General features: G+C 41.1%; 1 protein-coding gene and 1 pseudogene across 1 annotated transcript; both read left to right on the top strand.

Moving 5' to 3' along the window:
• The first annotated feature begins 970 nt into the window (after positions 1 to 970).
• LOC141982836 (carbonyl reductase [NADPH] 1-like) lies at positions 971 to 5,007 on the top strand (annotated as a pseudogene).
• Positions 5,008 to 8,111: 3,104 nt separating this feature from the next.
• On the top strand, positions 8,112 to 94,521 carry DOP1B (DOP1 leucine zipper like protein B). The gene is made up of 37 exons (XM_074970185.1): positions 8,112 to 8,227; positions 13,401 to 13,575; positions 33,170 to 33,351; positions 33,440 to 33,610; positions 36,958 to 37,147; positions 40,145 to 40,243; positions 41,091 to 41,214; positions 43,657 to 43,757; positions 44,236 to 44,344; positions 48,153 to 48,273; positions 48,869 to 48,988; positions 50,149 to 50,254; positions 51,987 to 52,178; positions 53,409 to 54,102; positions 55,758 to 56,026; positions 57,824 to 57,976; positions 59,075 to 59,175; positions 59,955 to 60,145; positions 60,857 to 62,474; positions 62,740 to 62,851; positions 63,959 to 64,147; positions 66,954 to 67,079; positions 68,705 to 68,839; positions 70,653 to 70,708; positions 71,598 to 71,702; positions 71,796 to 71,862; positions 74,323 to 74,467; positions 77,612 to 77,694; positions 79,872 to 79,981; positions 80,950 to 81,096; positions 81,532 to 81,593; positions 83,008 to 83,136; positions 83,531 to 83,667; positions 84,049 to 84,104; positions 84,538 to 84,696; positions 86,696 to 86,825; positions 89,620 to 94,521. The coding sequence occupies exons 2-37, from the start codon at positions 13,438 to 13,440 to the stop codon at positions 89,875 to 89,877; spliced, it is 6,885 nt and encodes a 2,294-aa protein (XP_074826286.1). The 5' UTR covers positions 8,112 to 8,227; positions 13,401 to 13,437; the 3' UTR covers positions 89,878 to 94,521.
• Positions 94,522 to 120,585: the final 26,064 nt, after the last annotated feature.

The raw sequence follows: 120,585 nt of genomic DNA, 5'->3' as shown, positions 1-120,585 counted from the left end.
CTCTGTCCTTCTCTCCCTGCGTCTCCACCCCTACACATTCAGCTGCTCTCCCTGGCAGCCTGGTGGGGAGCGGGACAGAGCCGCTTATGTCTGAGAGAGCCTGGCTGGGAGGCAGTGGTGGTACATTCCCTGCCCAGGCTTAGCTGCCGGGGACAGGGGTCGAGCACGCCTGGGGGAAGGAAAGGGGGACTCAAGCTCGCTTCGCTGAGGGCTTTGCACTTCACTGATGAGGCTGCTGCAGATTGACCTGGCAAGCTCCGCATCTGATAAGAAGAAGATGACCTGGAATTTGTGTGTGGAATTTATTAAGGAGCCCTGTTGAAGAGGGAAATTGAGGCAGGTTACTGGCCAACCTGACCATGTGGGGACATTTGGGAGGTGACCTACCCCGTTACGTAACCCTATACTCCTAGCTATGCTATTACTAACCCCAGCAGTTAAAAAATCATGAGATTTATTTTTAATCATAAATTTTGGTTCCTTTTAATCTGCTTTCTGGTTTCTGAGCTTGCAAGATACATGCAGATCCCATTTTCAAGCTTTTCTGCTCATGCGGGGCTGGGGGGCAGGGAAGCAAGAAACTTACTTTAAAAACCTAAAATTTTCACTTAATCACAGGACTCCAGGAGCTGAGGCTTCTGGAAAATCACTAAATAGCCTGAGGCTCATAATACAATCCTTGGAGTGGGAAACAGAGTAGCTGGGCTAGACTACGGCTCTTGGGACATTGCTGGGACCTAAGAGTGTAACTGCAGGAACAGAGTGCTAGGCACAAGTCTGTGGTACCCAGGCCTTCCCCCAGGCCAGCTTTAGGAAGCCACCCAGAGTGCTCTGCAGTGCTCCCACCTGCCACTCACCTGATGCTGGAATGTACCATCTCACCCAAGCTGCAGGGAGCGAGGGAGGGTAAGTTCTCCCTTGGCTATAACAATAAAGAATCTGTCCCCCATAAGCAGGGAAGGTATATGGGATGTGGCTGAGTGGAGGTACCTGGCTCCCTCATTCCCTGTGGTGGTGCCTCCTTCACTAACTGAGCCTGGCTGGGAAACCCACAAATGCTTATTTGTTTGAACAGAGACTGGACTGGAGAGGGCACCCGGGCACTCAGCCTGAAGAACGCCGACTCTCAATTGGACTGCCCCAGGGGCCCAAACAAGAACTGTTATTGCACATTTTGAGCTGTCGCTGTGTAAGCACTTGAGGCCCAATCAGCACACTGCTGCAGCCTGTGTGACATCCTCAGGGCCATACAGGCAGTATATATATTGTGTGGATGCAGCCCACAGAACACACAGAGAGCTGCACATGCAGCCCACAACAGTAAATAGGTTGAGAACCACTGACCTAGGGTATTTGCAACCTTTCCCCTTCCTGCCAGGCCTAGTAAAAACCTTTCCCTTAGCCATGTGTTTGAGCAGTTATTGGGACCCACCAGGGCTAGCACCTACAAGATCTAGCTGCTGATGCACCAACAGGGCTTGCATTCAAGATGCAGTACATCAGATATGCCAGAGGCACCCTAGAGGGTTGAGGTAGAGAGTAACCCCGATAATTACACCACAGAGATGGGGAAAATTCCAGGCTCCTCCCCCATAGCCACTGTCTGCCCAGGGCAAGGACCTGCCTAAAGAGCACAGCTGGAGTGGGAGCTGCACCCAGGTATTTCTCCCCACCTGTGTGCTCAGGATGCTGCTGTGTGCAAGAGTAGGTGCTCTTGCTGCCCCTCTGGGGGTGAAGTCTGTCCCATAGCGCCAGCCCTGCAGGGATGGGGGGAGAAAAACAGGATCAATAAATTCTCCTTTTCTAAACAGGAATTGGGATGTGATGCGTTATATAATGTGCATGTTGGAATTCTGTATTTGTACAGTATGGTAGCTTGATTCATTACTGTGGTTTTTATTTTTCTTGCCATATAAGGTGTTGCTGATCCCACACCATTTCACGTTCAAGCAGAGGTAACACTGAAAACTAACTTTTTTGCAGGCAGAGAGATGGTCTGCAATGAATTATTACCACGCACAAAACCACATGGTTAACTCAACTCATAATATTGTGACAATCTCTTCCACACTGAGGTGAGGTACTAGATCACTGCAGTGTATTTCACGATCTCATTTTGTAAACTGAGGAGATTTTATTACTGTAAATATAAGCTCATACACAGCTTCATCACCAGTAGATTTACTTTTCTAAAATTACTCACATTTTCTATCACTGGTTCAGTCCCACCAGTAGAAGCACTAGCATAATCAAGGTGCAGGCACCCACCAGCATTTTAAGCACCATGTTGTCTAGACCTGTTTGCGGCCGGCATAAGCTACCATGGTGGAAACACCAATGAAGATGCACTGGTAGCAACAACTGTAGGAAACTAAGAAAAAAGTGTACTATAGACAGAGCCTTACAGAGAGGATAAGTAAAAATATGTAGATGGGGTACTGGGGAATCTGAACTTTTGATCTGAAAAAGGCTTGATGTAAAAATACTTAATAAGGACACATGGTATTGGACTATTTTGCAATTAAACTGTTAGGCATCACGAGTGGATTGACAACAATATAAAATGTTATGTTTATTACAACGTTGGTCTGAGTAACACAGATCAGTGAGTTAAGAAATGTGTTTTCTTTTCAGTGCACAAGTATAACTCCAATTCAGGTTAATGGGAGTTAAATTCATGCAGTGACAAAATATACCCTGAAGCACTGAATAATTAATTTTATTGTGTTGAATAAATGTTTTTAAATGCATAAATAAATACAAATTAAGATCCCCCCCAGTAACATGAACTCCACAAACCATTAAACAGCTCTTCTCAGAAATTTTGCTATTTTGTATTATGATCTATGGATCATAAGGGAATCTCACATTTTTATTGGGATTATTTTCCACTGTAAGAAATTAAGCTATTGAAACTAACAAACTCTTAGAAATACAGGCCCAGATCCTCTGGTGTGGCTGGTTTTACAATTTGCTGACAACAGATTTCGATGCTAAAGCTAGCGTAGATGGCCAAAAGAAAGTCACCTCAGTGCTGAGGGAGTCTTCTAGTGGTTTAATGCCAGTATTGCAGCTCTCACACCAAACTCCTCCTTTTCAGCCAGCAAGGTCCCTACTTCCTGCTGATCACTGGGGGTGTAACAGGAATCCTGTAGGCTGCCCCAAGTTTCACCAGAGGGCTGGACCATTATCAGGTCAGGCTCATTTTCAGAAGAGATCAAAGTTCAGTTTTGTACTTCCCTCTTGAAATGTGCACTCCTTGGCTGTAGCTGAAGCTCTGGGCCATAGTCTTCATCGACTCTTAGAAATGTAAAGCCAGAAGGGAACTTGAGAGGTCATATAGCCCTTCACCCCATGATAAGGCAGCACCTAGTATACCTAGCCCATCTCTGACAGGTGGTTGTCCAACCTGTTCTTAAAAACCCCCAGTGATGGGGATTTCACAACCTTCGTTGGAAGCCTGTTCCAGTACGTAACTATCATTATAATTAGAAAGTTTTTCCTAATATCTAACCTAAGTCCCCCTTGCTGCAGATTAAGCTGATTACTTCTTGTTCTACCTTCTGTGGACATAGAGAACAATTGATCACCATCCTCTGTAACAGCCTTCAACATATTTGAAGATTATTATCAGGTTCCCCCAACTTCTGGTAGTAAGAGTGTTTGAGCCACAGAGATCTTCTTCAGATCCATCATGACCTGAGAAAGAGCTCTGTGTGGCTTGAAAACTTGTCTCTCTCACCAACATACATTGGTCCAATAAAAGATGTTACCTCACCCACCTTGTCTCTAATATCCTGGGACCAACACAGCTACAACTCCCTTGCATATATCAGGTTCCCTTTCAGTCTTCCTTTCTCAAGACTAAACACGCCTGGTGTTTTAACCTTTCTTCATAGGTCAGGATTTCTAAAGCTTTTATTATTTTTATTGCTCGCCTCTGGACCCTCTCCAATTTGTCCACCTCTTTTTAAAAGTGTGGTGCCCTAAACTGGACACAGTACTCCAGCTGAGGCCTCACCAGTCTCAACAGAGCAGAATATTTACCTACTGTGTCTTAGATATGACACTCCTATTAATACTCTCCAAAATTATATTAGCCTTTTTCACAACTGCATCACTTTGTTGACTCATTCAATTTGTGATCCACTATAACCATCAGAATTTTTTTGGCAGTATTGCCTAGCCAGTTATTCCCCATTCTGTAGTTGTGCATTTGATTTTTCCTTTAAAATGTAGTTTTGTACTTTAGTGAATTTAATTTTGTTGATTTCAGATCAATTCTTCAATTTATCAAGGTCTTTTTGAATTCTAATCCTGTCCTCCAAAGTGATTGCAAACCCTCTCCGTTTGGTGTCATCTGCAAATTTATTCTTTAGAATCTTATTTGTTTTTATTTTTTATAATTAGGACCATTGTCCAGAAACTCTTCTATTTAGCTTTTTGCAATGCTATTTCACTCTTTCATTTTAATGACAGATGTGTTATTTGAGATCAATCATTTTTCTTTCTCCATTATTCTAAAATTATACAGTATTTTGTCAATAATTGAAATATGGTATTTTCCCTGTTATAACCAAAGGTGTAAACATATCAAATGTCATGGGTGTTTGGGCATTTGCAAGTTGCAGCCAAGATCAGCAGCAGAAATTTCACAGTGATACAATCACTAAGAAGCAGCTAGTGAAGCTTATGGAAAACATTTGTGGAAGATACCAAGAATGGAGTACATGAGAAGGAGGGCTGACCACATAGTGCCTACAGTATGTCTGAAATTGGAATTGTAGTATTGTCCAAGACTCAAGGATGATGAATGAGAAAAAGAAATTTGACAGAATTCTCAGTTCTGACTGCCCCAGATGACTGAAGACTGATTTGGTAGGTCTGAATGCTCCTAAAACTCCAGATGAGGGAGCTCAGAATGCTGTATATTTAGCTGTTTTACCCTCTGATATTGATAGGCTCCATGGGCAGTTGATTAGTGAAAAAACAGTTCACATGTGGTGACTTTTTGTGTGTCATATGCATATAAAAGTTAGATTATGAACTGGATTGTGGCCTAGGGTGGGTATGGAAGGGAGAGAACAAGGAGCTTCTTTATATCCTTTCCCTTCAAATTGCTCAGGGGCCAGGCACATTGACATTGGGGATTGCAAGTACTATGCTAATCTATTTCCAACCCCAGCATTAGAATCTCCAATGGCATTGTGGACCAGAGACTTTCCCCTTTGCACCAGCTGGTGGAGCTGAGCTGTTGTGGGAGAGTGCCTTTTCAAAGTGTGCTTGGACTGCTGGCCCACATTTTCTCTGGGAATGCAGTTGCTGCATGTTTTTTTCTCACCCCCTTCACCTCAACACAGGCCCTGGCTTAAAGCCACAGTGTGGGTTAATGTTTGTAAAGAATTAAGTTTTGGACATGAATGTTGCTATATGAAAGGTAAATATTATTGGAGAATGCAACTAGACATTAATAGATTAACACTACAAGATATAAGTGATCAGATATTATCAGTGTATCCAGGTGTCCGTGAATTGGGTTGATACCAATGTGTATATAAATTTGACATGTGATTATTTGTTTATTTTTAAATCATAAATACTGCTTGAGACTTACAATGTTTTATGTAAGATATATCTCAAATTGTTTGGATTAACTTCTACAAAAATGTACAGAAGGGAAGTACAAAATGTGCAAATGAATGAAACAAAGTTAAGTGGCAAAGCTGATGTACTGAGTTACTTGGGAGTTCAGTGCATCTATTATACAACGTTAGCTGTATCTGAAATAATATCTACTACAATTCAAGTCTCTAAAGTGTGTCCTTTTGCACCAGCTATTTTTCCTCCCAAAACCTGAGTGAACTTGGAGCTTATTAAAGTGTCATACTAAGATCTTTCAATACAATAGTTACAGTGAAATAGGCATAGTTTAAGTCTCCTTTAATTCATGGGATGTATGCAATGAAAAATTCTTTTGTGTAACATTTCTTGTCCACTCCTGTCTTTCTCTTGAGTCAAATGGATTTACCTAGTTGCATTGTGTTTTTGTTGTGTTGACAAATGGAATCATTTATTTTTGCTTGAGAATTAAGCAAAGATTATTATATCTAAGCCTCTAGTATTCAAAGCCTAATGCACTAACTCAGCTAGTCACTTAGCATATATATCAGACCTAAGCCATCCTTTTTCATTTTTAATTTCAGAGAAGACTGAAAGGAGAACAATGTCACAGGTATACCCATAACCTAACTCACCCCAGTGCTCTGAGTTGTTTGTCAAGTTGCCCAGCGGAGATCAATTTGGGCTCCACATGCACTGACTTTCAAGCCCTGCTTATGATCAGATTAGACATGTTTGTAGTCCAAAGAGATTCTAACAAGGCATGACCAGCGCTTGTGAATGGGATCTAGTTATAGCAGAAGAGTGTTGCAGCCCTAGGCTCCCAGCTAGGCTAAACTATGGGTGTTCTAACACTCTTTTTAGTTCCGTTTATACTAGTTACCAATCTGTGATATAACCTGGTTTGGCTACAGCTTGTTAAACATTGTCCCCTCTCCTGGATTCTGCTGCACACACTTTATAGCACTTCTGCTGAACTGATGCCCAAGGAATACTCCCTACATTAGGGGTTTCCCTGGCCATTGTTGTGCTGGCACTCCCTCATGTAGGGACCTTGTAGGCAGTTGAAAGGTTGGGGACATGCTAGAACAGGAGGTGATGTGGATCCATAAAGAGCTGTTGCAATACAAACAGCATAAGTTAGAGTAGCCTTGGAGGCTGGTCTGACCTGTTATGGGATAGGTATGTCCCTGACTGGATCCTGAATTCTGGAGGTGCAAAGGTGACAGAAAGGCCACTCTACCCACTGCTCCTTCCTAGGCTTCACCACTTGCAAGGTGCTGCCTGTACTTGGCCTTTTTAGGCACTGTTGGCAAGCCAGTAGGCATCCAGCCTTATTGTAGAGTAGTGGTTCTACACTTTTCTGTCAGATACCCCATCTCATAAGAGAGGCAGAGCCTCTTCTAGACTTGCTCTCCTCCTCACACTTCACTGTTGGGTTCTCAGAAATGTTCCCTTCAGCAAACCAATAGAAATGGCATTGGACTATTACTTTTTGTAGTGCTAACAAGGCCAATTCAATCTGGGTGGATGTGGCCCATTCCCAACAGTTTACAAGAAGGTGTGAGTATCCCTCTGTTGATATTCACCCTTTCTTGTCAACTGTTGGGAATAGGCCACATCCACCCGGACTGAATTGGCCTCCTCAGCAGTGCACTGACACCCCCCCCCCCCACACACACACACACTTGGTAAAGCAACTCCCACCTTTTCACCTGATGTAATATATATACCTGCCTACCATATTTTTCATTCCATGCATCTGATGAAGTGGGGTTTAGTCCACGAAATCTTACGCCCAAATACATTTGTTATCTCTAAGGTGCCAGAAGGATGCCTCTTGTTTTCGCTGACACAGACTAACACAGCTACCCTTCCGAAACCTGACTCCCCAGTGATCGCTGTTTCATTGTGCCGATTATGTCACTGCTGATCATTTCAGCAGGCGGCATTGCTGTTGCTTGTGTTACAGGAACAACGCCCCTCTGCATAGGTGGCCTTGGCACCTGCTCCGCAAGATGCACTACCCACCGCAGAGCAAGCGGGCGTGAGAGATCGGCGCTGGGACCAGCTTGAACGAGCGCAACCCCGCAGCAGCGTCCCGAGCGGCGACCCCGGCTTTGCGTGCAGCGCCAGGAGCGGGGGCGCTCGGGTCCTCTGCGCTTCCCTACCTTCGCCGGCAGGTGGCGCCAGATACACAGCCAGGCTACCGGAATGTACCACTTACCCTGGCCCTACGGGGGGGGGAGGGTAATACGTCCCAATGTAATCATCATGAATCCGGGCAGCTCCACATCCCTGACAGCGGGGAAGGAGGGAGGGGGACGGTGGACAGGACTTCCTCATTTCCGGCGGCTGAGGCTTCCCCCTCCCCAGTCCAGGATGGTATTGCCGGAGCTGGCCGCCGCGGAGCCGCCCGGGCTGGGCAGGTAGGCGGGTCCTCGAGCTCAGGAGCGAGACCCCGCCCGGTTACCATAGAAACGGAGGGACTCCCCCCCCTCGCGCTGGCCCCGCCCCGGACACGGACACGGACACGTCGCTGGGAAGAGGCAGCAGAAGCAGCAGCAGCGTCCGCGCCTGGCCGGAGCCGCCGCCGCCTCCTCGCCAGGTGGGTCCTCGGGGCCCCTGCGCCGCCCCCCCCGCCCTGCCGCTTCCTCCCGCCGCCCCGGCCGGGATCCGCGGGGAGAGCGGTGTGTGCCCGCACCCCCCTTGCCAGCCAGTGCGGGGGTGAGTGTGAGAGTTTGTGTGTGTGTGTGGTCACGTGTGTGTGCAAAGGGGGCTTGTGTGTATAGGGGAGTGTGTGTGTTTGTCTAGGGCATCCCAGGTGCCTGTAAAAAGAAAAGGAGTACTTGTGGCACCTTAGAGACTAACCAATTGATTTGAGCATAAGCTTTCCTGAGCTACAGCCCACTTCATTGGATGCATTCAGTGGAAAATACAGTGGGGAGATTTATATACACAATGCGCAGCCCCATGCTCTGGGTTTCGCTGTGCCTCCAGTTGCTAGAACAGGGGCTGGATCATCCGGTAATTGCCCTGTTCCCTTCATTCCCTCTGAAGCACCAGGCGCTGGGCGCTGTGAGAAGACAGGCTATTGGGCTAGATGGACTATTGGTCTGATCCAGTAGGGTCATTCTTGTGGGTGTGTGTGTATACCTGTGTATGAGAGGCAGGGGATCTGTGTGTCTGTGTCTGGGAGGGAGGATGTACACGCCTATTCTAGTGCAGAAGTGCAGACTGTCTGAGATGCTGCAGCTCACACCCTCCCCTCCCTGCAGCATTGGCCGGCTGTTGTAACAGCTGTGGTCTTTGCCATAGTGCCTGGCTATTAGATGCTGTGGGGGAGGGCTGTGGGGACCCTGTTTGCTGCATAGATGCTGCAGGGTTTCCTCCTCCGACGGTACCCACTGGCTTAGGGTGAACTTCTGCCCAAAGCACGGTGTCTAGTCTGGCAGCCGGGAAAAGGGAGCCCCTGATTCCTGGTGAGCAAAAGTGCCCTGCCGTCTGCACAGTGATGCATGGTTGGAACTTGGCATATACACTGCATTGTCATTATTAATAGGGGAAATGGAAAGAGAACAGAGAAACTTAAACCAAGTTATGGTGTGTTTGGACAAAAACCTTCTTGTTTATCAAGCAAATGTTTATCTATAGGCATCAGCCACAAATATTAAAGGTACATCTCAGGTTAAAAGTAATATTTTAAAACCAAACATATTTTCTTGTCTCTCTTTCATCAAAGATAGATAAAAATGGGAGGAAATGTCTCAATTACTTTACATAATTTATTCAGTCTATGTACTTTTTCATTGATCTTATCTTTAACTATGAAAACAGCCTGGTCAAATTTCACTTTTATTCATCAGTGCTGGGGTGTTTAAATGACAAAAGCTTGCTTTTAAAAGAAATCATAGAGATTTTGATTTTTAATATGATTTTTAAAACTTTTTTTAGTGTAATCTACTGTGTCGACACAGTAGATTAAAGTAAAGAGCAATACAGTGAGGTAGCAAGAGATTAAAGTAAAAGAATAGAGAATTCATAAGGAAATAAAACTAAAGCCTTTACTCCAGTATATTAGATTCTAAAGTAAGATAATTCTGAAAGTAGTAAATGATGCAAAACATGGATCATTTAATACTTTTTTTCAACAATAGTCTTATAATGAAACAGGTGGATATGTCTGATACAAAACAAAAGCACAAAAAATGTCAGTTAAGGTATTACTCCAATAGTGAGCACATCAGTATAGTAATAAACTCCACATCCTATTGTGCCTACAGGTTGAAGTATAGTCCTAAGATTTGTCACATTAATCTTTAATATTTTAAGGTAGGATTTATAGAGTAAATTTTAATGTATTAGTTTACAAATTAAAATGGGGCTTTCTAGCAATGGAATGTGGGCTTTAGGGTCACCAATAAAAAGTATATTTAATTACTTGTTGCTGTCAGAATATTTTCTTGTATAATACAATCTTGCCTTCATTCAAATATTATTTTGCAGTTATTAAAATTGAATGTAAATTTGTTGACATCTAGCTACACAACTCAAATTGACTTCAGAAGTCAATAGCAGGAGTAAATAACATTTCCCTATTTATTTTCTCCACAAGACACATTACTGTGCTTTTGGATAAATACCCTTATTATTTCTGAAATTGACATGCATTGTGGAGGTACTTTATGTAGGATGAGAGTGTAACTACTAAACATTTAAGTACAAAAATGGATTATTGATGGCACATGGTCCATTGTGAGAAATAGGTACATCTTTATAATTTGAAAATGATTTGTGATTCCATGAAAATCAGTCACTGTTAAATGTGTTTATAATTTGATCATAAAGAGTTCGTCTGAATAAATTCCAATCCAAATATACTCAGATGCAGTTTTATACCAGGAAAATTGTGCAGTTCTGCTGGTATAGCTGTGTCCACGCGAGGTGTGTTTTGCAGGTATAGCTATTATTTGTAGTTTGTATTTTCTATATTACCTCAGAGTACAGTGACACTAGGATGCAGGACTAGTCACAATTAGTATAGCAGTGCAAGTACCCTGATTCTAGTAGTTAAAGCTGGCATTGCTATGTTTAGCATCACTCTAGACAATTCTAACTTATAAAGCATGTAATACAATGAGAGAGAGAAATGGGCCTGAAAAACGTGAACTCTCTTTTTAAAAAAAAAAAAAAAAAAAAAAATTGGCATTCTTCATTTTAAGTAATAGTAAATAAAGTTGCTTGCATACTGTAGATCTGTGGGGTTATCTACACTTAAAATGTTACAGCTGCCTCACTGTAGCATTTCAGTGTAAACACTAGCTACACTTAGTGGGAGGAATTCTCCTGTCAGTGTAGGTAATCCACCTCCCTGCTGTCTACATGGGGCTTTAGATTGGCTTAAATATGCTGTTCAGAGGTTTGGATTTTTCACGCTCCTGAGCAACGTCATTTTGCCGACCTAATTTTCTAGTGTAGACCAGGCCCAAGTGTCATAGTCATAGAATTTAAGGCCAGAAGGGACTACCAGATCATCTAGTCAGACCTCTTGTATATCACAGGCTACAAACATAACCCAGCAACTGAAATTAGACCAAGGTATTACAACTCTCAGACTAAACTGTTATGTGCCATAGGCAAAGGATGGGAGGGACCAAGTTGCACCAGTGCCCATGGCCCCTGCAGTGGCAGGGACTTGATTAAGTGAGAGATACCCAGATGAATCTAGCAAGTAACCCACATACATATGCTCTAGAGGAAGGTGGAAAAACCCTTATGGCACTGCCAATCTGATCTGGGGGAGAATTCCTTCCTGACCCCACATATGGTGGGTGATCAGTTGGACTCTGAGCATGTGAACAAGAACCAGCCAGCCAAGCACCTGAGAGAGTGAATACTCAGTACCTCCTCAGAGTACCAGCCTCCCCCATCCAGCATCCTGTCTCCAGCTGGCTATCTCTGATGTTTCAGAGGAAGGAGACCAAAAAACAGAATATGTTGAGGTGGAGTAGAGGGAAATTCCTTCCTGACCTCTGCAGGTGATTGGTTGAAGCCCTGAAGCATGAGATTTTTAGGAACATCTGACTTGATTCAGAAGAGACACTCAGAACTGCTGAGCCCTGTCACCCCTTCTCCCCCCCACCCCCGTTATCACAAGCAACCCTATTGTACAAGCCCACTCACAAAATTTTCCAGTCATAAAATACCACTGCTGAATAGATAGATTTGAAACAGCATATGTCAGAGATCACGAGGGAACTTTTAAGGTGTAAGAGCAGGGTCCACGTGGAGAGCTAGTACACAGCACACTGAAGTGTTGTAGATTTATATCCCAGCTTGCTGCGCAGCAAGCTGGATGTCTAGACATAGCCTGGATGGATGTCAGATAATTTTGCTTTTTAATTCCTTAACTGATAGTGAGGTAGTAACCACATCTTTCTTCCTGTTTTCATGCATTGCTATTTGAGGATTAAAAATGGGTTTGAAAGATGAAATATAAGTAAGTTGTGTTATAGTTTCAAGTGTTTGTTCATAATTTGTCACTTTCTAAGGCCATATATTCATTGGAGAGGGGAAGAAAGGGTGTATTCTTAACTCAACCTAGTTAATTCAACATAAAATCCTAGAGAAAACCAGGTAGTTTGTAGTTTTGATGTGTGTTAACAGGTTGGGTTACAGCTCCACCAGCTAACATGTGAAAATTACAGATTGCCTGGTCTTCTCTATCACCAATTAAGGAAAGACCTTTTTTGTAGTGAAGACGAGGCCTAACGTATTCACTGCCTAGAAACTTCATTAATGCAGAGCTAATATTGACTGGTGGTGCCATTACCTTTCCAGAATGTTGAATGCACTTGTACTTAAAGCTCTGCTGGTGGAGGGGAAAGGCTTCATCTTTGATGGAGGGAAGAATAGAACTTGTCCCTTAACTACCAACATTTTAAAGAATAAGTTGATTAGAATTGTTTTCAGATACAGACTTATTTTAATGACTAAAATAGGAGCCTCTCACTGAACATTTTTTAGTGAGTTTGTCAGTATTGCCAATCCCAGCTGTTTGAAACGTGAGTCAGGAGCCCCAGAACTATGAGATGGGTCTAAAAATCATGAGATTCTAAAAAAATATGTTTTATGTTCTTTCAACTTACTTCTGGTTTTTGAGCCTTTGGTATGCACTCAGGTAATATTTTAAGGCTTTGTTCTACAACCATGAAGACTCAAAACTTTTTTTAAAAAGTGAGAACTGATATTCTCACTTTGCCCAACTCCAGGAGCTGGGATTTTAAGAGAAACACTAAATATTGTGAGACTTGAAATAAAATCATGCAAATTGGCACATAGTAGAAAATCATGCTTTAGTGTGAATTTTTAACTTTCTGTTGCTGCAGGTAATGCCATCGATTACTATAGCTGAAAAAGTAGGAAAAATATCTTCCTCTCCCTCCCTTATTCGTCCCCAGTTTATTTACTTTGTGTATAATGAGTTCTTCTGTGTGGTCACTCTCCCCTACTGGTACTGTATAAAAGAATCACTCAGACATAGGAGAGAGCATTTCTAAAAATAGGAAACTGTGACTGAAAAACCACGAAAGTTGGCAACGGAAAATTGGTGTCATGCCTTAAATTACTTTTAACTCAGTTTTTTAAATTAAATAAATTGTTTACAGTTCCCTTTCAAACATGTCTGCATACTTACTACACCCTTGCAATCTTTGCAGGTGTAGGCTTTGTCAATATTTAATTCTTGGTTAATTTTTCATAACAGTGTGTATTCATTTTAGTTTGCCAGGTAGTTTTGGCTTGCTATGAGAACCTAAGATGGATCCAGAAGAGCAGGAGCTGTTCAGGGACTACAGATACAGAAATTATTCTTCAGTGATTGAAAAAGCTTTGAGGAACTTTGAATCTTCAAGCGAATGGGCAGATCTCATATCTTCACTTGGCAAACTCAATAAGGTATTCTATCTTGGAAGTGTTTTTGTTTTGTTTTGTTTTTATTAGGGTTACCCTTTGTTGCTGGCTTTGAGACTAGGACAGCTAAAGATCTCTTTAATGTGTCGAAGCCCAGAAAACAACTTGGGGAACAATTATAGGTTGACAAAATAGTGGGAAGTTTGTTTTTAACAAATAAAAACAAAAAACCCCTAGGGCTTTTTCAGTTAATGCAGCTATTACTTCTGGGGGAATTCTGCATCACTGCGTGTGTGCAGAATTCTTGTCCATTGCAGAAATGACTTTCTGACAGGGAAGCTTCAAGAGTGGTCACATGCCCCTTCCCAGGAGCAGGGCGTGTCATTTTGGGCGCCTGGAGCAGCCAGCGGAGAGGTAAATTGTGTGGCTGGGTACGCCCTGACTGGGGCCAGTTAAACCAATCCGCCCAATCCCTGTGCATCCAGACCCTCTATACCAGACACACACCCGCCAAGCCTCACCTGGAGCCCCCCTGCACCGGAGCCCCATGCTCCTGGCTCTACCCAGCCCCACCTGGGGCTCCTACCTTGCACTGAGCTCAGCTGATAGTTCTGACTCAGGGTGGGTGAGGAGTTCACTTCCCCTGCATGGAATGGCCAGGACCAGGTAGACTTACCCCCAGAAACCTCTCCTGGCTCCGCAACCCTCCCCTCTTGCTTCCTGCCCCCATCGCTCCTCAGCCATGGTGGGGAGAGGAAATTGTATGGGGAGCTGCTCCCTTGTCTGCCCAACCCTTGTGCATTTGGACCCCTTGCACCCAAACCCCCACCCCACCTAGCCCCACCTTCTCTGCACCCAGCCCTCCCTGCCAAGCCCCACTCCCCCTGCACCCAGACCTCCACCCCTGCACCCAGATCACCGCCTGCTGAGTTCCCCACACTCAAACCCCTATCGTGACGAGCTCCAGCCCCAGCTGCCTGGACCCCCACCCCACTGACCCCAAGCAGGCGCACCTGGACCCCCACCTCACCAAGCCCTACTCCCCCAGCATCTGCACCCCCCCACTGACCTCCCCCACCGAGCCCTATCCCCCCCTACACCCACACTCACTCTGCTGAGCCTTAACCACCTTCACTTGGACCCCCGTGCAGAGTCCCATTGCCCCAGAACCCCGCAACAAGCCCTGTGCATCCAGATTTCACCTGGACTCCCGACCGAGCCGCCTGTACCCAGATTGCCCCACACCGAACCCTCTCACCCCACACCAACCCCCTCCACACTTGGATCTTGCCAGGCTGCACCTGCCTGCCCACATCTGGTGTGCCTGGTATGGAGGGGCAGGGCCTCAGGGTGTTTCTGGGGCAGGCCCGGCCCTTGCGCTGTGTCAGGATCAGGTGCAGCCTCACCACCAAGTCTGTGTCTTGGGAGGGGGCTGCAGGGTGATCTCCCACCTCCATGCAGCCAGTGGACTGTGCTCCCCACTGCCATGCTGGAGCCTCCACATTTATTTATTGACAAATAAAATTTGCAGATTTTTAAAATATTGTGCTCAATTTTTAATTTTTTGGTGCAGAATTCCCTCAGGAGTAAACTATTGTAATTTTTATGTACACAGGAGGAAGAAGATTATCTGTATATATAGGAGGAGAAAATGAGAAATCTGTGTATCTCATTGCAAGGGATACAGTTGAAGCAGGTGTGGAAACTGCAGATCTCCAAGTTCAGATGTGTCCGCAAAAGCCCCCAATGTAGATGCAGTTATACTAGCAAAACTGCACATTTACTAGTATAACCTTCTTTGGCTACATTGTGTAAACCTTACTAACAGATCTCCACAGCTGTGCAAAAAGTGGAGTTAGTAGGTTTACTAACTGCCTTCAGTGTGTGCTGTCTTCAGAAGAGAGAAGTTGGATGGTGCTACCTGGGCTGCATGAGTTATCAGTTATACCCTCGCATCCTCAGCAAACCTTCATCATTTTTTTGGACTGATAGGCTAGTCCCTGCTAGAGAGAGAGGTTGAATGGAATGGCCAGGAGAACTTGGGACCTTCAGACAGTTCCACTGATCATTTCCAGATGTCACTGGGCACTTGCATGTGGAGGGAGATGAGCTCTGATCTTTTACCTTGGCTAGTCTTGCTCACTGGGGCCAGCTAACATCTACTAGCTGAAAACTCTTGCTGAGATATGTAACTGACAAAACATGCAGCAGTATAGTGCAAACCAAACAAAAAGCTTTTATCTGTTACGTCAGTCCATCTGCCCTGGTATTTTTTAGACTTAATCTTCTTAGGGTTATAAAAATTGCTATACCAGATCATACCAGTGGTTCCTCTAGTCTTGTGTCTTGTCTGAGGCTATAGACTATACCAGATGCTTCAGAGGAAGGTCCCAAACACCTATTGATGGAAAATTACGAAATAATCTGCTTGTAAGGAAAGTTTCCTCTTGCCTAAGCAGTTACTAGCTGTCTTATGCCTGAAGATAATTATTAATTACTGTTTAGTTCCAGGAGTGCTCATGGAGTGTCTGGTGTTTTCCTTATATAGGCAGTGCAGTCCCCTGGGCAGGGATTTTATAACCTAAAGACACATAGCAGGTAGTGCAGAGGGAAGCAACAAATATTGCTGTGTTAATAGATGTATTTTTAAAATGGACGTGAAAATGTATACTCCGTTATACTCTATGAGCATGACAGTGTTGCTTAACAACAAGTTTCTTATAGGCATCGTGACAGGTGGGCCTTCAGGAGGAACTCAAATGTGAAAAGAATGGGGAGCTTTGCTGACAAGCTCAGGGAGATCCTTCCTGCGTAATGGGTAGCGTGAGTGATGGCAAGGAGATGTTTGGGAGAAGCATCAGAATTAATATCTCTTAACTTTTTAATCTTCTCTTATTTCATGTAGTTATCAACGTTCTTATATTTTGATTGATTGATTTAGATTCTGTTAAGCTCTTGGCTTCACGGATTTTTGCAGTAGTGAATTCCACAAGATAATTGTGGGGGTGGGTGTATAAACTTGTTGCCATTCAACTTCATTGTAATCTCCATTTCTTCTTGTACTAAGAAGGTAAGCTGGTGCCTGTACGGATGAGGGGTAAAGGGAAGAAGTAGTAGCTCTCCACTACCCCTCCTCCAGCTTCGTGGCTGTGGTGAAGCAAGGAGAGAAAAGAGCTCTATGCTACTCTAGCACTCATTTCCACCCCCTGCTGGTTTTTTTTTTTGTGCTTCTCCTCTGTGAATATCTCCAATGTCTCACTCTGCTGCTGCTTAGTCTTATCAAGCAGTAGCAGCATGAAGCTGATGTGGTTCTTTGCAATTTCATTGTTGCCCCCAGGATTCTGAATAGCAGCAGTGAAGCCGACTAGACTTCTGTTCATTTTAATCCGTTGCTGCTTGACAAAACTGCAGCAGTGGTACTAGAGTGGTCTGCAGACTGAGAAATACAGCACTACCTCATTTAATGTTCTTAATACGCTTATTGCAACCGTAAGGATTAGAGATCACTGTGACAATACTGCAACCACGTGCAGTATTTTTGGGCACCATGTTGTATTTTGTCTTAATGCGTGAATGTGAAATAGCCATTATACTGAGACGGGCTAGACATTATTAGCTGTAGAAAATTCATAGCCTTTGGTATCAGTGTGAGTGATACGTATTTGTGTGTTTTTAAGGGGGGGGGGTGCTTTGAAGCTTGGCCTGGGGAGTTATGGGAAGGACTGATTTTACCTGTTTTCAGGAGACTGGGGGACAAAACAAGTTTTTTTTGTTGTTGTTGTGGTTTTTTTTTAATAAAAAGATGACTTTAAACAGACACTTCGATTTTGATTCAACAAATGGACGAAACTTTCTGTCCAAGAGGTAAGACTTCAACCCTTGCTGAAGGGTTAGAAGTAGGGTGACCAGATAGAAAGTGTGAAAAATCAGGACGGGGTGGGGGGTAATAGGCGTCTATATTTAAAAAAAAAAAAAAGCCCCAAATATCGGGACTGTCCCTATAAAATGGGGACATCTGGTCACCCTAGTTAGAGGGAATGTTGGTCTACCAGATGCCCCAAGTGAAAGATGGGCGATTCCTGGTGCGTTTAGTGAGCATTAAAATCCTTTTATTGTTTGGTTTTTTCCTTGTGATGCTTTTGCCCTAAGAATAAGTGTGCTTGTTTAGAAAGAGCTTTACCGGTAAATCACACCTTTCATAGTCCTTGGAGAGAGAGAGCTTATCCTAGATGCTGGCTTTAAGGCAGACTGGGTTGCTGTGGATATCACAGAGTATGTCAGGCAGCTGTGCGGCCTTAAAATCCCCTGTGAGAAGGGAGTAGGACACAGGACCCTGCGTGAGACAGGTGACAACTGGAGGTCTGAGACCTGACTAGGTGCTCCTGGAGTGGACCGTGGAGGAGCAGTATAGGTGCAGTTGCCCTGAAACGGTGAGAATTCATTTTTTATAATGAAAGCTTAAAGTCTGTGGAAATTGGTGATTTATGACCCCATGATTGCCAGGGAAGACTTTCCATTTGTCACTTACAAGTGGATTTTTCAAGCACTACTGTAGAAAATAATTTACTATGTTTATAAAAGGTCTATTCCAAATACATGGAAGTGGAGGATGGAAGTGGACTGTGTTAATTACCAAAAATTAAATATTGACACATTCGTCAGTGTTTTAAAGACTTGCTTTGTTTCGTGGGAAAACTATGAAAAACATTTCAATTATAGATAAGTCTCCATATTTCTCTTTAACATGAAAATGGGATCTTTGTTGCTTAGAATTTCATGTGTTGTTTCTCCTTATGTATCACTTGAAAACATAATCCTTGTTTGATGTAAGTGCATTTCATGGGATTTAAACAGCTTATTTCCTATACTGTGGATGCACAGTACGACCAGACTTAATTTGAGTGTTATAAAAATAAATCCTGTATCCTTATTCCCTTAATCTATTTTGTATAATCGAAATATACAAGGTCTTGTGGAAAGATTATTTCACAGCAGTGATTTTGACAAACTGTTCATGAGGCTTTTATACCTTTTTAGTCCACTATGTATTTTTAGAAATAAGGTTATTCTTTTCTCATTCCTATTCTCGAATAGTGCTTTTACCAGCATTTTTATTGTCTATATACACGTGTGCGTTAACTGCTAGGAAAATATTGTTTTGTTGCTAACTAACAAAATGAATGCCAGTATTTAGAATGTTCAGTACAGATTGCAGTGTACAGGGTTTGGTAATCCTTTTTTTTTTTTTTTTTTAAATAGTCCTGGTGCCAAAATGTAATTGTGCTATTGCAGATTTTGCCTTTGTGTGCTAACAGAATGGGGTGAGGTTCTGTAAAGTTACTGCTGATAGAAGCTAACAGCAGTTTTTGTCTGGAAACTGGTGCTGGTTCATTATGTGTAGGCATATCAGTAAAGTTAGTGCTTTTAACATACATGCTCATAGCCAAAATATCTTTAATTAAATGATCTAAATTGTGTTATGCAGAGTTAGGGTTGCCCAATGATAGTTTGTGCCCTTTGAAAATGTAAAGTTCAGCAAAATTCAGACTTCTGAAAACCAGGAAATACGAGGTATTTTACAATGTAAAATATCCATCCAATCTTACCTCTGTCCCCTGGAACTGGCAAGAGCCACTGGGATCTATCTGCATGCATTCCAGCTGCAGTCCCCATGTTAGGTGTAGCTGTGCTGGTTGGTACAGATGTGTTTGTGATATGAGGAGATCTGGGGATTAGTTTGAGGAGCATCACAGAGCTGTCATTGAGATGATGTGAGGAGATGTGTGATCAAAGGAAAGAGGTGCATCTGTACGTTGAGGTTCCAGTCTGGCATCATTTCAATATGGAATTGTGTAGGCTGTGTCAGGAGAAGGGCACTGGGGTGGTCTTGCTATGGGTATTGTCAGTAGTGATGAGATAGGAGAGCAGTCTATGGATTTAATGGTGGGTAGGGGAAAGCATAGGTTTAGGTGGTATCCTGTGTGCATGTGTGAAGGGGGTTGTAAATTGTTAAATTTAACAAGTTTGGTATTCTTTCAGGGGAGTAGGCACAGTGTTTGCACTTAGGGCAGGTGTAGAGAGCAGCCGTCCAGTACAGTAAAAAGGCAGAGTATGTGTGTTATGGTATTTTGTGGCATCTGTCAAAGAGGACATACTTCAGGTTACGTGTGTGTTTTCTTTAAGTCTGTATTTCCTGGTTTTCAGAAGTTTGAGTTTTGATAAACTTCTGATAGTTTGTGGCCTTTTAAAACAAGAAAAGGCAACCTTAACTCTGTGTTTAATTAAGCTTTTTGCAATTTAATTTCCAGGGTTGGGGAGGGGGGATTGTTTTTTGTTTTTTTTTTGTTTGTTTTTTTGTTTTTTTTTTTTTTGGATAAACGTATATTCATAGAAGTTAGTGGCCATTTAGGCAGTTGTAGTTCTCACCTCAGTATGCAGTTGATATGCTACTGTGGCTGGATAGTATTCAAAAGACATAGCTTTTATACAGTGCTTTTCACCAATAGATCTCAAAGAACTTTATTTCACCTGTTTCCCATATATAAATTGGGAACAAGGAAGTGACTTGACCAAGGTCACCCAGCAGGCCAGTGGCAGAGACGGGAGTAGTCGTCTCCATGTGATGGTCTCAGCTAAATGAGAACCCCCCAGGGAGATGAATACAACCTGAAATAGCCACTCTGAGATGTGTGATCTGCTTGATTGGAGAGACTCTGATGTGTCAAGCATGCCCCTTCTCAATTCCTCATCCCAGTGTTAACAGTGTGTTCTTGGTACATGCTCCAAGCACGTCTGTTCCCACCTCCTCGCCCACAAGGACATTACTTCTCCAGATCCTGGCTCACATGGGGACAGAGACCCCCAGATCACATAGATGTAAGGTGTGGGGTTCAGACCCCCTCCCAAAAAGGCAGGTCCCCACAGAACATGGCTCACATGATGGGGGTCAGACCACCATAGATGGGCAGGGCCCCTTGGATCCTGGCACACACAAGAGGGCAGGGACTGAGGTTCAAACACTCCCAGAGGGGCAGGGACCCCCAATCCTATGGAGGGATAGGAAGAGGGACTCCCTAGAAAGTTAACACCCCCCGAGAACCTGGCTTACATAAGGAGGGGCATAGAAGGGGGTCAAACTGCTATACATGGGTCCCCAGATCCTGGTGTGCACAAAAGGGGAGAGTGTAGGGCTCACAGGCACTCCTGCTCCTATTCCCTGCCCCCTTCCCCTTGTCACTCACCTTCATGTCTCCTTCCCAATGTCCCTCCCTCTCACCTGAGGCCCCACCCCCTCACCCCATTCCTCCTCCTCCACCTTCTACAATGGCCCTCCCCGTCAGCAAGCACATTTAATTTTGTTTTACAAAAATACTTTGTTCTCCAAAAAATTAAAAAACAAAACCCCCACAATTCTGATGGAGATGAATTTTTAGCAATACATCTTCTGACCTTTTCCAGATTTTTGCATGAGGTGGGACTCAGGCTCACACTGGCTGGGTAGGTCAAGTTCAAAGGACTACTGGTTATTCTCTTAAGCCATCCAAGCCGCTTAAAACTTTCAAGGCTAAAAACCCTGTTAACTCTTCTGTCCACACATGCTCTTTCGTTTGGTGCAACATCAAGAACTTCAGAGGCTGATGATCCAAACTAAAGAGCTAAAGTCTTTGGTTAATAGCATTGTATCTGATTTTCTCCAAAGGGCTAGTGAGTGGCATGAACCCTGTTGGGGTAACTCTCAGGTGTCTGAGATCCTGGTGTGATGATCTCAGCCCTTGTTTGATCTCTCTCTGGGCAGCAAAATTCATTGCCAGAACATGTCAGCTTTAAGAAAAGCTATATCTCAGGAACCTTATGCTCAAATGGCCTCTAGTTTGGATCACTGACCAAACCCCGAGGTTCATCTGATAAGCCACACAAGAAACACGAAAGTGGTGTGGGTTTTTTAAAGGGGCTTTCTGCTTTTGGAATGTCATATCAAAACTCAAAAAAAAAAAATATTTAAAATTTGTATCAAGTTGCTCTCAGGGAGAGGCAGGGATAGCTGGTGGTGGTAGTTGTTTTTAGTAGTAAATACTCTCAAAGGCTCCATTTCAGGTTGCAACCCATTATGCTGGGTTCTGTACAAGCATAAAAAGAGAGAATCCTTGTGCTGAATGGCTTATGGTTGTGGAATTTGCCAAACTGTTCTCACTGTTTCTTATTCACCCTGCTCTTTGATTCAATAACTTTTGATAGATCCATTGGGAAAACCATTTTGGCTCTGGTTGACCAGACACCAACTGCACTCATTGGTAAAGCTAGCAACAGAAGCTTCACAGCGGAGGTGGATGATGGTGATTGTTGTTTATGTGCACATTTCTGCATGTGAGCTGACAGCAGCAGAATCTTCAATTACTGATGGGAGGTAGGGTGGAGAATTTGGCTAGCATTTCCCCCCATCCACCCTATAGCAATGGTGCTTCCTCTGTATTGGTAAAGTATATTGGAACAATAAGAGAACCTATAATGTTTGAGCTCCATGACTAATACCTCTACCAATTGTGCAATGCTAGGGTGACCTCGGATTTAGAATATGCTACCATACATAAAGCTGAATAAGTTTGGAAGGAAGGGGAATTGTGGCCACTGGTGATATTTTTACTTGAGCCGTGGGGGGGCAGAAAGACTGGCGCAAAATGAGGCAGAACTTCGGAGAGACAGAAGGCGAACTCTTCAGAAACAAGCTCCTTTTCCGTGGCCTTGTAGGATCCCCTCCAACAAGCCTTTCAGTTAGTAATGCCTCAGGAAAGGGACAGGAAGTGGCAGAACTTATGCCCCACGCTTCCGTGCTACCCTCCATTTATTTTCTTGCAGGAGTAACACTGACTGCAGGCATAAATCTTCCACCATCCCTAGTTGGATAGAATCTTTTCAATATGGCAGCATAGGCAAAGTCATCTTTCTCACTTGCTCCCCAGCAGGTGTAAGTTTTTCAGTGCCAGAACATGTGCCTCACCTCTTCCTGGTCACAGCGTACACATTTAAGTTCTGCCATCAGAACTAGTTATCTCACAAACACTGCAAACCTACTCCAAGTAAACTGACAAAGGTTAAAGCTTACAGAAAATCATCTTACACTAATTGTACTCAGACAACGGTGATGGCTAGACATTAAGCATCTAGATAGAAGATTCCATGTTTCACTGTTTTTTAAAATGGTTTCTAAAGAGAAGAAATTCCAAAACACACAATCATATGTATTTTATAGTTCAAGAAATAATATAAATACTGTAATACAAGCATTTCTATTCAGTTTTGAAGCAAGGTTAAAAAAAGTTGGAGGTGGGAAGAATCAGTTTTCCTGGAAAGATTTCGGAAAGCCCCAAATATGAAGGTACTGGGACAGGTTGTAAATACATACTCTGAGAACATTGTAGTAAATAGTGCCATCCTGAACTCTGTAAAAAGGATCTTGTAGAGACCATTTAGGCTATACTCCTGGCTCCTCTGAGATCCTCATGAGGAGGCTGTGATGAGCAAGCCCACGTTCTTCAGGTTATAGCAATATTATGGCTCCTCTGAGAGATGAGGGAATCATAGACAAAGACATAAATACTGTAGCTTGAAGACGAGATTAATTCTATATAGGAAGCATTCCACTGTTGCCTTTTTTACAGCTCAGGGCAGCAGCACCTGTTTCCCAGTAGTGGTCCAGCCCCCTTGCCCTTGCCTTACTTGGGTGGAGGCCAGTGCTGCTCTCCTTCGTGATGTGTATTCCCAGGGTAAACAGTTCCCTGCCTTTGCTGTTTTGTTCTCTGCGAAAGACAGTCTGCCTAAGCAGGTCCCTTCAGACATAGTTAACTGGGTAATTGTCACAGTTATAAGTTATATCACTATTCTTTCAAAGCAAGCATATTTTATTCTTAAGGTAAAAGCAATACACAGAAAACATTTAAAATAATAAAAGAACCTACACCGTGCTAATAAGCTTACTAGAGATCACCCTAACTCTAGCATGGGCTCTGGCAGGAGCAGTCCCTCAGAACCCCACCCAGGGGTTTTCTTGTGGTTTCAGGTTCATCATAGCTTCAGCTCAGAACAGGAATCCATTCTTATGGGGCCTTGGTCGGACAAAGTCTTTCCAAACCTTCCCTAAGGATTGGGGCCCTCTGGGGACCAGTCTGTCTGCTTGCTGAATCAGAACAAAAACCCGGAGTCAGTTTAAACTTAAATTACTTATCCCAATGTCCTTTCTTTGTCAGTTGATCTCTAGTCTAGAGAATCCGGTTTGAAGCTTCGAAAGGTAATCCAGCCAGATAATGGGTTCCCTCCCCAGGGTGAAGCTTCAAAGGGCTAATAACCAGAGGCATTCCATTAGCATACCCCACCTCCCTAAAAAAAGTTGCCACAATAACACAGAGACAATTGCATTTTTAATACAATGAAGTTAAATGATACAATGATGTTAAACTTAATTCAGCAAAGGTTTGTCCAGGATAATACAAGACCTTGTCATAGCTATAAAACGTTAACACTGAGGCTCCAGTCCTCTATTGTCTGTAATTTAACCTGCTAACTCACATGAAAACTACAAACCCTGCCTTATGCTCCCCAGATTTTTAACGCTAGGTAAGTACATGTCCCCTCCAGTGAAGAAAAGGCTTTAAGAAAACTAGGAACAGTCAGATTTTTTCCTTTTAATCAGATCATGAAACATGGTTTATTTAAATAGAACATCAGTATTCCCAATACATGAAGGCAGCGGGCAGGGCTATGGAATGTTAGCTTTAGGTGTTTGTTCTGCACAGCAATCGCAAGTAAACAGCTTATGGAAGTGTTTTTAAACTCCTGTTCCTTGTTTACTCTATCCCCACCACTATCTGTGAAAACCATAAAAACTCTTGTCCCCTGTTTTTATAGCAAATGTCTTCAGCGCCTGTTTTCTGAGACCATGTGTGCGCTCTAGGTGCTACAGCAGCACAGCTGCAGCACCACTGTAGACACTTCCTACATCGACAGAAAGGGTTTGTCTATCGATTTTTAGATAATCCACCTCCCCAAGAATTATTCCATTGATTTTACTCACGTCAACATCAAGGGTTAGGTGGCTCAACTGTGGCACTCAGTGTGACTTTTTTCACTCCCTTGAGCACCATAACTATGTTGACGTAACTTTTTAAGGGCAGACTGGGCCTTAATAACAGTTGATGAATCATAAGTTCTTCAAGTTTTCAATTTATTGCCTCTGTCTCAAACCAGTATATTGTTTAATTCTTAATTAGAGCTAATGCTATAAATTAAAAAGTGTGTGGATTGTGGTTATAATACAGAACACACTTTTTAATTTATAGCATTAGCTCTAATTAAGAATTAACAACGTACTTGTTTGAGACAGAGGCAATAAACTTAAAACTTGAAAAGTTTTAAAAAGTGTGTGTGTGTGTGTGTATATATATGTGTGTGTGTATATATATATATAATATTAAATAAATAAAATCTGATCTCCTGCTTGGTTCTTAAATTTCAGCAGAAATTGGTCAGACTGACCTGCGGTGCTATTGTTTAACAATAGCACGCTTTATCACATTGTTCAGTTCAGTACTGTACATGAACAGTGTTTGTCCTTCAGAAAAAACATTCTGTTTTGAAGTCCTAGGGAATAAGAACGTTTTATGTGTATGACCTTCACCTATCAGCTATAAAGGGAAGATGTTGATATAGTGGGGATTTGCATTTAAGAAGATGAACTGTATATTAGCTAAGTTTCAGAGTAGCAGCAGTGTTAGTCTGTATTCGCAAAAAGAAAAGGAGTACTTGTGGCATCTTAGAGACTAACAAATTTATTTGAGCATAAGCTTTCGTGAGCTACAGCTCACTTCATCAGATGCATTCAGTATATTAGCTAAGTAAATTGGCTTTTGGAAGCAAACTGTTGTCCAAAGTAAATGTATTAAATAAGTTTCTAAATGTATGCGTTACTGAAAACTATTTTATATTTACTTGTTGAAGTAAAGAGAGCCCTGAACACTAATAAAGTATATATTTTTATCTGGGCTGATTTTACATTCGTAACACTGATGGGGAAGCACGTAATTGTGGTAGTTGTGTGTGTTGCATTACAGAAGGAATATTGAAGAATAGGGAGAGATGCAAAAGACTCCAATTTAAATATTCTCATGGGTTTGTAGTGCTGGGAAAGTTAAGAAAATGAAGTTAGATGTGATTAATAGGACCTGATTGAGATGTATAAAATCTGAGGTACAGAACGAGTTGCTGCCATGAAATCATTTGAGATTTCATACCATCAGGCTTAAAAATAGGAATGTTTCAGTCCTTTCCCTCTGCTTTGCTGGCCATTAAAAAGGGGTTTTGTTCGTTGTTGCTGTGTGATGTATGTACTGTTGCAGTTTCTTTACCTTTATAAATATTGGGAATATCCTCTTGTCTGGAGATCTTGGAGAAGAAGAGAGCAGGAGTGGGAATCTTCTAAGCTCTTAATTGAAAGTTTGGGATGATGATTCTTTAGCAAATACTTTTCCCCTAACTGCATTGCAAGCATTTGCTTTAAATACATGTTTACAAAAACACAAGCAAACCAATGTTCCCTTTCTGCTGTTTGGGTTTTCTTTTCTTGATGATTCAGTCATAATTGTACTAGTTCTCCAGTTGTCTATAGTCTTTCTAGGGCAGAGGTGGGCAAACTATGGCCCGCGGGACTGTCCTGTCCGGCCATTGAGCTCCCGGCTGGGGAGACTAGCCCACGGCCCCTCCCCTGCTGTGTCCGCCTGATTAAGGGCAGGGGGTCCCAGGAGGGGGCGGTTAGGGGACAAGAAGCAGGGGGGTTGGATGGGTCAGGGGTTCTGAGGGTGGCAGTCAGGGGGCGGGAAATGAGAGGGGGCGGATAAGGGTTGGGGGCCAGGCTGTTTAGGGAGGCACAGCCTTCCCTACCCAGCCCTCCATACCGTTTTGCAACCCCAGTGTGGCCCTCGGGTCAAAAAGTTTGCCCACCCCTGTCCTAGGGAATCTGTATAGATAAGACCTTAATGTAAATTGATGAGGATTGGACTCTCTCTTAAATAAATAAATAAATAAATAAAAATTTAAAAAATACTATATTTATATTCCAGGCCTCCTTTACCTATTGCCAAAAAAGGGCGAATAGTTTTCAGGTCATCTTCAAAGAAATCGAGGAAAATTTATTTACACTGAGGGCATTTTAATATGTAGAACACACTGTTACAAGCAGCCGTAAATGTTTTTTGAGCATAGAGGGGGGACTTTGAAGAAAAACACAACAAAAAATTGCGCTAAATAACATTTTGGGCCTCTCAGCTTAAACTTTATTTTTCGTGGGGTTTTTTTACGGCTTGGAGGTGGGGAAAGAACAAAATTCTTAAGACTATATGACTAGTTCAGATGTTTTATAGATTTGTAGAATCAGTAGTTTCTCAATGAACTGTAAGAACAAAACTCTGTAGAATTATTATGAATGTTAGGAAACTTGTTGCCAGTAAAATATTTGATTTGAGAAGCTGAACTACACGGACATGTTTGTGATGTTTAGCACTTTTCCTCTTCCTCCCCCCAGTTACTTGGAAAGCAGTTGGAAAAAAATGTATCCTAAGTGAGCATAAGCAACTATGTATCTGAAGAAACTGAAGTCAGATTTCACTGACTCATGAGAATCAGAAATATATTTTTGGCAAATTATCATAAATTCCTAAACCTATGGTAGTCTATTGCAAGTGTTGCACTAGGAACCAGGTGGAAGTTGTTCAGGGCAGGTATAGGTATTTGCTAGGTAAGGTATTATTGCCTTCATTTATGCAGTGAGCCTACAAGGCTCAAGGCCTGTAAGATAATAACTTGGCCAAACTACTTAAGGCATGAGGCCCAAAAAACTTAGCATAAGTAGCTAACCAAGACTAACCCTAGATAAAAGATATCAAAACATAGAATGCTGTGATGACTAAACTGCTGGTAGGTAATCACTGAGGTGGTAGTTTATAACAGCTTGGGCTATTTTTAGTTCAAGACAGCTGACCACAAGGATGCCATGGTAACTAAGTGATGTATATGTTAATAAGCTTAAGGTAAAAGGAGTAATAACCTGTGGGGGAAGGGCATGCCAACATTAGCAAGGTGAGGAACTACAAATAAGGAAAAAAGGCTGAAACCCCTACTGAATATGCGTTAGGCATGGTGGCATCAGTGTAACACATCATAAAAGTTTATATCCCAGCCTGTGTGCGAGGGAAGAGAGATGTAGCTCTTGAGAGAGGCCAGGATTACTACAAGTGGTGATGGTGAGGGGGAAGATGAGGAAGATAACTAACACTTCAGGTTGTTTTGCAAGGGATGGTGTAAATATCGGGATGCTCTGCTCATTCTGTTATTACCTCTACCTGCCTTGCTGGATTGGGGGGGGTGGGTGGGTTATATTATATTATAACTATAGTGTGATGTGCTAAGTGAGAGAGCATTGCAAACGATGCACATTGGGGATCCCAGCTGAACAGTAATTCTGATAATGCTGGGCCTGATCTTGGGACAAGAACCAACCAAATTTCAGTGTGCTAAATGGGGAAACTAAATCAGTAATTTAATCAATATACAATCAGTAGATCAGGCAATGCTCATTTTACAGCATCTAAGGAGGTGTGGGTGCTATCATAATTTTAGTTCATCGTTAATTCAGTTTTAATCCCCGATCTATGGCTTTTGGATTCAACAGTGCTGAGCACCCACAGCTTTTATTGAATTCACAGGGAGTTGTGAGCGCTAATCCGGCCTTTAACTGCTCTGCTTAGCTTCTCCATCTGCCTCATGAAGTTAATTTACATACCTTATTTGACAGTTGTAAGGATGTAGTAGGTAATGTTTGTAAAGCACTTTTCATGTTCAAAGTCCCACGTAGCATTAGATAATCAGGGATGCTTACCGTGAGCCATGTTTTGCGACATTAAAATTCCCAAACGTCACAATTAAGTGTACTGAAATAAGTTAACCGAGTACATAACTATGGTGTAGTATATTTGTTCCACTTCTACACTTCCTTCCTTTTCATGCCTGCCCCCAAAATTGAGTATTATAATGAAGATGACTATGCTTTGAGCCTGGGACCCCACTGTGCTAGCTACTGTAGAACATAACAGAAGCACCCCTCTGCCCCAAAGAGGTTATGACCTAATTGTGATGCTGTAAGTAATGGTAGATTAAAAACACCCAGATGGGGGATCACAGGGAAACAATTTAAATGACAGTGTTCAGCATGAAGAACAGTGGCCACATAGCAAACCATCTACCTAAACAGTCACGTTTTTTTGGTAGGCATCATGGCAGAAAAGAGGTTTAAGGTCTGAAAATAAATATAATTGTTCTTGTGAAATTGTAACCTTTTACTAAAAATGTCCCTTGGATCTTGTTCAAGACTGCACGTCCTAATGACATACATAATATACATACATAATATGACTAACCTTTGCTGGCCATACTGTTCAATCCCACACAGTGCAACTAATGTACTCAAATGCATAATATATCGTTAAGCAAAGTAAAATATAGGCTACAACATAAATGTAGATTTGGATCTTTGCTGTAATATTTTCTATTTTGTTGAACTTGGAAAGTTACTGAATTAGAACAAGTTAATGTATATGTTTAAGACAATTGTGGGGGGGAAACTGGGAAAATGACTAGGAATTTTCTATTGTACTCTTAACAAGGTTTTTGTTACTTATGTTTGTATTCTGCAAATTAACAGTTATTTGTATGCAATCCAAATTAGGAATAATGATGTCAAATTTGGTGAATATTGGCTAAGCACTTGAGTTGGAAAATGTTCACTCAGCTTCTGGTTCTCTGTCACTTCTGACATGTCAGCTGATCTCCAGTATAGTTGGATATGTTTTAGAGTCCAATTAATAACATTGGCTTCCTTTTGGCATCCTATCTTTAAAGTAAAGTTTATAATTCTATAAAATAAACCAACATTCTTTGAATTTGTTGTTTTCTTTTGCCATGGCTACAGTAGCTATACATGTAATAAGTAAAGCATAAATGATTCATGCTCTACCTACTCTTTCCATTTTCCTGGCTAATTCTGCCTCTTCCTCACACATTTACCCTCCACAAAACAGCCGTCCATCATTTCTAGCTCAGTAAGACTCCAAAAACAACTGAAAAGAAATAAAAGGACAGATTTTTTTTTTAAATCTTCCAGATATGCCTATTATTTCTCCTAACTCAGTGAGCTACTCCATACTGAAGGATAAACTTTCAGTTAAGAAAAATAACAAAACAAACGACCATTGATCCTATCTTTCAAATAAAACCTACCTGTTCTACCAAATCTACTTAAAATTAACTTCTGCCAATTTTTGTGTAAATAAATCCTGAGTTGTTGACCTGACCCTGTCTATAACCTCTAATTGTAACAGATAAAATAGGTAGTAATTTAGCTTAATTAAAACATAATTCCTTCAAATGATGCTTATGCAGGAGGTTTCAAGGAGCTTTAACAATATGGAAAATGTGAAGAGCCTGCCATATTCCACTTGTTCAGGACAAAAAAGCTCTGACAAAGACTGCTAAATTTCTTATCTGTAATCAAAGAATAATTCCTGCAATTTGGGGGGAAGTGGTTGAATCCAAGATTTAAGTTTAAAACAATTCCGCCTTTTTTAATGGAACTGTGACTGGTGCTTCCATAATATTCTAATGTATTCTGCAGTCTGATGTAAAGGCATTTTGTATCTGCTGGAAAACTAGTGGTAGTCTTAACCTGTAATACATGTATTTTCGTCTAATGTTGCTTACTAGTGTCCATCTTGAGTAGAGTATTAGGATGCAACTTGCTAATCTTCCCCCCACTACCCCAGAAAAATCCTGAAGGTATGAGATCATTTTCAAAAAAATAATTTAATTAATCTCCGAATTCTTCCAGTTTGGTGAAAGGAAGTCTGGATGGAGTAAGCCTTGATGATTGCACACAATTTTATGCATGCATAAAATGTGGGAAAGGCTAAGGAAATGCGAGGGAAATGTGATCTTGATGAAATTACCATAAGGTAGATGTATGACTAGTTGAAAGACCATACTCAAAGTAGTTATCCATGGCTGGCTGTCCAACTGGGAGGATGCATTTAGTGGAGTCCCACAGAGGTCAGTCCTGGGTCTGGTACTATGCAGTATTTTCGTTTAATGACATGGATAATAGAGTGGAGAGTAGACTTATAAAATTTACAGGTGACATCAAGCTGAGAGGAGGTTGCAAGCTCTTTGGAGGACAGGATTAGAACTTAAAACAACTTTAGCAAATTGGGGAATTGGTCTGAAATCACCAAGATGAAATTCAGTAAAGAAAAGTGTAAAGTACTATACTTGGAAGGAAAAGTCAAATGCACAATTATAAAATAGAGAATAACTGGCTTGGAGATAGTACTGCTGAAAAGGATCTGGAAGTTATAGTGAATCATAAATTGAATGAATCAACAATGTGACATAATTGCAAAAAAGTCTGTTACCATTCTGGGGTTTATTAACAGATGTCCTATATAAAACATTGGGGACAGGGAAGTAACTCTCCCGTTGTACTCAGCCTTGGGGAGGCCTCAGCTGGAGTACTGTGTCCACTTCTGGATGCCACACTTTAGAAAGGATGTGGCCAAATTGGAGAGTCCAGAGAAGAGTAACAAAAATTATAAAAGGTGTAGACTATCTGGCCTGTGAGGAAAAGTTTCAAAATAAACTGGGCATGTTTAGTCTTGAGAAAAGAAGACAAACTGGGGACTTGGTAAGTCTTCAGATATATTAAGGATTGTTGTGACCAGGACTGGTCAATTGTTCTCCATGTCCACAGAAGTCAGGACAAGAAGTAATGGGCTTAATGTGCATCAGGGGAGTTTTAGATTAGATATTGGAAAAACTTTCTAACTATAAGGATAGTTTAAGCTCTGGAATAGGCTTCCAAGGGAGGTTGTAGAATCCCCATCATTGGAGGTTTTTAAGAACAGGTTAGACAGCCTCCTGTCAGGGATGGTCTAGGTTTACTTAGTTCTTCTCAGCACAGAAGTCTGGACTTGATGACCTCTTGTAGTCCCTTCCAGCCATACATTTCTATGATTCTATGCTTAGTGTAGGATTACTCATTAAGAAGCGGTGAATTAAGCGGCCTGCATGTGAAGCTGCGATTCAAATGGAAAAGCCCTTCTTACGAGAGCTCACTCACTGAGCAAAATTCTCACACAGGTGCTCTGTGATTGAGGAATGGCAGGCAGCATAGCTCATGGATTTAGGAGAATGTAGACTAGTTCATGTTTGTCCAAATTTCAGAAGACACAAAACCATTACAGACTTGCTGTTGTGCAGGAGAATTAGTTACACACCTTCCTCCACCCAGTTTTTGCTGATGCCAAGAGTATTTTTACTTTTGTTATTCCCAGGGCTTCAAGTGTCCTATTCTGCTAGGGGAGATTACTTGCAGTCATTAGAAAGTAAATTTGTGCAAGGGACACGTACTATATAATATGATATTTTTGCAATACCTCAAGTTGTTCCATGATTTTACTGAATAGTGTCATTCATGACTAGTCAATAAGTAACTTAATTGTTAATTTACTGATAGAATATTATGGTATTTGTCTTGATTTGAATAAGTCAGAACAAGAAGAAAAAAGTATTTACAGCCTAGATATTTTCTTTTTCCGGATGAGTTAGAACTTTTAGAGTAAACAATTTAAGTATCTATTTAGGGGGTGTGAGCCATTTGTTAAGATTGTGAAAGTGTACCAACCAAAGTCCAGCATTCAGGCAGTCTTTGTACCTTGCTGCTGTAGGCATTACTAACATTATGTAGAGGAATCCTTCATGAACATTCTAAAATTTGAAGGGGAGCTCCATAAATGTGTTCTACCTTAATTTTATATGTAAAGTTTTATTATGCATGAATAGAAGAGATAATACTTGGATTTAGATTTGTAATGAGTCCTCTACATAGCAAATGTTACATTTGTGTGTATTTTGTCCAGCTAAATTGTTTTTTAAGTGATGATCAGTTTTTCAGTATGTTGTAACATACCAGTCCTTTACATGGAGCCTCTCTAAGAATCTTCACTTTTACTGTAGTTTCAGTCTAAGGCCTAGAGCTAGTAATGATTGTTGTAGTCGTGTTCTTTAAACATTGCCACACTTCTTACACTTTATTGTCCAATATGAGATAACAAAATCAGCCATCCTTATATGTGAAATGAAAAAAATAAACGCTTACAGGTTGTGTGCAACAAGGAAAGAGTCTGTTACTACTGAACTCTTTCCTCCTTTCCCAGACCCTGAATGCTGAGAAAAATTCTTCCTTCTGTTCCTCAATTCCTATCCGATTTACTGTCAGTCTTTGACTGCGTCTTCCATCCTCCAAAGAAAAGAATTTCCACACCAATTCTTCAACTCTAGTGATCTCTGCTCTGTTAATGTAATATTATGCATTTATGGAAGAAAACTCTTGAATGCCTTATTTAATTCTACAAAGTAAATTTTCTATCACAAAACCTTTTTTCAGTTAAAATGTTGGTTGATTAATGTTGGATGTTGTGCATGTACAATAACTTTTTGTTCGTTCCTTCCTTCCTTCCTTCCTTCTCCCCCATCCCCACTGGTTGTACAGGCTCTTCAAAGTAACTTGAAGTACTCCCTCTTGCCAAGACGTCTGATTATCAGTAAGAGATTATCTCAGTGTTTACATCCAGCTTTACCTAGTGGAGTGCATTTAAAAGCACTAGAGACCTATGAAATCATCTTTAAAATTATTGGGACAAAATGGCTTGCCAAAGACTTATTCCTCTACAGGTAACTTGCTCTTTGAAAACTCAAACTTAAAATTTCATAATAGATTATTTTTTAAAATGACAGAATCTTTCTTTTTCTTTTTTTAAAGCTCTGGCTTGTTTCCCCTGCTAGCAAATGCAGCAATGTCAGTGAGGCCTATTCTCCTTGGTCTGTATGAGAAATATTTTCTTCCTCTGCAGAAGTCCCTCTTGCCAAGTCTTCAAGCCTTTGTAACTGGACTGCTGCCTGGATTGGAGGAGGGGTCGGAAATTTATGACAGGTGGATTGCTTATGTTACTTTAGAAACATAAAATGCAATACTCAATCACTTCCCTATTTATTGAATTTTATTTATTTATTAATTTTTGAAGGAACCCATATCTAGAAATCCTCATCCAGACAGAGGATGTCTAATGCAGGGCTACTGAGGGATGGGATGGGAAGGGAAAAATACTAGAAGTTGGAAGAGAATGGAAGAAAGACAGATGCATGAAATGCAAGGGGAAGTGGGGCAGGAGTAAGGGAGAAAAGAAATACAAGGATAAAAAGAAATTGTATAGTTAAACTTTGGGGGGAAAGTTGCATTAAATCAAGTTATTGAGTCATCCACTATATTTAGAAAGCAACACAGCTCTCCTTTCAAAATTTCTGAATACTTATCTTTACCTTTCAAATCTGTAATGGGGCATTGAGGAGATCTTTTGACAGACTAAACTAAGCCTGTGTTTTTTGCACTCTTTAAATCTGTTGTTAAAGGGGAATTCCTGTTTTCTGTACATATCTAGATTGCAGGCATTCTATATTAGAAGACCACCTTGTGGTCCTGGCTGCACTAGTAAATGTACCACTTCTAAAACTCACTGTCAAAAATGTCTTTTTCACCCAAAGCCCCTTAATGCAGTATTGAAAATGATGACCAGCTGGTGTGGTCTGGTTCAACAAAGTTCAACTCACTTTGTATCAGTGCGTGCTAGATACCTGGTTGAAGAGGTACTGTTGCAGTACACTTGGTCACCAGGCTTTTGGTTATGTAATGATTGTACTTCCATCAAGTAGTAGCTGTAACAAAACTATTTTTTGCAATAACCTGTTGCAGGAATTGAGCCACTAGATAACTTTCATTATATTTCACTGAATACTCTCTACTTAAACAGTGACTAAATACGTTTGTCGTATACAGTACATATGTGTTTTCCAGATTGATGCATTCTGTTCCCCTTCCCAAGAAATGGTGGAATTGAGTTTAGTTGTAATTGTCTGTTTTGACAAAAGATGTTTTGTGTAGCTTCATGTAATGTTTCTTTGTAAAAGTCTCAAGTCATGAAGGCGTAGAAAAAGCTTTATTTACATTGACAGTTAGCATCTATTGTTATGAGTTGAACAAGAATAAGCTGTATTTGTTTAGTTTCTGGTAAATAGCTTTCAATTGCTGAATTACTGGCTGTTAGGCAGATGGATAAGTATAAGTGGTGCCTCTTCTACAACTGCTGCATGAAAAAGTGAGTTGAAAGTGTGTGTGTGTGTTAGAGTGGTTTATACATTCTGTCATATTACCTTAACGTGGCTGAAATTTAACCATTAAGTGCAGCAATACTGTGAAAAGCAACTTTGCAAAAAGATATCATGTGATCTCATATTTGTGTCCATTTTATGATTTAAAACTCAGTCTGCTCAATTAACATGTACAAATATTTTCCAACTGCACCCCCAGTAAGCTGACGCTAGAATCTGAAAGTCAATTTAGGTTCTTTTTGGCTCGGACATCAGCAGTAATACATCTGCTACGATCAGAATGTAGTTACTAATTCTGCTGTGTATAAACTAGTCTAGCAGCTCACATACTCATAGCTATATTGGTTGTGCAAGATTAGCAATTTGTGAGTGAAAATTTTGTGGTCATTAAAGTAAGCTAACTGAATGTACACTGGAATCAGGTTTCTTAAGGGAAGGTGCTTCTCTTTTACATGGTTGCTTGTTAGAGTAGAACCAAGCTTTATATTCTACATGCAGTTTTATTGCAGACAATTGGAAATTAAAGATGGAAGAAGCTTGACACAGTGCAGGTCAACTGCATCTGTATTTCCCCTCTGTGGTCCCCTTAAGCTTTCAGCTCCCCAGCCATTGCCTCTCTTGGGTAGAGACACACACATACCTTTCTGAGTAAGGGATTTCCACGCTTCAGTCCCCTGACTATACTGTGAAATCCTCCACAAAAGACTCCCTAAGCAAGCTTCTTTCGTCTTCTCTTCAGAGACGATACACTGTAATTGCGACAGATATAAGGTTCCACACGGCTCTTTCTAAGCAAGAATGTTTTAGTCTTAAGGTAAAAGCATTACAGAGAGAGAACTAATTTAAAACTATTTAAAAAATTTTAAAAAACCTACACGAATGCTAATAAACTTACTAGAGATCCCTCATCCCAACTCCAACATATGCCCCTGCAGTCCTTCAAAATCCCACATTGGGTGTTCCTGTGGTTTCAAGATCATAACATCCTTTTGCCCAGAACAAGAACCCTCATGAGATTGTGAGGCACTCATTTGCCCAGTCTGGGCCTTTTGAAGACACTATGAATAGGTTGTCAGCCAGACAATGGATTTCTGGTCAAGGCAAAGCTTCAAAAGGATGGACTCAGAGGCGGATCACTTGCATTCCCCTCACCTCAAGTATTTGCTAGGAAATCTACTTCATGCTTACTGTCCCAAAAGTTGAAGTATTTGCTACTATTCAAAGATTTCATTAGTCAAGTCTCTGAGAGAAGTGGCATACAATTCCACAATAACATATAAACAATTGCCTTTTTAATACAATGGACCCCCAAAGGCATTAAACTTAAATCAGAAAGGGTTAATTTAATTCAGTAAAGTTTATCTTTATTCTGTAAGGTTTGTCCAGGATGTTGTCCTATCTGTGAAAAGGCTTTCACATGCTACTTCCTCAGGCAAGGGGATGTGATGATCCTGCGAGCCTTTGGGCTAAACTCTGCATAATTATCACTAAGTTTTTAGATGTTTAAAATAATATTTTAAATTTAGCTACTATAGTTATTGAGCCTGATCACCCAATATGTTGTATTAAAGTGTACACTGTACAAATTTCATAACTGATGAAAAGTTAAAGTATTTATATTGCATTAGTGCAGAGAGGAGCTACTGAGAAAATACTGAAATGCATGGATGTTTCACTGAAACAGAGTGACTTAACAAACAGCTAAAAATAATCATTCTGTTCAAGTCCTTTCAGTCCAACTGGTTCAGGAATTAGCTACCAAAAACTACTGCATTATTTACTGTCAAGTTACAGTTTGTGTGACATTTATGCAAAACGTGTAGTTGCTGGAGAAGTTGCCAAAGTGGGCAGACAAACGTTGTTCCATTGAGTGTGCGTGATGATAAAAGATTTGTTACAGCACTTGCCATTATGGCAAAATCATCTCGGAAAGGGTAACACTGAAAATGTAAATAAAGGGAGGAAATTGGAAATGGACATTAAAAAAGCTACGGGGTATTAACAAACTGAAAGTATTGCACTTGAATTCAGTGACAGAATTCAATGGAATTAACATATTTTACATGGAAAGGTAAATCTTTATAATAATATTTCCTTTTTTTATTTTACACACAGAACAGATGCTTTGCTTGTGAAGCTGTCTGTACTAACAGGCCAAGAAGTGTTCTATGCTGCTATCTGGGGGAGTGTTCTGGTCAGCCCTTCTATAAGACTTCCTGCTTCTCTGTTTGTTGTTAGTCATATCAACAGAGAGTTGTCTGGAAAACAGCAGAAGTACATGCTGGGAACTGATTATAAGCTCACAGTAAGTTCATTATGTTGCTAGTGGGATATTCTCAACTACCATAATGCTGACAGTCGAAAACGGTATCCTTCTCAGTACAAATTAAAGTCCCAAGCTCTTTAAAGAGCATCAGTAAGAGAATGAAATGTCTAATTCAAAATTTGCTCAATGAGTGGAGAATCTCAACTGAAGTGGTAATAATGAAAAATAAATTCTTGCAAACTTTGATCAATATGTAGAATGGCAAACAGGTAATTTAAAAACATGGTCAGTGATACAAATAAGGAATGGATGGTGTTGCCTTGTTACAGTAAAACTAATTTAACCCTGTTTATTTGTATTGCAGTAGTGCTCAAAGACTTCAGTCAGAATTGAGGCCCTACTGTGTTAGGCATTGTATACAAACAGTTCAAAATCAGTATTCATTTTATACTCTATAAAAAACTAAAAAGGGGAGGTGGAGTGAGATCCAATGTATTCTTTCACTTAGTGAAAAGACTATCCTCTGCAACCACTAATATTAGCTGCCTACCCTATTGCAGTCGTCCAGAAGTGCTTGAGAGAAGAAGATTTGGAGAGTCTCATCATTCTTGGCTCCAGAAAGTAGGACAAAATGTGAAAAATAGGAAATGAGTGGAGAAGCAGTGCGTGGGGGAGTGAACTACCTAAGGGTGGCATGTCCTTGATAATTATTAACCAAACTCCTTTACAACACCAGCATTTCTGCACTCACCTTGGGCTGCAATTTTTGATTACAGGAATATTAAATACAGCATTAAGGATTTGGTGTGGTCTAAATCAGAAAAGACAAGAAATGAAAAATAAAGCTGATATGGCCATCTTTGCTTACTTCATTTTGCCTTTAGGAATGGAATGTCAAACTCTGTCATTGTACATCAGACACAGCGTTTAAGATTTTCTTGGTTTTTTTTTAACTTTAACACCCTGCACCTTTTGACATTTAAAATAACGTGCAACTAAACCAAACAGCAGTAAACCAACAGAAGAACTCCAGTATCTATTGTCTTGTATTTAATTTCCTTTCTTGAAATTGAAAAATGTTTCATAAGTTTTAAATCACCTGTCTTTTTACCAGAAATACTGGAATAACTGTAACTAATTATCAGACAGGATGTGTTGTCTCAAGATGCAGATATTAAAAAAAATTAGTTATCATTGGCAGGCAGCAGATATTCAAAATTGTGGCCTACCCAGATATGTAGAAATGCTAATCATGATATATGAAACAGTATGAAGCTGAATGCATTTTTATGTTCTCCTATTTTTGGAAAGAAAGTTCTTTTTAAATATGTAGATTTCAGTGCTTTAAGTGTCACCGTGCCTCCGTGGGTCACAGCTGAAGATGCCAGATGCAGGGCAAACTGCTGTGAAATTACCCAATAATCATACCGTTGCCAATCCTTTGGAATCTAATATCTAAAGGTTTATAAGAGAAAAGAAAGAGTTCAAATGGTCAAAGGAATCAAATACTTACTCATTGCAAAGTTCTTGGATCGGGTTTGAAGAAGTGATGGAATGAACTGCTGGTTTATGTCTCTGGTAACATCCAAAAGATTGGAAGGTCCTCAGTCCATTGATCAGAATGCTCCTTTTAACGTAAGTCCATAGTCCAGAGATCAGAGCAGGAAAGAGGCAAAACAGAGATGCTTCCAGGGCCTTTTATACTTTCTCCCATGTGGAGGGAAAACTCTCAGTCTTATGCTATGTCTACACTACGGACCTTAGGCGGCTCAGGTGTAGCAGTACACCTGTGCTGCTACAAGGTCTCCTGTGTAGTAGCTCTTTGCCAACGGGAGAGAGCTCTCCTGCCGGCATAATTAAACCACCCCCAACGAGTGGCATTGGCCATGTTAGCAGGAGAGCCTCTCCTTCCGACATAGCGCTGTCCACCCCAGCACTTTTGCCACAGAAACTTCTGTCGGTCAGGGCGGTGCTTTTTTCACACCCCTGGCCGACAAAAGTTTTACCGACAAAAGTGGTGGTCTAGAAAAACCCTTAGTTTGTGGAAAAGTACAGGAACAAGATGGAGTCCAGAGTCACGTGAGCAAGTTCATGCCGTTGCATGCTGTGATGAGTCATACCAGGAGCATTACCCATATGCCCATGAAGGCCCATTGTGCAGGGATAAGCTGCTTCCGTGGCCCATTGTGTTAGTTGATGGGCCATCAACTTGAATGGTCCATTCACACTGTGCTAGCTAGATTAGGTGTAAACTAACTAAGTTATCACAAGAGCAAACCCATTTGAAATACAGGTATGTAGTCAATACTCATAACTTCAGATGATCTATGCATACAAACATGATAATCATATTCAGCAAATCATAACTTTTCCATTGACACTTTACATCAGGGGTGGCCAACCTGTGGCTCCGGAGCCACATGCGGCTCTTCAGAAGTTAATATGCGGCTCCTTGTATAGGCATCGACTCCGGGGCTGGAGCTACAGGCGCCAACTTTCCAATGTGCCGGGGGTGCTCACTGCTCAACCCCTGGCTCTGCCACAGGCCCTGCCCCCACCCACCCCCTCTCCTGAACCTGCCATGGTCTCGCTCCTCTCCCCCCCCCCCCCCGCCCACTGAGCCTCCTGCACATCACAAAACAGCTGATCAGGAGGTGCGGGGAGGAAGGGGGAAGGCGTTGATTGGTGTGGCTGCTGGTGGGTGGGAGGCGCTGGGCGTGGGGGGTAGGGAGAGCTGATGGGGGGCTGCTGATGTGTTACTGTGGCTCTTTGCCAATGTATGTTGGTAAATTCTGGCTCCTTCTCAGGCTCAGGTTGGCCACCCCTGCTTTACATGATATACTTTGTACAAGATTTGTTGCAATTGGATAACCGTGGTAGCAACAGTGATGTACATGCTCACATTTTAATCATATAATGTCACACCAAGTAAAGGTGCTGATGTTGGTATTCCTATAAGATGATAAAATAAAGTATTTAGTAGCTATCAACAATATTTATAACTTTATAACCATTTATTTATATCTCACATTACAGGTAAAATCTTTGCGTGTGTCAGTATTGGATTCAAACGTTCTTGTGCAACGAAACACTTTGGAAGTGCTTCTCTTCTTTTTCCCATTTTATACATCTTTGGTAAGAGCATTATTTGAATGTCATTATGATTACTTTATTGGAGGAAGGATAAGATCTTACTGAGGAAAGATTCTTGTAGGATCCTATATAATCTAGATACTCCTGTGAATACACAGTTATTTTCTCTTTCTAAAGATATGTCTGCATGGCCAAAAGAAACCAAAATAGCCCTGCAGAAGCAAGTCTCAGAGCTCAGTTCTACAGACTTGATCTCATGGAACTTTACGCTGTGGCCCTAAAAATAGCCACATAGACATTTCGGCTTGGGCTGGACTTTGGGTTCTGAAGCCTCGGGAGGGGAGTGGGTTTCAGATCCTGAGCTCCAGCCCAGGCTGGAACATCTATGTGGTTATTTTTGGTGCCACAGCATGAGGTCCGCAAGCACAAATCTGTAGACCCGGGCTCTGAGACTTGCTGATGCAGGCTTGTGAGGGGGTTTTGTTTTTAATTCCCTTTCTTCCCCACCCCATGTAGATAGAGCCTTGGAGTCTAATCCTGCACCATTTGCAGTCAGTAGTTTGGCCATGGACTTCAGCAGGGTCAGGCATCCACTTTGTTTCCCCAAAAGTCCCACAGGGTGGTTACCAAGGCTTGATGTCTTAATTGTGGTTATGCAATAAAAATTTGAAAATGACCACACAATTTTAAAGGAAGACTTCAGTGGATCAATTCTACTGAGATTTTAAATTGTAGATTGTTGATGGTTTGTCCCTGTTCTCCTTTAGTAGGCTAGATCTATTAACATATCTTTGTCAGTATTATGTCTGATACTGGTAGCCATTAGAAATTATTTAATTGTGAATTTTACGGTTCACCTACAGCTAAGTTGTCTTTATTCTTTGTCTAGGACTACAATGAAAGCACTGTTCCACTGCTCAGGTCTGATGTAGTCCATATTCTCTCAGCAGCTACACAGACACTCTTGAGGAGAGACATGTCACTAAATAGAAGATTATATGCGTGGTTGCTAGGTACTGTGCAATATGTGGTGACATTCAGTTTAAATATCTAATTTGTATTTTGTCCACTACATTTGAATATACTTTTCCAGAGATGATTAACATAAGTCTCTTCATTCTGTTCATAAATGGCAACTCTCTTGCAATTGAGAATTCTATTAAGCAAATATTATTTCAGATGATAAATTAAATAAATTCTGCCTTCTTAAATCTTAGTGTCTAACAAATGCTTGATATCCCTCATCACAGTTCAGTCTCGGAATGTCTATAACAAGTTTGGGGGATAACTTTAGTCAGAGAGCAAACATCCCTGAATTTGAAGCAGAAATGATTGTTCTCTGTAATCTGTAAATCTTGATTTACATTCCATAGCATTTAAGAGTATCTACAACAATTCTGTACAGATGCAATTCTTAAACTGTAGTATGTGAGCTGCAGTCAAGTAGAACAAGGGTTGCTTTAAAGTAGTGAATCAGAATCAAAATCTTATCCCAATTAGAGTTACAAAAGTGATAACATAGTAACAGTTTGAGTAACAAACTGATGACAATAGTTACCAAGTTAGTCTTCCATTTATAAGACATCTTAATACCAGGCTGGCTTGGTTGTCTATTCTCTCCATATGAGGAGAGATTAATAAAATAGGGACTTTTCATCTTGGAAAAAAGACAAGGGGGGATATGATAGAGGTCTACTAAATCATCACTGGTGTGGAGAAAGTAAATAAGGAAGTGTTTTACTCCTTCTCATAACACAAGAACTAGAGGTCACCAAATGAAATTAATAGGCAGCAGGTTTAACAACAAACAAGAGGAAGTATTTCTTCACACAATGCATAGTCAACCTGTGGAACTCCTTGCCGGAGGATGTTGTGAAGGCCAAGACTATAGCAAAGTTCAAAAAAGAGCTAGATAAATTCATGGAGGATAAGTCCATCAATGGCTATTAGCCAGGGTGGGCAGGAATGGTGACCCTAGCCTCTGTTTGCCAGAAGCTGGGAATGGGCAACAGTGGATAGATCACTTCATGATTACTTGTTCTGTTTATCTTCTCTGGGGCACCTGGAATTGGCCACTGTTGGAAGACAGATTCTGGGCTAGATGGACCTTTGGTCTGACCCAGTATGGCTGTTCTTATGTTCTTATTGCTAGTGCAATGCTCTGTCCTGCAGAGAACTGATGTTGGATCTAGAGTTTCAGTCATAACTCACAAGGCTGTCAGGGTTTTGGGAGAGGCACAGAAAATAGCATGATGAAATCTTGGCCCTGGTGCAGTGAGTTGCAATACTCCCATTGATATCATGCAGCCAGAATTCCATCCAGTTGCTTACTCTCTGTGGGGAGAGAGGAGGCGACAACTTTGATAGATAGGCTCTGAAGCGGGGATCTCTATCTTTCACTTCCAGAAGGGTGCGTCAGGCTGACACCATTTCAAGGATTGGGAGAGATTTGATTATCTGTTGATGATGGTGATACATGTATTACCATAATGCCTAGGAATCCTAGTCCTTGATTAGCACTGGACAAAGACAGCTAAAAGATGGTGCCTGCTCCAAGCAGTTTACAATCTAAGGCAAGAGACAACAGATGGATCTAGACAGGGAGAGGGTGGGAGAACCAGGAAACAATAAGACAATATTGGTCAGCATGATAGGCATCGATCTCAGCACTCCAGCATCACAGCCATTATCGAGTTTTTTGTGTAGGTATCACAGAAAAGGAGAGTTAAGGGTTTTTTTAAAGGATATCAGTGAGACAGTTTTGCAGATGTTTATGGGGACTTCCTCCCGAGTATCACGGGAATGTGGGAGAAGGCATAAAGGTGCTTGTTTGAAAATTTTAACTAATGGGCAATGGAGTCTGGCATCACTGACTAATTGGAGGCAGGAGTTGACATGTCAGTAGTGAATGTCGGGGGCAGGCCATGAAGGGCCTTGAAAATGAGGACAAATGGCTTATGTTTGATGCGCTAGAGGAGAGGGAGCCCAGTGAAGGGATGCAAAAAGAGAGGTCACGTGGTCAAAACAACCAGCAGGGAAAATGACCTTTGCAGCAACTTTCTAAGTGAATCCGAGTGGGGCAAGATTGCATTTGTCCAGGCCAAAGAGAAGAATGTTGCAGTAACAGACATGAGAGCCTGCACAAGAGTTTTAGCTGTGTGGATGGATAGGAAAGTATTTCAGATGTTATGCAGAAAAATCTGCATGATTCAGTCATAGCCTGTATTAAAGGACCTAGATAGAGGCCCAAGCTGCAGATGACACATGGGTTACTTGGTGGTTGTCCTCCACGTAAGCACACTTTTTTTTGCAGGCATTCAGCCTAGACTGGAGCATAAACTACATCTTGGACAAATTCAAGTTAAAATGAATATAATTGCTTCCACTGCTTGTTTTATGGTATGTATGTTACATCAGTATTTTCTGTACTCATATTATTTTTATTTAATTTGTAGGCTCTGATATTAAAGGCGGTACTTTTGCTCCAGATTCTGCAGCTTTTGAAGATCATGCCCTCTATTTTTTTGGAAAATATTCCAAAGATCTTTTAGTTGAGGTTGGTATTTATTCTACGTAACTTTTATATGCTGTGTTCAACCTCAGAACAAACTGCCTTTCAACTTGTTCACTGTAGGTCCTTCATGGCCTCTCTTCCTGAAGCATAACAGATGGGAGGATATCGTTATTTTGTATTCATTTGACAGGAAGTCTGAACTCATGTTGTGCTGTTTTGTTCCATTTTATGGGCCTGTGATGTAAATGGAATCTAATGAAAACTGCCAGTTCCGTCTTCGCTAGCCTCCCTGAATTACTAAAAACAAATCCTGTTTATTCCAAATTTTCTTGCGTATGTATTAAATAAACTGAAAATTTCCTTGATTATCTGAATTAATTTATTCTCCCCCTATTCTGTTTCAATAATCAAAGTTTGACTACATTTGGCACCTAGTGCAAGAATCAAGACCTAACATTATTAATAAAATGACAGTATCTCTCCTTAGTAGTTGTCACATTTTGGTGTTTTCTTTTAACAGGCTTTGATTGAAATATTGCATCAGAAGTTCTCAGAGTCCTCCTTAGAAGATCATGCATATCTGAAACCTTTCCGTATCCTAATTAGTCTCCTTGACAAACCTGAAATAGGTAATATTAAATATTACTGCTGACACAGACTGCTAAGAACTGCTATACTATAGTGATATGTATAGAAGGCTTTCTGCTAATCACCTCCAAATGGTGCAGTCCCTCCTCTACCCCAGGTTCCAGCCCCTGGGTCCTACATGGCAGAGCAACCATCCATTTCAGCCTCAATTTATTCTGCTCAACTCCCCACCCGGGGGCTACTTTCTACCGTCCTGTCACTGGTCAGACCTTCTCTTTGGTCTTTGCCTGCTTCTGGTCACAGCCCCTTTCCCAGGCTGCATACCTCCCTTTCGCTGTTAGGAAAGCAGCAAGTTCTTACCCCTCCCTGATCACCTGCCTTATCTCGTTTATCTTTGTTTTTTGGGCAACTCTCCTCTTTCTGTACAGTGTCTTTCCCAACCTTTGGCTGTCCCTGGCAAGCCTCCTCCCTAGGCCCCTATAAAGAGACTCCCAGGCCCATCTTGCTCCTCCAGAGTCTCCCCTGACTGATGTGCATATCCTGTTTCCTGCAGCAGTCAGGTCCTCAGTCTGTCATATGCTTAAAAGATCCACAGTCCTATAATGTAAACTGGCTGTGCCTCACCCATAAAAGGGCCAGCACATTCTCCTACACTATGCAGATGCCAAGATTATACACAAAATATTGGTACATACAGAAAATCAGGTAAAACCTACTCAGAAGTATTTACTGTACTTGAATGTGTGACAGACATAAGAAGCTTATGAGTAACTTGTGGTTATTTGAAACTTGTGTACTCTTTGGCAACTTGTTGCTTATGAGATTTGTTTTCTCTGTGAAGGAATCCCATGCCTGTAAACCATCTTCTGTAGTAAATGATGTTTTTTAGTGCTGTGCAGGAAACTGGGCATGGTAACCCTGCTTATGAAGATTTTATCACAGTATCTGTATAGATGATACCATGAATGAATAATTCACATTCTGAGCTTATAAATATTTAGCTGATAGTGGCTTAAATTATTTAGTATTTGTCTGGATGATTCTCCTATATCATGGATGGAGGAAAATACCTTTGTTTTCCTCTCTGTGCATTTGCCCCATTGTTCTTTACAAATTCATCAAAACATCAGACAGCATTTATGTGAAAAATCAAGATGCACGTGTACTGTCCTTTACAGAGTAAAAAATTTCTTGTACAGATTTTGTTCAAGGCACTCAGTTCAGTGTTCATTTGTCTACAGAGGAAGACAAATGAAGACAAACTTCTTGAGTGAAAGTAACAATTCCTTCAGATGCTTAGTTATATGTGACAGGATGCTTGCTTTTCTTGTCCAGGCATGACTTTCTTTTAGACACATTGTAACACAGGTAGATTTCTTTTTAAAGGGTGCTTTCTTGCTTAAGAAATATTTGTATGATATAAGTTGTTACACGTAGAGCCTTTTGTTATGTATAAGCACTGTTACACTTAGAGCCTTTTGTTATGTATAAGCACTGTTTGGTGTATGGATTTTATTTTATTTTTTTAAATTTCTGAGCAGGAAAACACTGTTAAACAAAACTATTGGATTAATCAAATAGTTTATATCCTAGTGTAGAAAATAAGTATTAAGCTATAATCCAGGAGCAAAAGCAGTGAAATAAAACCTGTCCTGCATTCATCTAAACCACAAAATTAGAAATATTCCTATTTCTGTAATACACAAAAAAGTACTAAAAAGCTTCTGGAGCCTTATAAGTCAATGTGAATTTTTTTCAAAATCAATATATTGCAAGGATACTTACTATGCAACAAAGCATAACTTAGATGATGATTTTCTTCAAGGCAGTGTGGCCTAGCGGATAGAGCACTAGACTGCGACTCAGGAGATGTGGGTTATATTCCTGGCTCACGCACTGGCCTGTTGGGTACTATGGTCAAGTCACTTCATCTATCTGTGCCTCAGTTTCTCCATCTATACAGTGGAAATAATGATGCTGAACTCCCTTGTGAAGTGCCTTGAGATTTATGAACAAAAAGCACTATAAAAGCTCTGACCAGGGTCCCAGTGCGGGCCAGCTGAGGTCACTCAATTAGGGTGAACTGCAGAGAATGGGACAGACAATCCCCCAAAAGCTGGTGGATATTCCAATACTTAAATTTACCTAACCAGCATAAAACAGCTGCTTTATTACCATACTGGTTACTCAGAAGTCCAAAACAACACAGTTCCCTTAAAGTGATCCAGCCTCAGGCCTCCATCCAGGTACCTAAGTCAAATACGATGATTTCTGAAAATCTTCTTTGATCATATAAAAGAAAAGGTTCTACCAATCCCAAAGGATCGGACACATTACCTCCCAGGTTATTGAATATTCCAGATCTTACCCAAATACACACTACAGCTAATTCTTATTAACTAAACTAAAATTATTAAACAATGAGAGTATGGTTAAAAGATCAATATACATACAGACATAAGTTCAGTTCATTGAGGTGCAGATTCATAGCAGAGATGGTGAGCTTTTTTAGTTGCAAAGAGTTTTCAAAAATAGTCCATAGGTTATAGACCAGTGTCCAAATATCATATTCAGGGTGTACCAGCATAACTGGGACCTCAGTCTTGTGACTTAAACTTTCCCAGTTGAAGCCTAAGCAGATCTGAGATGAACAGGATCAGGACCCAAGGATTTTTTATACAATTTCATGTCCTTTTTGACAAGTTGGAGTTCCTCTGAGAACAAAAGGTAATTAGCAGGACTTTGAAGGAGGTCCATCCCTGGTACTTAGCTATATGAATTAACATAAGGCAATTTGCTTGTTCCTCCACCATTCACAGATGACTTGCTGTACATTTGAGAGATGAATACAGAGATATCCCATGTTTACAATTCATTTAAATGCCAGGATGTTCTTTTGATCTCTGTATTAAGAGTACAACATTAACAGGGACTGTTGATTACATAGTTGACCCTATTCATATATATGTAAATACACAAAACTTCAAATATCTCCCCACATATCTTTTGAGGGTTATTTATTTTGCAGGTTGTTTAACCCTTTCTAGCCATGCGTCACATAAGCGTGAAGTAGTACTCCTATGTAGCCTCTTTAGGTTCATGGCTGGGCCTCAGATGTGCTGTTAGCACTATGGACTTGCTTTTCAAAACCACAGAGCACCCACAATTCCAGTTAAAGTCAATGGGAACTACAGTTGCCAGACGTTCTGAAAATCAGGCCCTCCTTAGTGCATTTCTGATCCTTTTTTCCTTGATAGGCTTTTTCTTTTTCTTCTCCATGTATTAACCTGTGTGATCTTACCAACTGTTCTAATTTCCATGAATGGAGTTGAAGACTTCATTGTAATGCCACCATATTAAACTGGCAGTGGGAACCCCCTGAATCTGGACTGTGGAATTTGACTGCACAATTGTCATTTGAGACATGCACACTGTATATTAAATAGGTCATTAGCACACATTTATATAAATGTCTGAAGTGATTTAAAAACACTGCAGGTATTCATTAAGTAACTACCATGTGATCTTTTGAAGTGAAATATGGAATAAATAGCCCAACTTTTCAAGCAACTTCACAAAAAATTGTAAAATTCTGGCAATCTCACATTCTATTAAGAAGTACAGAACTAAATTATTTAATACACACACCTTTGATCTCACAAGTAGAATCTGGATAGTAGTTTAAAATGTCATAGAAAATTTTCTCATCCCCTTACTTCCCATAAGTAACCATGGGATAGTACATTTTCTTTATAATCAGAAGTTCAGTTTTAGACTAAAAGCTTGTAATTGGTTAATACTGTAATCAGTTTGCAGTAATTACTGGATTTATTTTTCCTTTGATTGCAGGGCCACAAGTTGTTGGAGATTTGTTCCTTGAAGTGATTCGAGCCTTTTATTCTTATTGCCAGGATGCCCTGGGTTCTGATCTTAAACTTAGCTACAGTCAAAGTGGCAATGTACTTACAAGGTATATCGTAACCATTTTCACCTAATAGTTGAAATCGTATCTTTCATAAGAGAGCTTACTAAAGTAAACTATTCAGTAATCACATTGGGTAAATCTTACCTGTTTATTAATAACAAGTTCTAACAGTGTCTTTTTGATGTAAAAAGACTGAAAATCATTGATTTTTTTTCAATCTTTATTTTCCTTTATATTTCCTACCTTGAGTTCTCCTTTGGCATCACAGGGTTTTTCTCTTCCAACCAAGAGGATTTGAGATCATTGATTTAGATTCTTGGCTGATAACATCAGATTTTTGTGTGCAGTGTTACATACATAAATACATACACCCACCGTGTGTCTCTAACATCAGATTTACTACATAAATGTATTGATAGAACTCAACTTTTTAGTCCACAAAATCAAATTAAAGGTTAAAGATTTTTCTTGTCTTCAGAAACACTTGCAAAAGTTAGCTATTCCAAAATGGTTGTTTTTAATTTTTGAATTAAGGAACTTCGTGTCTCTTCTTCAGGCCAACTTTCTAAGAACAGATCAAATAATACAAAAGTGTATACTTGTTTAGTTTTCACTGATTGATTGTTTGTTCTTCTTACAGTGCGATCAAAGAGAATAGAAGTGCCTCAGAAATTGTTAAAACAGTCAACTTGTTGATCACATCCCTAAGTACAGATTTTCTATGGGATTATATGACCAGATGTTTTGAGGACTGCTTCAGGTAGTTATGCTGTCTGGCATTAATGCAAAGATAAATTAAGAATTACATAGATAGGACAACAGAAGTGTCCATGAAAGATTCAAATGCCAGTGTCATGATCCTAACCAAAGGGGCAGAGAGATGCATGGTTAGATACTGAACTAACCATCTAATGCAAATAGTTAAATCTGAGGCAGTTGTTTATCTGTCTAAATACAAAATAAACTGCCATGGTTTGGTCACTCTTTCCAAAAAGCAACATGGTTGTTTTCTGGAGAAAAAACTGCATGTTCATAAGTAGAAAGCAAGGCAATCACATGGGATAAGATCATACTTATCCCCTAGGATGAGCTTTCCTGGCCACTTTGTTTTTTCAGTTAAAGTACATAAAATACAGCATGCAGCAGCCTCCCCATATAGAAGAATCTGGACTAGTGTCTTCTCACATGCTATGTAGAAATGAAATTAACATTGTTTAAGAGGCACACAAGGTGGCCAATATTTTGTTTTTTATAATAGGTGAACCTATTTTACTGTAATCAAAATTTTAATGGAAGAGTGCTTCCTCCAAAGTGTGCAATTAAGTATGAGTGTGTTTTCATTCTAAACCTCATTAGGTAATTGAAAGGAGGTGTCATTTCAGTCAGCATAGTATTTAAGCACCATAACTAGTGCTTGAAATGAGCCAATAGCATAATAGCACTCTTCCTTTACTCTACTCCTGTCTCTGTGAGTCTTATAAATTTTGTCTTCAGAAGATGAAATTCCCAGAAAATATCCCTTTATATGCTAGGCTACTAATAGTTGGGGGTTTCCTCAGCACAGCAGAGAGGAATTAGACTAACAGGTAACGTTGCTGAGTATCTAATATGAGCCTTAAAGAAGAGAAGAATCTCGTGCTTATCTTGATTAAGATAATACAATGTGTTCTTGTACTTCTCTTAACTACCATATGATAGGATTCTAAACTGAATACAACTTTATGTGATCACAATAAAATGTTGATAAGAACTTGACTTAAATAGCCAAGCTGACGGTGGATACAAATCGGTCTTCTTGGCTTGTGTAGTTAGCACGGATGCCAATATAAAGTACGTTTAGGTTTTTTAAAAAACAAAAAAACCCACATCCTGCAGTAAATAATTTATTTTAAAAGAACACACTTTCTCTTTCAATACCAGGAATAAATCCATGCAGAGAAGATACCCTACTGAGAATGTCAGCACTCTTCCTACGATTTCAGAGCTCTGCACACTACTACTCTTCCTTCTTGATGTGATTCCTTTGGTAAGGCGAGTTTGACCTAAAGTTAATCATTCAGATCCTGACTCTCATTTTCTTTCCCTTTTATCAGATAAGTTTCAGTTTCACGGAAGCATTGCTTTTATTTTGGTGGATACATTTTTTTATTTTATTTTTATAATGGGGGAAACGATATTTTCATTTGAAAAGAAAACCAATGAATAAATACACAATGCTTTGAGCCAAATCCTGCCCACTCTAGTCGTGTGAGGAGTTCCATTCAAGACCACTTCATGCCATGTAAACCAAGAGTAGAACTTTGTTCCTAGTCTTCTCAGCATGTATAGGAGTGAGGTGTTAATGGGGGGTTTACTATCAGCATTGTATGCAACACATCCTCCTAATAAGAATGGTTTTGAGCTTCTCAGCTAATAGACAAATATCTTCGTAAGTTATCTGACAAATATATAAACTCCAGTCTCAGAATACCAGCACTTCTTGGAAAATCAATTGTGACAAAGCTCTGTCCTTGCCTCCGTGGGTCCTGCGTTTCCTGGCAGATTTCGCTAGCCTCAGAGGCTCACTGTGACCCTCCACGTAACTACTCTTTCTCTAGAGACAAGGGTCACAGTCTACTGAGCCATTTTCATCATACGCCAGCAAGGGAGGTGAGGAGAAATTATCCTTCCTTGCACAGTCTCTGTCTCCCGGTCTCAGTGATTAATCAGGGGGCAAAGGTGGGGGGGGAGGGGGAAAGAGAGCTCAGGCCCACCCTCTACTCTGGGCTCCAGTCCAGGGACCCTAATAGCATCAGTTATGGTAGCTGACCTTTCAGAAACATGACATGTACAATTCCCTGGGCTACTTCCTCAAGCGCCACTTCACCCTTACCTCAGGGCCTCCTTCCTTGTGCCTGATATGGTGTGTACTACTCAGCCTCTCCAACAGCACAACTTCCTTCCACAGCTCCTGACGTGCACACCCACCTGACTGACTGGGAGGCTTTTAACTAGTTTCAGCCAGCCCCTGATTGGCTTCAGGTGTCCCAATCAACCTAGCATTCTCCCTGCCTTTTGGAAAGTTCTTAATTGGCCCCAGGTGTCTTAATTGACCTGGAGCAGCTTCCATTTCACTTAACCTGGTACCAGGGATTTGTTGAGCCTGGAGCTAATATATCTATCTCCCACTACTTTTCTATAGCCATCTGGACTTGCCCCATCACACAATATATTGATTAGATGACTTACATACAAATAATGAACTTGTGAAAAGAGAAAATTACTGAAATTTTCTAATTATAACTGAATACTTATAATAAAACAGTAATTTATTGAAATAGAAATTAGAACGGTCATGCATGAGTTATCAGTCTTGCAAAGTTCTGTATGCCCACTTGCTTGTGGGTGATTACTTTTCATTTTACTTGCCCATCAAAAAAAATTTCTTTAACTGTATCCTATTTTAAAGTCATGTGTTGTCAGGGTTTTTTTCCACTTTGCTGCTTGGGTGGATCTATTATTTGGGCTGTTTTGCAAGGCTATTATCGGTAGTCAAATTCCATTCAACACTAGGATCTGGTTCTACGTTCAGCATTGGGTGGAGTAGTAGCACTATTTAAAGCAACCATATGCAACTTAACTCAGTGTGCATCATATAGTAGTCACATCTGTGCTCACTGAAGTTAGACTTTATATTAGGCAGCTTGACAATGGTAAAATCCATTTCTGTCTGCTAAGCCATTTAGCATTTAATTATTTTAAATCCCTGCTTATTTTAGGAACTTTACTCTGAAGTGCAGACTCAGTATCTCCCACAGATGCTCAGTTACATGGTACAGTCTCTTCTGGAGAATGTGGAGATTCTAAGTTTACCAGAACTCACTCATGCTTTAAAGACCTGCTTCAAAGTGCTTAGCAAAGTACAAATGCCTCCTGCCTACTTGGATAATGAGACTGGAAGTGGAAACTCGGTAGGTATTGCTGCAAGGCCTGTTGCATATTATTATAAATAACTATTCACAAATCAAGAGAGTTGTACTCACCTTATTTTAATAATGCAAATTCTTTTATGGAATGCTACTAACTTTTCTACTCTAACTGAAATTTAGGTTACTCATTGCAGCAGTATATCTATTTAGGCCCCTTTCATACACTCTGAGCCACTTTGTGCCATGTGTCTGAGCTGTTCTCATTTTGAGCACCCACCCCAACCTTAGCTGACTTGTTGTCCAAGCCATGCAAAGGCATAGTGTTGTCTAAAACTAGGATGTGGTGCAAACCCCTTTCCTGCTCCATCCCATCCGCCAAAAAGAGCCTGGTCTTCTGTGGACGCTACTCAATGCAGTGGTAAGATGCCCTGGGGCATTTGAAATAAAGAGTGCAAGTGGCCAGATCAAGCCCAGCCTTTTTGTTATCAAGATTACCTGACCTGCTACAAGATGCACGTTAATACCACAAATGGTTAAACAAGCTCACAAGAACAGGGCAAATAATTTGTGTGATAAGGTAGAAAACAAACTTCACAGTTTGCTAATGATGAGCAATAATACAAGCATAGAAATAACAGTTAGAAACAATCAGACTTGGCAGTAGCTGCGTTATTGACGTTATAATCAATGGCATAACAAGGAAACCCTTTCCTTCCACACTTTATCACTTCTTAAATTTCCTGTTGGGCTGCTATTGCGCAACGTTAGATCATGAAGGTGCTGAACATGGCCCAGAGCCTCAGAGAGGAGGAGGTGTGAGGAATAGTTTTAAAACAAGTATAATTTTGTCTTAAAGGGAACAGAGCCACTCATCAATAGCCGCATCTAACTATTTCATGTAAATATCTCTTTGGCTCCAACAATTGCCAGCTAAGGAGGTTTATTCATAAATTCAGGAGATTCATAGATTCCAAGGCCAGAAGGGACCATTGTGGCCATGTAATCTGGCCTTCTGTATAATACAGGCCATAGAATGTTCCCCCCCGCAAAAAAGAGAATATTAGTTAAACAGCAATCATCAGCAGGACCATAACTCTTACAAGTCTATTGATACCACTTTCACAAAGCCACAGCACAAGTTATCAGGGCAGAAGGGAAGGGATTCCTGTCCTACACTCTTTTCTCCCTGCTGTCCCAAGTGTGATTTCAGTTATTTAAAGTAACTCCAGAAATACAGTGTAATGAAATAGACACTCACTGCTTCCATTTCAGAGCCCAGTGAAACAAGAAAATGGTGATATAACTTTAGAAACCAAGCCTGCAGTACAGAATGAAGATGACGCTGCTTTCGCTCCCCTCAAGTCTGAAGACAGTGGCATAGGTCTAAGTGCCTCATCCCCAGAGCTCTCTCAACACTTAGGATTGCCAAGAGTGACTCCTGAGAAGGATGATGTTTGGAAAAATGGAGGGAGTATTCAGAGGACTTTGCACTGTATCCAAGAGTTAGTTGATAAGTTTGCTAGTAAATACATTTTTGGGGTGCATTTACAAGACCCAGGAAATGGCAGAATTTCGATAGCAAACATGAGCGTAGGAGAGAAGAAAGAAAATAATTACAGAGTTGCTGAAAATGCTAGCAAGAAAAAGAACCCCTGGGAAGGAAAGCAAATTACCGTACCTCAGTTTAAACAAATGCTTTCAGACTTGTTCACAGTTCGAGGGTCACCATTTAAACAGAAAAGTCTGGAGCCTCTCTCCCCTGCAAACCATGACCTTGGTAGCAAAAAGGGAAAAGAAGAAGAATGGGACATTGACCAGGTAATGCTTGACTTGCGGGACATGAAAGAAGACTGCAGAGAGGCCTTTGCTGCTGCTTGTCACCTTCTACTGGATTGTACTACCTTCCCAGTCTACCTTTCTGAGACAGAAACAGAACAATTGTATTTATCTCTGTTTCAAGTTCCTGGTAAGAATTGTCTTTAGACAAATAACTTCAGTGTCCCAAAATGTAAATTGTACTGCAAACTAAGTGCACTATCTACTAGGCACAACCAAGAATGTGTACACAATATAATGTGACGGTGTGTATTATGAATGCAGTTATAGTGCATTTTGGGTATTTGGAGGGACATGGGAAGAGACTAAAGGCAAATTGCTTACTATGGCCAAGACAAGCCAATATTAGAGTGCATCTTATGTTTTAGAATTGAGCTTGTGTTGCAGTTTTTAAATCCACTTTGTTCTCCTTTGAAATACGTTGGTGTTCCGGTCCTGGATAAAACAATTCGCCCTACCCCCTCAGGGTTCCCTGCGGAAAGAGTCAACACAGGCTAACATTGTAATATCAGAACAATCTGCATAGTTAGGGCTGGTTCCCATTGACAGTTCAGATATCCTCTTCCAGGGGAGTAAGAGTGGGCCTTTAGGAAGGACAGGCTTGTGGTGGACACAGGAGTGAGGAAATGGGAGACCTGGGTTCTGCTTCTGGCTTTGCGACAGATTTCTCATCCCAGTAAAATGGGGATAATACTTACCTGCACCCTGGGCAGTTGAGTCTTCAACGTTAGAGTTCTTTGAGATGCTCAGATGGAAGACACTTCAGTTATGTAAAGTGTTATAATTAAAGGGTTTAGAGTCATACAGCGTCTGAGTTCCCAGAATATCATGTTGGAGTCAATATAGGCATTCTTGGTTCCAATCTGACTTTTAGGGCTTTTTCCTCTACATAGTCCATACAAAGTAAACAGTTTCCAGGGAAGAAAAAAGAACCTCACTCCCAAATCAGAGAATTTGTAGTAAGGAAGGGAGGGGTGAGTAACTTTCTATAAGATAGTTCATACAGAAGCTACACGAATAGGATAAAGAATAACGTTAATTTGAAAAAAATTACATCTTCATGCACATTCTTAATTTTCAGATTGGTTGGTCCTTTTTCACTTGATTGTGAGAGGAATGTCTGGGCTCAAAGTAGATCATGAGGAACTAGCATTCTTCTACAAGTATGGATTTGTCAGGGGGGTTTTGTTACTAAAAATCGAAAGCCTTATATTTGTAATTATTACCAAATCTTGTCAGTGGCTTTCCTGTTACAATTTTTGAGGTGCTTGTGTTTTAGGACCTTTATATTTAGTTAGTTCTAATTGTACCCCAACATCTCTCTCAAACAAATTAGTCTAGCTGTTAATGGACGTACCATGAATGTAACAGAATATAAAATGAAAATGCGTGCATTTGGGGGGGAGGTGCTGAGAGGATGAGGCTCTTGGTAGAATGTTGAGATCTGCTATGTTGTTTAGCTGTTTTAATGTTTTTTCCTATTCTTTTGGGCTGCTTCATGATAACGTAGTGGATAATAAAATTTAACTGGTGTTAGAAGTGCCTAAAATATATGTATAAATGCTTTTAATTTAAAAGAATAAAAGTGTAGTACATAACATATTTTAGTAGGTCAAGCTATTGCTACACATTGAAATATAAGAGTTGTTATAAAGCTCATGATTTTGTGCAGCCTAGAAGGGAAGGTAAATTCCATGGCATCTTCAGATTTGACAAATGTCTGATAAAGTAATCTAACGTTTAAATGTGTTAAAGGCATTTTTTCCCTCTGTCTTCTCTGAGGAGGTTGTGATACCAGCTTCCCTCTGTGGCTTAAATCCCTAATGACGATATGCTGCTGCGTAAATGACTGCTACGTTCAGAATGTGTCCATCTCCACACTGCTTGAAGTTATCAACCATTCTCAGTCACTGGCACTTGTGATTGAAGACCGAATGAAGCGGTATAAAATCGCTGGACACAACCCCTTCTTTGGGAGACTGCAGATGGTCACAGTTCCTCCCATTGCTCCTGGCGTTCTAAAGCTAATATCAGAGAAAACAGACTTCTATCAGGTGTCAAACTCTTTACTGTACAAATATACTTTAGCTAAAATATATGTTAGTCATAATTAGATGGATTTTCTGGGATAATTCTAACACAACATTGAAGGTAGTGCCTTCATGTCTACTGGAGAGTCTCATGTATGGCGTAGTTCTACACACTCTGACATAACTTACGTCTCTTGTAATGGATCATGGCTGATATTTTCAAAAGTCAGTAGAGATTTTTAGAAAATTTCTTGTGCACAGATTTAAAGGTCTCTGAGTTTGAGGGTGGATGCTCAGCACTTTTGGAAAATAAAGACCCAGGTGTCCCAAGTGGGGCAGCAAACATCACTAGTCACTTTTTGAAAATCTTGATCCCTAACTCTAAATGTCTTCATTTGTTTTTTGAACTTGAAAACTACAATTTGGAAGGATTTTATGCTCTTTTGAGCTCCCAGTATGAAAAATTAGTGGTGGTGGATAAAATGGGGGAAAAAATCAAAGTACGCTCCTTTTTTCTTTTTCCCCCCCCTTATGTGGAATAAAAATATTTCTGAAGGGTGCCCTATCAGTAGCTGTTTGTGATCCAATAGCCACTTTCAACTACTACTGTAAAAGAGCTTCACTGAGAATTTTTAAACAGCTTCCATTTTATCTATTGATAATAGAAAGTAAGAATTTCACCTTGCTGGTGGGCCCCAAAATGCTGTTTAAAAGGCAAAACATAGGGGGCAGGAAAAGAAGTTTAAAATGGTTGCTTTTTTTTTTTTTTTTTTTTTTTAACCTCATCAGTTTCTCTTACCTTTCCTGCAAAGCTAATGAACTGGGATAGGGGAAGCAGGAATAACAAAACAAGAACAAAACCTTATGGTAGAAATAGATGGGATGGAGGATAGTGGAAAAGAGACTGGATACTATTATCTAAAATTTATATACTCTGGTAATAAGGTGGAAATGTTACACCTCTGCGTCACTGGATATTTAATCATAGATAGGATGTCTTCATTTGGATTATGGCTTTGGACAATCAGCATCCATATTATTCATAGACGAAATATTGAATCTAAATCCAATGGGTGTCTCTTTGATCAAATACCATAGTCATTATTTTTATTCTGCAATATGTTGTGATCTATCCCGTGTTATTTATAGGAAATATTTCTAAGGACAACTGTAAAGTTATCTTAATATTTCTTTCTGCTTCAGCCCAAGGTCAATTCTCAACTCTTCGTAATAGCTAATGTGAAGGGCAGTTGAGAGGCTTAGCTGGAAGGAGAGGCGATTTGAGAAGGGCATGTCTAAGCAGCTAGTTACTTCTTAAAACGAAGTGCGGTGTGGGGGATATTCTAAATTCAATTTTTAAACTTTAATTGGGAGCTACTGTTTAGTCATGTGAGGCAAAGATGGCTCTATCACATTACCACTTCTTTCAGCTTTGTTCCTCTTTGTATGCCAAAGTGGTAAAACCATCCCAGTGTTCCATTTCTTACCTGTGTGCCACTTTTGTGTTGCAATTTTTGGTATTGTTTATATCATCTGAATTATGAATGTTTAGGGTTGGGATTAAAGTTAGAAATGGAAGCAGAACTCTGCTTTCCTCACCCGTTAGTGCACAAACATGAGTTGATTGCAACTCCAGGACAGTGCTATTGTGTTCCCGTACTTCCGGATTTATGAATCAGCCTCTTACTCTTCCCTAAACTGAGAATATGTAGGATAGGAAAATATGAACTACCCTTTTCACAAATACAGAACACTTTAGTGTTTATACCAAGCTTTTAAACCGGTGGGGGGTGGTGCAATTTATTTTATCTGTTCCCCTAGAGAGTTGCTCAAGTGCTTTGGAATCAGCTGAACAAAGAGACAAGGGAGCACCACATCACCTGTGTGGAGCTGTTTTATAGGCTGCACTGCTTGGCTCCATCAGCTAATATTTGTGAAGATATTATTTGTCATACGCTATTGGATCACGATAAAGTAAGTCCTGTATTTCCTAGGCTGTCTCATTATTGTACTGTCTTACCTCTGGTTCCAGCCAACCTTCAGCTCCCTGGCCGTATAGCTTCAGGGCTTCTCAACCCCTGTTTCTCTGGAGACCACAGTTGAGAATCTCTGTCACTCCTCCCTGTGGTGAATTCCCTCAGGGTCTCTGGATGAATCAACATAGGACCCATCTTAGTCATTGGATGCTATCCACTTTCTCTAAAATCACAGATTCTCCAAAGTTAGCAATCCTTCACAGCATTTCTAAATATTTTCCAGATCCTTCGGTAAGTCTGAAAACACTTTGGGCTGGACGCTGACTTATTCTTCCCAACCTTATGTTCTGATAAGTCATTTGACCCTGTGTCTGAGACAGCACTGAACAGCTCCTAGACCAGGCAATAGTCAAATTATATTTAAAATGAACTGATTCCCTTTAGCAATTTCATTTCCCTATTTTCAAGATCGATCAGTTCTTTCTTAGTTTTTCTGACAGCTAACATGTAAATTAAGTAAAAGGTCACAACCTGATGCTAATCTATAACCGTGGTCTTAAACATTCTATGATAGATAGATATAGCTATATATAAAATCTATCTATCTAATCTGCTTTCACAATTCTGAAACTTGTTATATATTAGGATCTATGTAGGGGTTGTGGGTATCTGAATAGTCAAGAGTTTGAAATCCTATATTTTAGACTCTTATACCCATTCAGGGATGATAATCCTCAGTAAGGTCTGCCCACTAATAACAGTCCCTTCGTATCACCCTTCTTTGTCATCCAACCCCCAATAACTCAAGAGATTAACATACAATAAATGGGTATTCCAAACATGTCTTTTTTTTGAAATCATCAGCTTTTTTGTGCACTAAGTGCTTTTTTGTTTTGATTACCTTGGGTTGTGAGTGCATGGCAGGAAAATGGCATTGTGTGTTAATCCTATCTAGAAATGAAAAACAGGTGCAGAATTCTTAAGATTTTAGAAGTAATCTATGCAATAAGCATTTTTTTTACTAGAGCCTTTTAAATTCACTAAACTTTACTACATTTACCTCAGAATCAAAAAGTTTCTGTCTTCTTCTGTAAAGGGGACAAGGCTGGAGGCACTGTTCAGATTCTCTGTTATATGGCATTTGACCAGAGAAATCCAAGGCAGCAGAGTCACTTCCCACAATCGATCCTTTGACAGGTATTGCTGTACTTTAATTTGCCTGGCTTAATGTTTATATAAATATATTTAGTGAAATTATACTTTTTTTGCTAGAAAAAAAAATCTCCTGGACAGTCATATGAACCAAAGTAAGGCCGTCAAATATTTATTTATTTTTAACTTAAAAATAAAACCCCCTATTTGTGTTGGTAACACTCTCACCCAAAGTAATAAAGTACTTGGGCTGTGGGGGTTTTTTGGTTTTTTTTTGTTTTGTTTTGTTTTTTGTTTGTTTTTTGTTTGGTGCTCCAAGGGGAGCAGGAGTTTGGAGTCTCTGCTGGGAGTTGCTTTCCATGTTGTCGGCAAAGAGTGAACAGCTGAGGCCCATCTTCTAATGGGAGTGGCTTCCTACATCAAGAAGGTGGGGCATTTCCCTAGGAAAGGATAAAAGGGCCCGGCAAAAGCAACTACATTCAAAATATTGTTCAAGTAATCCAAGGGTGGCATGTTACTCATTGTGCTCCTCAGTCTTATACAATATGAGCCAAAAATTTCAAGCCTTATGAAGTAGGAGAGGATATTATAAAAATGTTCTCTAATTGCAGATAGCGTGTATGCAGTATACACACATATAGTATGTTTTGCCTTGCTCCTGCAAACATGTGCTCGACTTTGAACTCAGTGACACTACTTCTGGGTATTGGAATTACTATCAGGAGTAAAGCTAAAACATGGGCGAGTATTTGCGGAGTGGTCTAAAAATGTGTTGTGAAAGAGGGCTTGTAATTTTACTTCTCCTTTGCCATTTCTCCATTCAGATCTCTGTTTGTGGTGTTGGACAGTCTAAATTGTTCAGATGGTGCAATTGGTGCCGCAGCACAGGGCTGGCTGATACGTGCTCTCTCACTTAATGATGTTGCACGAATTCTCGAGCCAGTACTATTGCTGCTTCTTCATCCAAAGACACAGCGCGCATCCATCCATTGCATCAAACAGAAGAATTCAGCAGGTAAAGCTGCTCTCAGACTGAAAATGTAACTGTTTGAGTTAAGTCAATTAACAGTTAGTCACCTTACTCCATTTTAAGCCAGTCTTTGACCTTAGGTGTCATACTCTTCAGTTTGAGGTGTCTCCTTATAAGCAGCGATGCCAGCTGCATATATCACTCTTCTCAGTCACATCTCTAATAATGCTTAAACGCAGTTATAGAGTAGGTCGTACCTTTTTAAAGGTATAAGGCCCATCAGTATCTTCTTTTGGGTCAGCATTTCTGCAAAAGAAGCTTCTAGACCTTCTAATAGTTGAATTGCTTTTTTAATCCAGTTATCTGCTTGCATAACAGTTTTGCTACCTTGTTTCCTATCTAATTGACTTGCCAAACATCATCGTTCTCACTATTTACATTATAGTAGCACCCAAAGGGAGTCTCTTGTGCCAGCTGCGGTGCAATCATAGAAGTAGACATGGTCGTTGTCCCAAAGAGTTTACAGTCTGAGAAGGTTTATGGTATCTCTGACTTGTACAATTCCATCATAAAACATAACTTCTCAATGAAATTATTTCCTTGGCATAAATAAGATTTTTAACTTTAATGTAAAGTCAGTTACTTGATCACCATTACATTTTCTCTTACAGTTTGTCTCTCAGCATAAAGGCTATTGAATGTATTAACAACTGTAATAATAAACACTGATTTTTGAAATCTTCATATTTTTTTCAGAAGACTTACATCATTGGTTTAGCAAGAAAAGTGCCTCTTTCAGAGAGTCATTTGGAGCCTCTGTGCTACATGAAAGCAGTTCTGAAGAAAACATACCACTGAGCCAATTTACGACTGTGGACAGGGAAGCTATTTGGGCTGAAGTGGAAATAGATCCAGAGACATCTCAGCTAAAAAATGGACTGCCTGAAAATGAACTCTCTCACTGTACAGAACCTCCACAGGATACCAGTGGTGATCATGATAACAGTGAACACACAGAATCAGCAGATACCAGCACAGGACATATTGATAGTGAAAATACATCATCTTTTTCTCCTTCTCTGGATCCACAGGAAATGAGCAATGAGGAGAACTCTAGAGCTACAATCGACTGCAGAGAAAACATGAAGAATGTTAGTTCATCTAATGCTTTCCCTCTTCATGGCTCCAAACCCAGTACTATATTAAATCTTGTGCGGGCAGACTCTGAGAAAACTCAAGCGTCGGAATCACTATCAAGTGATGAGGAGGTGGACTTGGAACTCCAAGCGATTACAACTTCTAGGCTGCTCAAGCAGCAGAAAGAAAAACAAGAGATGATAGAGGCTCTGTTTAAACACATTCTCTTGTATTTTCAGCCTTATGATTCCAAGAGGGTTTTGTATGCTTTTTCTGTGCTAGAGGCAGTACTCAAAACAAACCCTAAAGAATTTATTGAAGCTGTAGCCAGTACTAGCATGGATACGAGCTCTACAGCTCATTTAAATCTCATCTATAATCTTCTAGCTCGGCACCAGGAAACTCTTGTGGGACAGAGCTTTTATGGTAAGCTTCAGACTCAGTCACCAACCATGTGTCCCCATTCTTTATTAATAGAATTGCTGTCTTACCTCTGTTTGAGTTTTCTGCGCTCTTACTATCCATGTTACTTGAAGGTAACCCACAAAGATGTGCTTGGCAACAGAGACGTCCAAGTCAAAAGTGTAGAAGTCCTGATTAGAATGATGGTGCAGCTGGCCACAATGGTAAAGTCAGCAGAAAACAAGAATATCGAGTTTATACACAACTTGCTTGGAAGATGCAAAATTCAAGAGTTTGTTCTTCTTTCTTTGTCTGCTTCTATGTATACAAGTCAAAAACGGTATGAACTGATGACATCTGATAAAATTAATAGTGTCATCGAAGAGAGCCTCTTTGAAGAAAGCCTTATCAATTTTGGGCAAGATCAGATATGGAGTGAACACCCCCTTCAGATTGAGCTGCTGAAGCTTTTGCAAATATTGATTGCCTTGGAGCACCATCTTGGACAGACACATGAGGAACAGGAGAACCAGCCAGACCTATCAAAGGAATGGCAACGAGCTCTTAATTTCCAGCAGGCTATTAGTGCAATGCAGTATGTGCATCCACACCCAATAACTTCACAAGGATTATTTGTCTCCGCTGTAGTTAGAGGTTTGCAGCCAGAGTATGGCTATGGGATGCATCCATCTTGGGTAGGTTTAGTCACGCATTCTTTGCCATACTTTGGGAAATCTTTAGGCTGGACTGTGGCACCATTTATCATACAGATATGTAAAAACCTGGATGAACTTGTTAAACAGTATGAAAATGAAACTGTGAAGATGTCTGTGAGGTAAGATTCTTAAATGCAGAGTTTTGATGTTGTTTTAACTATTCAGTACAAAGTACTGATGGGCTTATTTTCTCAAACCTCATACTATTGTCTAAAGTATTCTAAAATTACTTTTTTTGTCTAAGACAAGTTATTTTAGAAGCTTTGCTTTCTGATACCTCAGCAGTTAGAACATAGAACCAAATACTCTTTTGACCATAGTAGTCATGTAAAGAATGAAAATATCCAATTGTACTATTAATAACTTTTGTGTTCTTCTCCAAAGCGTAACTTCTAAAAGGGAGAACATTACGCCAGATTATCCTCTGACGCTTTTGGAAGGCTTAACAACCATTGGTCATTTTTGCCTTTTGGATCATCCTAATCACGCCAAAAAGGTAGCAGACTGCTTCTTATTACTTCAGTAGATATCTGTCTCCAAATGCCAACCATACGTTTGACAGTTTGGCCTCAATTCAGCAAAGTACTTAAATTCTTGGCTGAATCGTGACCATTAATGTCTATTATTGTGGGCCCAAAAATGAGAGGCGGTTACCATAGGGATAGCAGAATCCCCTTCCATGTCGGAAGAGGAACATGCTTGTGTAGAGGAGAACCCTCTGCTTGCAGATGATAAGGTAACTGTTCTCTCACCCCAACTCAGTGTGTGCTGACAATAAATATATTTGGATTATTGGACACTACTCATTTATGGGAAAAGTACAGTATTCTCAAATTATTCTGAAGTAATTTGTATGTGTGAAGAAAGAAATGTGAATGTCATGCTGTCAAAAAAAGCTATAAAAGGTCATTTTTTCTAAAAGCTTCTCTAGAACAATATAAATTTTACATTTATAAATATAAATATATTCAGTATGCTGTTAAATGAAAGTGAGTGAACAAAATTTGTACGTCTGAAAAACCGCACTGCAGACAACTCTATATGCATCCTTTTTTCTCACTTTTTTTTCCTTATATTGCAAAACCAAAGCAAGTTTAATTTGATCTTCCCCACCCAAATACTCATGCATTTTGTGGCTCTATTCCCAAGTTACTTCACTTCATTTGCTTAACTGGAAAGTTTCCACAGAATGAATAAATCAGGAGTATATTTAGTGGCATGTATTCTAAATGAGAATGCATTTCACGCTCTTTTTTTTTTGTTACAAATTATGTGGAAAATGGAGATATGTAGTTTGCACCATGTATTGGAAGAGGATATGGCCTCAAACAGAGAAATGAACTCTTCAATCAAAAGCAAAATCAGTATAATGTTATACTCTAGTTACACATACTTACCCATTCTGTAAGTGATAATAAAGTTCATAAACACAACAGCTGAATGATCGAGTGTTTTGCAAAATTATTATTACAAAAGACTTCTTGGATGGAAAGCAGATGTCCGCACTAAACATTGTGTAACAATGTTAAGAATAATGAATCTGCATATACTTGAGTGTTTGTCCACAGAGTATGTTGTTTAATATAGATATTTGTTTTCCTAGGTGTCCCCTATATCTGACCCCACAAACCTGAGAAATGCCAGGAATGCCATTTTGGAAGAATTGCCTCGTATTGTTAACACCATGGCCCTTCTTTGGAGCGTTACAAAAAGAGAAGACTCTCAAAAAAGACCAACTGACTTTCTTGGAGCAACCAAAGGCTCTTCTTCAGTTTACTTTAAGGCAACCAAAGTAGGAATCCTTTCCAATCCTTCTTTGTCCTCTGCCCCCCATTATCTTTTGTATAAAGTTCTTGTATATGGTTTTGCCATTCTCAAAATAGCAAAGTAGTTTTACAGTTTCTGAAATTTATAGGCTGCAGAGAATGTTCCTGGTCAAAGGTGCAGAATTCCTACTACAAAAGGGTTGTCACCTTTTGTGCAAGTCAGTTGCAAAGTGTCAGATTTGCAAACCTAAATTGATGCACAATTTGTATAAAATTAATTTGCCTTTTGGTGATTTTTCTTTCTGCCCCCTTTTTCCCATACATGTGCTTTTTGCCCCGCTATTAAATCCTCTTGCTTTCCTTGTATTTTTTTTTCTCCACTCTCTCTTTCAAAAACAAAACAAAAACACTATAACCCAGAAACAAGATGTCTGTCCTAATGAGTGTGAGAGAGGACCTCATGCAAGTTAACAGTTTCTGGCTTGTCTGGAGTGAACTTGAGCTATGCATGCTCTTTCATTTACTTAAGTATTTAGAATTCGTTCTGCTTTTGTTATGAATTGTAATAAGATTTTGCCATATCAATCAACATTTGAGTTTTAAAGCTGATGATATCATAAACATGACACAGCACACTGCATATTTTCCCCTTAACTACTGTTACACTCAGTTTTTGAATAACTGATACTAGTAAGATAAGTAGTACGTATGAGAGATAGAGTTTGTATAAATTTATCTTAATTTTAGATGATTGTATTGAAGTTAATCTTTATTTTCTTGAATAAGCTGTGAACTTTGCCCAGTGAAGCCATTCTAAATTTTCACCTAGTCAGCCTGTAACTGCCAGCTTCCCAATTCTTTTGTGGGCAGAAGAATGATGTGACAGTTTGTCATAGATGTGATTTTAAATTTTATTTTAAGAAATATTGGCGGGTGAATGAGAAGATTGGGTGAAAAGCTGTGTTTTTGTTGAGCAATTACTTATTTTTTGTGGGCCTGTTGAGGCCCTCCATTACACATTGATGTGGTTGTCTACCCCATGCGGGGGAGGGGCATGGGCAACTTGCTTGAAAACAATTTTGTGTTTCTTCCTTTTTGAGTATGTTGCCATGGGTGAAAGTTGTGGGAGCGATGGGGTTTTTTGTTTTTAGTGGGGAATATAACCAAACAGACAGCTACCTCCTTGGATGTTGGTTTCGGATTTGTACAGATTGTTTGTTTACTATATTCATTCAATGAACTAACTGACAAGTTTGTTAGAGATGGAAAGAAGGAGCAGGAGGACCCAGAGGCGGCTTGAGTAAATGGGCTTCTTTATTATGGTACTTGTTCCCCTTGACCCAATTGTTGAGTAACCCCCAAATTAATTACATCACACTCTTTTATTTAAGTTAATATGTAAATACCCACATTTACTACAATGCTGCCAAAACCTTTATTTAATAATATGAATGCCCACATAATGAATATTAATAGCTATATACCGAATATAATTATACCCACCCCTGTTTACAGCTTTAAGCATATTATACAGACATTTTTACCTTGAAGATACATTTCTTTGCAGTAATTGTAGCATAAGTTTCCTTAATCAGTAGTTCACAGGGGAGGGAGGAAGGGGCCATGACCCTGAGCTCGTTTATGTACCTGGGAGAAGAAGGAAGGGGGGGAGATAACACTTTTTCCACACAAAGGGTATCCTTCAGACAACCATATTCCTTATGCAGCTGCAACTCTTATCTATCCTTAACAAGCAGAAGGGAAGGGAAAAGGATGGCAACTTTATCTATCAAGCGAAGAAATAGTGCTTGCCTGTGCCTTACTCCCTATTACGATGATAGCAGTTACCCAGGTCTTTACTGAACCCTTACATACCCCAACAGAGTATGTAAGGGTTTTATTTTTAGACAATTGTGGTAGTTGATCATTCGTTTAGATTGAAGTATAATCCTTTGTTTTCTTTACTTCGTTTTTGCTTATCTGTTGCTTTGATAACATTTATACAAAGAATATTGAATCATTTTTTCTTTCAAGAAGCCACTCAGGTCAGAACAATTGGGAATCTGAGACAAACATCTGGTTTACTGAAGAGCTCGTATACTCTTATAACCTTTTGGTTCTTACAGGAAAAAGGCAGCAAAGAGTCCATTGAAGCAAATGAGAAAATGTAAAATTAGTGTTCCAGTTGTCCTCTAAACATAGTACTTACAGTTTCCTAAAAAATACTACTTAAAATGTATATTCTCTCTCTTCTTGGAATAGCCTTTCACTTCTCTGCCAAGCTGGCCCTGCCACTCTTCTCATGTCCTTCAAATCCTTTCTTCCCTCCTTGAAAACTCACTTTTCCATTAATTCTTATATTGCCCTCCTCACTAACTTCCTCATCCCATCCTCCTTTACTAAATTGTCATCCATTTCTCTACTCTTTCTAAAATATTTTATGTTTGTCATTCTATGTATACTACTAGTTTCCTCCTCCTCCTCCTCCTCCCCCCATTTTACAGACATTGATTAATAATAATGAGGAAGTACTGTGTATGAAAAATGATTGGGCAGAGAATATGCATGATGAAAAATAGATTTTTGTTTTTGTTGTTGTTAGCTTTCCAGGATCTGAGATCATCACACCTTTTTAATAAGGGAGGAGAATGAATCCATGAGAAATAATCTAAATTAACCTGAATCAAAAGTGTACAGTACTGTTCTATAATGATAGTATAACTTCTGAATACCACATAAAAAAGCCAAAGAATCTCCAAATAAACAATGAAGATCAGTCTTGAACATTTTTGACAACGTTTAGCAATAACATATTCATCTTTTTTTTTATAGACAATAAAAAATAAAATTTTAGATTTCTTGAATCCGCTAACGCCACACCTTGGAGTCCAGTTAATATCAGCAGTAGCAGCAGTGTGGAACAGCAAAAAAGCTCATAAGAATCAAAGTAAAATAAAGGTGAAGTTAAAGAAATGTTAATTCATATGATAATTTCTTTTCTGATGAAAAGACAGAGGTTTTGTTCCTAGGTTCACTGTAAAGACCCACATGTTTTGTTTTTATTTTGGTTTTGTTGTACAAGTGACAAAAACAATCCATTGGATAAGAATTTGAATTCAATATAGTGGTTAAAATTTAAAATATGAAGACTATAAGTAAATGGAACAAATATAAACAAATAGGAAAAATAAAGATTTTAATGTGTTTGCGTGTTGAAGAAAAATACTGAAGAAGAAAATATTTTACTTAAAGAATCAAGAGACCATTTGTCTGGAGCATGACTTCTGTAACACAACCTGTGCCTTCTTTAGGACTTTTTCATTGTGGGGGAAAAAGAAGTCACGGTGTCTGCCTCGCCAGCCAGTCTGCTGCTGAGCAAGATTCATCAATGAATTTTTACACATTTAACTCTATATCTGCAGAGTTATACGGGTTTTTCAATATCTTAAGGCATTTAATATTTATTTGTTTAAACCATTTTTATTGTTAAATAAAGAATTTCTTTCCCATGACAAAAATAATCTTACTGGCTTCCACTTTTCTGGAAAAAGACATTTTATTTTTTATAAAATAGTAGAACTTATTTACATTGGTCAAATACTTGGTGTTGGAAATGGAAATAGAAAAGTGAGTTAAATACCATTGTTTTTTTAATTTATGTGCAAACTAAAACAGGACTCTCATTCTGCACGTTATTACAATTTATTTTAAAATCTTATTTCAGATTTAAATAGCTGTCCAGAGAGTGACCTTTCTCTTTTGTGACTACTTTCAAGGTTTAAAAATTTGTATTCATTCCACGCTGCAACAAAAACACAACCTCGCAAACATTTTTGCAAAGTGGAATTCGCAAACTAGCTGTATTCAGATTGAAAAGCTCAACTTTTTCAGTTTGTTCTGTCTCTCTGGTCAGACTTGAACAAAGAGCACACAGGAATCGCAAAACCCTTTCCAGGAGACGTGTAATTGAAAATATAAATCTCCATGAAATGTTTTGGCTTTGAAACAGCATGTTTTGACTAAATTTCATTTAGATAAAAATGTTCTGACCAGCTTTAGAAACAACTGCAAAGGAAAAGCTCTTGGATACCAAGGTGGTGATCTCCACTTTCATGCATAGATGCAAAAAACAATTATCAGTAAGCACTATGTGCCGTGCCAAGCCAAGTCCAGCACTTTAATACCAAGCCATTTTGAGTTGTTGGAGCCCAGACAATTCCAGTTTTCCTCCATTGCTGTCCAAGGCTCCAGGTTAGAAACCTTTCCAGAGGAGGAAAGTTAGAGGTAGCTCCCTCTGGAGCCAAACATGGTTACTAAGTACAAGCCCTCTTCCTAATCTGCCTTTGTCGGAATGCATTGTCTCATTATGCACCCAGCCTACCAGGGCAGGTCAGAGAGAGAGAGAGAGAATGAGACCCAAACTCTGATCCCCTTGGGGGTCCTTTTATGATAACTTGTTGCATAGTTCCTAAATCATCTATTTGAGTTTCATATGCATGTTTGCATGTGGTTAGTAGCGTGAAATGCTGTTTTCTTCCATCGTTCCCTGGTACATTGAACTTAATTTTGTTTGTGTCATTTAGATTCTTCCAGTGGCAAGTGCATCTCAGCTTATTCTTGTGGACTTAGTGTGTGCACTTAACACTCTGAAGACTGACACTATATTACAGCTGGTAAAAGAAGTTGTCAAGAAACCATCCCAAATCAAAGGCGAAGAGGTAACTGCTAAAATAATATTCAGCTTTACTAGGCCTTCATTCTTCCAAGGTGTCCCTGAAAAACATCTCTGCTAACCTTATTACATGGGAAAGAGGTTTTCAACATTAATTATTCTTTTTTTGTTACTGGTAATTATTATTAGAATTTGTTTCCTCATCATATTCTGTACCTGATTAAAGGTGTACTCCATGTGTATACAGTTTCTGATTTTCGTTTTACAAGAGTAGTCGTTAGTTGTTTTTGTGTTACTTTGGCAGCACAAAGCTGAGGTAGAGCCAGCGTAACAGACTTCTTGTGCATTCTCCCAGCATAGAGGAATCTCCAGATTTCATAAGGCGAGTATAGTGGTTCTAGCCCCCTTGCTTTCAGCAAAGGGGGCATGGGCAGAGACCCATTCTGTTTGTCTGATCACTAGCTGCTGTAACAGCCTGGGGGTGGGGGGATTGTTTCCTGTCACTGCAACTTACAGCAGTCCTGACGCTGCACTAAGGCCTTTCCAGTGTAAAAAACACCTTGGCCCCACTCCATCCTGGGATACAGACGGGCAACTCACAGGGATCTGGCTCCATCTATTTTAAATTCATAGTTCAGATTATGAAAAATGAAATAACTCTAAGTATCTAACTTATTTTTTTCCATTTTATCCTATTGTATTTCTTGCATTTCACTCTGCTTGGATAATTTAAATATTAAGTTTCCCTTCAAGATTATCAAACATTTGCCAAGCACTTTGAGAAAGAAAAGAGCTATATAAGAACTAAGTATTTTGGTTAGTAGCTTCACTTTCTGGTTCTCATGCACTACAATGCTGATCTATCTAGGCTCCAAACACTTCTGGAGAATGTTTAAATCTAAATAAAATCTAACTTTTCATTGAAATCTTAACAAACATGAAAATATTTCTCTTCATATTAGGTTTGGTCAATCCTCTCTAATTTGGGGCTAAACTATGTCCCAATACTCTTGAGCCATTGAAACGTTGGAGCAAGCATTAGAAACAGAATTTACAAAGCAGACACCAAAATTCCTCAGGTTTTTATGATGAGCCAATGTTTCCCTTCAAATTGAGTAACTTGCATAAAATAAACACCTAGAAACTGTAAATATGTGTGTATTAAGGTACAGTTGTGTGTATATGTCTGTAATTCAGCATAACAGAAATGGATACTTAACATTGGTACAATCATCCTGCCTATCAAACAGAAAACAAGCTTTAAACAAAATCTAATCCTAGTGAGTGTTTTAAAACTCATTAAGTAGTAATTTCATTAGTAAAACTTTTTGAGGGCCTTCCTTTTTATTAAATAAGACTGTTAAAATTGTAAGTGGAACTTAAGAGACCTTTGCCATCTGGTCTGGTTATCCAGGAAATGTAGGTTTCAGAGCTTTTTACAAAACTTCACTTCCCAGGTTCATGATAGCAGTTTGGCATAACAATGACTTCCGATGATCCTAGTTAGTGACGTTGCTTCTGCGGTGATTCTGCTGTTTAACAAATCTTGCTCTGAAAGAAGCCAGCCTTGTTACCATGCAGAGAGGTACATTTATAAGTATTTCTAGAGCTTTGGAAGAACGTGTCTGGTGGACAGAAAGGATGTGTCTTGTTTCTTCCAGACTTCCCTAGCAAAAGTTCTGAACTACCTACTATATCTACACATACAAGGCACAGCCTATCAGTCTAAGACTGGGAGACAGATTGCTCTCAGGGGGGAAAAAAAAAAAAACAAGTCTCCCATTAAGCATTGAGTCCTCTAACAGCTTAAATTTCATTTTGTTATAAAGCAAGAACATAATTCCTTGTTTTATTTTCAGAAATCTTCTCTAGTGGATATCCCAGTGCTGAGATTCACCTATGCTTTCATTCAAAGGTAAGTAGGTTGTTACATAAAGTGATTTCCATTTAGCTACAAATGCTATTCCAGCAACTAACAGCTAGCATTATTACTTTAGCTTTACTTTGACCTTCATATCTGCTTGCCACAGGAAACCTCTACATCATCAGTGCTTACTGAAGCAGAACTGGACAACCACTACATTGTCAAATGAAAGACATAAGATTACTGTGTGGTGTGGTGTTCTGTGATTGCATTGATGTATTGGTGTTTGTGTCATTGTGACACAGTGTCGTCGTGTACTGGCACAACAGCATGCTGTAACCTTCTCAAACGGTTGTCAAGACATTATGCTGAAATGTTTGTATTACCTTTCTCCAGCTCTGACACTGTTCCCAGCTGCTGGAAGAGTGTATGAAGGATACTTCTCCTTAATCTCCCTTCCAGGCTTTCTTAGGGAGGGCTCCTTGTGTTTCCAATTTATACTCTGCATTCATCATATTAGACAGCATGGGGGTGATCAAAGCTCTTCTTAGCATACATTGCTGTGTATGCATGGAATACCTTAGGATATTTGTCTGCAAAGCCTTCTCCTCATTATATCATTCCTGGAGACCCTCCTCTTTCACAGCACGGGCATATTCCATATACTCCAAGCCTAGCTTTAGTTTGCAGGACAACCTGAGTTAATTCTGCATACTGTTTTGACTTTGATATCCTATCACAGTAGTGTGTTGATGTAATACAAGTGTCATCGTGCATTGGCAGGATGGTATGGTACTTAGACAAATACTGTGGATAGTAGTTAATTAGACTTGGGGAGAACTAGAAGACTAAAGTTGGTGGGAAGCTCCTAAAGCCAGCAGTATCTGCATCTGTGGCTGGTGTATTGTTTGACATCAGACTTGCTTGTTGTTTTTGGCAGACTTCCTGTCTCAGCCCTGCAGGAGAACTTTCAGTCATTGTTAGGAGTGCTGAAGGAATCTGTGCAACTGAACTTGGCTCCACCTGGATATTTCCTGCTTCTGAGGTATAGCACAAAACAAGGTGGTTTGGTTTGACTTGATTTGATTGAGTAGTACTGTCCATATTACTAATTTGGGATGAATTATTTTTCCTACAGTACTCTGAATGACTTTGTGACCAGAACTCCTAACCTGGAAAATAAAAAGGACCAAAAAGACCTGCAGGTACTGTGTATGCACACTTTTAGTTCACAGATCTGGCACTGTACTCTTCATTATAAACGGAGATTAGCCCAAACCAAACTCCATGTCTGAACATCCACATACTCTGAGAAAGTTTAGGTATGGTGCAAGCCAGTAAGTAAATGTGTGAGAATGCATAAAACATAATCTTCTAGCTAACAAAATGATATTGTATATTTTTGATAAAGTTCTAACATGGCTCAGGATACTGATTGGCCAACGCTGTATTCAGATTGGGTGTCTTTTGTGATGTCATCCTCTAGATTTAAATTCATAACACAAATATGATGTCATCAGATCCCTTCATTTGCATTATCATTGAAATTTTCAAAACCAGCTAGGAGAATTAGGTGCACTATTCCCATTGAAGTCAATGGGAGCTGTATAGCTATGTCCCCTAGTTGGCTTTGGCAATCTCAACAACTGTTTATCCATTCACCTATTATGGAAATGAGATGAGGATTAGAGATGGATTCTTTTCTCCGACTGGTTCTGCTTTTGCCAAGCTAGCTCAAGCACCACAGACTTGTCACGATCATCTTTGGCTCTGAATTTAAGATGAAGTGTTGAAAAGTGAACCTTCTAATAGCTGTGATTGTGGTGCTTGTGCTCCCCAGCAGATATGGTAGAGATGTGAGTGACTTCCTCCACTTCTACTCCATAAACTGGTCAGCAAGATAATTGTGTAGCGAATGCCTAGCTTTTTACAGCATTACCAAGGAATGATCTGATTTCTCTGGCAGCCTTGGAAGGGAAACCTGAAGTTTCCAAACCAGAGTCTCCATCCTACAGTGAATAACTCCGTTGTTGAAACGTGAGTCTGGAAGTAGGGTTTGGCCAACCCTACAATGGGAAGACTGAAATATGGCCAGATGAATTCCCAAAAAATAAAAGGACACTGTTAAATCACTCAGTTAAAAGTAACCAACACCCCATCTAATTTAATAACACATGGAAGCCCTGTAGCTGAAGGGAAAGGAAAAAAGCAGACAGGTTTTCAGACCATACAGTTCAGAGCCCAAAGAACAATAGAGGGTACTGGTACAATTTTTTTTGAAAATCTGAAGAATAAATTCAGAATGTACAAGTCTTTGAGAGATGACTGCTTATTAATGCAGTATAATGAAAACTTTGTAATCTTCGTTTGAACCCACTGGATGATTGCTCCACTAGAACTGAAAAATATCTTGATCAGATAAATTCTGTGGCCCTCCAAGGGGACAAAGTTAAGAAACCTCAGGGGACAAAAACTCTTCCTTTAAAATATAGTAACTTGGCAGGTAAAAGACTGGAAATCTGGAGAACCAGGTAAGAGTCCATACTGTGAACAATTAGGGAAATACGCAGTGAGTTGAAACCTTTGAATTTATCAGTTATTGTAAGAATGAATCCCAAATATGTTTCAAATTTGTGACCTAAAAAAGTATATGAGGGAAAATGTTGTGTGTGACATTTTGGGATTCTTTGGGGTTCAAACCTCCTGCTCACCAATGGGGTGTGTGGACCCTGATTCTCATTAACAACAGTACTATTGTATTCCTATTGGATGCTCCGGTTGTACACTCTTATCCTGATGGCCAGAGAAGCAGTGGGAGATAATATCCATAAAGAATAAACTCATCATCTAGCCTGGCTCAAGCTAGAAAAAAGAAACTTGTCAGGAGGAGTAATGGTAGCAATAGGAGTCCCAATCAAACTGAAAATACAACAGAGTCTGCAACAAGACCCATGGCTTCTGTGACATAGATTCTACTAAACTGCTGATGTAAATCATTACAATTTAAAATGCCCAGAAGGCAAATGAGGAAGTGGAAAGAATGAAGACATTCTAAACAGACTTGTTCTGGTGTGTGCTCAGTGTGTGCCAATCTACACAGGAAGTGAAAAACTGAAATGGGTTGCTTGTTTCTCCATTTTTTAATCTTTGATTCTGCTATTCTCTTGCCAGTGCTTAACTTTTATACCACAGTTGAAGAGCATGTTTGTCAAAAGGGAAAAATTCCCCCTTCCCGTTATGATTATAAGGATAGTCATCAAGAGTAGATTAATTATAGTGTGAGGTATTTTTTGCTATCATAGATGAATTTTCTTGTATATTAATGTTTTAGCCCAGATATTTGCATACATGCATACACGTGCATAATGACCTTTACATGGAAAGGTAAGATTAAGACCTGTACGTGAATCTACTCTAACCCAAAGCTTTTCGTTCTTTTTCATTGTTCATGCCTACTACCAAATGAAATGAGTGACACTTTACTACCTGCAGAGGTGCTGATAAATGTTTATCTGCTCTGTTTGTTGTTACTCACTTCCATATACTTATAGATATGGTACCAGGTACAAAACGCTGCCAGTTTCCAAATAAAACAAAAGCTTCCTTGGGCTGGCCAGGTCCCAATAGCTTTCATCTGATACAGTGTTGCATTGATTACTTTTCAGGAGGTGACCCAAAAAATCTTGGAAGCTGTGGGGAATGTTGCTGGTTCCTCCCTGGAACAGACTAGCTGGCTGAGCAGGAACCTGGAGGTGAAAGCCCAGCCTCAGATCTCTTTAGTTGAATCCAGTGCTGAAGATGACTTGTATGGTAAGGTTCTTTCTTAAGGATCCGGTGTCACTTCTGACCACCTTGCCACTTTTCTCTACCATTTACAAATAGCTATTTGGTGTAGAGGTTAATAGGGTATAACTGTAATATTTCTGGCAAATTCCTTTTTAAAGAAGTATACAGTTTTAGTTTTTTCTTAAATGAAAGCTAAACTTTAGAAATCCAGGAAATTCTACATTCTTCTTCAAATGCTGGTCCCTATGGGTACTCACTGTGGTTGCACGCCCACTTGAGACTGGAAAACTCTTCCATAGTAGTGTTCATTGGTCCGTGCCGGCACCCTACTCCTCCTCATACTCCGAACCAGATGCTCTGGGGAAGTCTTGGCAGGACGAACTCAAAGTTTCATGGTAAGGCCCTCCCGTTTATATATAGTGATTTTCCTTCATTGGGACCAATGGGTTTTGCACCATCATGCTGTACTCAATTGTCGTTTGAGTGCTTGTTTTCTTAAATTGTCCTTCTCATTCTTTATCTTGTTCTTTCATTAAGTCTCTCAGGGAGTTATCCCATGCTGGTTTTGATCACAGCTATCTTGTCCCCTTTGATAGATGCCTGTCTCATCTTTAGAGTGGTCAATCTGTCCTCCTCTGACATTTCAATAGGGACGTGCTGCAATCTCCTGGCGCCCTTACGTCTGTCCTCGATTCCTCCCTAGACCATCTGGTCCAGTGATGGCCTCCACACTTATCTTCTAACACACACATTCCTCGTTCACACACAAAAGAGGATTGATTTATACAGAGCATTTGATTTACACAGAGCATTTGAACTGAAACTGCAAATAGCAAATTACCAGGAATTAATGTCCAAATATGACTTTATTAATTACAATATACTGTCGTAATTTGCTAATAAGATACTACAGGAACATAGGCCCCAATTCCAGGCCATCCTGGACAAAGGGCAACTGGTTGCCAGATTGTCCATTCAAGCATCACTCGATGCAGAGGACGTGGCTTCCCATTCCGTGGCAACCTTGGTAGTTATGAGCCAGGCTTCTTGGTTGCAATCCTTGGGTTTCCCCACTGTGATTCGGGTAACAACCTGCTTAGCAAGAAAACAGACAAGTCACTTCGCTCTCACGTAAACCTTCGCTCCTGGCACCCCACAGGAAATATTCTAAGCCCCCTCTTCATAGGGTATCACCCTGCCCCTCAGCCCTTCTGTCAAAGGGTCTATGAGCCCCCTCAGAAGTGCCAGAGGATACAGCAAAGCAGACATGCCACACTACTGCCGCCCCCTCTTCAGACTAACCTGCATACCAAGAAGGCATTTTGGTGGGATGCTCGAGCACCACCAGCCAGTGTCCGCATAGCCAGTTCATCCCACCTATTTCAGTGGCTGCCTGGCCCATTTCTTCCTGATGCATGAGCATATCACATTGGACAAATGGGTCTTGGCCATAAGCTCAACTGGCTACATGATAGAATTCCTTTCTGCCCCTTCTCCAAAACCCCTCTCCCTGTCTCTCTTCAGGGACTTCTCTCATGAGAGGATTCTCATACAGGGGGTGAACTTCTTAATCCAGGTACGGGTAATAGATCCCATACCCTCTTAACATAGGGGGAAGGGCTTTTACTTCAGATACTCTCTCATCCCACTCCCAACCCCACCCATCCTGGACCTCAGACAGTTAAATGTCATCATATGATGTTCAAGATTCAGTTCACCTTGGTCTCCATAATCCCTTCCCTGAACAAAGGCAACTGGTTTGCGGCCCTCTGTTTTGAAGGATGCCTGTTTTCATATAGACATACACCCTGCACTTTGTGGTGGGCCTCTAGAACATTTCCAATACAAAGTGCTACTCTGCAACACCGAGAGTTTTCACAAAGGTACTGTCATGGTGGCAGCATACCTGCATCAACAAGATACCCCAGTAGGTTCCTACCTAGAGCATTGGCTGCTCATGGGATGGTCATATCAGGAAGTGCAGGCTGCAGTCACCACTTTCACTCTTTGGGACTTCAAGTAAAATCCAGAAAAGTCCGTTTTAACCCCCACACATGCTATATAATTATCCGATTGAATCTGAATTAATCTCCGTTGCCAAGAGGTATGAAGGAAGAAGCAGTCTTCCCAAAGGCTCTATAAATGGATTTCAGGCTGCATCCCTCCTTCAGAGTGTCATGGCTCGCTCACCTGGAGCTCAGGCTGCCTCGGTGGCTTCCTTTCTGGAATTCCCCTCTCAGTGATCTGTAGAGCAGCAGATTAGGCATTCATTACTACTTCTTTTTTTCCCCTTTTACTAGGCATTATGCCCTGGTTCAAGCTTCTTTCAAGGAAACTTCTTTTGGTTCAGTGATCTCACAATCTGTGGTGCAAAACACTTCTTGCATCCTCCGCCTTGATGAGCATTGCTTTGGAATCACCCACTGTGAATACCCATAGGGACCAGCACTTGAAGAAAGGAGCATTACTTACCTTATAATCACTGAAGTTCTTTGAGATGTGTGGTCCCTGTGGGTAGTCCACAGTCTGCCCTCCTTTCCTTGTGCTTGGACCTTCACCTGATTCGCAGTAGGGTAGGAAATGGAGAGTTACAGGTCGGTACATGTTGCCTTTTATACCCTTGGTTCATAAATCCATTCAAATCATCTGTGAAAAATATGCCCCTTTTTGACTAAGGAACGTTGCTGAATAAGTGTTTTCTAGTAAATTTTTCATTTTTCCTAAGGTCTTTGCTAAATGTAAAGCATTCAGATAGAGGCTGCAGAATTTTCAAATCATCGATACTTGTATAATGCGCATGTGTAATGTGACCAATAGTGCATTGCCTGTCTCCAATAATCATTTACTCTTCTTTTTCAAATCCTGTAACTTAAAGATCTGAGGATAGAAGCTTGTATCCGCAGACATGATAGCTCTGTTAACACCTGTTTATTGGAAACTGGCCTATGTTTATGGCTTTAAGGAAGTTTAAAATGATACAATGTATAATCCCTGTAAGATCAAGGGTGGGCATGTATATAAGGAGCTGGCAGGGTTCCCAGCAATACTTCACTGCAACTCACTATGCAAGGTATAACCCAGATGGAAACCAAACAAATCCTGAAACTTATAGGTTTGCCACAATAAGTTCTGCTTCAAAATGCAAATCAAACATTTTGTCTTTTTCAGATGCTTCACTCGTACCATCTTCAATGGTGTCCGCCTCTGCTCCCTCAATATACAGTGTTCAAGCTCTCTCTCTTCTTGCAGAAGTAAGATATAAAGTTCCTACACATCTCCTTAAGTAGGACAAAATTGTATCACTGATCAACAAGACATCAAATCAAGCTCAATCAATTTATTAATCAAAGACTACTTCTAAGATTAATCAGGACTATACAGAACACAAGCAAAGATTGATACTTTACCCTTCCTGGGGACAGCTCTGCAGATTTGGTCCCAGTTTATTGCAATTCAGTGGGGTTTTTATACCCTGGCTGTTTGTGTACTTCTACGGTTTATGGTTTCCTATGTAACACTTTCTAAACAGTTACTTCACTTTGCCCTTTGCAGTTGGTTACATACATACATTATTTAATCATAACCACAAATTTGACAGACAGGTAACATTTCCTGTACACAAGCAAGATGATTCATGTCCCCTATATGTTCTGTTCTATACTCAATACAGAGCTCACTTATGAGTAATTTTCCATTATTTTTCACGATAACGTATGCAAAGGTTCATGCTTAGTACTGAATTCATTTCCTCCAGTTATGTTTGTTTACCCATTTATCCTTTTCTCTTGGTCTTGGTTACAATTTCATAACCTGTTATTCAAGCACTGAAACCAAGCATATTTGCTGCATTTGCTAGCACATATGCAGTTAAAAGTGCCTTCTGCAGCTGTAAAAATAGATACATTTCCATTGCTTTTAGAGCACACCTTATGTACTTCTAATATGCTCAAAGTTAGGTTTAGCTTTTAGTTCCCTGAACAGAGCTGGGAGTCCTAGGCCTATATGACAACCGTCCCATAGCATTACTTCGTAAAGCTTTATGGGAGTCAGGCATATGAGCTAACAAGATAGATGCTTGCCATTCTTCTCTATATAGTGGTTAACAATTGATACAGCTAAACTAAGGTGTGGGGTTTATTCTGGGGTATGATAGTGAAGGTGAGACCGTTTTCCTTTTTGACTTTTTCTGAAGTTTAACCTTCCTCCCTCTCCAAAAGTCTCTATTGCAGCTTAGTATGATAGGACATTCCAGGATGCAGTCCAGACCAGTGAGGTGCTGTCATCCCTTCCCCGCAAACTTGGGTGCCTCACAATGGTTTTGCTGCTATAGCTCCCACCTGGGCTACTCACAAACAGCCTTGCAACATGCAGACAACACCCAGAGTATCTGTGTCTCACTGCAGATCAGCCACACATCAGTCACACTCTGGCTTCCACAAGCCTTGGTTACCACTTGCAGGATGACCCAACCACACTTCCAGTCCTGTATTTTCCACAAAAAATTGTGTTCTGCAGAGCCCACTGCTGGTAGTGCATATATATTAGGTCCATTGTCCCTTGAAGGGAATTAATATGTAACAGTCTGCTACCCTAAATGGAGTTACCTGCACAATCAACAATCCTGGATTAGTTTTAATTAAAAAATAAAACAAGTTTATTTACCTACAAAGAGAGAGGTTTTAAGTGAGTACAAGTATAATGCATTAAAGTCAGAAGGAGTTAAACAGAAATAAAGATAAAACTCTTCCTAGTCTTAAAACTTAGCAGACTAGACTTGGTTCAAGATAAAATTCTTACCACGTGCTCCCAGTAACATTGCTGACCAAGTTCCCAGTTGAGGATCCGGCCCCAAAGTCCAAAGACTGTTTCTTTTGTCATCTTAGGTGAAAGAAAGAGAGGTGGATAGCAAGAGAACTTGGGGTGTTTTTGTCCCCTCACTTTTGTAGTCCAGTCACCCTTTGAAATGCATTTTCCTGAGAGTTATACCCAGATAACATTCCTTCAGGCTGTGTGGACAAAGACCAGGAGTCTGGTGGTGAAAGAGACGTACTGTTGTTTGCTAAGACGCAAATCTGTTTGTTCCTGCCCCCTTCCTTGTCCATGAGTGCCCACTTGATAGGTGATTGCCCAGGAGCTTTGGTTACATCGTTGTCCAGAGGTGTCAGCTTGTCCTGTGTCTTTGAGAAACAGGTTTACTCACTCCCCAGACTTGTCTGGTGAACACACTTCAGTCATGATTTCATCTTACATTCATAACTTTATATATAATGTTAGTACATTCATTTCACCATGATGTTACTGACCATATAATTATTAGTTTTTAAATAATACCTCACAAGGCATATTTTGTACAAAATTATTGTAATGGTGTGTAGGATGTGAATACAGGGGTGCATTTGGTCACATGTGGGATTTGGGTTTTCTGAAGGTTCTTGCTTCTCTCCTGGACATGGTTTACCGTAGTGATGAAAAAGAGAAAGCTGTGCCGTTAATTTCACGCCTGCTGTATTACGTATTTCCGTATCTACGCAATCACAGGTAATAGCGCTTGCTGTACATATTTATATTTTCTTTAAATCATACTAAATGTTAATCTGATCTTCAAGGCATGTTGTAAGGCTCAACTTTATTTCCCATGCATTTACAAGATGGGGGCATAAGGGAAACTATAATGGGTGGGGACTTGTTTGGGGTGAAAGCGGATTTGATGTGGGTTGCCTTAAATCAAGGATGTATCTTTAACATATGTGAAGGGTACTTGCCGTATATAAATAAGGTGTGTGCCCTTTTTAGCATTTTTAGGACTCTGAATAAATAAAGGTAACTTTTTTAACATAAAGTATAACACCGTTTAATCATGATTATCACAAAACACAGGCGATCGGGTAAATGTTCATAACAATTTTTGCAAGGCTACTCAGTTGGTAGTCTTAGTGGATCTATGCCCTTGCCCACGCAGGAATCCCTTCTGTAGTTTAGTTGTTGGTCATCAGCCAATAGCAGGATGGCACACACCTTCTGTTTTGTTTAGGCGTGCACTTTCCTAATGATTAGATCTTTTCTAACTGCTAATAATAGCAAACCCCTTCTCTGAGTGGAATCTGTAGGCATGGCCTAAGTGCCCTGCGCAACTGTCACAGTGACTCTATTGTAACCAGGGCAGTAGTGGGGTACTAATGCTATTGTTCAAGTCTGTAAACTCTGTCCTTCAATTTAGAGTAAGGACTAGAAACTGCAGTAATCTTAAATTTTGCAGAAGATGGCAGGCCATCTGAAAAAAGCTGAGATAGCATTTTGCCAAGTAATGGTTAATTCCAATTCATCTGTATAATTGAAGAGGCATTCATTTCCTCAGTCCTCAGGGAAAATAAACCTCTTCTATATCTAGCAAACAGAATTTGGAGTAAATTATTACTGTCAGGACTAGGCTTGGAGTTCTGGGGAGAAAGGCACTTATTTGGTGGGCATGTCTGTCATGAATATTAATATTTGAAGTTTCTTTGCAGTGCCTACAATGCCCCTAGCTTCCGTGCTGGTGCTCGGTTGCTCAGCTCCCTAAGTGGATATGCCTACACTAAACGAGCCTGGAAAAAAGAAGTTCTGGAGTTATTTGTGGACCCAGCTTTCTTCCAAATGGACACTTCATGCATTCAGTAAGCAATGAAATTGTGGTCATCTGTAATTCTGTTGGAAATTTCCAAAGATATTAAGGGGAAGTCTACTATTATTGAAAAGAAGCTTTATCTTGAACTTCCCGACAGAATATATTAACATTGAAATAAGTGCCAAATTACTCGTCCTAGCAAATTGTTTTATAAAAGGATTAGGTTTTCAGCAGTGTGTAGAGGCAGGATAACTTCTCTTCACATCATGTAAATGCATATTCTCCACATTAACTTTGGGATCCTCACATAATCGGGTTCAAGAGCATAAAATAACCATGTCTGGCATTTCAAACACAAATCAAAAATGAAATAGTAAAATGTGCTTCTTTTGTATGAAATGTTATCCTAGGGTCTCTTTTGTATGATGGTGTGTCTACACTGACAAGTTGTGTTTATCTTTAATTCTTTGTGTATTTTATTCAGTTGGAGGTCCATTATAGATCATCTTCTAACACATGAGAAAACTATGTTTAAAGATTTCATGAGTAAGTATTCTTTGCTGGTAATTTATTGCTACAATAATTTGGATTTTATATTCTGGTGAGCTCTCAAACGTATATTTTGTCTTACGTTAAATTAAGGAGGTAATATGTTATCTTCAGTGCATTTTCACAGCTCATAATGTTACCAACCTTGATTAGCTATAGTTAAATAATTTACTTATGGAAATCCTTCTCTGTTAACATGCTCAAAATGGTAGAGAGTAGTAGCCATGTTCAGGAAGATATTCTAAAAGTTCTCTTTTCAGAAATGGTGATAAGGGATTCCTGCTATCGTATTTTTGCATGAGTCTGTCTGTAGGATAGAAAAGAGCTCCATGCAGGGGGGAGCACCATCATAAGAGCAGAAGGCTTCGGCATTCTTTTGACCCCTCACACTCTAAAACATCATTCACCAGGCTCGACCAAATTATGGGAAGATGGAGACTCCCCTCCAAGGGAAGTCTCCAACTCTCAAGGCCTGAGGGAGGACAAGAGAAGACCCCTAAAACACACCTGAGAATTGAGGGGAGGATACTTTGGTCTCTGTCCTCCATATACCCCTTAAGCCATTTTAAAATGTTTTTTAAAAAACTAAGATACAAAGCTCTTTTAAAAAAAAAAAAACCCTTAATTTATTTTGGACCCATCGATTTTAAATCTGTGGCAGGTATTTCAGTGTCGCAGAGCTCTTTTTGAGAGATCCAAAATCATACGTATAAGAACACAGGGGAGAGGAGAGATGGGCACACAGGGGTGGAGGTGGGAGTTGGAATTGCTGGGCAACCTCCTAGCAGCTGAAGTGCTTCTCTTGCAACCAGAATTCCCCACCCATACATGCAGACCTACACTGTGCCAATTGTCCCCCCTTTCAATGGGTTTTAACGGCCTAAGAAATAACTAGGGCTGTCAATTAATTACAGTTAATGCCTGCAATTAATTGACAGCAAAATTAATGCATTTTTAATGCGTTAATCGCATACCTATGGGCAGGGCAGGAAGCATCAGTGGCCAGGAGGGGAGGGGGCTGAAGCAGCCTCAGTCCGCAGCTTCCGGGGGGGGTGGGGGGGGGAGCGGGAGCGCAGCGGGTTTGGAGTCCCAAGAATGGCTGAAGCTCTGCAGCCCTACCCTGTACCCTGAGAGGGGCTGAAACCCCATGCCCTCAGGGGGGCTGAAGCCCCGAGCCCCTACCTTGACCCTATATTTGAAAATATAGAAACTCCCTGAAAATATTTCAATAAATAGTATTCTAATATTGTTTAACAGTGCGATTAAAACTGTGATTAATCATAATTAATTCTTTTAATCTCGCAATTAATCATGATTCATTTTTTTAAATTGCTTGATAGCCCTAAAAATAACTTGTGTTTTGAAGTAAAGATGTATCTCTTAAACTGTGTACTTATGGTCTTTTTTGTAGGTATGCAGAGCAGTTCTTTAAAAATGTTTCCAAGTTTTGAGCAAAAAGCAATGTTGTTAAAGCGTCAGGCTTTTGCTGTCTTTAGTGGAGAAATCGATCAGTATCACCTTTACCTTCCATTAATACAAGGTAAGAGTATATGTTTTAAATGTGCCTTGTTTCCATAGATACAGTCTTCTTATAGGTTACGTATTTTTTGTTGTATTACCTATTTCCCTAGCACCTCTGAATTTTTGCTAGGTTCGGGGGGGGAAAGAAACCTTTAAAATCTCTGATCTCTAACATAATTAGTTTTTGACAAGAAAAAACCCAAACAAAAGTTAATCTAGCTCCAAATCATTGTCATGTTTTGAGAGAGTGTTTGGAAAAACTGACAATTTCTTTGATGGAGTGAAAAAAACGGCCAATCAAAACTGGATGACATAATCAAAGCAAACGACATTTTTTTCCCTGCATTTCTAATTTACCAAAACTAGTTTTATGTACATGGAAAAATTATAACTTTTTTGAAAATGTGTTTCAGAACGACTGACAGATAACCTCCGTGTTGGACAGACTTCTATAGTTGCTGCCCAGATGTTTCTCTTTTTCAGAGTTCTGTTGCTAAGAATTTCTCCTCAGCATCTAACCTCACTGTGGCCAATCATGGTGACTGAATTGGTAAGCAATAATGCCTTTACGTTTACCAATGTAGAAAATATTCCATTTGCTTTCCATACCCACCTTTCCCTTCCTTCCAAACACGCTCCATCTTTGCAACTGGTTTATGATTTTACATCTTCATTTTCAATTAGATAATTTGGGGGGACTGTTGTGGTTTAAAAATATATTTTACTTTTCATTTATAAATTTTGTTGTTCAAAGAACTAATTCTTGTGATAGGCTGATGGTGTTTTATAAATGACAAAGTTAAAATAAAACTTATCCTGCGTTTCCTAATCTCATATGAAGCAGTCTTTTCCATGATTGTGTATACACTTTAACAGTTTACAACTTTCCAAAAGAAAAATATGCCTTTCATTTTTTTTATTTTTGGTTAAGATTCAGACGTTTATACAGCTGGAAGAAGACTTAGCTGAGGAGGATGAACCATCAAAGTAAGAATTGTTTATCTCCCAAAAAACAGAAACAAATAAACAAAACATGTCCAAGAAACTTAAACCTGGCTCAGAATCTTGTACGAGGAGTTGTGGTTGCTTTCTGGCTGGAATTTCTGAAAATCACAATAGCATTTGCAGCTTGCAAGCAATGTTGCATATTGAAGTCTGGCATTGACATACAGTAAATGTTGTCATTAGGCAGCTGATGTGGCAATTGTGTTTTAGAAATGGGCTACTTACAGGAAAAAATGGGTGAAGAGATTAATCAGTTTTTGACTATTTTACCATGTAGTTGTTTTTTAAATAAATGTCTGAAGATAAAATATATAGTACAAATGAACCCTTATAGGTGACTGTAATCCTTTGGCAGATGGAAAATATTTAGTGGGTTTTTTCTTAATAGTGCTTTCCTTCCTGGTTAATCACACAGGAGCAACAGCAAAGTAAGCAGGCAGAAAACTTCAGTTGATGGCAGTGGCCCCTTACTTTCAGACATACAACAGAATGAGCTGTCCTTGTATTTATCAGCTTGTAAGTTCCTGGACACAGCGCTTTCTTTTCCACCTGACAAGATGCAGTTATTTCAAATGTAAGTCCTCAAGTTACTTTTTTAATTTATAGCTTTATGGCATATAGTACTGTAGGTAACATGCTATTTGTGCACCATTTAAAAATATGTAAATGTACTCTTAAGACTCTTATTTTCTCCTCCATAGTTAATAAAACTGGTGTGTCTCTCATCAGTCTTTTCCTCATCCACAAGTTTTTATATAGGTATGGTGTGACCGGATTCCCAGGGGAGCCAGCTGAGGTCACTCAATTAGGGTGAAGTGCAAAGAATGGGGCAGACAATCCCCAGAGCTGGTGGATATTCCAATACTTAGATTTACCAAGCCAGCACAAAACAGCTTCTTTATTACTTCACTGGTTGCCCAGAAGCCAACACCACAGTTCCCTTAAAGTAACCCAGCCTCAGGCCTCCATCCAGGTACCCAAGTCAGATATGATGAGGATTAATGAAAATCTTATTCATCATATAAAAAAGTTCTTCCAATTCCAAAGGATTGGACACATTACCTCCCACGTTAATGAATATTCCAGATCAGACCCAAGCACACGCTTACAGCCAATTCTTATTAACGAAACTAAAATTTATTTAAAAAAGGAGAGCGAGAGTGTGGTTAAAAGATCAATATACATACAGACAGGAGTTCAATTCTTTAGGTTCAGATTCATAGCAGAGATGGTGAGCTTTGTAGTTGCAAAGCGTTTTTAGAATTTAGTTCATAGGTTAAAGTCCAATACTATATTCAGAGTGTTCCATCTTAGGACTGGGATCTCAACCCTTATGGCGTAGGCTTCCCCTGCATGAAACCTCAAGCAGATCTGAGATGATGGGATCACGACCCAAAGGTCTTTTATACAGTGTGCTCTCATCCACTTGACCATACAGTCCTGGGTAAACAATGGGCAATCAGGGCGACTTTGAAGTAGGTCTATTTCCTAAGCATTGCCGGTAATTATCTACATGGATTAACATAAAATAATTTATCTATTAAGCAATCTATCACAAACTTCAAAGAGACATATAGACAGTGACATTATTTCACCCAAGATTCATCTAAATGTTAATATTCCCTTTTGATCTCTGAATCAATAGCTATAGTGAAAGACAGGAACTGTTTGTTTACATGGCTAGCATCTATAAGTAAACACACAATTCGTCTCACTGAACATTAAATCCCACCAAATGAGGGTAAATCCATCCTCATCATCGTATCCACTCATTATACTCCACACCTGAACATAGCCATTATATGAACAAAATACCCCCATATCTCAATGTCTGTACTTTGACCCGTTAAACTTTTACCCCAAATCGGGGAGATTGCCGATTACGTATTCCTTACGTATCCGTTCCTAAACCGAATTTCATACCCCTTGATAATCTGTACCTTATTCCCTGATAACCAGAAACTTCTATGCTTAAACTCTGTACCGTTTTCTTTTTACTTCAACATCATCTTAATAAAATTATTAAATCATTTCGAACTTTTAACAACGTAGGCTAGAACTTTGAAATGCAAACCTATCTAGCATTGAATGGCCTTAATTACCATTTCTAACATGTCTCTACAGGCTGGCTCTGGGTTAGTTAGCCTGCAAGCTGCTTAACCCTTTCTGGCCATATGTTACACTTTGTACAAGATTCGTTGCAATTATGAGACAGTGGTTTGCATAATTATATTTTAATCCAACAGTGTCCCATATGGGCATAACCTGCTGGATATCTGACAAATATTTAGATATCAGATTTGGAGAAGATTTTGCTGTTTCCAACACTGAGAGAATTGTTGGGAAAGAGCAAGGGTCTGTTTCATTTTCACTCTTATCTATCCTTTCAATACCTAAACAGACTGACCACAAAATACAGCTCTTATAACAGAGCATGCAGGAGGATGGTCAGCACAGCTATTAAAACAGTGGGATAAGAAAGCTTAGTAATGTAATTTTCAGCATTTTTTATTTATTTCTAGGGAAGGGACTCTCATGAATGATTTCTGACTTGTACAATTCATTTGTTTCAGGTACAGATGGGCCTTTGTTCCAGAAGTGGACACAGAGACTTGTAACATGACCTCTCATCTAATGGAAAATCACCAGGAATGTAAACCACATATCATTAGAATCATGGACTCGTTAAAGATGAAATATGGGGTAAAGATAACGCTTCATTAGATACATATTTTCTATTAACATTAAATCTGATAACTTTAAAGAACCATTTTTATTCATTTAGAAAAGTCAGCTGGGCGGTAGATTTCAGTTTCCATATTAAAAGGCTCTTTGGCTTTAAAATTGATCTATCTTGACAATATTCCTATTATATTACATTTACCTGGAGGATTCCAGATAGCCATTTATTTCAGGTGATTCACTATAGACACATCTACCAATTATGCAGGTAATATCTTCTGACCAGGGTCAGACTGGAAAAAATCACTGTACTATCCCAAACTCCCTCCATTCATGACCCCAAAATGAGAAACTAATCACAGGAGATTGGGCATGTCTTCATAATGTTACATGTTCAGATTTAATAAGATTTGATGTCAAATAACAACTCAGTTGAAGTTTGATTTAAGTACTGATTGATTTGTCTTACTTAATACAACACTATACAGAAATGAAAACATACATATCAGTCTGTGACTGGAGAAGTTTGGCAGCTCATTTCACTTCTAACTCAGTCCCCCAAATTCATCCCTTGTATTCTGGTTTAGATCAAAGAAAATCCTTCAAAATTTTTCTTTCCCAGGGCTAGCCCTGCTGAAATATCCTTTCTCATGTGTTATTTTGAATATTCTGAACTTACCTAATCAAAAAGTAAATTACATCTATAACTAATTTATTACTACTGAGACCATTTGTAACCATAATTAGCTCTTAATCATTCAGACATTAATCAATACATTACTCAGTGGCTTGCTGTTACATTGATTGTAGAACACATCTGTTACAACAAATGTTCCTTGTGCAGCTTGTCTATTACTAATATCTTCTCAATTACAGTGCGCATTTATAAGCATCCTTTGTTAATTATTAGAAGTCCTTCCTGGGCATCTGTACTAGGTTAGCAAGATCAGAGTAAAAAGCAGAGCGGATAATTAAATACAGTGCTACTATCGATTTACAGACATTCATTAATCTAAAACAAAGCACTCTTTAGCATTAGAGTTTAGACAGCTCTTTGGCTAATACAGAAATGTTCCTGGGATGTTTAGCCAAAGAATCATGATTTTAATATTCCAAAGAATAATAAAAGATTAACATTTACTAGCAATATTATGATCTTACATGCTTTGATCAAAAATGAAGTAGTTGATAAGAATATTGGTATTTTAAATTTTTAGGCTTCAGCATCAAAAATCCCATTAAGATGAATGGGGGTGTTCATGATTCTCAGGGCTGTTGTTTCTGGTTGTCTGTAGAATCACGCATACATTGCCATCACTTTCCATCCAGTCTCATTTGCAAGCTGATCTAGCTTTGCAAGCATAAGGGCTAATATTTTCATGGAAGCTGAAATTTTGGAGTATGGAATGAATTCCAGGGGAAAGTACCAACTTGCTAAACTACTGCAACCCTGCTCATTTTGCTCCTGGGCATAATAGATACTGCAGCTATTTAGGTCTTCTGGTTGGATATTGAAGGATGGGATCTCCATGTATATCTTGCACTGTGAATTGATAACTTAAGAAAAATTGGAATTCTTTTAATACAGGAAATCTTTCAAATATATTAAAAAATGACCATCTCAAATGAGACTAGAATGTAGCCTCAAATACACAGTTATCATACGTGTATTTTAAACTAATTTATCACTTTAGATACTGCAACATAGCCTCGCAAAATGGGGAGGGTTATAAAGGAAGACAAAGCAGATTGTGGCTAGGAAGTATGATTTAAAATTGCATGTACGCACTCAAAGAACTCTGTGTTGCTCACAAAAGAAAATTTAATGTGTGGCTCTACTCAGAAAAGTGACTTTTTTAGAAATGCATCTTCTAGCTTCAGATCTGCTTCCTGTGTTTATTCAGAGGAATATGTGCTTGCCTTAGTGTCACAATGTTTTTACTAAGAGAAGGAGGACTTGTGGCACCTTAGAGACTAACCAATTTATCTGAGCATAAGCTTTCGTGAGCTACAGCTCACTTCATCGGATGCATCCGATGAAGTGAGCTGTAGCTCACGAAAGCTTATGCTCAGATAAATTGGTTAGTCTCTAAGGTGCCACAAGTACTCCTTTGCTTTTTGCGGATACGGACTAACACAGCTGCAGCTCAGTGAACGAGCTATATTTTCTTTCTGCGTGTGCATCAAAAGAGTCAGTATCAAAGTTTGAAGTGCTAAATCAGATTCAGCCCTAATTTACACCTGTGCAACCCCCTTGAAGTCAACAGAGTTGTGAGGAATAAATAGGGTAGAATTGGACTTCAGAATCTTATTACATACACAGAATCTTATTGTGGCAGGGCATCTCACACACAGTTAATTATTCTAACCTCCATTATCCACTTGTCACCTTCTCCCATGCTAGTCCATGCCTGCCTTCCAGTATGTATGCAACACCTTCCCAGAAGTAAAGATGTAAAGCTGCTACCCAGTCCTTTGGGTTCTTTTTCAAGATCTATTGCTAATATGTCTACAGAACAGCACTCACTGACCGTTCCTAAGCAGGTGACCAACAGGGATTACTTGTGGGGGAGAGAGAACATAGAACCACATACCATTGACAGAAACTCACTTTTTAAAGTAAAACTCCATTGTAAGGCAACAGCTGTACAAATCCTCTTGTGATGCAAGAAATGCCTGGTGTAGCAGGCTGCAGATCTCACATTGATTGACAAATAGTATCTAGTGCAAATTTCAACCAAGTTTGTCATAGAAGAATAAACTAGCTTTCTGCATAATACTCAGTGAATCTTCTGGTTTGTATGCTTGTTTGCAGGAAACAAACACTAATGAGAGAACTTCAGAGAAATGTGAATATCCTCTTTTGAACCTTCGTTCTATATCCAGCATCACACAGTTAATGCCCTTCTTCAGGACCCTGAGCTGTGCTTTCAAAGCACAAGGTAACAGGTCCCAAAATGCACAGAGTTCAGCATCTCTGTCAGTGGACTATCCTGTTGGCAACAGCACAAGGATCTTGAAACAACTAGAAGAAAGTGTTGAATGTGACTTTTTGGAAAATCTGGAAAGTTAAGGCAATTACAGGAAAATTGATTTATGTTGGTATAAATAGTGAAACCAAGCTACAACCTCGTTGTCAGAGATTTGTTTCTGATTTTTTGTTTTATTTTTTCTGCCACACACTCCCAGTTTTGAAACTGCAGTTCAGCTTTTTTTTGTACTGGTATAAAGTACACCTCTCTGTATCTTGTTTCTTGCTTTGTGTTGAACTGTGAGGATTTTTGCTCAGCTTCTGTGGAAAGGAAAGGTAATATAATTTAGTACCAGTGATAAGCTATCATTATAGTCTTCTTCACAATAGAAACATGAATAGGATTGAAGAAAACTTTTTGAAATTAAAGTAGAAATATTTTGACTAATGAAGGAAAGCAACAAATTTACTATTTATCTAACAAATTAGGAAGATAATATTTTAATCTGACTCTGAGAACCTTTCTTCTAAAAGTAAAAAGAAACTAATGTAACTTTCCAAAAATTGCACGTCTGTGTACAGTCAGCTTGCATATATAAATACTTTCCAGAAGCTGTTTAAATTTTGATTATGGTGCTCTTTCTTTAACAATTGCCCAAACATATTTATCTACTAAACTTCTACAGAAGTAAATTAAATTACCAACAGGTGTATTTTATCAGCTTTAAGATGATGTAAGTAATGTGCAGACGTACTGCATTTGTAATCTCAAATCTGTATTATAGTAATATATTCTGTAAGATCAGTGATTATTTAATTTAGAAGACAGACCTATTCAGTAACATTTATTGCAATTTATATCGCTGAATTAAATTATTCCCATAATTCAAAAATGGTCACTTTCCTAAAATGAAAACTTTGTTCAGGAATTGTTCTTTCAGAGTCTAAAATCACTTTACAGCTTTTGAATGGCAATTTAAGTAAGGTAGTCCTGTAAAAATGTAAACTATTGTATATAAGAAACTTACACATCTTGAAATGTATGTGCGTTATGTCCTTCATAGAGACTTCTTTCATAGGTGATCAAAAGCAAAACCTTTTACAGTTTTTAAAGACTCTTTGTACAGGTAAATGTCTTTGCTGCTTTAGGTGGCATAAAAGATAGGAGGAGACAGTTCATGGGGCTGTGACTCAAAGGCTCAGGAGCAACCTCTGAATTCTGGTGGCAAAGCACTTCTGATGGATTTAGAGGAAAGGGATTGACTGGCTTATTCTCCCTCCACACAGTAAGGCTATATGTTTGAACTGCCTAAGATGCCATGTGTTTGATCATGACCTCATGGTGAGCATCCTGGCAGTTACCTGCAGGAGAAGGATTACAAGTTTTGGGGGGTTTTTTTAATTGAGAAAGCAAATGTTGCTGAATTTTCAAACTGCCTATTAATCCAATGAAGTATAAAATCATTAAGATCAACAGATAAGATAATAAATTATGTAGGTTGAATTATTTGGGGTCATTTTACATTTTTCATGTTTGTCAGGGAGAAGAGCTTTACTTGTTCTGTTTTAGTACCTTCATCTCTAAAGACTTGTTTTTGTGCGATATTGTTGAGCAGTTGGCCACTGCTACTAGTGGTAATTGGAAACCTCAATGCCAAGCTAGACATGCCAAGACTTTTGATTTCAAACACACTATCACACTTTTCTATTTAAAAAAGTCTCTGTAAACAGTAAAGGCATTGGACAGTGCAGACAGATTTTTTTTTTCAAGATTTATAGAGAAACACGGGAGGTTACTCTGCAATTCTTGTTGGCCTCCAGATAAACTTAGGTTTTTCATCTGTTTTGATACAAAATAAAATGATGAAACATACAAACCATGCTTTACTGTAATTGTGCTATACCATTGACTAATGAATAGTTATTTACTTATAGTCCTATGTTGAACTTTAATAATTTGTAAACGTTGGTACAATGAAGTCAACTAGTAAAAATAAAATTAAGGGTAGTATTGTTTACTCATTATGAATGTGAATTATCAGACTTCTTTCCGAATGTAACTTATTGACAAATTAGATCTGTGAAAGGTGTTGGCCAAATCACGGGTACAAAGATGTAGTATCTCTTCTCAATCATAAATCGCTATCAGACTGGAGCAGAACATTTGTTAAAGTTAAGTACACATGTTACTTCTAGAATTTTGTCATTTAGTGTAATCAGCAAATAAGGCTACACTCAAGGTATTTTGATGGTTTTATTTGTAAACTAATTTTTGTGACAAGAGGCACCCTTTGTTTTCAGTGAGGGATTCTCCTCCTGCCTAACCCAGATGAAGTGCTTATGTCAAGAGGGCTGTCCGGGATGGTTCACCACCAGATCTTTCATTCTAGGTCCACAGTTCAGTTGTAGATCTAAACAGCTGCCTGAACAGATTCCTTTTGCATTTACAGTACCAGCATTACTTATGTGCTGGACCGGTCTCCCTGGGTTTTTCATCTTTCTGTTGCTCTCCTTTCCATGTCCCATGAGACAGGGAGTATCACCTTTGACTCCCCAAGCTTCAGCTGTCACGAATATTAGAGTTCTGTCACTTTCAAACACGTTTCCCCACATAGCAGCCAAATAGCATTAACCACTCCACCACAGGTTCTCTCTCGTACTTGATTTTTGCAGGCCACTTTGTAAAGACAAGGTCCCCTTGAGTATCACTTAGCTCTAAATCCCCCCAACTTCCATATGGCATTCTGCTTGTTTTCATGGTCCTTAAGGATCTCTAGAGAAGTGTCTGGGGGCCACCGACCCATAGTTGTAGAATGATTTAATTGCAGTACAGCGTCAGCTGACTTTTAAGAAGAAAACATGTTTATATTTTTAAGTGTCTAAGGCCTGGTTGTGACATTTACCCAGACAATCTGGACTGATGAACAGCTATGTCCCCTTCAACCTGGGGTACCTTTTACACTGCTTTGCTGTGAGAGCCACCACTCCTGGTCTGCCCACACAGCCTCCAGCAAGTAAATCACTCCCAGCTATACTGTATGAGTGCTATAGTCAGCCACCCGTGAATTATGCTGCAGAAAACACCAGCAAACTCCCAGTCCCAGACTTTCCCTCAGAAATGTGCGTCTTGTAATGCCCAGCAGTCTCCTGGACGATGCAAGCTCATATAAAGTCCATCATTTCGTTAATAGAAGATATGTGCAAATCTTGTTATAACCAATGGAGTTTCCCAAACACTTCAATCCAAACACACTGGTTTAGATAAAACAATAAAACAAGCTTATTAACTACAGAAAGATATTTTAAGAGATTACAAGTAATGCGGCATAAAAGTCAGAATTGGTTACAAAGAAATAACGGCAAAATGCAAACTAATACCTAACTTAACAAGCTAAGTAAATACAAGCAAAGGTTTCTCTCATCACATGCTTTAGCAGTCTTATGGCTGAAATCCTTTCAGCCAGGATCTTTCCCTCAGTTCAATGTTAATTTCCTTGTCCTTCAGGTGCTGTTGATGTTGTGAGTAGACATGAAGGGAGAGAGATTTGGGGGCCTCTGTTTCCCATTCTTACAGCTCTGTTTCTTTGAAAATCATCTCCAGCTAGGGTTTAGGAGACAACAAGTCTGGGGAGATGGGAATCTCCAGCTGTTTTGTTGCCAAGATGTAAATTTTTTACTCACACCCTTTCTTTGGCTGCTTAACCAGGTGATAGTCCATTTGACTTCACTGATACCTGGCTGAGGCAGAAACAGTATGCCTTTTGTCTCTGAGGAACCTGTTGGTGCCTGCTTTTCTAAACATGAAATATGTCTCAGTACTGTTATACAGAGGAATCTTAACTTTACATTGTACCAGGACAATAATGATCAGCACACTGTGAGTTTTCAAATGATACCTCACAAGGCATACTTTGTACAAAATCCATTATAGTTTTGTAAAAGGGGGTGAACATAGGGATACAGACCGTCTCACTGGTCGTCTATGTGCTAGTTTGGTTATGGGCGGTGTTGGGTTTTTTACTGAAATAGTTATACCAGTACAACCACGTTAGTGTGGATGCAGATAAACACTTTTATACCAGCATAACTTATTCCTCTTTTTGTATGGGAATAGTTGTATCCGTTTAAAGCACTCTAAGGGCTTGCCTACATGGTGCAGCAATATGCACTAGGTGTGTGACTTCTTGAGCGCACTAATGTGTTGCATGCTAACTGGACTGTGTAGACCCGGCTGGTGCACACTAAAAGTTCCCTAATGTGCTGTTGCACTATGCTAACGTGCACTTAGAGAACTTCTCGTGTGTGCCAACAGGGTCTGTACGAGTCAGTTAGTACACCAAATGTTGGTACACTTTAGAAATCACATCCCCTAGTGCGCATTGCCATGCTGTGTTGATCTGATGCTGTATAGATTAGACTGATGAATGCAGCCATACAAGGGAGATTATACCACGTTAGCCATATTGGTATGGATAATGCAGTATATAACTTGGGTGTAGACAAGCCCTAAGAAACTTGAGCATAAAGCCTGACGTTAGGAACAGTAAAAAGAATACTTTTGCTTAGTATGTGTCCAGTAAGGATACTTTCTTTGCAAAATTAATGAGGTAAAGCAGAAAAACTAGTTCAGTTGGTTTTTATAGAAACTGCAACTTCAAAGTCACATAGGCTTAAAGCTTAATTTTCCAGAAGAAAAAGGTGATTACTGCCAAAGAACAGCAGAAGTTGAAACGTGGTACATGAAATAAAGGCCTTAAGTGTATTCAGTGTTATCTTTTTGAATGTAATTCTTTTAACATTAAATGTTATTTTGAAATACCTCTTCAAATGGAACTTTAATTGTCTTACTACTCATTTCTGACAGGCTGTCCTCACAGATCATTTTATTTTCTTTGACTCAAAAGTCTCTTCAGAATTTCATTTCAACTTAGCAAGCTCTAATGCACAGCTCTATATGGCAGGGTCTGTCTTAAGCAACTGCTCCGTATGGTGTAAGCACCAAAAGCTCTATGCCCCACGTTGTCTATTGTGTCTTTGGATTTTAAAACTAAGTTCAAATCATTCTGCTACTGCTCAGAACTGAAAGTCACTGTATTAAAATTTCTATCCTTTCTTTCTCTGCCTTCCTAGCACACCTTTGCAGTACTGTGAAACAATTTCAATTGTCCTCTCGAGAAGTTGCTAGGGTTCAGCTGTGCTGCATAATATTTGGAAAATTCTACTGAATAATAGGTGCTTATACATTTGAAGAAATATTACAGCATACTAAAGTCATCATGCAAGTCATCATTTCCAATTGGGTAAGATGTTTGAGAGAAAACTGATTTACGCTACTGAAGAATGTTGTTTTAAGTGGATAATATCAGCATACATGAGTGTTGACAACAAGTGGTGCTACTACCCCTGAAATGGATCTTTACTGGCTCCTGGTAGAGCAGATTACTGTCCTATCAGTGAAAAAGGTCCACAGTAATTATCTTCAATACACAGCATCTTATTGAGAAGGAATGACACAAGCGGTAAAGGGTTATATTAAGCACGTAACTCCAATGTTAGACATTAAGAGCTATGCATTCCTCTTAGCAAGTCTCTCACAAACATACACAAACAGGCCCTGTGCTAGCCTCCCGCAGTTCCTTCCTGCTTGGCAAACAGAGAAGGTGGTTACCAATTTTATAGACGGCTTCTTCCCTCCTGCTCTGTTGTTCTCAGCCCTCTGGTCTGTCTTGGATTCCCTTGAGGCAAGGCCTTGGTGGCAATGAGACCCCTCTGGTTCACAGTCCTACTCAAGCCCATGGAGCAGAGTTTTAGCTACTTTGTCTTGCAGCGTTGCTTCTTCAAGCGTCCATTAAGGAATCCCAACCATGGTAATCTACTTTGCTTGATTCTTGTACTCTTTCCTCAAAGGAGTCACATGTCTTAAAAGCATGCCCAGTGGACATGTGGTTACTAATTTTTACCAGATTAGTATTTTAGAAGGGGCTGGGTGGTGGTGGTGGTGGTCCCAAACGCAGATCACCCCACGTTTACTCACTCATCAATCATTCACTCTGGCTCTCTGCGTGGTGTCCTTGCTGTAAGGTCACTATAACCAGGTTGACCTGTGCTCCATGTTGGAATTTTATACATGTGATATTTACTTTTGCATTAGCCCATATTTGCCAACCAACAGGTTCAATATCGATCACACATGCAGACTTTGCCAGTCCTTTATCAAATTTGCTTCTGCTTAAAGGGAACCTGCTCCCAGGATCCTCTGTAGCCATTCAGCCATGTTTAAGTTATGCTCACACCATTCATTCAGTATGGCCACACCAATTTGGCACCATCCCAAGAGTCCCCCATTTGATATTCAATTACCAAAGATAATTGTAATATTGCATCAATCATACCCACAATTTGAACGCTGTTAATCATGTGTCTCCTTTTCTGGTTTCTATACAATTTAAAGGATTATTTTAAGATTATTAGTAGCATAATCCAACAACTCAATCTTGTAAGTTTTCTGCAAAGCTTGTTTTTTCTTATAGTGCTTACACATCTGATATCCACAACAGAAACATACAATATGGCAGTTCCAGAAATCCAAAACAACATTGCCCATTCAACTCCATTCAATGTTGTTACTTGACATACAACAGTGTACCAAGCACACATTTGAGATCTTATTTTTTCCTACAGCTTTTTCAACAATTTTATACTTTTGAGCAAGTATACCTTTTACAGATATTACCAGTCTAATTGATCGTTCTGTTTTATCTAGTGTGCCTTTATTAGTTTGTATCTCCATATTCCAATCTGTATCATTTCACTCTATTTCCCTCAAATTTGGCCATGTTAATCTAGGCTGAGTCATAAAGGTTTTAGTCATCTGACAGTGCCATTGATATTGATCATACTGGAAATAAGTTATATTTCCACAAGTACATCACATCCCTTGGTTCATGAACCAGGTTTGGTTGTTTATTGTTACATTACCCTTTTTTTATTTTGATGCCAACATCTGTGTTTATTTCATATAATTCCCACCAACCATTTTTCCACTGTAAATTCGTGGTGAGATTACCTCCTTTCCATTCCAAATTCCAGTTTCCTTCTTTAACCAAGGTACCCCATTCCCATTGGGCTCCTAATATTTGCTTCCCTCCTAATCCAGATATCCACCATAATCCATTTCCTTCTGGTACTATTTCATAGTACCCTGTTTCATTTTCCCAGGTGCTGGCAAATATTACAGGATACACTTCCTGTGCCTTTCCATTGGCTATACCGGAAGGGACAAGAGTGCACTGGTGTATGGTACACGTATGCACTTGCACCTTCCAGGTATCTTGGAATGATTGATTAATATAAGAGTAGTAACTGGATGCCCAGCTAAGAGTCTGGGGCCAAGTTCCTTTTTGGATATCTGTTCCAAGATATCTTTCCATTATTCTCCCAAGGTTCCCTGGGGTTCTATACAAACTTCTCCCCAGAATAATCCTGAGCGGATATTCCTTCTTTGTTTAACAATATCCAGAATACTTTCCCCCAATAATTCACTCAATTCCATCAGAGAATATCCCATCTTTTGTTTCCCTTTTTTCCTGGTGTGTACTGACTGCATCAGTTGCTTTAAAGTCTCTCTCTTTCTTTCCATTAGGGTAGAGAGGCGCCATGTGTTTCCCAATCCCATTCCGGTGTTTAGTGTTTCCCATATGGTATCTCTCAATCATTCCTCCTCTTTCCACATCCCAGATCTGATATGTTTTATATTGTGCAATCCATTTAGAACAGTTAGGATAATTAGTGTCAATCATCCAATCTTCAGGAAATAAGTTTATAAAAACTTTAAATCTGGACCCATTATATATGTATCTGTGCCTGGGGTCACGGTCTGGAATTAACCATTCCATGCATTCAGGGGAACAATTGGTTACATTAGGATGTTCCTGGGTCTCTTTGGTGATATTAACCCATGTTTTACCTTCCCTATGTTGTATATTCCCTGTATGAGGTATGGCATCTTAAAGCACATTGATGTTCTTCAGGACATTTACATCTAGATACTACCCATCCCTCAACTTGGGTGTTATGGCAATGTCCCTTTACCATTATCCATTCATTTCCTAATTCCCATTCAAACACAGATTCAGCACAATGCCCTAATGAACACATGGTCTGGGTACACTAATTACATTCCCATTGACATATGTCCATATTTTCAGTGATATAGTTTCACAGTTGTTCCTATATCTATGGCGGGAACCTCAGTCCCATTTTCAAACCAAGCTCCTTCAGTTACACATTCTTGGGGTGCTTTGGTTAGAAGGACCTTTTCTTGGGGTACATCTGGTTTCCATAGTTCCCCAGTTCTAGTATAAATAATTCGGGATTAGTGAATTCCTGATTTATGTATACAATTAGTTACACTCTAGGTCCATACACATCCTTTACTATCTGGATCATATGCTCATTCAACTACCAAAGCGTGTTGTTTTTTTTCCCAAAGGTTCCTTGCCAGCCTTTTGTCAATATTTTAGAGTTTAACCCCTGTGTCCACACAGAAACACATGCTCTTTTTCTTTCATGAAAGGTCCATATTCCTTGGGTGTCTTTTTTGGCCCCGAAAGGATTAACAGATTCTGTTACCACACAGTGCCAAACTTCTCCATCTCCCACGTCCCCGTCTTCCTCATCCTAATCTTTACCAGGTCTGACCACTCTTTCCAATCTCTGAACCAAGGAATCAGCTGCTTGGATAAAAAGTTCTGTGTCCTCATTTTTCCCAGCTCCTTTTCCTTTAATTCTGGGGAGATAAGCGTTGTTGAAACATAATCTTTGGACAGTACTACAGAGGATGGCTCTGAACTGTTATTCATCGTAAGGTTCATGCCAGTTGGAACGGTGCCTAAATCTATATTATCCTCAGCAGTTAGGGACCGTATCCGAATTTCCCCTCCTGCTTTTTCAATTGGCGGAGATGCTGTTATAGGTCTGCATCCTATAAAAAGTGGAAATAAGGTGAATGGACGCTCATATCAAAATCCCCGTTCTATCCTCCTGTACAGATACTCCACTGGTTCTACAAATACTGCTTCAAATTTTTCCATGCATCTCCAGATAAGTTGGAGACCATCTTCACAAGAACTTCTTCCTGGTCGGGGGTAGGTCCACCATACAGGACCTCTACTCCATAGTTTTGTGACATTCCAGTCCCAAGCCATACATCTTTCCTTTGCTTTAAATCACCTCTATTTCTCATTCCTTTACCCATTCAAAATTAGTACCCCCAATTCAAAAGAGGAAATCAGTGCATATCCTTGGTATAAGCCCTCATTGCTGTTGGAATTGTTTGATCACAATCTTTGGTCGCCTCTCCTGTGGGACAGATGGATGGTGATCCAGTAACCACATGACAGATGAGCCCACAGATGACAAAGCAAAACAGGTTCCACAGGATATTCCTTGCTTCCATGGATCAGTCTGTGCAAAAACAAAACACAGGCCTCTAACCATGCCTTATAGGTTAGTACATCTTATATGATTATATACTATTTTGTCTACCTTATAGGTTTATGAACTATTATACTTGATGGATACAATTTGACTTGATCAAAATGTCTCCATACATCCCCATTTGGAGTGGCCACCAGAACCACTATAGGACTGGTCACATATTTCACAGGGAAAGGTCCCTTCCATGTGGGTTTTAGCTTACCTTTACTTACCAATTCTTTGAGAATCACTTTGTCCCCTATCTTCCATTGATACCCAGATGTCCTTTGTTCTTCCCTTTGTCTTTGCTGATTTTCTTGTGCCCAAATTTCTTCAATTGTTTGTACCAAATCTGCTATCCAAACTTCCTTCTGTACCCATTCAGTTACCTGTTTTCTAGGTGGGAGTAGGAATTCAGGAGTCCTCATAGTTCGACTTGTCATTAACTCAGAAGGTGAGTACGTACTTCCAGCTTGTCCCAAAGCTCTCATGGTTATCAGGAGTGCAGGTTAAAGCAGTTTCCCAATCTCAACCTTGTGTTTGAATTTGCTTGGTCAAGGCGGCTTTTATTTCTCTATTCCTTTCCATTTTTCCTGCACTCTGTGGGTGGTAGACTATATGCCATTTCTGTTTGATGCCCATCATTAATCATAATGCTTTTACCACTGCTCCCACGAAGTAAGGTTCTTGGTCACTATTCATGACCAAGGGTATACCCCATCTGCTTAGTATATGGGTCCATAAAGCCTGAGGTGTAGTTTGAGTTGTGTTACCTGTTGTGGGGATTACTTCCACCCCTCCTGAAAAATCTATGACCACCAAGCAAAAGGTTTTCCTTGTAGGAGTTCTTTGCAAAGGTCCAATGTAATCCAGTTGTGATCTTTGCCACAAGCCCCTAGTGTCAGGTTGGTGTCTCAGTATTTTTGCTTTCCTGCTTTTAGGGTTAACTTGGGCACGCACCAAGCATTGTTGACAAAATGTGGTCATATGCTTGTCCATTCCTGGCCACCACATTACCTTTTTTTACTTGCGCTAATGTTCTTTTAGCCCTTGTTTATGTCCTCGTTCATGGACAAATCGGATTATTTCTTCTCTATATTGTTCTGGAGGTACCCATCTTTCTTGATCTCCTTGTTTTGTATGATCACCTGTTCTTTTGTTATTTCCCATTCTCCTTCTACTCCTGTTATCCTTTGTCCCACTAGTTTCCATTCCTGTTCTTCATACTGTATGAATGCTTTGTGGTGTTCCAGAAGGTTTTTGATCAGCTGTATCAGTGTTTGTTTGCAGTTTTCCTGGATTTGCTTCGTTTTTCATTTGAGATTGAATTACCACTTTGATGTCACTGTGAACCACAGATGTTGCAGCTGCTGCTTTAGTCATTTTATCCACTTTAGCACTGTAGTATCCTTCCAGAGTATGTTGTTTAGCATGAGCCTTAACATGCTTGATTTCTATGGAACCAATCCTTTTCCGAATAATATCAAGAATAGTTTTCCAGTAATCCCAGTATTCAACTTCTTTGCCTTCCCGCTGTTCCATATGGGTACCCGTATGCTTACTTCTTGCACAGTCCATTGAGAATCAGAGCATATGACCACATCACAGTCCAAGGGAGTTGCTTCAAATGCTAGCTTGACTGCTGCCACTTCACATCCCTGGATTGACACACTTTCACATGGGATTTCCAGTTCCTGTTCTGGAAACAAACAAACAGTTGCTTCTACACAAACAAGTTGACTCTCCCTGTAAGAACTAGATCCATCGGTGAACCATACCCACTTGTGATCCAACATTGCCTGTAGTAGATCCCCAGCTTCTTGCACAGGCCACTTGTACTGTGTCTGTATGGTATGACCAAGCTCTGTCCTTGTCTCAGTGGGTCCCGCATTCCCTGGCAGATTTCGCTAGCCTCAGAGGCTCACTGTGACCCTCCACATAGTCCTTCTCTCTCTAGAGGTAAGGGTCACAGCCTACTGAGCCATTTTCATCATAAGCCAGCAAGGGAGGTGAGGAGAAGTTATCCTTCCTTGCACAGTCTCTGTTGTCTCCCAGTCTCAGTATTTAATCAGGGGTAAAGGGGAGGGGAGGGGGGAGCCCAGGCCCACCCTCTACTCCAGGCTACAGCCCAGGGACCCTAATAGTATCAGCTATGGTAGCTGACCTTTCAGAAACATGACATGTACAATTCCCTGGGCTACTTCCCCCACAGCAGCCCCCACTTCCTCAAGCTCCACTTCACCCTTACCTCAGGGCCTCCTTCCTTATGCCTGATATGGTGTGTACTGCTCATTCTCTCCAACAGCACAACTTCCATCCACACCCACCTGACCAACTGGGAGGCTTTTAACTAGTTTCAGCCAGTCTCTGATTGGCTTCAGGTGTCCCAATCAACCTAGCTATCTTCCCTGCCTTCTGGAAATATCTTAATTGGTTCCAGGTGTCTTAATTGACCTGGAGCAGCTGCCATTTACTTATCCTAGTAACAGGAATTTGTTTAGCCTGGGGCTAATATATCTGTCTCTCATTGCTTTTCTATAGCCATCTGGCCTTGCCCTGTCGCAATGGGCACAGGACATTCATGTTGTTCCCCTTCTATTATTAGATCATATGGAAGTAGTGGGGGTTCCTTTACTCTATTCACCACAATTCTATTTACTCTCTGCAGTTCTGTGGAATCAGGGCCCACTTAGCAAAATGATGATCACTTACTCTCATATCAGAAGTCTTTCCTTGCAGAATCAGTTTCACAGGGGTGTGAGCTGTGGTTACAATAATAGGAGCTTGTCCTGTTATGTATTCCCATTTCTGTAAGGCCCATATAACAGCCAAGCATTTCCCTTCACATGGAGAAAATGTGGACTCATGGGGTGTTAATCTGCGCTTTCCCTAAGCAACGGGGCGTTGCTTTCCACATGTTTCCTGCAGTAGTACTGCACCTATAGCTCCCAAGCTGTGTGATGCCATGAAGTAAAAAGCTTCAGCTGGATCTGGATATGCTAATGCTGGTGCAGCCATAACTGCTTCTTTTAACTTCCTGAATGCCTCGTCATGTTCTGGGCCCCAGTCCCATTGTTGGTCCCTTTTTGTTAGGGACCACAGGGGTCTACATATTTTAGCAAAATTTGGTATAAAATCCTGAACACATCCAACAGCTCCTAACAATACCCTAACTGAACGCACATCCACTGGCTTAGGGAGGGTGCTTAAGATTTCCACTGTTTGTTTAATGATAGTACAACCCTCCTGTTCCAAAATAGTACCTAGGTACTCAACTTCTTGCTGTACCAGCTGTGCCTTGTTCCATGATAATTTAAAGCCTGTTTTCTCCACTGTGCCCAGGATCAGTTTAGTTCGATGTTTACACTCCTCCTGGGAAATGGCTGTTATCAGTATGTCATCCACATAAGAAGTAACCCATGGCTTATCCAAATCCGGGAGTTGATCCCACATCCTTGTCACATGTGCTATACCTGGAGCATCGTGGCAACCCATGGGGACACATTGAAATGTTAACTGTTTGTTCTGGAATGTAAAAGCGAATCAAGACGGACTCTCAGGGGTTAATGGAATGGCAATGAAACAGACAGCAATATCCAAGACAGAGAACCATTTAGCAGCTGCAGCTATTCCAGCCAGTATAGCTGGTGCCAGCAGGACTGTAGCCACACTGATTTTTCTATAATCAATCATGAGGCACCACCGTCCATCCGATTTCCACACAGGCCAGATCAGAGAACTGTATGGACTTTGTACTCCACCACCACTTCTTGTTCTTTTAAATCCTATAGCAATTCGTCTATATGTGGAACAGCTTCTGTAAGATAGAAATATTGAAGAACTGGTTTTACAAATTTTCCTACTATTTCCACTGCTGCTTGTATGCCCCCACATTTGGATTTCTTCTTGGCCCACACCACAGGGAACTCCCAGTCCATTCATTATCTGGTAGCACCACCTCTGCTATGGCTTTGCAAGCTCCTTTCCTTAATCCTCCTGAAATCACCTGCTCACTCATAATCCCTGTCTCCCTTTTCCACAGCAAACCTCCTGCCAGATCAATTATCCATTTCTCCTGCCATTCCACATCTGCACCTAAGATGGCATTTTCAGTCATGCTGTTACAGACCACTGTATCTGTCCAAAACTTACTGTGTCCTGTTAGCCATGGCACGTTTTTCAATAAAATCCCTTTCACTCCTTTGCCTTGAAATCCAAATAAAGGAATAGTTGTCCTTTCTGCACACCCTCCTGCACCGATTTAATCAGAGTTGCCTCCACTCCTGTATCAATTAACGCTAGCAACCATTGTATGTTTCCTCCCGCCCCCACCTGCCCCGCTTCCACGTAAGGTCTACCAGTTATGTGGGGCTGTAATTTAGCCACTGATGTCCAATCTTGGGGGCAGAGGTTGCTAAGGGCCAGACAACCCTACTGAGATATGGAGCTACCCTGACGGGAAGCTGCCACATGCATCTGAGCCAATTCCTGGGACAACAAGCTGTAAGGGCCTACCAGATCTCCGGTACCTGTTCCCACAATCTCAACAGCCCTAGCCCCAGGTTTTGGCGCAGGCTGTGACTTGTTCCCTGCCAAATCATTCACAGCATTTAACAAAACCTCTAAAGGTTGTCCATCTAAACGAAGCATATCCGCTCCTTTCTCCTGGAGTAAAGCCCATATTTGTGCTTGCACCGATCCTCCACCAGACCCTCCATGTACTTTGTTGGGTTGTCCCACGCCAGCATGATTAGGACCATTGTAGCCTTCTCGGTTGCTATAAGAAACCTTGCTGACCACCTTCCGGGAGGAGCCACTTATTCTGCTTACCACCTTCTCTGCCTCTCGGGCTATTTAATCAATCTAGCCTGATCCAACTCTCTCGAGATCCTATAAACACTTTAATAGGTTCCCTTAAACCATGATATAACAAATCTGTTACCGGCTGTACCTCCATATCAGCTAGAGAACCTGCCTACAACAATAACTGACCCTCTCTCCTCCTGATGCACCAGTAAAACTGCCTTTCTTAACTCAGGTTTCAGAGTAGCAGCCGAGTGTTAGTCTGTATCCGCAAAAAGAACAGGAGGACTTGTGGCACCTTAGAGACTAACCAATTTATTTGAGCATAAGCTTTCGTGGGCTACAGCTCACTTCATCGGATGCATAGAATGGAACATATAGTAAGAAGATACATGTACATTTGCACATTGGCCAAACCAGACAGTCTCTACGCAAAAGAATAAATGGACACAAATCTGACATCAGGAATCATAACATTCAAAAACCGGTAGGAGAACACTTCAACCTCTCTGCCCACTCAGTAACAGATTTAAGGGTGGCAATTTTGCAACAGAAAAGCTTCAAAAACAGACTCCGAGAAACTGCTGAGCTTGAATTAATATGCAAACTAGATACCATTAACTTGGGTTTGAATAGAGACTGGGAGTGGCTGGGTCATTACACATATTGAATCTATTTCCCTAAGTTAAGTATCCCCACACCTTCTTGTCAACTGTCTAAATGGGCCATCTTGATTATCACTACAAAAGTTTTTTTTCTCCTGCTGATAATAGCTCATCTTAACTAATTAGCTTCTTACAGTTTGTATGGCAACTTCTGTGTGTGTGTGTGTGTGTGTGTGTGTATGTATGTGTGTATATATATATATATATATATATACTTACTATATGTTCCATTTTATGCATTTGATGAAGTGGGCTGTAGCCCACAAAAGCTTATGCTCAAATAAATTTGTTAGTCTCTAAGGTGCCACAAATACTCCTGTTCCTTTTTCTTAACTCAGAAGAGGTTAAGAAATATCGAGCTATCCTCTGTACTGCAGCCTCTCTGTCCTCTCAATTTGACTCCATTTCAAGCTCTGCTAACACTGCCATCCCTTCTGTAGGGCCAACACAAGTTATTGCCAGCTCCCTTAAGTCTCCCAAATCCAGATGTTTTCTAACAGTGTATCCCATTAACCAAGTCAGACATGTTTTTTGAGTCAAGGGACCTAATTGCTTAGCTAATGCCTGCTTTTCAATTTGAGTTAATGGGCGAGTTGTTTCTTCCAATACATAGCCGGGGAATTTAGGTATTTGAACCACCACCGCTGGCTGTCTTTCCATTTCTTCCCTTGATTCAACAGGCTCATCCTCCTCATCCAGAAGTTCAAATACCAAGCTCCCTTCTTGATCCTTCACCATTGTACCATCAGTATTGTATTTAGCTCTATATCTCTGTTTTCTAATCACTTGTGGATGCCTTATGGGTATATCAGTGTTATGGTACGTAGGCTGACTTGCTGCTTCACTCCCATACTTTTTGCCAGACTGTAATGACACACACACCCTTTTGCCATTCTTTTCCTCTTTCATACATTCATATGGAGGTGGAGGGGCACTTGGCGTTACATATGGGGCCGGACGAGTTGCATCCGAGAGTGCTGAAGGAATTGGCGGCTGTGATTGCAGAGCCCTTGGCCATTATCTTTGAAAACTCGTGGCGAACGGGGGAAGTCCCGGATGACTGGAAAAAGGCTAATGTAGTGCCAATCTTTAAAAAAGGGAAGAAGGAGGATCCTGGGAACTACAGGCCAGTCAGCCTCACCTCAGTCCCTGGAAAAATCATGGAGCAGGTCCTCAAAGAATCAATCCTGAAGCACTTACATGAGAGGAAAGTGATCAGGAACAGTCAGCATGGATTCACCAAGGGAAGGTCATGCCTGACTAATCTAATCGCCTTTTATGATGAGATTACTGGTTCTGTGGATGAAGGGAAAGCAGTGGATGTATTGTTTCTTGACTTTAGCAAAGCTTTTGACACGGTCTCCCACAGTATTCTTGTCAGCAAGTTAAGGAAGTATGGGCTGGATGAATGCACTATAAGGTGGGTAGAAAGCTGGCTAGATTGTCGGGCTCAACGGGTAGTGATCAATGGCTCCATGTCTAGTTGGCAGCCGGTGTCAAGTGGAGTGCCCCAGGGGTCGGTCCTGGGGCCGGTTTTGTTCAATATCTTCATAAATGATCTGGAGGATGGTGTGGATTGCACTCTCAGCAAATTTGCGGATGATACTAAACTGGGAGGAGTGGTAGATACGCTGGAGGGGAGGGATAGGATACAGAAGGACCTAGACAAATTGGAGGATTGGGCCAAAAGAAATCTGATGAGGTTCAATAAGGATAAGTGCAGGGTCCTGCACTTAGGATGGAAGAATCCAATGCACCGCTACAGACTAGGGACCGAATGGCTAGGCAGCAGTTCTGCGGAAAAGGACCTAGGGGTGACAGTGGACGAGAAGCTGGATATGAGTCAGCAGTGTGCCCTTGTTGCCAAGAAGGCCAATGGCATTTTGGGATGTATAAGTAGGGGCATAGCGAGCAGATCGAGGGACGTGATCGTTCCCCTCTATTCGACACTGGTGAGGCCTCATCTGGAGTACTGTGTCCAGTTTTGGGCCCCACACTACAAGAAGGATGTGGATAAATTGGAGAGAGTCCAGCGAAGGGCAACAAAAATGATTAGGGGTCTAGAGCACATGACTTATGAGGAGAGGCTGAGGGAGCTGGGATTGTTTAGTCTGCAGAAGAGAAGAATGAGGGGGGATTTGATAGCTGCTTTCAACTACCTGAAAGGGGGTTCCAAAGAGGATGGCTCTAGACTGTTCTCAATGGTAGCAGATGACAGAACGAGGAGTAATGGTCTCAAGTTGCAATGGGGGAGGTTTAGATTGGATATTAGGAAAAACTTTTTCACTAAGAGGGTGGTGAAACACTGGAATGCGTTACCTAGGGAGGTGGTAGAATCTCCTTCCTTAGAGGTTTTTAAGGTCAGGCTTGACAAAGCCCTGGCTGGGATGATTTAACTGGGAATTGGTCCTGCTTCGAGCAGGGGGTTGGACTAGATGACCTTCTGGGGTCCCTTCCAACTCTGATATTCTATGATTCTATGATTCTTCCTCCTTCTCTTGCGCTTTTCCCCCCGCCACACCTTCACAACATTTTCCCAATCCTTGTCATTCCAGGGATTATGATCAAAAGCCATGCTACAAACAGATGTCCTAGCCACCAAAGCAGACTCCAGCTTATTAATCACTTCGATGCATTTCATATGATTCTCTTTTCCAGGTGGCTTTGTAGGTTGTTCAGTTAAAACTGACACAGCCCCTTTATATCGTTTTGCCTCCAATTTATACTTTTGTTTTTCCTGCATTTGTGCATCCATATCACATTCCAATTCCTGACAAGTTTGAGTTAAAGCAGCAATCTGCTGGACATTAGTTACATTTTGCATCAGAGCAGTTTGCAAATCTCTTTTTATCCCCTCATTTTGTAATCTCAGTTTCTCCAGCTCCTCTTGCAAACTTTCCTTCTCCTGTTTCCAAATCTCACGCTCCTCTGAAAATGTATTCACAGCCTGATACATAATCCAAAGAGAATCGTTTGTCATTTATTACTTTTTAGGAATAGGAGTGCCACGTCTGATATTTTAACAGCATGTCATTCAAACACCTTTCCTTGTACAGGACAGGAACAGCATTTGGCAACCACAGATCAGAGCCAAGATCTTCATATGCCTTTCTCAGTAAGCACCTCTGTAGTAGCAGGATTATGTTTGTATTTTATATAATTTAGAATGAAGGATAAAGAATAATAATGTAGCATGTATTAGTGTATGATCTGATCATATCCTGCCAACCACCTTTTTTGAATAACAGAAAGGAATGGCGTAATGGGCCAATGGGTAGAGATACATCAGCCAGAATCTGTGTCTGGACTGATTTCAAAGCAGTAACAGACCTTTGAGGGTCACCAATTTGTTGTAGGTTTAGCATTTTAAAATAAGTAAAAGAGTGCCATGATTGTTTTCTTTTGCATTGCAATTTGATGTTCCTGTTCAAAGTGTTCTGTGTAAATTAATTCTGTTTTGTGTGTGAATGAGGAATGTATGTGTTAAGAGATAAGTGTGAAGGCCATTGCTGAACCAGATGTATGAGGGAGGAACCGGAGACAGACTCAAGGGCGCCAGGAGGCTGCAACATGCCCCTATTGAAGCATCAGAGGAAGGTCGATTGATAACTCTAAAGATGAGACAGGCACCTTGTGATGGGTTGGATCACAGAAACCCCCTGGGAGGCTGCCACCTGATGTGCCAAGACTACTTCTGCTCCTGCTTTCCTGCCCTGTCAGCTTAGGACTTCAGTGCCCTGTCTGGTTTGAGCCAGACTGCTAGCCTGCTGCAAATCCAGACCCAGGTCTGAACCACATCCCCTAACAGCTGTAGACTTAACTGAAAGCAGCTTACAGAAGTGTTCCTGTCTTTGATACTCAGATGCCCAACTCCCAGTGGGGTCCTGTCATAACCATACAGCTAAGGGTAGCCTAGAATTCCTCCTTACCTGTAAGGGATTAAGAAGCTCAAATAACCTGGTTGGCACCTGACCAAAAGGACCGATGGGGAAAGAAGATACTTTCAAATCTGCGGGGAAGGTTTGTGTGTGTGTTTTCTTTTGGGAAGCAGAGAAGCATCAGGTCAGAAAACTCCTTCTCCTATAAACAATTCTAAAAGTCTCTCATATTACAAAAGTTGTAAGTAAAAGCCATGCAAGGCATGTTAGATTGTCTTTTGTTCTGCTTGTGAATTTTTCCTTTGCTGGAGGGAGGTTTATTCCTGTTTTTTGTAACTTTGAAACTAAGCCTAGAGGAAGTTCTGCTGTGTTTTTGAATCTTTTGTTACTCTGTAAAGTTATTTTCCATCCTGATTTTACAGAGGTGATTTTTACCTTTTTTTAAAATAAGGTCCTTTTAAGAACCTGAATGATTTCTCTATTGTCCTAAGACCCAGGGGTTTGGGTCTGTGATCACTTTGTAACCAATTGGTTAGGATATTATTCTCAAGCCTCCCCAGGAAAGGGGGTGTAAGGGGTTGGGGGGATATTTTGGGGGAATAGGAACTCCAAGTGGTCCTTTTCCTGATTCTTTGTTAAATCACTTGGTGGTGGCAGCGTACCCTCCAAGGGCAAAGAATTTGTGCCTTGGGGAAGTTTTAACCTAAGCTGCTAGAAATAAGCTGGGGGGGGGTCTTTCATGTGGGTTCCCACATCTGTACCCTAGACTTCAGAGTGGGGAGGGAACCCTGACAGGTCCAAACCCTAAATAAATCCGTTTTACCCTGTATAAAGCTTATACAGGGTAAATGCATAAATTGTTCGCCCTCTATAATACTGATAGAGAGATATGCACAGCTCTTTCCCTGCCCCCCCCCCCCGACTATTAATACATACTCTGGGTTAATTAATAAGTAAAAAGTGATTAACCTCAGAAAGTAGGATTTAAGTGGTTCCAAGTAGTAACAGACAGAACAAAGTGAATTACCAAGCAAAATAAAATAAAACACTCAAGTCTAGTACAGTAATAAAAACTGAATACAGATTTAATCTCACCCTTAGAGATGTTTCAATAAGTTTCTTTCACAGACTGGACACCTTCCTAGTCTGGGCACAATCCTTTCCTTGTTATAGCCCTTGTTCCAGCTCTGGTGGTAGCTAGGGGATTCCTCATGATGGCTGCCTCTTTGGTCTGTTCCATCCACTTATATATCTTTTGCATAAGGCGGGAATCCTTTGTCCCTCTGGGTTCCCACCCCTCCTTCTCAATGGAGAAAGACCAGGTTAAAGATGGATTCCAGTTCAGGTGACATGATCACATGTTCTGTGAGACCCCAAGCCTTCATTCCTCCCAGCCTGACTCACTGGAAGGCCTGCCTGCAAACAGAGCCATCCACAGTCAGTTGTCCTATCCGATGGGAGCCATCAAGATTCCCAACCACCATTAATGGCCCACACTTTGCAGAATTACAATAGGCCCTCAGAGTTATATTTCATATTTCTAGTTTCAGATACAAGAGTGATACATTTATACAAATAGGATGAACACACTCAAAAGATTATAAGCTTTGTAATGATACCTTACAAGAGACCTTTTGCATGAAGCATAGCCCAGTTACATTATATTCACACATTAGCATATTTTTATAAAATCATACAGAGTGTGTCACACACCTAACAATGGGGACAAGATAGCAGTGATCAAAACCAGCATGGGATAACCCCCTGAGGAACTTGATGTAAAGAATGAGAAGGACAATTTAACAAAGCAAGCACTCAAACAACAATTGATTACAGCATGATGGTGCAAAACTCATTGGTCCCAATGAAGGAAAATCACTAGATAAACAGGGGGCCTTACCATGAAACTTTGGGTTCGTTCTGCCAAGACTTCCCCGGAACATCGTGTTGCGGCCGACGGAACCTGGCTCCTCCCTACCAGTGATCGACCTAGCTGGCCACTAGGTTGATCTGGACTCTGGACTGGTAATTATAACATCAACTGGTGGGACAGTGTGTGTGTGTGTGTGTGTGTGGTATGATTGAATGCATATGCTAATTGTTGTATCTTCAATAAATGTGGCTTACCTGCTGAAAAAGATCCTGTGTGCTTCTTATAAGCATAACACCTCTCAACCATACCTGAAGTCTTCAGGGCTTTCCCCTTGTCCCCCGGTATGATGACCCTTCCCTGTCTGCATTTGTGAAACACTGACAACAGGAACGACCAATATAACCCCGCTCACCGGTATATTTCCCTTTCTTCGTACTGTAACTAAATCTGGCCCCCAAGCTATAATTAATATATCAGAACTGATTCAGAACAATATTCAAATTAGTCGGTTAACACCAATGATTCAAGATACCAAGCTCTTAACAGGCAACCAGTTCAGACTCCGTTCGATTCAGTTTAAAGACCTTTTCACTTAGACACGACAGTAAACCATCTTCTGCTACCAAATGTTGACCACAGGGGGCGCTACTACCCTTGAAATGGATCTTTACTGGCTCCTAGCAGAGCAGATTACTGTCATACCGGTGAAAAAGGTCCACAGTAATTATCTTCAGTACACAGCATCTTATTGAGAAGGAATGACACAAGCGGTAAAGGGTTATATTAAGCACATAACTCCAATGTTAGACATTAAGAGCTATGCATTCCTCTTAGCAAGTGTCTCACAAACATACACAAACAGGTCCTGCGCTAGCCTCACACAGTTCCTTCCTGCTTGGCAAACAGAGAAGGTGGTTACCAATTTATAGATGGCTTCTTCCCTCCTGGTCTGTTCTCAGCCCTCTGGTCTGTCTTGGATTCCCTTGAGGCAAGGCCTTGGTTGCCTTGAGACCCCTCTGGTTCACAGTCCTACTCGAGCCCATGGAGCAGAGTTTTAGCTACTTTGTCTTGCAGCGTTGCTTCTTCAAGCGTCCATTAAGGAATCCCAACCACGGTAATTTACTTTGCTAGATTCTTGTACTCTTTCCTCAAAGGAGTCACATGTCTTAAAAGCATGCCCAGTGGACATGTGGTTACTAATTTTTACCAGATTAGTATTTTAGAAGGGGCTGGGTGGTGGTGGTGGTCCCAAACGCAGATTACCCCACGTTTACTCACTCATCAATCATTCACTCTGGCTCTCTGCGTGGTGTCCTTGCTGTAAGGTCACTATAACCAGGTCGACCTGTGCTCTATGTTGGAATTTTATACATGTGATATTTACTTTTGCACGGGCCCATATTTGCTGACCAATAGGTTCAATATAGATCACACATGCACACTTTGCCAGTCCTTTATCAAATTTGCTTCTGCTTAAAGGGAACCTGCTCCCAGGATCCTCTGCAGCCATTCAGCCATGTTTAAATCACGTCAAGTTATGCTCACACCATTCATTCAGTACGGCCACACCAATTTGGCACCATCCCAACAATTAATGCCTGACATTTTTTTCTCCTGAAGTGCTGAGCATCCAAAAGTCCATTTGAAGTCACTGTCAGTTGCAGATGCTTAGGATCTGAATTTCAGATTTGCTAAGGCCTGAGTCCTGCAACTAGATCTGCATAGGGGCCCCTGGATGGAGACACATTTTTAACCAAGTTAGATAGATTAAATACTAAATTCTGGCCTTTTAATACAAACATTTCCAAATAGAGATTGTTTTCTGGGGTACTGCAGTGAGAAGTACCTGAAAGCAGATATGACTCCTTAGAACCCCCAAAACTCCCCAAAAAATTCCTTAGCCCCATCCCCCCACACATACCTTTTGAAGTGCTGCCATATGTGCAGAGCAGCAGCACCTGGGCCCTTCAGAAGATCTACATGTCTTATCAGGGAGAGCCGGAAAAGTGGTGGTCCCACTGATCCCTGTCAACTTAGTTGCATGCTGAAGTCCTTGCCACATAGATCTAACAGAAACAACAAGGAGTCCTTTTGGCACCTTAGAGACTAACAAGTTTATTTGGCCATAAGCTTTCGTGGGCTAAAACCCACTTCATCAGATGCATGGAGTGGAAAATACACAAGGCAGGTAAATATACACAGTACATGAAAAGATGGGAGTTGTCTTACCAAGTGGGGGGGTCAGTGCTAACGACAATTCAATTAAAGTGGAAGTGGGCTATTCTCAACAGTATAATACCAAGGGAGGAAAAATCACTTTTGTAGTAGTAATGAGGCTAATGTAATCAGGGTAGCCCATTTCAAACAGTTGACAAGAACATGTGAGTAACAGTAGGGGGAAATCAGTATGGGGAAATTAGTTTTTGGGTGCTAGAAACAGGAGCACTTCTTAAGCTGTTTTCAGTTAAGCCTGCAGCTTTTGGGGGACATGGTTCAGACCTGGGTCTGTTTGCAGCAGGCTAGCATGTCTGGCTCAACAAGACAGGGTACTGAAGTCCCAAGCTGCCAGGAAAAATGGGCTCAGAGGTAGTCTCAGCACATCAGGTTTATATTCTGTGACCCAGCTGTGACGGTCAGTGGGAATCCTGGATGCCACACACTGGCAGGGGTTCTGGCCGTGTCGCAGCCAGACTAGGGTTGGCTGCCCCTGGGCTACTTCCAGACTCCCCCTCTATCCAGCACCTTGGGTTCCTCGGGATAGCTGGCACAGGACAGGCTCGGCCACTCCTCCAGGTAGCTGTCCTGGGGCAGGCCCGGCCAGCCCTTGGGTCTGCCACAGGTCACTGGGGTCTCCCAACCGGGAGATAGGCCAGAGACATCTGGCCTCCTCGGCAGCTGCTCTGCCAGTGAGCTCTGGGGGGCGGGCTCAGAGCTCCCTGGCTCTGCCCACTCTGGTGTCCAGAGGGGCTCATCTCTCTCTGGGGCGGTGGGGAACCACATCACTACACCTACACACCCACACACCCCTCCTGCTAGTCAGGGCCAGGCTCTTCCATACCTCCTAGGCAGGACAGGAAGTCCACATTCGCGTGGTGTTTGCTGGCCCTATGCTGGATGGTGAAAGCATAGGGCTGTAATGCCAGGTGCCAGTGCATTAGCCTAGCGTTGTTTTTCATTTTGGTTAACCACTGAAGTGGGGCATGGTCTGTGACTAGCATAAATGGGGCCTCAAGGAGGTAGTACCTCAGGGCGTCACAAGCCCATTTCACCATGAGTGCTTCTTTCTCTACTACCGTGTAGTTCTTGAGGAGAAATAATTTCCGGCTGAGATATAAAGCCAGGTGGTCTTCTCTGTCGATTTCCTCGGACAGGAGAGCCCCGACCCCCACCTCCGAGGCGTCCGTGTGGAGGATGAATTCACAATTGAAGTCCGGGCTATACAGGACTTGTTCCCAGCAGAGGAGCTCTTTGAGGGTCCAGAAGGCATCTTCGCATTCTTGAGTCCATGATTCAGGCCGGGGGCTGTCCTTAGTCAAAAGTTCCGTCAAGGGAGTGGAAATGGAAGCGAACTGGGGAATGAATCACCATTAGTAGCCCGTGAGCCCCAGAAGTTGTCGCACTTGACGTTTCGTGGTGGGTGGCGGGCATGCCGCCAGTGCTTGAACCTTCCCAATGAGGGGCTTCACCCGTTCTCCCTCTATAGTGTATCCGAGGTACGTTGTCTCTTGCCATCCGATGCGACTTTTTTTTTTGATTGGCCGTTAGTCCCGCCTTTTGCAGGGATCTCAGGACCACAGCTACCCGCTCCAGGTGGTCCTCTCACTGGCGGCTGTAGACTACAATGTCATCCAAGTATGCTGCTGCATAGTCTCGATGGGGCCATAGGAGGCAGTCCATCAGTCATTGGAATGTCTCCAGGGCCTCATGGAGGCTGAAGGACATCTGGGTAAATTGGTAAAGTCCCGTTGGGGTGGTGAACACTGTCTTCTCCTTAGAGATGGGGGGGGTGTGGGATCTGCCAGTACCCCTTACTTATGTAACGGGTTGTGATGAAACAGGCCTCCCCTAGGCAACCGAGCAGTTCATCCATGCGGGGCATAGGATATGCATTGAACCTCGAGATGCAATTGACCCACCGGAAGTCTATACGGGAGCACTGTGTTCCGTTGGGCTTGGGTACCAATACCACCGGACTGCACCACTCACTCTTTGACGGTTCAATCACTCCTAGGGCTAGCATGGCCTGTATTTCCTCCTCAACTTCCTGCCGCATTTGGTGCGGCAGGGGCCTGGTCATCTCCTGGATTAACCGTTTCTGGCTCGGTCTGGATGGCATGATGGACCAGGGTCGTGTAACCAGGTAGGACTGTAAAGGTTCCCCTGAAAGCCTGCAAGAGACATTGGGCCTGCTTTCACTGCTCCTCCGTGAGCATGTCCCTGAGCTGGGATCCTGCAGGGTCCTCTGTTGGGGCATGCGGGGACCCAGCTATGGTTCTGGTGGGTAAGGGTTAATTAAAAGGCCCTCCTGCTCCCGCCATGGTTTCAAGAGATTCATGTGATATCGCTGGATCTTCTTACGCTGGTCGGGCTGGTGGACCTCATAGGTGACGGGCCGGACCTTCCGGGCCACCTCATGGGGTCCCTGCCACCAGGCTAGCAGCTTCGATTTGCTTGACGGCAGGAGAAGCAGGACCCGATCACCTGGCTCAAACCACGCTTCCTGGTTATAGGTTCGCGCCTGGGCTTCCTGGGCGGCTTTTAAATTTTCGCGCGCTAGAGCTCCGGCCTGAGCAAGGTGCTTCTGGAGCTGGTGAACGTACTTCAGAAGGCCCTGGGTCGGAGACAGAGACTGCTCCCATGTCTCTCGCATTAAGTCTAATAGGCCCTATGGGTGGTGGCCATATAGTAGCTCAAACGGGGAAAATTTTGTTGATGACTGGGGTACCTCGCAGATAGCCAGCAGTAAAGGCGGGAGTAGCTGGTCTCACTGGCGAAGCTCCTCTGATGTGGAACTTGCGCAGCATCTCCTTCAGGGCCCAATTGAACGTTCCACCAACCCGACAGTCTGTGGGTGGTAGACGGAGGTGCGCAACTATTTAACTCCCAGAAGCTTGCATACCTGTTGCAACAGCCAGGAGGTAAAATTGGTGCCTTGGTCCATTAGGATCTCCCGGGCCAGCCCCACTCAAGCGAAAACCTTCACTAGTTCACCAGCGATGGTTCGGGTGGTGATGCTCCACAATGGCACGGCCTCAGGAAAACGGATGGCATAATCAATGATGACCAACACATACTGGAATCCCACAGCACTTCTCGGGAGCAGGCCCACCAGGTCCATAGCCGCCTGCTCAAATGGCATCTCCACTATGGACCTGGGAACCAAAGAGGCCTTAGGCACCCATGGGAGAGCTGCAAATTGGTACTCTGCGCAGAAGCTACAATAGTTCCTCACCTCTTGGTGAATGCCAGAAGAACCGTGTCAAAATCCAGACGAGGGTCTTTTCATGGCCCAAGTTCCCTGTGGCAGAGATGTCTTATGCGAGCTTCATCACTGCTCATCAGTGGCACCAAGGCACCAGCAGCTGGGTCTGTGGTTCCTTCGTGCGGGGATCCTGTTCCACCCTGTAAAGACAGTCATTGTGTAGCTCAAAACGGGGCCACTGATTTGCATGACACGAGTCAATCACAGCCCCATCGACGAGAGCTAGTTGTCCTTAGGCCCAACTAAGGGTGGGACCTGTGCTCTTTGATTGTGTCAAAAGTTGGTGTTAAGTAGGGGTTCGACAGCTGGTCCAGGAAGGGGGTCCTCTGGTTCCTCGGTCCCTCACTCGGGGTCCGGGGCCTCCTCCTCCTCCTCTGGCTGGGCCTTGGGGCAATCCCCTTCCAGCGCAGGGGTCGAGCAGAGAACCTCCTCCAACGCCGGCCACTCATGCCCCAGAATCCCTGTGTAGGCTAGTCGAGGAGCCAGGCAGACGACCATCCGTTGTGTGACCCCGGCCACGGTGAGCGGGACCCGGGCACTAGGGTATGGCCGCACGTCGCTGCGGATGCAGTGCAGCCAGATCGTCCCCAGGTGGGGGTTGGCCTGAGGCCCCAGAGTCTGACGGATTAGCATATGGCCGCAGCCCGAATTGATCAGTGCCTGGGTTTGGTGGTCCCCGACAACTACTGGAACTGTGATTTTGGGGACCTATGGCAGCCAGGCCTGGCTCCCACATAGACGTGGCTGAAGCTGCAGTCCATCTCCGTGCAATCACACTACAAGTATCCATATTTCCAGCATAAAAAACAGGGCTCAAGTTCCAGGGGACCACCCTGGGTTGGGCCTCCCATCTGGCCCTTGGGGGGACTCTGATTGGTCCTCAGAATGCTCTGCACGAGGGGCACGGATCTTTGTCGACATGGGAGTTCGGGGCATCTGGCCTGAAGCCCTGAGTGAGCCTCTTGCCCATGTGGGAGGCTCCACATTTCAGTCTGGGCACCCTGTTTCTTTTCGGGGTTAGGGCGCTCTGGCCCTGTGGGGGTGGGCTCGGGTAGCTGGTCCCACCGGCACTACGACTGCAAGGAAGTCTTCCATCAGTGCGACGGCGGCGGTTAGCAAAGCACCCAGGCCCTTCCCTACGACGGGAGGATGTGAACGAACAGTTCTAAAATAATTTACTCCATGACCTCATCCGTGATCCGCCTCTCTGGCTGTAGCCACCGCTTGCATGCTTCCCTCAGCTCTTGGGCCACCAACCAGGGTCTGGCACCTGTGGGGTAGGTCTGGCTCTGGAACTGCTGCTGAAAGTTTTCCGGGCTGATGTCCAAGACATCCAGGATCGCTGTCTTTACCTGGCTATAGCCCTTTGCATCCTCTGTAAGACCAGCCCTCTCTATGCCATTTGGGATGTCCTGGTGAAGTACAGGGCCAGGAGGGTAGCCCATTGGTCAGGGGCCCATCCCGCCTAGCGCCACCCTTTCAAAAGGCTTTGTGTCGTCGTGGTGTCCCATCTTGGTTAGCCGCACCGGCATGGTGGTATGGGGTGACCCGGCCGCGTCTCCTGGCTGGGGCTCTGCAGGGCATGGCAGTACCGTTGCCACCTGCTGCATGCATTGCTGCTGGTGTTCCTGGTTCTGAAACCCCAGGTCCCGAACCAGCTGCTGCTGCGCTCCTGGCAGCTGGATGAGCTGCTGCTGGAGCTGGGCCGCATGCTGCCGCTCTTGGCTCTCGGTCAGGAGCCTGATAAGTTTGTCCATATCCATGGCTTTTTCTGGGGTACGTTCCCCCCAGACCCCTTCTCACAGGGGTCGAGGGATCATGCCCACATACTCCACCACGTGTACAGCAGTTAGCCGGAGCTCATCTCTCTCTGGGGTGGCGGGGAACCACACCGCCTCACTAGGTTTGGGAGGAGGCCTAGCAGGGAATTAGTCTGGCAGTGGTGAGTCAGGTGCTCAGGCCCTCAGGCAACAACAATATATAAACAGTGCATCCAGGCCCTTAGTCAGGGCTGGCATGCAGTGGAGTGGGAGGGCCTGCGTCCCCCACTACCACCCAACTCATGGGTGGCAGTCTCCCCCTCTCCCAGGCCTTCAGACCTAGGGCCTGGGCTCACTGTTTGAACCTGTTTATATACTGTTATTGCTCAGCCCCTGCCTGAGGGCCTGAGCCCCTGACTCACCATTGCCCCGCCCTGACCTAGGGCCTGGGCTTACGACTAACTGTGTTTATTTCTGCCCTCACAAAGGCCACGGAGGAAGACTCCTGCGGCCGGACTAACTCCCTGCTAGGCCTCCTCCCGAACATAGTGAGGTGGTGTGGTTCCCTGCCGCTCCAGAGAGAGGGACGAGCCCCAGCTAATCTCTCCACATGGACCAACTTCAGTTGGTGAAAGAGACAGGCTTTTCAGCTAACACAGGTTCTTCAGGTCTGTGTAAGTTTGAAAACTTGTCTTTCACCAACAGAAGGCGTTCCAATAAATGCTATTGCCTCATCAATCTTGTCTCACTCATAGACTGGGCCCAAACACAGCTACACTAACACTCCAAAAAAAAAAGTACTTCGTTTTTCTGCTTTATTGGGAACATTGTTCACGCAGCTCCCTCAGTGGGAGATTGTTCCTACAAAACTTGATGACCCTATCAGAACTGAGCAACTATTATGTAATTAGCAAAGCAGCTGTGTCCGCAAGGGCTGGGGGGGAGATACCAGCGAAAGGAGGACACTCAGGCCTAAGAATAGTAAACTATGCTTTATTGAAGGAAGGACTTACTCTCCAATCTGCGCGGGGAGCCCCTAGGATGCGCGGAGGAGCTGCAGGGGACTCTGGCCATTCGGGACAGCTGACCAGGCAGGACTCCGGCGGGGGGAAAGGGGGGAGTCCTCTACGGCGCTATATTCTCCGCGCTCATCTCGGGGTTACATGGGATCAACAGCTGGTTACATTCTTACATGTATAATTTATGCTTATTACATAAACTGACTCGTTTACAGGCAAAAATATGCTGAGCTATGCTACAATATCTTTTGGCAGGGTCTGTCGGACAAAGTTCATTGAAACTGCCTGCATCCTCCGCTTACCTCCAGTCACATACTCAGTCCACCACTTAGCTCCTCGCCAATCTTCCGCAACCTTGCCCCTACAGCAGCACACGCTGTTTGGCCAGCATGGGTGTTGCACTGTCTGGAGTGGCTCACTACAGTTGAGTGCCTACCTCAGGGCAGACACACTAACTGGTGGTATGTACTATAATTAGATTTCACCAAGTCAGTAACAAATATGAACTCCCACATCACGGTAATACTCTTACCAGGGAATCACAAAAAGAAAAGGAGTACTTGTGGAACCTTAGAGACTAACCAATTTATTTGAGCATAAGCTTTCGTGAGCTACAGCTCACTTCATCAGATGCATAAAGTGGAAAATACAGTGAGGATGTTTTTATACACACAGACCATGAAAAAATGGGTGTTTATCACTACAAAAGGTTTTCTCGCCCCCACCCCACCCCACTCTCCTGCTGGTAATAGCTTATCTAAAGTGATCACTCTCCTCACAATGTGTATGATAATCAAGGTGGGCCATTTCCAGCACAAATCCAGGGTTTAACAAGAACATCTGAGGAACAGTGGGGGGGGGGGGGTTAGGAAAAAACAAGGGGAAATAGGTTACCTTGCATAATGACTTAGCCACTCCCAGTCTCTATTCAAGCCTAAGTTAATTGTATCCAATTTGCAAACTGTTCCTCAGACGTTCTTGTTAAACCCTGGATCACTTCTCCTTTCTCAATTCTCCAGCCGTAAGAACAGGAAGTACTAAAAATTCCAAATGTTATTTTGTTGTCCTCTGAAAAAGTTAACGTTAAGCATTTCATTTCCACTTCTCATTTGTTCAGTTCCCCTCTACTCCTACTGTCTGGACCATAGGCTGAGCTTCCCTTTTGTAGCCTGATTTATAGGTTGTGTATTAATTATATCGATTACTTAAGGATTCCAGTTAACACTTTGAGGGTTGACAGGTTCTTGTTCCAAGTTTAGGCCCAGGATTAATCAAATTATTATATAGTTGGGAACCCTGATGTGCCCTGTTACAACACTCACACGATAGGAACTCTTCTATATTTACAAACAGTTTATTAATACATTTATCACAGTCACAAACACTCCAACCCACTAAGGTAGGAGCTCCTACAGAATGTACATCGGCACAGCCATATACTTACACCATCCCTTGCAGAAGAACCTGAAATGTTAGCCATTATTTTTTTCATCACAATCACGTTCCCCCCTCATCACCAATGCTCATCATTTTGAAACCTCCCAAGGGCTCTAGATTTCTCTGTCCTACTGCCCCTAGGCTGGGATGCAGCTTTTATATTACGTTAGGCTGACGCCACTATGTCTGATGCATAATCCGTAGAGGTTTCTTCCCTTTTCCTTATTTGTATTTCCTCACCTTATAAACGTTGGAGTGTCCTTCTGCTACAGGTTAGTAGATCAATGATCTTAACTTATCATATACATCAATTCGTTGCCATGGCTCTTTGAGGTTAGGTATTTGAGGATGTAGCTCATGTACCTGTTATTGTTATGTACATTAATTTGTTGCTATGACACTTTGCTTTGGACTCA

The sequence above is a fragment of the Natator depressus genome, chromosome 1, assembly GCF_965152275.1.
Source record: "Natator depressus isolate rNatDep1 chromosome 1, rNatDep2.hap1, whole genome shotgun sequence".
In the NCBI taxonomy this organism is placed as follows: domain Eukaryota; kingdom Metazoa; phylum Chordata; order Testudines; family Cheloniidae; genus Natator; species Natator depressus.
This window is presented reverse-complemented; position numbering and strand designations above follow the sequence as displayed.

Excerpts from the sequence above, each read along its gene's own strand:
- DOP1B (XM_074970185.1), top strand. The coding sequence starts at position 13,438 with ATGGATCCAGAAGAGCAGGAGCTGTTCAGGGACTACAGATACAGAAAT. Across the intron at positions 43,758-44,235 it reads CCAAAGATCTTTTAGTTGAG|GCTTTGATTGAAATATTGCA; the intron begins GTTGGTATTTAT and ends TTCTTTTAACAG. Across the intron at positions 52,179-53,408 it reads AGACTGGAAGTGGAAACTCG|AGCCCAGTGAAACAAGAAAA; the intron begins GTAGGTATTGCT and ends CTTCCATTTCAG.